Raw genomic sequence first — 102,500 nt, 5'->3', positions numbered from 1 at the left:
GTGGTGGGAAGTAACTAAGTACATTTACTCAAGCACTGTACATAAGTACAATTTTGAGGTATACTTTTACTTTACTTGAGTATGTCCATTTTCCAATGCTTTATACTTCTACTCCACTACATCTCAGAGGCAAAAATTGTACTCCACTACAATTATTTGAGATCTTTAGTTACCTAGTTACTTTACAGATGTATTATTGTTAATACAAAACATTCAGTAACCGCTTAAGCCCTGTTTTATACTTCAGGGCTATTCAAAATAGCCGATACAAGCTCACAATGAGACACGTTGTGAAGTTTGTTGATCTGCTATTTTTCAAAAAATTCTTACCTTTGTTCTGTAAGTAGGCTATATTTTGATCACAATACTTTTGTACAGTACTTGTATTTAAGTGAGATTTGGAATACATGCTTTTTACTTGTAACAGAGTATTTTTGTGGTATTGCTACTTTTACTTAAGTAAAACATCTGAGTACTTCTTCCATCACTGGTTGCACCCTATTATCATTAAACGGTACCAGTCATGAAGTCATACTCCTCTCTGTCCGTCTAATTACACTCCCACTGTTGGGCTCCACACATTTACTGCCTGCTGCCGGAATGCTTCATCGCTCATTAGGCACGGATAACAGACAGCACAACAACAAATACAAAAGAAACAAAACAAGTCTACAGATTTATTATTTATTATATATAATAGTATATTATAATAGTATAATAATACTACTAATAATAATAATAATAAAAAGTTGTTTGGTAGAAAATGTACTTTGCATTAAGAGGTATTGGTTTATTTGCATGTTATTATCAAAGGGAATAGGGATATAGGACATGTGCTGTATATAGAGGACAGTAGCAACAGTGATTGGAGCAGGGGAGCCCATCCATACAAGCAAAAAGTCATTTATGTGCACTTATTCATTTCATAACCCATAGAGGGCGATCTGTGACTCTAGAAAACACTTTTCAAACTTTGTGCTCACTTGCAAGAGTAGTAGGATTGATAAGTGATTTGCATTTTTTTTTTTTTTACTTAAGTAAAAGTAGCAATACCGCAATGTAGAAATAGTCTGTTACAGGTAAAAGTCTTCTATTCAAAATGTTACTTGATTAAAAGTAGGCTACAAAAGTATTGGCATCAAAACATACAGTACCAAACATAACTGGACTCATCATGCAGCATATGGCCCCCTTCACACTCATATACTCATATTATTGAATTGTAATTAGTAAAGCATTAATGTGTTCATCACTTTAATGCAGCTGGTAAAGGTGGGGCAGATTTTAATTAGGCCTACTCGTTGTGCTGCTGGATAGAGTAACCTATAATAAGAAATCATCATTTAGCAGTTCATGTATGCTAATCTTAAATATTAAATCTGCAAAGTAACAAGTAACTAAAATAGTCCAATAGCCATGGATAACAGACAGCATATTGCAATTGTAGTGGATTAAAAAGTAGAATATTTGCCTCCTCTGGGATGCAGTGGCGTAGAAGTGTAAGGTACTGTACTGTGTCAAAAAATAATAATACTCAAGTAAAACAAAAATACTTAAGGATTGTACTTAAGTACAGTAGGCTACCAGAGTAAATGTAGCCTAGTTAATTTCCACCACCGGTGATTTGGGGAAGTAAGGTTGAATCATACCTTGCTAAGATATCCATCTGGCTCCCCCAGGGCTCTATTAGGTCTGCTATTTGCCTCTACACCAAACAAACCTCTTTGCCGAAAATAGAGTATCTACAATCTTGCATCGTGTTGTGAGCTTGTAGATCAGCTATTTTTGCCAGATGTTCTCCCCAGAATAGGGACACTATAGGGTTCATGTGGCAAACAATTGTGTAAGGAGAAACCGTAATCATGTAGCCTTGGGTCAGATAAATATGTCTGTATACTGAAATCTGTCTGGCTGCCTTCGGAGATTGCAGCCAGCCAGCATTTGATATGTGCATTTGTTATATCGGTGGTTCTCAAACATTATCATGTCAAGGACCCCCAAATTGATTAGTATTAGGCCACAGACCCCCATTTGGAAAGACTTTGTGCCAGGAACCTCCATAAAATAAGATTGTTTCTGTTGTTAGATTAGATTTAGTACGGAATTCTACAACTGTCTATACTACAGGCAGAGGCAGGGAGATAACAGTGGAGAGAGTGAAACCTATGATCTGAAAAATCATTCTTATACATATAATTGTTATTGTAGGTAACTTCTATAGCCTGTGAAATCATTTTGCTGGGGACTCGCTGGATCCCCCTCAAGGACCCTTGGGGTCCCCGGGCCCCACTTTGACAACTACTGTGTTATATAACCAAAGGTGAAAAAAAAAAAAAAAGTCAGTGGAGCTGCATTTTTTCCCTTCTTCCCGGTGCTCTTGTTATGTTGAAATGTATACATACTGCACGTAATTGAAAGGAGAGCAGTCGCCCAAGGACTGAGTTAGTGTTTTTTACAGAGCATGTACTGCATGGAGGCCTGCGTTACCTCATAGCCTCTGGCTCGCGATTTCTTTCTCTTTTTGTCTGACCTGTATTGTCTGTCTCGGTTCCTCTGGAGTAAAGTTGCCATTGTCACACTGGGAATATGGGTTCATAGAACCATTTGTTACAGAATGGAAAAGTAAAGGAAAACAAAACAATAGCCAATGTATACATTGACCCTGTGTGTGGCGCATGTCTGTATATTTTCTCAAATTAAGCTCTTATTTTCTCTTATTGTTGGCTGGCTATGTCAATGTCAGCAGATTCTGTAACATAAAGTGTTTTTAACTGGCTAGACGCCATGCATATTATGGTCTTAACCAAATAAACCCTATATTTTGGTCATGTCATTATATCCAAACATTCGTCAAAAATTGCAGTTCTAAAAGCTCAAAACGTTTGTTGTTGAGAGACACCGTGAACATGTAGATAATCTATTTTTGCTATTTGACATATACAACAAAGTCTATAGCAAAGTCTATAGTGGTTTAAAAAAAGAGCAGGAAAAAAAACATTTGTCTTTAGAAATAAAACTGCAAAGGAAGTGCTGATTTCATAAGAATCTGACAAAGCAAAGGCTGAAATGAGATAATAAAAGAGGGAAAGATCAGCCAAGGCATCAGATGGAGGGGGGGAGGGTGTCAGAGTGGGTGTCAGGGTGGGTATGTGAGGTGGTTCTGCTGATAAAGCGACAGAAGTGGTCGATTGTCCCTGCTGCTCTGGCGATAGCAGTGGATGCCATTAAGATAAGGAGGATTAGACCCGGGTACATCCAAAACGCTGTCCTGACTGCCAGCGCCCGAGGGACAGGTGGAGAGGTCACATGGTGGGTGTGAAATACCTCAGCACAGAGGTTAACTGTCACCATGCAGTTTAAATAGCCAGGCTTTCACACAAAGACTTGTGTGATTCAATCAGGTCTAGTTCACCACTTTCAACCTGGCATCGATATTTTGAGAGTCTCATTGTAGGTGAAATGTTGTTTTGTTTTTATTTTATTCAAACATTTTCTTTAACAAAAAAAAAAATCTTAAAAATAGGAAGAATAATGGATGGGAATGGGAAGGTCGCCAGTTCGACTGTTGTGTCACTGTGGAAATACCCCTCCCTGAGCAAGACACTTAACCCTTAACAGCTCCCCTCATGCACTCATCTAAGCCAATGTATAGAAATGTAATTTCCCTCCCCTGGGGACCAGTAAATACTCCCTTTCCATGGTGTTATGGAATTAGATATTCAAATATAGTGTTATCCTCCTATAATTTGACAAACCTCTGTCATGGTGTCATGGGGTCATGGTTGGTGGTTGGTGAGGCCAAAATTGCTCTGCACACAGCCATTGACCAACCATGTGCACCTAACAGCGAAGGCACCCGTTTTTCGATATCACAAAATCTCAGCTGTTTATTAGCGTTTTTGTGTAAAACACTGTCGCCATGGTTACGGGGCTGCCTCCCGGGTTGCCAGATCATGTGCGCATATCCCCCCACGGATGCGTCGACCGGGTATGGACTAGTGGTAATAACAGCTCAAGTCCTTACTAATAACAAGAAAATGGACCATATCATTCCAGTTCATAGATCTTTACATTGACTCCCTGCCTGTCAAAGATCTGATTTTAAAATACTACTGTTGCTTTATAAAGCAATGAATAGTTTAAGGCCAAAATACATTTATGATCTTGTGCTATATCATGAACAATCCAGACTTCTCAAGTCGTCTGGGACAGGTCTGCTTTATGTCCACAGAATCAGAACTAAATATGGAGAAGCAGCGTTGCGTTTTTATGAACCGCGTGTCTGGAACAAACTCCCCGAAAACTGCAGGTCTGCTACAACTCTCAGTTCTTAAAACAAAGACTTTTCTGTTTGTCGCTGCATTTTACTGAGGTTTTTAAATCATTATTTTATTCTCTTATTTTTCGTAGGGCTGTAGTCGAGACCACCTAAAGCGAGTCCAAGTCAGTACCAAGTCCGAGGGGGGGCGAGTCCGAGTCAAGACCGAGTCCGGGAGGCCAGGGAGGGGGTCGAGTCCGAGTCAAGACCGAGACCGACGGGGGGCGAGACCAAGTCAAGACCGAGACCGACGGGGGGCGAGACCGAGTCAAGACCGAGACCAGTTTTTTTTTTTTTTTTTTTTTTTTTATAGGTACAGAAAACAATCTTGATCTGAAACACTGCAATTATATGTTTCTGACTTTGGAAAAGCTCAAAATTAGGTATGCCTGGCCTACTACAATGAGCTCTATTCAATAAGTATGCATAATGTGTGAAAATGTGTATTGTCACTATGTGTAAATAAATGTACATGGCACTTTTAAGTAAAAATATTACAAAATGTTTGATTCATTCAAATATTTATTTGAAATAACAAGTAAGTAACATAGCCAGAACACAATGCTTTTTGCTAAACACAACTGTGCTGTACAAGCTCATTTTAACCACAAAAAAGAAACAAATCACCTTTAACCCGTTAAAACCGGGAAAGCATCTGTGTCATTTTAGATTGTTGCTATACAGTATATAGCACCTTAAGTTTTTCAGAAAATTCTTAGGATTTAGAACATTGGTTTAGAACAGTGGTTCTCAAAAATAGCAGATCAAATACAAGCTTGTACATCTGCTATTTGAAAAATCTTGAAAGTGTTCTTCAACAAAAATATTTCTTCTGGGGGTCCCTGGCACAAAACATTTTCAGATGAGGGGGGTCCGCAGCCAAATATCATTTTGGGGGTCCTTGACTCCTTGGCACAAAAAAGTTTGATAACTACTGATTTTGGAAGGCATTTGTAGGGCCTCAGGTCTTAAACGGTTAACACGACTGCCTGACTGGAATGTGTAGCCATAAAATTAAATCAAAGTGTGGTTGCATTTCAAAAACACAAGAGAATGCAGCATGGTGTGACCTAAACTAGCACGATGGGGTCTCATAATAAGTCCTCCTGCACTAAAAATCCTCTCCACCGGTGCTGAGGAGGCAGGGACTGACAGAACCTTCATCGCTAAAATGCCAAGTTGTGGGAATCTGTCTTGGTTTTCAACCCAGAAGACAAGTGCATCAGCATCATTGTTCTCAATTGCATCAAAGTACTTGGTGACTTGTGATGCAATACATCACCCTGTGCGCAATTACGCACAATGTGGTACAACTTACAAGAGAATAGATAATTTAAGTGATTTGTACATTACATGTGCAATACATCTCCCTGTGCGCAATTACGCACAATGTGGTACAACTTACAAGAGAATAGATAATTTAAGTGATTTGTACATTACATGTAGGTATATCTCCAGACAAGCCGACGACAGCATCGGTCAGGATCTAATGTTAATTAATGTTTTTAGTTTTGCTGCTTGGACTGATATATTTACTGCAGTGAGTGACACAGTATAATGTGCGCAAGGAAACCTTACTGAAAGCAGTCTCTATTCATCTTTAGATTATTAGAGACTGATGATTAAAACAACCACAGGCTACACAGTGAACACACAATAAATAAATAAACACCTGTTCGTGGATATAATTTTAAAAGAATATAAACTAGAGGGACAGGACTGCTGGTGTTCTGCTGCTGCTGCGCTGTCAACTGCTGCAAGATGATGTGCTCCAAGAAAGCTGTCCATAAGCGCCAGACAGCTCTCTTATAATGTTAATGTGAATGGGCTCCTCATAATATGGGTATAATAAAATTATTTCATTGCATTGTAGTGACTTGGTCTTGGACTCGAGTGGACTCGGTGGGGGTAGAGTCCCGAGTCCCTTAGTCCAAGTCCGAGTCAAGACCGAGTCAAATTATGGGCGAGACCGAGTCAAGACCGAGTCAAACTATGGGTGAGACCGAGACAAGACCGAGTAAATCAAAAAGCGGTCTCGAGACCGGTCTCGAGACCGAGACCGGTCTCGAGTACTACAGCCCTAATTTTTCGTGTTTTAATTTGATTGTAGTCAAATGTATAATACATATAATATAATGCCCTTTATAATGCATCTTTCTTTCTGTTAATGCTCTGTCTTAATGTTTAATAGTTTGTGTAAAGCACTTTGAATTGCTTTGTCGTTTAAATGTACTATGCAAATAAACTTGCCTTGCCTTACCTTGCCTAAAAGAGGGCACAAGCGGTCTTTGTCAGCATAAACAACTCTCCCAAAGTTAGAAACTGGATTGTTAAAACTCTGCAGTGGTGTAACGCTGGGAGCTGCTCCACACAACCAAAACTGTAATTAATGACATAATGGATGTACCTCCTAGAGATGCCCAAAGAAGATTATAGGAAGGATGCCTTTGTGATGTCATATGCTACACTGCTTGGGTGAATGTTTATTTTATGATATTTACTACAGTACATATCCATCCATCACTGAAGTGCACTGCAAAATCCCCAGTGTTAATTTAATAGGTCAATGTTTACAACTAACTCCATCAACTCCAAACCAGAAACATCATTCAAGAATCATGAATCAAGAAGGGCGTATTTGTCACTTACTCATACAGTTGCAAGCAACGAAATGTTGGTGGGACATGTTCCACAGAGAGTCCTATCACTGTATAGATGTATATACCGTTTTATTTTTTATTATTGTCATTCTATCCTATTCTTTATTTTCTTGCTTTAATATTTTTTCATTACACTGTATGTAGCACAATCTGCGGTCCTAGACAACATTTCGCTATAAGTCTGTATGTATTACATTACATTACAGTCATTTAGCAGACGCTTTTATCCAAAGCGACTTACAATAAGTGCATTCAACATAGGTAGGGAACTAAACTACTAATCACCAGAAGTCTTAAGTGCATTTTCTGCAAAAACAAGCAACCAAGAGTATACCTAGCGCTAAGGTAAAAGTGCAATATATCAGCAACCTAATTTCTTAAACAGATGAGACAAATAGCTAAATCAAATGAGCAAGAGCTAAAACAAATAAGTGTATCGACTAAACAAGATCCAATAAAACAATACAACAATAAAACAAGAGTTCGTACAACTATAACAAGTAGGCAAGGCGAAGAGGAAGGGTAGTGTTTCCTGAAGAGGTGGGTTTTCAGCCGGTGGCGAAAGATGGGCAGTGACTCTGCTGTCCTGACATCAGTGGGGAGTTCATTCCACCACTGTGGGGCCAGAACAGAAAAAAATTGTGACCGTGTAGATCGGCCAGAAGGACCCTTGAGTGACGAGGCAATCAGTCGCCCCGAGGTGGCAGACCGAAGTGGTCGGGCAGGGGTGTAAGCATCGACCATAGCCCGGAGGTAAGGAGGAGCTGTTCCTTTCACTGCCCTATAGGCTAGCACCAGGGTTTTAAACTGGAATGAATGAATTGAATGAATGAATTTTTATTTCCGTGTCTTGTCAAAAAGACCCATCCCTTACGGGATTATTAGACACCAAAACATAAATAAACAATATCAAATTCTCTTCATAGAAGACTGCACAAAAGGAAAACGTTTGGCAAACACCCAAAACAAAACAAAAATAAATAAAATAAATTACACTTCACATGTATGTTCTTTTTGCCCGTCTGTCCCAGGCCCCTTCCAGATACTCCGCAAATGCAAATATCCTGTGCTCAAAAATCCATGTATTAAAGTCTCTGTGCGTCATCCAACCAAATCAAATCCGGGTTTCTACACCTCTTAAATAATTTTTGACGCAGGTCATGATACAAAGGGCAATAAAAAACAAAATGGAACTCACTCTCAATATCCGCAATATCACAATAAATACAAACCCTCTCCTCTTCCACTACTCCTCTATACCTACCAGTCTCAAGGTGCAGGGGCAAGATCCCAGAACGGAGTTGGGCACATAGAGATCTTTGTCTTTTGGACAATGGAGCACTAACATATTTTTCTTTAAAGGTTCTATGACATTCATTTTCACTTTTTTTATTTTCTATGTTTTTTGGGGGGGTTTATGACCTCAATTACACCAAAAAAATCTGAACTTTGAACATTCAGTAGATTTTCTGTGGTCTGGGGTTTTCTGAATAATTAGGCTGAAAAGTAATCTGAGCTTGGCCCTTCGACAGTGAGGTCACAGCCGATTAATCCCGCCCACTCTCCTCCTTGCCCCTCCCCTCCCCTATCCTTTCCTTTGGGGGGGCGGAGCAGAGGCGATGATTGACAGGCAAAATCCCTCACTAGCGACACCCGCAGGCAAAGATTTATTTTTTCATTGCAGTTGAAAAGGCTTTAGAAATGTGAGAGAAAAACACCTGCCATGGATCAATGGAGTGGAATTTTTTGTTAAAACTTTCTATACACGTTTGAAGGACCATGACAAAGACTTTTAATCTGTGGTAAAACTGAACGTCATGAAACCTTTAACATAACAGCTTTTTAACATAACAAATGTTCTAAGTTTTGGTTTATACAATATATCCTGTGACCATTTGCTCTGATACAAACCATAAAGTGTCTCTTTCACCACAGAGATGTTTGCAATGCAAACTGGATGTGAGCCGCTACGGGGAGCCAGTGTAGAGAACGGAGAAGGATAGTTGTGTGGGAGAACTTGGGGCGGTTGAACACCAGACGAGCCGCAGCTTTCTGAACAAGCTCCAGAGGTCTGATGGCAGATGCCGGAGCACCAGCAAGATGTATGTATAAGTCAGTGACAAATAAAACGTATTATCTTGAACAATACTATATAGCAAGATAATAAAAACAAAAAATACAACAAATACATGTAATAATACTGATTGAAGATCATTCATTTATTTTTTCAATATATTGTACTGTATAATATAATATACAGTATAATACATTAAAAGAAAGGCTTAAAGGGACTACACCATGAATTTAAACGTTTAATTATTTTTTGTGTGTTTTTGGTCTCCCCTACCTCTCTTCTATCCCCAAAAATACCCCAGTTTGAGCACTCAGGCTTTCACAGCAAATCTGGGGTTTTCTGTAAATTGGTCTCAAAACAGGCCAAACTGATTTGCACCCGACGTGACGTCACGTCAGGGTACAATACCTCCCGTTTTTCAGTTCCTTTCTTTTTTCTTTTTTTCCTTTTCCACACAGAACCAGGAGATAACATGCATACAAACTGGCTCAATAGTGCCCCGTGCCAAACAGGACAATGTGGTATTGCAGGTGAAAGTGCTTTATAAGCCAGAGAGAAGTTAGTTGGAATGAGTATATCTGAGGCTTGATTTAGGCTCAAACCTTTTGAAAAACGTTTGAGGGACATAAACAATATGATATTATTATTATTTATTTATTTTAATTCATGGTGTAGATCCTTTAAAGAAATGTATGATCTTCAATGTATACCCATAGAGCTGTACATATGTATTAAACTATTTGTCATGATCTGGACACACTACTTTTTCTTGTTTCTGGTTACTAAAAGTGGTAATGTCAGAGAGGAGGAAGAGGGACAATGTCAAGAGCATCCTGGACAGTAGCAGCCCCTCCCACCCCCTCTATGGTGAGCTGTGACAGAGAGGAGCACCTTCAGCCAGTGGCTCATTATCCCCAGGTGAAAAACACAGCGGTTCAGGTGTTCATTTGTACCAACAGCCATTGTGTATGTGGGCATGTTCGCGACTGAGTACAGTATACAAAAATTGTATGTGGAGTATGTGTGTGTGTGTGTGTGTGTGTGTGTGTGTGTGTGTGTGTGTGTGTGTGTGTGTGTGTGTGTGTGTGTGTGTGTGTGTGTGTGTGTGTGTGTGTGTGTGTGTGTGTGCGTGCGTGTGTATACGTGCGTGTGTGCGCACGCTTGCCATGTGAGTATAGTTTATTGCTGTAGTTATTGTTCATTGTTGTACACCTTTTTACTCTCTTTCTTTCTCTTTGCTGCTGTAAAGACCTTGAATCTTCCCCCTGGGAGATTAATGAAGTGTTATCCTCTCCTAAGTGTCTAGTGAATGTTCAGTAATAGAGATTGAGTCCCCAAGCATACTGTTCATAAAATGAAAAATATGCAATACGGGCACTAGTACATTCTGCCATGATGAAACTATATGTTGTATAGTTGGGAGCATTTTTATGAGGAAAAAAGGAACATAATACCACAGAATGAGTGTGTGTGTGTGTGTGTGTGTGTGTGTGTGTGTGTGTGTGTGTGTGTGTGTGACTGTGTGTGTGTGTGTGTGTGTGTGTGTGTGTGTGTGTGTGTGTGTGTGTGTGTGTGTGTGTGTGTGTGTGTGTGTGTGTGTGTGTGTGTGTGTGTGTGTGTGTGTGTGTGTGTGTGTGTGTGTGAGAGAGAGAGCGAGAGAAAGAGAGAAAGAGAGAAAGAGAGAGAGAAAGACACACACTAATAAGCAGATTATGTCTTACTTATTTTCTCTCCCTAGGAATTTATCATGCATGCAATTATGTGATTAAGGAATCTGTCAATATGTTAATTGAGGTTAGTCTATGGTGTCGTAAGTGGAGACTAGCAATAAACCAGAGAAAAACACAATTAACCTATTTCCGAAAGAAAGATAAGGAAGGAAGTACACAAACAATTAGCTTTGGCTCTGTTGCTTTAGATATGTTAGGATATATCTTTCTTGATACATTTATGACTTGTGAGGTTGGAATTTGGGTCCTCTGCTGACACTGCTGAGAAAGCTTTTTGGATCAGTTATTAACAAACTGAAACTATGTTATGATCTTGGCTATTCTACATGTACCCGACTTTACGATGCATGTGTTCGCCCCCATACTCTTTTGTGATTTATTATTGTAACATCAAGCAATGTGGCACAAAATATTTCACAGCAGTGTCCTAGGGAATAAACATGCCATTTTTTATCCCCCCCCCCCTTTAAACACAAACAACAAAACAAAAACACAGAACACAATCAACAAAGCACTGACACCAAAAGTAAAACAAAACAAAATACCCCTAGAAACCCCACAGCGTCACTGAAGCTGTGGGCCTCTCCCCATACCCATACTCAACTATCAACAAATCGCACAGTTCTCCATGGGCAAAAGGGCTTTACTACATTTTTGAGAAAGTGGATAATATCTACTGGAACAAACTGTGCTGTAATGTTAACTCTGTTCTTATGTTCTGTTAAAGCCAAAATTAAGGACATATGCGCATATCAAACAGAATTGTGGCCTCGAATTATATGTTACATCTCATTTATCTTTACCAAAGATCTTTGGTTGCACAGTTGAGAGCTGGTATTCTTCCTCTGGCTATTGAAGTTGGTCGATTCATAAATATTTCGGAGGAAAACCGGCTGTGTGAACTGTGAGATTTGGTGAAGTGGAAAGTACTGAACCCCGCTTTCTTTTGTGCTGTTGAAATTATGATGATGACTTAGGGGAGTCACTGTTCCATTAAATCACTCAACAAAACCCTGAAATTCTGTTCAGATGAGCAAAGACTGGAATGTGTTTAAGTCTGCTAACTTTATCCCAAAAGCCTGGAAAAGAAGGCAAGAAAGATGGTGCAATCTATTCATTTATATTTTTCAATAATACATAAAGTAGTCAGCTTCTGTCAAGATTAACCACTTTTTCCGGATTCCCAAGGGCTCTACTATATACTAGGCCTGAAGACAGCAGACTTGCTGCCGAAACATTGATGTTTTGACAATAATATGATTCTTCTTCAAATTCAAATTTGTGGTGTCTTAATTTATAAGCTCAGGCGGACTGGGCAGTGGGCATACAACCGTATGTATAACACAATAATAACATTTCCTTTAATTCCTTTCATTCATTCAAATGCTCAGGAGTCTTGCATGAGTGGATCGGGGATCTAATGCAGTGGTTTTCAAAGTGCGGACTGTGGCTCCAGAGGGGCCGCCAGGGGGTCAATTGGAAAGGAGAAGAAAATGGAAAAAGAAACAGAAGAGAAAGATGGGGGAAAATAATAAATGTATAAATTTGTATATGAGTGTATTAATACACTACAATAAAAATATATAAGTAATACAATTGTTAAAGTAAAAACAAAGCAAAAATAGTTCAGCTTGTAGATCTCCTATTTTTGCTATTTCTGTATCTTTCTTTAAGCATTTCACAATATTGCTGCAGCCAGAAGGGCTATTTGGGGGTCCTTGGAATGGAATAGTTTGGGAACCCCTGATCTACTGTACAATGATGAATGAGAGACAAAGACAAATATCATAATGTTTGCTTTTAGATATATTCATCATGAGATAACCAGTATATGGGACCCCATCTTGGGGCTTTTATTTTGCCACTGTGCCTAAAGGCTGATGAGTGGCCCATTGTCCACTTAAACCCTATATAGTTTGTTGACTGGGGTCCCCCAGGGGTATGTACTTGGTTGTACTTAGTTTGTAGATCTGCTATTTTAACTAAATGTTTGTCTGTTTTCACTGAAAGTTCGCCTAATATGACATGCTCAGAATGGGGACGCTGGGGTTCATTCGGCCATAGCTGAATGGGTCGACTCGAGAGGCTGAATACTTCACCCAAAAAATGACTACATTTCTACCAATTACTCACCACATGAAGCCTTGAATACGTGGAGATGTTATTTTTTTTTCGCAATAATCCAATATTTGACTAATTGAGACCAATCAGAGTAACACTATATTTAAAACACAACTCTTTGAACCTGGATGATGAGTAGGCCTCTGATTACACTGTGAGAGTTGTTTTGGAGTTTATATTGTTCTTTTACATAGTTATGGATTGGTCTCCTTCCTACCACAGCAGCGTCAGCCTATATTGGATTATTGGTTCAGGAATGCGACAAAAACAAAAAAATCTCCATGGGGTAATTGATAGAAAAAAGTTTTTTCTTCTAGTATTCCTTTAACTATTTCAATCCGGGAACGCATCTGTGATTTTTAGTTATAACCACTATTTTATACTTTGGCTATTCAAAAATAGCAGATATACAAGCTCATAGCTTGTAGAACTGCTATTTTTGAAAAATCGTGAAAATGTGTGCAAACCGTTGAATCTATATATATTTTTAAGCGAACATTTGTAGCTCAAATCTTTGCTTCTGGGGGTCCCTGGAACAAAATATTTTGAGATGGCGGTCCGTGGCCAAATACATATAATTTTGGGGGTCCTTGACATGAAAAAGTTTGAGAACCACTGCTGTATAGACATAACAGACAGATGGGATGGCCTCGCCGGCCAGCCCTGACCAGAAAGGATCCTGTCTCTTATTTCATCCGCTCTCTACCGGGCTCAGCCATTCCTCGTTACCTAATCAAGAACACACAAGCATAATGTTCTCATTTAAAAATGGGGACAATTGACTTTTATTTCCTTTGATGTATCATGGTATCCCAAGTTCCAACGTCGCAAAATGGTATTACATATAAATAGGATCCACATGGGGTGTCTGGTGATGACGTTTCTCTATTCTATTGTCCCTCTGGAAAAAAACGCACACATCAAAATGATAAAATCCAAGGTGCTGGACAGAAGAACACATTTAAAATAGAAATATAGAGTCCACACACTGGCTACCATAGTGCATTTATTCAATTACCACCAAGGTTCCAGCTTCTCCGCCATCTGAGGAAGAGCGGAGATCCAGTGTGTGGACTATATTCTCTTCACTCTCTGCCCTTGGTTTCTTGCCTCTCTACAGTGACCTATCTGAACAAAACAAAACATAGCAATATAGCAATGTCATATACTGTATAAATCTACAAAAAAAAAGAAAAAAAGGATCCACAAATTATATTATACAAACTGAAGTTATGCAGTTGAGGGCCCAAATATGCTGGGTTGGTTGAACATGTTGTAAGAAGGCTTAATCCAACAATATTTCTCAGGGGATATAACTGACAGGAACTAGGAAATTGTGATTACTCCTATTGGAAATTGATTGATGTGAGTTGTCCAAATTGTGTAACCTATAATTGTTATGTAGCCTACTTCGTTGACCATGGTCCCACAGGGGTACATATGCATATGGCCCCCTCCTTTTTTCTCTCTTTCTCTCTTTCTCTCTTTACACTCTATCTCTTTGATGAAAATAGGCCATCTACAAGCTTGTACAGTAGATGGGCTATTTTCACGATTGTTCACCTTGATTGAATGATTGATGTTTTTGTACATATCTGTCGAAAGGATAAAACCCAAAAAAAGCTCACGCTTGGTTCCATTTTGGTCCTTTAAATTATGACATGCCCCGAAAAGGGTCATGTGGGTCAATTCAATTTTGTCCATTTTAATTATTTATCATTATTATTATTATTGCCTACTGCAGCTCAGACAACCATTTCCCTTCTCCGTTCTGATAGATTACTGTTTCCAAGCACTTGTCATGTTGTCTGGAACAGGCTTTTAGCAAAGTTGTGCAACCTTCTCCATCAAATAGGTTGCATTCATCTACAATAGCCTTATTAAAAAGCTTTCAGGCTTGTTGTTCAGACTGCGATCACCAAGAGGCAATTCATTTATGGCCTATGTGAGCGCGAGCCTTTCACTTAGTGCAGCTAATAATTCTCAAATTATAAAATTTGAGATTCCATACCATGAACATTATGTAGACTTGCTATAACTGAGCTCTTTATATACAGTCTTCTCTGGAACCAAACAAAAAGTATTAGCAACGTGACAAAATGATGTCAATAAACAGCTTGTTTTCTGTTTCTGTTTCAGTGACCATGATACATTACATTACATGGAGCAACAAGTGTGCAGAAGCAGAGAGTGGAGAACACAGACGCTGAGATAAAAACAAGAGCTTGGCTCGATGCTTTCAAACGAGAAAATGTAAGAAAACATACGTGGTACAATTCTAATAAAAAGGAAAAAGTTCTCAGAATACTAAAGGGAACTGAGGTCCATGGGTACAGTATATGATTTAAATGAGAGGTTACATTTTATAGAATTGGTGGTAAAAAAAAGAGTGTAGGGAGAATCGTTTTCCCGCAAAGGAAATGGTACAATGTTTCCCCTTTCCCCATGAAAGTGGACTTTAAGAACCCTTTTCAGTTCTGTACTACACCGTAATATAACTGGACAGTGAGAGTTGTGTCACTCCTTTCTATTTTCAATAGTGGACTTTCCACCATCCCAGTGGGATGGTGGTAAGTTCAGTGGGGAACTGGAGACAGGACCTGACAATTGATCACATGCTCTCTTCACTCTATTCTGACCTCTATGAGTACATGGCTCAAATACAGTGTTTCCCCTGAGGATAAAGGACACGACTCACCCTTTCATTCAAGCCAGGGGCTGTGCGTGTAATAACACAGATCAGACCTTTCTTACTTCATACCTTACTTCAGAAGATGACCAAATAGATCAGGTCAAAGCTCAGAAGGACCTATGTTTCAGGGGGCCCATGTTAAACAAATGCTCTTCAGTCTTCAGACTCTTAACATTCTTAGTGGCTCAGCTTACCCTGATTGAGGCAACACTGTGGTTATGGAAGTGGTTATTTAACCACATCAACCGTAGCGTAGCGTCCCTATTCTGGGGTGAACATTCTGTGAAAATAGCAGATCTACAAGCTTGTAGATTGTGGATGTTGTAGATCGGTTATTGTCACCAGAGAGATTTGGTGTGGAGTGTAAATATTTGGGGGCCTTGTACAGACCCCTGGGGGACTTTGGTCAACTAAATTACATTTAGACTATCTGATTATGATGTTTTTACTGCCCAATTAAAAAAATTTAAATTTATTTGACCATGTACAGTAAATGTTTTATCTGATTTTTGTAGCTCAATCAAAAATCTATTAATTTGAGTATTTTTCCTAAACCATAACCATCATCCATTATAAAATACGGTAATGGTGGTAGCTTTTTAAAAATTACTGATTGTGGAGACAGAACGATTTCCTTACGTTTATAGTGAAAATACCCCGTCTGTAAAATAGAGCTGGGTTCTGCAAACCTTAATTTCCCTGTCAGTGCATCTTTGTAGATTTTATTGTTGTTTTTGTATGACTGTCAGGTTCAGGTTGTCACCACATCCATGAAATTCAGCACGGCTCATTTCAACTGATAATGAATATGTGAACAGTGCATGTATAAAGATGGTCTTTTTACATAACAGTGATGCATGACAATATCTCCCTTCCAAAATTGTTTACTTTGAAGATGAGCTCCCATCATAAATTACTCAACAACAACACCTGAGCATCACGGCCAACTGCGTGACTAGGAGCATTTTAACCAGCCTTCAGCGGGTCCCACTTTCTCCATAAGATTAGATAATTAGCGTGGTTAATCAGCCTGATAATGTGCCTGGGAGCGGTGCCATCTCAATCTGACATCAGGCCAGGGTTCATATCTCTACCAGCAGTGCCACAAGAGTCCAGCTCCTCCCTAGATGAGCATCCTTCTATAAGTATAAAAAAATAAGTAATGTTAAGTGGTTCTCAAACATTTTCACGTCAAGGAGCCCCAAACTAATGTGTATTTGGCCGTGGACCCCCATATGAAATATGTTGTGCAGGGACCCCCATACATGATTTGTGTTGTTAAAATCCCACATTTGTCCAAAAATATTTTTTGGGGAAAATAGCAGAAAGCCAATGTATGGTTTAAAGTGGTTAAACTGATGCTATGTTAGCTAATTTTTCTGGAACCCCCCTGAGGTTCCCACTTTGAGAACCACTGTTCTATACGTATAAAAAGAACGGTGATGTTAAGTCTTTACCCTGGTTTCTGTGTAGCTCAAGAATTTTTGTGTTGTTTGGTTTGTTTGTTACATTGTCTCTGGGCAGGTTTGTGCTACAGGCCAATAGACAGGAGGGTATAGAAATATGAGAAGAAGTTGAAAGACATACCCCACCCAGATCTCCAGCCACAATGGATATTGCGATTATGTGGTCGATGCACTGCCCAATAAGCTACCGACGACGGGCCACTAGATGTTATTCTACAATGTTTCCCAAACTTGTGGTGAGTATCAGTTTCATTCCCTGGCTAACTGTTCCCTGGGAATTGTTTTGATGTTACGTCAATTTCAATAAACTGTTTGCTTTAATTAAATCAGTCCCCGAGGGCATACAATGCCATATGCATCGCAAAATCCAGAGTGTTAATTTAACTCTGCAAATGCAAGAATGAACCCGTGAGGATCCATTTGTTTTAGATTAACTCTCTGCATTTTGCTGCTGCATAGTACTTTCTGGTTCCCCATTCCCAAGACAAATACACAGAAATGCTGTTTTATTACCCTCTGAAATCCTACCCACTTTGTTTGTTTTATCTCATTTGTTTCTGTTTCCACAGATCTCCCAGGAACTGTACATTTAAGCATCACAGGATCTGGATCTGTCAACAGTGAAAATAAAGCAAAGTGATGTTTACAGCCAACCATCCTATAGTCTCTTGAACTCTGACATTTTAGCCCACCCAATATAACTCAGTCTCACTATACCATTATCCATTATCCATCACCCACACACACACACACACACACACACACACACACACACACACACACACACACACACACACACACACACACACACACACACACACACACACACACACACACACACACACACACACACACACACAATTCTTTTTTATAATGACTATCTTATATTCACAATCAATCAGGTTGTCAGCCTGATACTATCGTTTCCCATTTTCCTCCCTTCCAACCTCTCCTCTTCTCCCTCTGTCTCTTCCCCTCTCTCTCCTTTTCTCCCTCTCTCTCCTTTTCTCCCTCTCTCTCCTCTTCTCCCTCTCTTTCTCTCTCCCCCCACTCTCTCTCTCTCCCTCTCCCCCCACTCTCTCTCTCTACCTCCTCTCACTCTCTTGCCTCAGTCGTTCCACAAGCCGCCCAGCTGAGAGGTTATTCTCTCCTTCATCCGGCAGCACAGTCTCATTTCTCCACACACCAGCTCTGAGTGGAAGCTCAGTAGGGGTGTCTGGGATATTAGCGCGCTGTGGGGGACAGCTCAGGGACTTCCAGCATCAACGGAAAAAGGTAAGCTTAGCCTTGTAGGGCATTACATTTTTAAGCACTGGGAACTTGAATATATAAGAATAAGAAGATGAGAAAGTTGTAATTTGAAGCTGTAGTCTCCATTTAATTCAGTTGAAAGTGTAGTCTCTATATATGATTTACTTCCGTTGAAAGTGTGTCTCTAAGTTCCATTTATTTTAGTTGATCTGTGGTCCCAAACAACATTTTCAAAGTCGAAGCAGACTCAGAGGCCAAACTTAGCACATATTGGCAGAACTGTTCATATCATACTATATATTGGCATCAGTATCATACAGATGTTAATACAATATGGCCAGCAGCTTCAGTAAATGAATGAGATCATATGATTTGATCTACTCAAGTACAATACCAAATGCATATCCCAATCACAAGTAATCCTACCTAGAAAATGGAAAACGTTAAGCCACATGAAAACTCTTATTTTATCTTTGATCTTATTTTCAATAAATTTTGTTTCAACACACAAATCATTAATCCATTAGATGACATCATGACTTTATTTCATGACTTCTGGTATAATATATTTTTTGCACCGTAATGTCATGAATTTAAAACCACACATGCTGTGTCAGAGAGAGAGAGAGAGAGAGAGAGAGAGAGAGAGAGAGAGAGAGAGAGAGGGGGGGGGGGGGAAAGGGAAAAAAGTCATATGGGAACATTTAAACATGTGATTACAATCTACGATTTACAATTTAGGCATTTAGCACACACTCTTATCCAGAGTGACTGTGCAGGATCGTGGCATGAACCCTAGTCAACAAATGACAGCGTAAATGGTCACACAAACAGAGACATGTGAAAGAAAAACAGCACATGTGATATCATATGATAACACTTTATATGTGGTAAGCAATAATAACCATCTATGCTAAGCATCAAATCGAGAATACCACAGCCAATCAAATATCCCAAATCATCTCTCAACAATTAGTCATTGTCACTGCCTTTTATAGTCATTGTCAGGCAGTGACAATGACTAATTGATTTTTGCAGCGTTGGTGCGTCGGTGTAAATGTGTCACAATTTCCCATAAAGAATGTTCAACACAAACTATCGACAAAAGATGATGCTGCAAAAAAAGTTTCTGTTCTGCCAACATGAAGCTGGGCATGGCAGTGAATCTATGTGCAGCCTGTCCATCATGGCAGTGCTAGACATGATGTGCCCATGAGTATTCATCAGGAACAGCTAATGGGCCACAGAAGCACGAACCTCTGATTTACAGCCTGTCCTCTGTCAGGCCTAATGACAGGGCAATAGATGCTGCTTATGGAGAAACAGGTGCTGGGAGTGAATGGATGCACATAAGTGTTGCCATGGGTGATTGTGTTTTTTTATTCCTGCACAAATGCTCATTTGCAATATTGTTCACACCTAAGTAGTAATTATGGGAAGATAATGGCGCTCTTGATGTAGGGTTTAGGGCGTCCGGGCCTGGAGTGGGTGGGGGAATTGTGTTCAATTCCTTCGCACAAATATTTCAAAAAATGATAATGATGGTCTCGTGAGACAATATAACGGTCGATTTACTCCATTAGGCTATGCCTATTATTTCCTGAGTAAATGTCACACTCGGTAAAGTCCTTCACAATGAGGTTGTGTCCCATCATCCACAGCAGATGTGGCTCAGTGACCAAGAACAAATCATCTCCTCAGATCAGTCATATGCATTGATTGATTGACTTTCTGTCCCGCAAACACGTGTGCCATCCCAGTGACTCTATTGCCTAGTTTATGCCCTGCCGTATGACGGTGTCTCGCACCAAAATAGCCGGTCTACAAACTGCCAATGTCTGGCATCCAGCAAGTAGATCGGCTATTTTCAGTGCGCGACACCATCATTCTGCGACATATAAATTAAGGCTTAAATTATGACCTACAGTATAGCCCTGTTGTTGGAGAAGTAAAGGATTATCCACACAAGATAAGCTATTCTAACAACTCTTTACCGTGTAGGCTATGTAACTACTTGTACTCTAGGTGTTTATTTACCGTGCACTCAATGCGCTCACTCAATTCCAGGTCATTTGGCACAACAACATTGCATCGCACTGCACAGCACACCACACACACCAGTGCTCCAGCTCCCTGCCTGGCTGGACCTGTGTGGACCATCTCACTCCACAGTGACTTGATCCAGAGGAGAATGGGAAAATCCGAAAGTCAAACGGACATCATGGAAAAATCAACTAAACCTGGGAAGTGCCGTTGGACCGTTGCTGAGATCAGTCTGTCTGTGCTGCTGTTGGTGGTCAGCTGTGCCCTGGCCGGACTCATAGTCCTGTATACATCTGTTGTGAAAGGTAGGCCCAGGTTCATTTACTGTTGAGGAGGTTATGTGTCATAACATTGTTACGTGTTTTTGACCCCCAAAAGACCTCTCCGATTTATTGTCCTTGTGAATATTTAAATGTTACTTTAAATGCCTTCTATAGTGACTAATACAATATAATTTAATATAATATAATATAACATAAGTCTGAGCTTGCGCATTTGAACTGATCAAAATGTGTAGCTTCCAATCTGAATATTGCACTTCTTGCCATCATTTAAGAACTTTTTCTTCCTTAAGATATTAGACAAAAAAACATAAATGATGGTACTGTAGGTAGCTGGTAGCTACTGCTGTGTGAATGGACTTTTATTCAGATCTCTTCCATCCCAATACAGAGCAATCTAACAGGCCAGGTGCATCAAGGGGCTCCTCAGGTGGAGGTAAGTACTGCCTCTGTCTGTCCTCTTAAATGCTGATAAACAACTTCAACTTACGACTTTATTTATCCCAGAAGAGCAATTGGTTATGCAGCATAGAGTCCAACATAAAAACTAATGTGAAATCCCATTAGAGTATCACAGACTCAGCAGTACTGCATCAATGAACAAGCGTAATCATCAGAACAGCAATAAGAACAATATAAAGTATGCATAGTGTTACAAAAAAAAATACATCAACAAAATCACCGGCCAGCGCAAACTATATACTGTAACAGAAATCAGCATGCAACTCATCTTACAAGTAATCCTACCTACTCATGATGGACAAGCAGTAGGGACTGAAACTCCTGTTGAAAAGGGCAGGGATTGAAAGTCCTGATGACAAGGGTGGGTGCAGTCAGACTCTTCAGCTTACCCCCAGCGATGCAAACAACGCACTCCCTCAGCGAGCTCCACGGAAGGAGCCCTATATGAGTGGCATCCTCTGACCCCCCTCCCCTTTTTGTAGATATACTGTATCTATTCTTACTTTTAGTGTTGCTGCTGATTATTTGTAATGTAGCCTACTGCATGTCATGATGATGAATTGAGTACAATGGACAACAATGGAAACAAGCCCCTGGGGCTTTTTGTGTTATCCTTTTGTGTAATATCCAGTTTCTTTTATTTTTTACTGTACTACCGTACCGTTTTCAAACTTGTTAATAAAGTATTCAGTAAATCAATCAAACCACTTGACTGTTGACATGCTACTCTGCTGGACAGACATGTATGATTTTGCCACTTGTGTTCACTATTTTAGCCAGTGCGTTTTGGGATTTTATGTTTAGGCCTCCATACCAACAGATTAGAGAAAGTCATCAAATTGATTCCACAGTATGTATAAACTTGGCAAGTTTCCTTAGGCAGAAAAGCAGTTGATGAATTCTCCAACAAACTTTCAGTGTTAGATTTAAAAGTGAGATTGCTCTAAATGATTGAAAGGTATTTTAACTGACAACAGGTTCCCACCTCTTGAACATCAATGATGGTGCTCTGAGTGGGATGGATGAGGATGGTGTCTGATGTCAAACATGTCTTTTTGATAGATTGAGTTGAAGGAATGAGTTTTTGCACCAGTTTAAAAAATAATCAACCACAGGGCCACGATTTGATTCATCATGAAGGAGACTGACTATAACTGAGTCATCTGCAAACTTCAGGATATATCACTTCTCAAACTGTCTCTGACAGTCATCTGTACACAGAATATACAGGCATGGCGAGCGAACACCCCCCCCCCCCCGGGTGAACCTGTAGAAAAAGAGAGGTCACCTTACATGCACTCAGGTTTAGTTGGAGAGATAGTCAAGCATCCAACCAGCCTAGAGTCAATACCAAAGTATTTAGAGAGTTTGTCCACTAACAGATGTTGAAAGGATAGCTTGGAATGAGTTTTACTACCCTCTAGGTGTTTGAAGCAAGGTGGCAGTAGTGTCCAAAACACGTTTGAATTCATGTTAGAACTGGTTGGGGACATCTCTTTTAACTCCTACACTGCTGCCTATTCAGCAGTGTCAGACAACACAGGGGAATCCCTGCCGATAAGGACGTTTCCTGTTTTCCTGTTTAGTATACCAAATACATCCAAAACACACCGAACATAACCCAACCTCTGAGACTAGGACTGGTGGGAGTGTTTGTTAATCCTAGGACAGTGGACACGTGCTCCGTTAACTGTTGACTTTGACATTTCCAGGCCAGCACCATCATTCCAACATCAACAATGTGTGCACAACAGCGGAGTGTGTTACAGCAGGTAACATGGGACTTCTTTGCTTTCTCCCTCTTTCAATTGAATGCATTTCTGTCCATCTGTTTTTGTTTATAAAGAAATTTTAAAAAATACAGCATTCTAACTGCATAATGGTTGGCCTCACTCTTTCCTCACCCCCCCAAAGCTGCACGGCTCCTGCAGAACATGGACGCATCAGTGAAGCCTTGTGAGAACTTCTACCAGTATGCTTGCGGGGGTTGGCTGGAGCACCATGTCATCCCAGAGACCAGTTCCCGTCACAGTGTCTTTGACATTCTGCGAGACAAGCTGGAGATTGTCCTCAAAGGTCAGTCATGTCAGCATTGTTTCTGCTGTTCCTGGAGTTTGTTGCCTAATTTATGCCACTTCGTTAAATGGTACTGAAATAGCAGATCTACAAGCTCACAATGCTCACAACACTTACAATGTGTTGCATGCGCAACACGTTGCAAGCTTATACATTGATTGTTTACGGAACATATCACTGTCGTGCGTATAACAAAGTTCAAATCAGGCTTATCAGGGTCAAGGATTTCAACTTTGTGGGCTGTAGGCCTACTTTGTATTATGTGTAGTTCCATGGATAGATTGTGAGCTTGTGCAAACTGTACCACGTAATCAGTTGCAGCGTTAATTAGGCGTTTCACGTTCTTTCTAGCAAGTCTGCATATTGTTTAAAAAGACAGAAAAGGTCTGGAGTGCTCAGAAGTTCAAATGTGTGATGATGGTTCTCTTTGTAGAGAACCCAAAAGTGTAACAAAAAGGAAAACACCCAAAGCACTCTTCTGCCAAAAACATATTAAAAAATATATTTCTTTTTGCAGGAGTCCTTGAGATGGAGAACAACCAGGACAGGGATGCCATCAAGAAGGCTAAAACACTGTACAGCTCCTGCATGAATGAGAGTAAGTCTCATTCAAACCCCAGCTGTTAATGACGTGTGTCTTCTGTATGAGGCAACGGATTATATAGAGCACTGGTTCTCAAAGTGGGGTCTGTGGACCTCCAGGGGTCCTTGAGCAACCAAATACATATCAATATGAGGGTCCTTGACAAGAAAATGTGTGTGAACCACTGATATAGAGCATAATGTCTCGTCGCTTCAATGTCAGAGGAACTGTAGTGTGTTCTTACATGTGTTGAGTTTGATTGCCGTTGTTTTCACCGGCAGGCCTCATAGAAGAGCGCGACTCCCAGCCCCTTCTGAAGCTCATTGAAAGTGTCGGAAACTGGCCTATTGCCACAGAAGACTGGAACACCACTACAGGTAACACAGAAAAACAAAACAGTCACCAAAACATAAACAAAGTGACAGACAGAGGGTGCCTGTTGCTCACTCACTCACTCACTCACTCACATGAACATCTATCTACAGTACATGTTGTTTATATTAGCTCATAAGCCCTGGTCTGTTATGGTTCTTCAGTCTAGAAGACAGGTGTTAGTGAGTGGGGTAGAGTAGCACGTTCTCAACAGTGTGATGGACAAAGTAATGAGACAGATACAACAACTCAGATCTTAAAGTATGAGAGATTTAAAAGTATTCAAACACTGGAGCCAAGCGTACGTGTCACAATGGGACACGCTGTCTGACTCAGCGCATGTCAAGACTGACCTCAACTTAAATACCAACAAACACACCTTCAGGGTAAGGCGTTGGCTCACACAACCGCAGCTGGGGAAGATATTGATCTATTCTACACCAATGGGTGCCTACATGGTCAAAGGTACATGTCTCAACAAGAACAATGTTCCCTGCTATAGCTACACATCAGCTCTTCTAATAGATACAAAAACACAAACACACAAATCTATGAGTTCTCTTAAAGGATACTTATTTCAGAATTACTTTGACAGTACTCAACCCTGGTACTTGAGCCAAAGTATGGATACTCCTTGTCAAACATTACTCGACTACAAGTGAAAGTTTCTCTGTCAAATTTGTGATCGAGTTAAAGGGAAACTATGCAAGTGTTTGTTGACAAAACAGGGAAAGTGTGTCGTGAAAGACATGCCCTCTCCCCCCTCCCCTCTCTGACAGACATCAGACAGGTGGCTGTCTTTGATGCATTAATTGATTGATGGAGAGATCACTAACGAGCACAGAACTTTCAAAACTTTTCCATAACTTTTCCAAAGTATTTTACCCACATTTCCAGGCCTATAGCAATCATATGGTGCAATAATGAGGCTCTTACTAAAAATGCACCTAGACAGACTCGAGGGAAGGAGTCACGTGACAAAAAGAACAGATCTACAAGCTAACAACGTATCACAGTACAAGGTGTTATTAGCTTGTAGATCTATTATTTTTGTCACGTGACGTCCTGTATACATTAGGCCACACATATTTCACGTAATGTTAGACATGTTTTGGGACATGTTTTTTATGAATAAAATCAATAGCCAAATGCAATGTAAATTATATACAAACAATTTCCAAAACATTTGATTAATTAACTTTTTCCAGGCCTGGAAAACAGTTTTTTTTTATTACAAAATATTTCCAGCAGCAACATGACCGTGGGAACCCTGTTTATATAGTGGCTGATAGAGGGAATTAACGGCTAAAATGTTTATATACAAACATATATGTATATATATGTATATCCTGTATATATTGGCTAAAAGTTACACAGTTGACCAGCCTACTTGCTTTCTACCTAAGTATTCAAAAGTATAAATTACAATGTACATTTACTTTTTAGTATCAATGAATTGCTGTAACATTTAGACATTTTCTAAAAAGAATTCACATTTTTCAAAAGATATTGATCAATAACAGTGAAAATAGCTCATCTTCAAAACGCCTTGCATTGCAGTGCCCTTTGAAATAGGGCTTCAGTGTTCATTCATAATGTAGGCCACTTTTCCCCTAGAAATGTAGTGCAGTCAAAAGTACAAATGGAGTGTAGTGGAGAGAAAGTCATAAGTATCCAAAAAATACAAATGATACTGAAACAATGTACTTATAGCCTATAAGTAAATATACGTCGTTTACTGTCCACCATTGGAGTGGGGTAGGGTAGCGGGTTCTCAATCAGGCCTCTGACTGGTCTCTTAAATAGACCACTCTGCTCTTAGCCAAGCTCTTGCCTTTGTAATTAAATGTAGTCGAGGACGGTGGCTGAAACAGAATTAACCACGCACAACTGGCATCTGCGGACACAGATTCATGAGTAGCCTATATCCTGCTCCATGTGCACCGTGTTTACTTCCACGAGAGGCGGTTAGTTTTTTTTATGAGACCCTGTACGTTGGCCAGCAGGTCTGTAATCTTAGGCCGCTGTGTCTAAATTAAGAGATAATTTCTACCTGTTATCTTATCACAGGGGCAGAGTGGAGCCTTGAGGACACACTGGCGACGCTCACTGCTCGCTTTAACAAGAAGGCTATGCTGGAAGTGTATGTGTGGACGGATGACAGGGACTCCCTTCGCCATGTCATTTACGTAAGGAGTTTGGACAACACATGGAGCTTACGCAATGTCTACAGCAAAAGACACTCATTACAACAGGGTGGTGGTCATCATAATCCAAGTTATTGAAAGGATAGTGCACGCACATCCAAAGTGCCCAGGGGCAGGACAAACAGCCAACATACAAGCCAAAAAGAAGCAAATATAGGCCACATGAACACTTTGAACCTATATATACTTCAGCTATTGATAATAGCCAATCTACAAGCTCACAACACTTGGAAAATTATGTTTTTTAAAAAATTTTAAATACATAAATGGGGGTCCCTGGCACAAAATATTTTCAGATCTGTGGCCAAGAAGGCCTACATATTAATTTTGGGGGTCCTTGACATTGAGCCACTGGTTTAAACAACATTTAGGAAGCAAGCCCAAATAAGCAACTACTGTACCAATACTTACAAGAAACTTTACAGAAAAACACCTGGCAACACTGGTCCGCACACTGGCAAAATAACCTCCACTGTTTATTGCTTATTCAACGTTTCGACCACATAAGGATCTTCATCAGGAATTGATGATATTTATTTTTACGTAATCCAAGTTATGCTTTGTTTATTCCTCATTATCATCAGATTGACCAGCCAGGACTCGGGATGCCATCCAGAGACTATTACTTCAACGATGGAAACTACAAAAGGGTGATGATGCATCCAATGTTGTGCTGCTAACATGATTTTGGTGTAAAGAAAAACAAAAGAAGAAAAACAACTAGGTTCCTAGTTCCTACTTTGACTTATCCCTATCTTAAAATACTTTTTTTAAATTTATTTTGAAAATAGCCGATCTACAACAACGCGTTGTGAGCTTGTAGAAAATTGGAGATAATTTTAGGCATAAGGGATAAGGCCGCGCAAGGTAGGGCCCTGGTCTCACATCCAGACGATCAGAGATCCCTGCCTACTGATACAGTGAAAGGACTAAAACTGTGTAAAAACTATTTGGAAATTAGCCTAATGAGAAAAAGAGCTTCACAGAATCAATGCAAAAATGTTGGGGCGGTCCTTCATATTGGTATGGTACCAGTACTGCTTTTAAAAGCAGTGGGCGTAGGTTTCTTACCAGTGGTTTTCTCCAGTGTCCAAGCCCATTGAATTTAGATTTCCCCAGACCTATCAGTAAGCAGAGAAAGGTAAACAACAACTATATGGACCACTTTCAACCTGGCGTTCCTATTTTGGCATGTCATTAGATGAAATAGCTGATCTACAAGCTTGTAGATCGACTATTTAGCTATTTGTCGTTCGACATAGGGCTTAAGTTGTTAATTTTCTCCTCCCACAATTCTGTATCAGGTACGAGAGGCCTACCTGCATTTCATGGTCTCCATTGCCAAAATAGTCCGTCAGGACAGGAACCTAACTCAGGATGACGACGGTGTTTGGGAGGAAATGACGCAGGTGCTGGAGCTGGAGACAGACATTGCCAACGTGAGTATCAGGCACAACAGGAAATGTAATTGTGGAAAAGCGGGGAAAAGGAACTAATAATGACAAGATGACAGATGAGAAACCTCCTCCTTTGCAGTTATAGAACCAGGCTTCCAAGTTTTAGTAAAAGGCAAAACATCAACAGAACTCCTTTGTTGTGCTTAACACTTTTCACTCAACAAAAGTGACACATTTTCAGCTGTTTAAAATATGTAATTATTTTCGCGAGTGACATTTGTCAAAAGTGGTCTGTGGCGAAGTATAAATTTGTTCTTATTCTGTTTCCTAACAGGCTACATCCCCGGCAGAAGAGCGCCAGGATGTCACCATTCTCTACAACAAGATGACACTCACTGAGCTACAGGACACGTTTGGTTTTAATGTAAGTGTGCTTGCTTCTACGCCTCAAATTCAATGGACCATGAGTGCAAATTCTAATTTATTAAACTGCTAACAGTATAGAGGCCGGAAGGTCATTAGCTCAAATTCATGGAATGCCTGGGAAATATTATTGCTATAAACAACTAGAAAACGAAAAGTGTGCTAGTCTCTGGCCTGCAGCCGTCCGGCCTGGTGGAGACGATTATGGCTGAAATGCCCTTGAGCAAGGCAATTAACCACTAGGAGAATATTCAGTGAAAATAGTAGATCTACAAGCTCACAATTTGGCGCGTAGATCAGATATTTTGGTCGAAGAGATTTGGTGTAGAGGGAAAAAAGGAGCAGACCTAGTATACTGTAGATCCCTGGGGGACCCCAGTCAACAAAGTATATAAAATGTAAGTGGTTAACCTCCATCACCTCGAGAAATAGTTCGGTACATCACATAAAGCTGTGGTTGTACTGACAGTTTCTTGGGTGTGAATGGATATATGACTGTGGGACAGTGGTGGAAGACAACTAAGTACATTTTCTCAAGTACTGTACTTAAGTACAATTTTAAGTTATTCTTTTTCCACTTTCCATGAGTATCTCCATATTTCAATACTCTATACTTGTACTCCTACACCTCTGAGGCAAATATTGTACTTTTTACTCCATTAAAATTATTTGACAGCTATGTTAACTAGTTACTTTACAGATTTAGGTTATTATTACAAAACATACATTAACCACTTAAGCTGTATTTCACTTGATCTGTTTGAATGCTCACAACCCATCGAGTTGTGAGCTTGTAGATGGGCTTTTTACTTTTACTTTAGTACTTTAACCACTTAAACCCAGTCCCCAGCATCCCTATTCTGGGAAGACTTTCGCTGAAAATAGCAGATCGACAAGCTCACAACGCGTTGCAACGCAACGCGTTGTGAGCTTGTTGATCGTTGTGAGCTTGTTGATCGTTGTGAGCTTGTTGATTTCAGCGAAGATATTTAATATAGAACGAAAACAGAAAGGTCACTAGTTTAGAGCGCTGATGGACTAATAGGGTTTATGTGGTTAAGTATATTGTAATGCCAATCATTTTGTACTTTCACTTGTAACAGAGTATTTTTATATCGTGGTATTGAGTACTTGTTCCGTCACCAGGTTGCACAGACAGTTTCTTGGGTGTGAAAGGATATATGACCGTGGGACAGCAGAGTGTTGCTCAAAACGTAACCGTGAACAACAAACCTGTCCTGATTAAGCACATTGTTGGATTTGCTGGGGAGGATGGGGGGGGACCATGCATCTGCTTTTGATTTGATAATAATAATTTGGTCCACACTCCTTTGCGGTATTTGTCACCGTATCCAGCGAAATGTGGTGTCTGCATTTAACCTGTCCTATTAAGTATGAGGAGCAGTGGACACTACGGGAGTACTGCCTCGGGAGCAGTTAAGGGTTAAGTGTCTTGCTCAGCGACACTTTGACACGTAGACCGGGGCCAGGACACCAACCAGGGACCTTCTGTTTCCCAGGTGGCCTCTCTACCCACTCAGCTGATATCCCGCCTGTGATCATTAAATTCTTATGGCCAGTGGGGATATGATTTATCCCTGCTTCATGGTCAGACCGAATTAAATACCTGCAGTTCCTTTTGGGAATTGTAGAGATGTAGACTGTCTGATATGTTTGATATTTATGTTTGACAATATCACAATTTAGTTTAAAAAAATGCATGTTAACCCCTGGTATCCCTATTTTGGTCTACAGGGTTTTAACTGGACACGGTTTGTACGAGGTGTCATGTCCAGCGTGTCTGTTGAAGTCCAGCGGGAGGAGGATGTGGTTGTCTACAGCTCTCCCTACCTGGAGAAAATGAACCAAGTTCTCCCCAGACATAGCGTCAGGTCAGCCTGTAAAAAAGACCGAGTTAATATAACTCTATTAAATGATCATTGTATATTATTATTATTATATATCGTTGCTGTCGGGCACAAACCTTGTATCTCTGAACGGTTTTTCGGAAATGAATGCCCTTCTTACAGTAGATTCTTAAGATTAGAATCTGTCTTGAGAGATTAATAAATATTTAACCAATTAAAAGTACAAGTGTGACTAAATAATAACTACATTGATTGGATCCATTGGAACACAGGTTATTTTGTCCATTTCCTGAAAAGTAACGGTTTTGGACGTACAAGTTTTCCACCTGACAGCTAGGAATACATGTTGTATGGGTTCTGTACTGTAGCATGACCAGTAGATACACCTTTATGCTTCCAGAACTATGCAAAACTACCTCACATGGCAGCTTATCATGGATCGGGTCAACAGTCTGAGCCGTCGTTTCAAAGACGCCAGAGCTCAGTACAGAAAGGTAAGAAAGTAACCATGCAAGAAGAAAGCACTCTTTAAATTGAGGTACCTTAAAACAGTGAGTTTCAAACATTTTCATGTCGAGGACCCCCAAATGTATATGTATGCGGATGCCCATTTGTAAAGATTCTGTTCCAGGGACCCCCATAAGAGAAGGTTTGTTTACAAGCTCACGGCACTTGTAGATCGTCTATTTTCAAATAGCAGGAAAAGGAAATAGGGTAAAGTGTTTAAACTGTTCCTCATTTAGCTGGGGACCCACTGGGGACCCCCTCAGGACCCAACTTTGAGAACCAGTGCCTAAAAAATTACATTACTTACTGTGTGTGTGTGTGTGTGTGTGTGTGTGTGTGTGTGTGTGTGTGTGTGTGTGTGTGTGTGTGTGTGTGTGTGTGTGTGTGTGTGTGTGTGTGTGTGTCAGTCTCTATATGGGACCACAGTAGAGGAGGCTCGGTGGCGTGATTGCGTGCGTTATGTCCAGAACAGCATGGAGAACGCCGTTGGGGCTTTGTATGTGCGTGAGACCTTTGCTGGAGAAAGTAAGCGCATGGTGAGTGTCAGAGAATTCACATATCAAATCCCTATTAAGCCCTCCATTTAAAGTTGCAGAACAGTCAGTAGAAAACCTTTCTCAGCCTTGAAAGACAAATGAGGAGCCAGCTGTGCCTCGATCCCTACCTTAGTTTGAGTGCCTGGTTGTTATGAAATCTCTGTGACTCCTTATTCCTTAATAAATTCATTGATCATTGATGATTCAGTCAAGGAAATGATTCTGAGGATTGTGCAAAATAATTGCAATTAGCTCAAATAATTGTGATCAGGCGATTGTGTAACAATTGTCTCAGACCTAGGTATGGCAAACATTTAGAAGAAGTCCTCACACCAAACCAATCAGTGCTGATTGGAGTTAACAAGAGTTTTTGTGGTCGTGTATTGATTGGAATATCATGTCTACTCTAATCTAATTTCACGTGTACAGGTCAGTGACCTCATCAGTAAGATCCAGGAAGCATACGTGGAAACCCTGGAGGAGCTGAGCTGGATGGACACTCTGTCTAAGGAGAAGGCAAGAGAGAAGGTATGGAATATGGTATTTTGAACACAAGGAACTTGGTATACCTGAACAAAGAGGACATTTACATGATATTTTGAATTTGAATTTGCAAATAATTGCTTATTTATTTATGTAAATTGTGCCGATTGTGCAGCTTTTAGTTATTGAATGTAACTTTGTCTTATTTCGTGTCTTATAATCTCTGTATTTATTTATTCATAGCATGTCGAAGCTCTTTTTGCTCTGTGAACATTAACCACTTTCAACCTGCCGAAAGATATATACGTACTTAACTTAGTGCACAATATAATTTTCAACAAATTATATTGAGCTTAAGTGGTTAAGAGAGGATTATCAGTTTTATACTTACTTTGAACCATGATCGATACTGTATGTCTTGCAGGCAATGGCCATTAAGGAGCATATAGGCTATCCAGACCATATTTTAGAGGACAACAATCAGAAACTTGACCAAGAGTATGCCCATGTAAGTAAGGACTCAGTTTCTCTCCTGTCCTAGACGCACAGCGAAACACTACATGAGAGATGCTGATGCATTGTTTGTAGTCCTTGATCGTGTTTTCAATGTCTCTCATTTCAGCTAAATTTTAGTGAGGATTACTATTTTGAGAACACCCTTGAGAACCTTGAGGCTGAGGCGCACAAGAGCTTGAAGAAGCTCAGAGAGCCGGTTGACCCTGACTTGTAAGTAAGCGGTTCCTGTACATCCAGCCCTTCAGCCTGTATTATGTCACAGGAATGTATAAGCCCCGCCCTCATACCGCCATGCCAGGCCAGCAGGCTGCGTACATGGCACACAACTCCAGGGTTCGATTTGCTGGGGGGGGTAAATCCATGCTTCTGCTTTTGATATCCCCCCTTTGGGTCATTCATTTTTATCGACATGTTTTATTCCTGCTTCTGGTCAGACTGAATTAAATACATGGATTTCCTTATGGGAAGTGTAGTGTAGACTGCCTGATGTGTTTGATATTGATTAGGTTTGATAATGTCACAATTTAACAATTGCATTTTTGACCCTGGCATCCCTACTTTGGGGCGAGATAAAAATACAAATACAAAATTAGCAGATCTACAAGCTCACATGTTGCATTGTGACGCGTTGTGAGCTTGTAGATCATCTATTTTCGAAATAATTAAAACATTTTTGTGGTTTTATAATTTCAAAAATAGTTGTGGTTAAGAGAATTCCCCCCTTTGTTTAGTTTTTAGAAATCGAACCCTGCAGAACTCTATTCACTGCATGCAGTCCAGGCTCATGCCAAGTCCCTACTGTAAACAAGGTCTAAATATGTCTATGCTGTCTATCATTGGCTATCATCACACCATTACACAGAAGTATATTCACTGCGTGAAGTTCAGACTCACACCACGACGTCCTGTAACAAAACAAAATCTGGTCTTTGATCTGCTTTTAATTAGTTTTTTCAATGTTCTCTAAGGTGGATCATTGGTGCTGCCGTAGTGAATGCATTCTACTCGCCAAACAGAAACCAGATTGGTAAGAGATTTGGGGCTTTTTTTTTTAATATACAGTATAGAGGCACAATCACTTGCTGATAGATGAATACAGAAGACTGAGAGAAAGACTCCTCTGCCATTGAGAACATCTCTATCTTTCCGACTTGGGATTCAAACCCAGATGTCCTGCACAAGAGAGCAGATTTTTTTCCAAGACGGAATCCATGCTTGGCCAGGGGAGATACTGTGCTTATGAACTTCCAGCAATACTATTTGTCAACCAGTAGTGTCCTACCTGCACACCAGGGTCTAACATTTTCAATGGGAGTGTAGGGAGACCACCTCCAACCAGTGCAGTAAAATAAGTTCTGGATTGCAATGTTAAACCGCTTTCACACTCCTCTGCACATAGGCGTTGTGCCAAGAGATTGGTGAATGGATCCCAAAACATAATATACCAATCACTCATCCCTGGTATTGATCTTTCTTTTACAGTAGTAGTAGTGGTACAGTAACCTGGAATGAGATTCTGCTAAATTTACGTAATAGTTGTTATTTTTATGGCTTTAAATGGATTCATAAGAATCTCCTACTGGGTGGGGGCAGGTCTGTGGCCACTGACTTGGCTGATGAAGCAATACTTGGGCTGCCACAGGCCCAACCCAAACAATTCTACATTTTCTCTTTTCTCAACATTTTCCTATGTTTTCCTCCAAAGATCTATTGCTTATACTGTCTCTTTAATTAATTGTTTTCTTCTCTCTTGCTGCAGGACACGGCTCTAACTTATTTGAATTACCTTTTATGGTGCTTGTGCTTTAATTCCCCGGTTAAATAACTAAATAACTGAAAATATACCCCAAAAACACACATGTTGCTGGTGGTATTTAGTGTTAATGTGCCACACTCATCTATTGATTGCATGCATCAGTTTGGATTAGTGCTGTCCATCTTAAGCCAGATTCATGCTTCGGAAACAAAGTCATCCGACGACCATATTCTGGGGGGAACATTAACCAAAAATAGCAGATCTACAAGCTTGTAGATCGGCTATGTTTGGCAAAAAGATTTGGTGTACTGTAGATGGAAAAAGTGGTCAGAGTGCAGTTGTAACTCAAGTCTCTAAGACTACAGGGGTTTAATTGGTTAATGCATTTTCAACTGTAATTGTGCAGTATTTCCTGCTGGGATTCTGCAGCCACCATTCTTCAGTAAGCAGCAGCTCCAGGCCCTGAACTTCGGTGGAATAGGCATGGTCATTGGACATGAGATCACACACGGATTCGACGATAATGGTAATCCATCACTGCTATTTAATAGACGTCATGATTCCAGGCACCGGGCGATTCATCACAGGCATTTTAGAAGATCAGAAGTAATAGATACACTTTATCATAATGGCTCTTTGTCATTTTTTATAATAATTTGTTATCGGCCTGCGACCAGTGATTCATCACAACAATATTGCCCAACGCAATGTGTTGCGTCATATTTCAAGAATAAGATTTGACTTGGTTGGTTTATGCTTGGTTTGCAGGGCGTAATTTTGACAAGGACGGTAATATGCTCAACTGGTGGAGTAACTACTCTGCAGAGCACTTTAAAGACCAGTCCCAGTGCATGGTGCAACAATATGGCAGCTTCAACTGGAAGCTCGCAGGAGGACAAAACGTGAGTAATGCCTGACTTGTACTTGGGTGCGTGCCAGTGTAGCGTACCAAAAATAGTCGATCTACAAGCTTGAAGATCTGCTATTTTTGGTCAACTAAGTATCAATCAGGCTTAGACTCTCTATGGGACACATTGGTGAGATAAGTAGCATGTTAAAAATGTTATGTTTGTGTCCGTAATGTGCGACTATAGACACCTTGCATTAAGTAACCCTCTGAATGAGTATTTTCATGTTTGTGTGTGGTTTTATCCGTGTGATTGCAGGTCAGTGGAATCAGCACCCTGGGAGAGAATATTGCGGACAATGGAGGAGTTCGTCAGGCTTATAAGGTTGTCTTTTTGTCATCATCATCACAACATCGCAAAACCACATGCCACAAATATGAGAATTACAATCATTACAGTTTGTTTGGGAAGCACTGCTAGCCACACACATTTTTTCCTAAACATTTGAAATGTGTTTTAATGTGTATGTGAACTGTCTGCATCTACCTGTGTTTACAGGCCTATTTGAAATGGGTGGAGCGAGAGGGGGAAGAGCTTTGCTTACCTGGCTTAGACATGGATCACAAGCAACTTTTCTTTCTTAACTTTGCCCAAGTGAGTAACAAAAATCACAAAGGGGGAATTTGTGATAGCTGAATACATCAAATCAGCAGACAAGGGGTTGATTTAAACCATTGCTCCACTTAGAGGTGCCAAGAACAAAAGCCCACAGGGGACTTGTTTTACCCCCTGCACGCTTGGATTTCAGGAGGAGAAAAAAAGGGTCAAACATCCGAAAAGGGGGGCTAAAAGGTTCAACTCATTCCAGATCATTTCTACAGTATGTGGCACTGGGATCCTGGGGGTCTGGGGGGGCAGCCAAAATAAAGACCACTGTGGTTCCAGGGAAAATAAAACATAAGGCTGTTTGTCAGTCATGGACAGAAAACGTGTCAAACAGCCAGCATAAATTTATATAACACCCACACTCACTCTGTAAGGATTATGACCAAGTTTGGTGTGTGGAGTAAAACATCCAAAGGTGCTTAAGAATGTAATTTTCAATGTTTCAAGGCATACAATATAAACCATGCATAAAATCTGATGATAAATGGAACAGATGTTAATAATAATAATTCTAATAACAAGTTCTATAACAGATGGGATGAAGAGCCACAGAACAGACAGTGATGTATGTCAGGGTCTATTACTGCTTTAATATTTATAGAATTATTTTATTGTGATTGTCTCCATAACTACTGCTTCCAAGCTGGATTGCTCCTGAAGGAATACATTTCTCTTTCAAGGTGTGGTGTGGTGCCTATCGGCCTGAGTATGCCAGCCAGTCCATCAAGACTGACTCACACAGTCCCTTAGAATATAGGTAAAGACCTTTAATATGATTAACCATTGATAAAATCACGAAAATATATGTTCTTCCACAGCTCTCATACTCTGCATCTCTCGTTTTCAGGGTACTTGGGTCCCTCCAGAACTTCGAAGCTTTCTCTGAAGCATTCCAGTGCAAGAAAGGTAGTCTAATGAATCCTGAATTGAAATGTCGGGTCTGGTAGAAAGTTGTCCTTCTTGTATTTAATACATGTCGACTCAAAAGAACAAGGTTAACATCTTCAACCCACAGAGAGAATTCTGCATCCAATTTATTTACAAAATAGATATTTACACGCAAATGTAGTATATGGATTGGATAATGAAAATAGACACTTGCTTTCAGTATCTATAGCTTCTCAATTTAGAAGTATTGTCTGTGGATGAATAGGTCACCTGTTCTTGCTTACAAGTGGTTTTGCTTCGTACTGCTGTGAGTGACGAGTGGCTCTGTAAGTGAAAAAGGCTCCATAGAAAACCAAGACCTTCTAGAAAGGTTAAAGCCTATAGCTGGCTTGAAATGCTTTTGCAGCCTTTAAAAAAATGTAATCCCTGAAAATAATCTCTTGTGCCGATTCGTTGCCATTTGGCAGTAAGTTGCCTCGGTATCTTTTCTGTGATGTTATTGTTTTTTAAAAGCATTGTGCCACAAAAAATAATAATAATTTGGGAACAGTGAACAATTCTTATTCTGACTTCAAGTGTGAAATAAATGAATGCTCTCGGCTCTTTACTAAAGTAGGGCTAGAGAAGAATTAGTCACTCTCGGTTGCTTTTGTCATTTGCTGTTAAATGAAACACTTTACCTGAAGACTCTAAGACTGTTAAATCTTTGCAGCTTTAAGTGTAAACTTAATGTAAAAGTGACAGCTTACAATATTTTTACAGCTAGGGAGTGGATTTGAAATGTACAAAGCTCTTTAGTCAATTATGGCAGACGACATGGATTTGTTTCTGGTCGAGTTCTTTTTGTTTGGGCAATCATGTGTATTCTAAACTGAGCAGTCATTTTCAGGAAAGCGTGTTTCAGTAATACACAAAGTTATAGAAAGAACCCGAGAATGAAAGGAATGATGAGGAAAAGCCAATATATGACATGTGATCAACCCAAATTGTGTACATTGCATAACCATAATGATTACAGTCTTAAAAAAACATGTTCAACCGAGTATTCATAGTATGCTCACATTTACAGCACACGTGCCTAAATGGCTATAACTGGGAACAGTGCCAATTATAGCACTGTGGAAGTGGACTTCCTGTTTATGATGCCTAAACGGACAGAGTGGTAATACTGTTCACGTGTCTCATAACCAGGAAAGTCATGTCTTAATCTGGCACACACACCTAAAAGATAAGACAGCGTTTTGCTTGAATTAGGGAAAAAACCTGCCAGACACAGGCAGTTTATAGTGCCTCATCACTCCCACTCCATAAATTAAAACCCTGCACAGGACTTTGAGGGGATCAGGGCTTCTACAAAATAATTTCTACTTGTTCTGACATTGATATCAAATACCTCACTGGTTCAAGCTACACATACACGACTTTTTCTCCCTCAGAAAGTAGTTATACCCAACACTTTTATATGTCATTTTTTATGGAACATGACTTCTTTTGACCACAATATCTCCTGAGAACAGATCGACTTGCTCTGTCTTTGGGCTCAAGCATAATTACATGAGGCCCACACCCTTAGGGCAACACCAATTATAGGTTGAATGTAGGGATGAGTCAACGAGATGAAAAGACCCACGATTGGACAGCCGACATACTGTATGAAATAGAATACCTCCTTATCTCTCATTGATCAGTGTGGTATAGATGAAAGGATTACATGCAGCATGTTGTGGCCGCTATAAGCTATGGGGAATGGGGCTTGTCATTAAATAGCTGGCTTGGGCCACGGCCAGGACTGTTATTTTCTATCTCTGATTAACAAGTAATGACAGCAGAACGAAAGGGCAGAACATTGGAGGAGATGGCAGAGGAGCCAAGCGGACTAAATGATCAATCAAGCTGCTACTGTCTGCTACTAGTGGCTGTGATTTTTGGGATGGAAGAGAGGAATTTTGAGAGACAGCAGAGAAAACCCTTATGTGGCTAGTTCTGAATGTTTGTTCCGTCACTGGTCACGTTCACATTGAATTGTGTAAAATGAACACGACTGTTAGGTCTCATCAGAGATTTCTGAATTGAATGTGCACATTGAAGCGTATATTTACATGATATTTCACATTATCAGCCTATTTACTTAACCTACTGGCAAAAACTGTTGTACCATACATGGAAAATACGATACCCTTTTTACTAAGGAGTGTTTGACTTGGAATATACTGTATGTACTGATACAGTAGTATGTTGCCATCCAAAACATCTGTGCAAGTCAAACTGAGAACTGAAGAGGAGACAAAACTAAACCAGAGGCTCAACATAAGCCTGGATGTAGGACTGGGCAATATGTTGATATTATATTGATATCGTGATATGAGACTAGGTACCATCTAGGATTTTGGATATCATATCGTGATATGGCAAGAGTGTCCTGGTTTTAATCACTTAAGCTTTATTTAATACTTACACAATGGACAAAACTAGCAGATCTACAAGCGTGTAACATGTCACATGGTTGTGAGCTTGTAGATAAGCTGTTTTTGGCAATGTTTGAAAATGTTAAAAGAAAAGTGATCATCGTCACATTAAGATATTACCGTCACAATATTGATATTGAGATATTTGGATAAAAATATAATGAAATTTGATTTGAGGTGTAAAAAGTAGATCCGCACACTATAGCTCCCTTTGACAATGTTTTATTTTGCTGTTACAGAGTCGTTTCGAGCCCATAATCTTCTTCAGACTAAATGGACATAACATAGACTCCATCTTAAGTCCACACAATCCTAGTCATGTGATTAACACATAGTGGAGAGCAATCTACATGAAATTCAATCAAAGCATAATACAACAATCAATAATATTGCACATTTGAAGCACAGTATACCTCTACAGTAAGTATCTGAACAAACATCAAGCCGGATGGCCGGATCCCGAGTCTGTGGGCCCCTGGGCCTGAGACCACCTCAGGGCGCCCCCAAACACATTCCGGCACCACAGCCAGAGCCAACCTACGCAGCACTGCACGCACGAATGTGCACACAATCTACTGTACACCACTGAAGGAGATAACAGCTTTTAAATGATTTCAAAACACAGATCATTTGAAATGGGATTAGCCTAATACTTAACAAATTCATTAATGAATTACAAATGAAGGGTCAGGCTCTGGAACAGTGCCCAACAGTCGGTCCAATTTTAGAGAGGGCCCCCCTGACCTTTGGGCCGCTGGGCCTGGGACCGACAACCCTTACATGCCATCATGAACTTCAGTATAACTAAAGAGGCATCCCTGAGCAATAATTAAAACAATTATACAAAGAACACCCCATTGAAGTAGATTGGGGGTCTACACATTCCAGTATCGGTACTAAGGAGAAACACTATAGAAAAACATTGTAGACAAACATTGTGCTAAGTTAGTTATACTAAGTTAGTTATACTGAAGTCATGATGGCCATCCAGCTTGATGTTTGTTCAGATACTTAGAGGTACACTGTGCTTCGTTCAATATCTTAATATATTTATGTAGACTGGTCTCCACACGCCGGTGTCACCCAGGTGTTAATCACATGACTAGGATTGTGTGTATAAGATGGTGTCTATGTCATGTCCATTTAGTCTGAAGAAACGGCACTCTCTGTAACTGCTAAATGAAATATTGGCAAAGGGAGCTACAGTGTGCGGATCTACTTTTTACTTATTTGATCTAAGTTTTCTTCAGAGCCAACACCTGCCTTCAAGAGGTCGGAAGTACGCTACTCTTTGATCTGATATTTGATTTTGTCCATACCGCCCAGCCCTACTAGGATGCAACATAGTTAGGCTACAACAATTTAAGAGCAACATTTTGGCCTTGTCTAGTTTTCCCTAAAATGAGGAAACCGTTCAAAATGCCTTCTATCACATAGTATAACGTGTGTGTAACGTACGATGTGATGTTGTAGATAAATGCTACATGTTCAGTACTTACACATAAATTCAAATCAGGTAAGAAATGTTTCTTACCTTTGTTCTAGCTTTATATCTCTGTGGTGAAATTGTGTCATTTTGAATTAGCAAGTGTATGACAAATCTGTTACTGTATAATATGTAAACATGTTACTGCCATTGTCATTGCACCCATATACCCACCAAACCAGAGACATTTTATTTATCTACATGAATATTTATAAAATAAACTCATTGCTTTGCAGAAATTCATAAGTAAAAGATGGTATATCAATGTTCATGCTGCTATGTAATTATCTAGACTGACAGCTATTTTTGTGACTTAAATCTGTAATTATTGCCATTAGAGTGACTCTCTACTTGTAAGATCTCAAATGTATCTTTTGAATGTTTCATTATAATCTTGTACAATTAAAATACAATATTGTAATTGTATTACTGTATTGGCAGCCTCTCATTTCTACTGTGAGATCTGTTCCTTTTTCATACTATCAGACATTGTGATTTATTTTGGTAGTATTTATTATGATATAAAATCAAATCAGTTTAACATGTAATTCAAGTAATACACTTGTAAGAATGCGAGCAAAAACAAAAGGTAACAATTCTCAACATTAGAGTTTCAGATAAAAAACATTTTCTATTAAAGCAATCCTTTTTGTAATCACTGAAGGCATACCACAAACATAATATCACAAAAGGCAAATTTAAGTAATTAAAACGTAATGAACATTCTAGGTTGATTTAATCAATGTAGTGCAACAAAATCCTATCAAACTCAAACATACATTTTAGTTTGATGAGGTTCTAGTTGTCTATTCCAACTTCTCCAAGGATGGCAGGTGTCCATGGAGCATAGATCATAATGTACAAACATCATCATTGCACTGCAAGGGACAGAACAAAAGGTTGAATGATTTTGACCGACAAATCTATAATGCATTTCGTTTCTGTCGAGCAGAAACCTCTTATCTCCATATTTCAACTTTTTATGTTTTTTTGATAAATTAATGCCCTACTTCGCCATACTACAGTGTCACAAAAACATAGCAAAAATAGACGATTTACAAGCTCAAAACATGTTGCATCGTGACCCGTTTTGAGCTAGTAGATCTGCTAGTTTTGCTACTTTTGAATTTGAATTCTGAAAAGTAACAGTTTTGGACATGGTTTCCACCTGACAGCAATGATTCGCTGTTAATATACGACTATCACTGTGAATACAGAACGTGATAATTGGTGGGCTAATCAATCCTTCAGAAATAAAATGTGATGTAATGTACTGTACCAGTGAGTACATTCATTGATGTCAGTATAATGATACCGTCTCTGATGCTGTTTGACAAGGTCAAGGCTATATTGGCTTGAGCAAGGCATATGGACTGCAGTCACAATAAAGAGATAAGATGTACAAACAGAAAAGAGAGCAGTACATTAAATTAAATGACAGAGATGGGAGTCTGGAATTTTACAAAATATCATAGACAACTTCAATCTATTTTATTCAGCCTGTGGGTTGATATGGTAATCCTAGATGTATAGTTAAAGGCACTTTCCTATGCTGGGTTGGATGTCACACTAGGCAGATTGTGCGTGACGTAGACTTCTGCATAGGAGAGTGAGTTTAAGAGAATGTTATGTCAAAATGGCAGTTAGTTTTGGCCAAATAGGGCTTTATGGTAATGTGTCAATAATTACACAGATGTACACAATAACCCAGGGGTAGTGCCACCATTGGCACGGGAGGGGGTAATCAGTGAGACAGTGGCATAAGTGTGAGAGAGAGGATTTTAATTTCAAAATAACATCTTTTAAAAAATGTAGTCAATTTAAGTCTCCTCGCATCTGCATGCAAATTACCTCCTGCACATAATCCTTCCTCCTATTCATGCAGCCGAGAGAGAGAGAGAAAGAGAGACATATATACTGTATGTTTATACGTACTGCATATATACATATAGAACAAAAGAGCACCCCTGCACATCCAAAAGGTAGCAGGCATATAAACTGTAAAAACGGATGGGTCTCAGACAAGCATCAATGTTTTGTTTTAACCACTCAAACCCTATATTCTTAGTTGACTGGAGACCCCCAGGGCCCTACACTTGGCCCCTTCCTTTTTCCCCTCACACTAAATATCTTCACCAAAAATTGCAGATCTGCAAGCTAACAGTGCATGACAAACATGATACACATGTATCAGTAGAGGCCTTGTAAATAAAGTTTATTGAATGAAACAGCTCCCACTATGGTGCCTCCAAACCCCTCACCCCTGGGTTCAGCTTCAGGAGCTCACTTAGAATTGCAGTAAAGCCTGTGGCCTCATGAGACTTTAGACTTATTTCTTCTGCAGTAAAAAGAAAAGCTTCAGGGAATATTTAAAGCCAACTAGGGCAGCTAGCCACTGGATGAAAAAAAGAAACTGATTTTTTTAGTTTTTGTTTAAAGAAATACAGTGAATCTTGCAGCAACACAACAGGGCGCCTTGAACCGGACCATTCTTTATTATGTTTTATAGGGGTCAAATAGCAGTAAACAGTGGAAAGCTAGACAGTTATTTTACCTTGCATTTATAGGAGGACAGCATTGAAATACATTGCACCCTGGAGAGTCAAGACTGCACACATTTCATCACCGTCTCCTATAACCAGAGATGGAGGGGGCTATCTAATTTGAAATGTCACACCATTGTATAGCTCCGTAACTAAAAGTGACGAAAAGTGACGATTCACTGTGGCCTGTCCAGGTGGGTGCTGCTTTAACCACGTCCATGCATCACAGATCCCCACTCCCCAGCCAGAATCCAGCCAGGGATGTTGCAGTTAGAGCCCAACCCATGCCTTTTTGATACATAGCCTAAATGTTTTAAATTAAGTATATTAATCTTCAATATATTAAAATAACATTTAATTATACAATTGCCTATAATGACCCAAAATAGGGACACCAAGTTGAAAAAAGTGGTTTAAAAACGGGACATATCAGCTGCATAATTGCAGATACCGATGTTTTCAAAAAAGCCAAACAATGGCTGATGTATCGGCCAGACCGACATATTGGTCTGGCCGTTGCTACGTTGGTAATTGCGGTTCTGTGGTCAAAGCAGTAACCAGTGGGCCCCCCAGCATGTCCGGTTACTGGACAACAATATCTGTGAATATATGTCACTGGCTAAGGGCGATGTGTCGTAGGTGTCGGTGAGTGATCTGAAGGTAAAACTTCCTTGAGGATTTCCAACCACAGACACAGATATGGGGCTCTCTGAGTTAAGTATGGCTAAGTAAGGATTTGAAAAAGAGCATTCCCAGAGCAGATAAGGTTGCTATTAGTTGTCAGTTATTAGATTAAAACTGAATAAATCCCACTGACTGTCACTGATTTCACCTTTGGTAAGATTACTCTGTTTCTTGGCCGTGAATTTGACAACTGTCTATCTTCAGACCTGTCACGGTTTGGGGAAACCACAAGGTCCAATGGTTCTGCCATGGTTAGCTATGGAATGCCCACATACAGGGTGCCATGGGCACAGAGTCACCGCTAAGCCTGAGTTATACTTTGGCATATGATAGTGTACCGCACCGCAAATAGCCGATCTACAAGCTCAAGTGCGTCTCGTCACAATGCGACCCACTGATTATTATGACATCGTGACTCTGGGCTGGGCTTTCAGCAATTAGCTTCAAAATGTTGCAATTTGGTTTGTTATGAGGACTCCAGGGAACTAATTATTGTGTACAGTACATTCCGGTCTAATTTTGATTCCCACATTTCACCTCTTAAGTTTCCATCATCATTCATTTTAATGTTTCACACATTTAAACAAAACAGCTAGGTTTTATAAGAGAATAATTACATGTTGTATGTAATTCCTCTGTACGATACTACATACTTGTGCTGAGTATTATTGGAATCTCATTCTCAAAGTATTTGATGATGTGAGAGTATGCTAGGTTGAAGCTTATCTATGCCATTCCATAACAGTGGTAAGTAATCAGGTTTATATAAGCTTTTAATTATTTTTCCTTTTTTTTTCCTGTTTTGCATAAGACATTGGCAAATCCAGACTTGGCACAGAATGCCAATCATTTGACGTTTAAAGGAATGTGGCACATATGACACTAAAATGAAAAAGTTCCTGGGATAAAACGTCAAACTGTCAATAATACATGCTATGCCCTATTTTACACTTACGCCCTATATCATACAAAAATAGATGAAATAGCCGACCTAAAAGCACACAGCACAACACGGTGTGAGCTTGTAGGTATGCACATTTTTGGAAAATAAAATGAAATAAATCCGCCTATAATGTCATGCCCAAAATAGCAACACCAGGTTGAAAATGGATAATGTTGATATTGCCTGTACCACACAGCTTATAGGAACACATTTGGCTTTTGACAAGTCTTATCTTTGAGCTGCAGGTCAAGAGCAGATTTCATACCCAGAAGCCAAGGTTCCACTCTGTGCTTTTGCAGATGAGAAGGATCATGGAAGCTAGCGTATATTGCCATTACCCTATAAAATCCCTCAGTATAGTGAGCTTACTGGTCTCAATTACATTCAACAAGAAAAAGCCATTAAAGAATGATAATAAAGACATCAACATGAATTTAGTGAAATGTAACAACTGGTACAACAGGCACTTATGCATGAGATAAACTGCCAACTAACTTTATTAGTACGTTAACCAGTTAACCAGTATTTCTTATATCACAAGACTGACTGTGGGGACTGGGGACTTTATAAAGTGACTTACCACTGGCATCTTCCCTTCTTGTGCGGTGGATGAGACACCAAGAGCCTTGCCAATATCTTCTAAAGGTACATGGTCACCTGGTGAGTCCTGTACGAAATGCAGCAGAACCTTCTCCCCACCTTCAATGTGCAAAAAATGTTTGATGGTAACTCTGAGATGTTACAATACTTCAAACTGGCACTTTGAAATATATAATGTAATACTGCAGTGCCCTCTAGTGGAGAGGCTACAATTGCTTATCAAAAACAAGCCTGCCTCCCTTCCTTCAAACTCAACTAGGAAATGATGGTGGAGCCACATAATCGGCGTGATCCACATAAGTGTTGTGCTGCAAACTCAAATGATTTGTACAGAACTCTGATTATCATTTAACAATCAAAACCTCTATTCGATTTGTTTATCCCAATATACAATACTGTCCCCTTCAGATAATATCCCTCCTCTGGTGCACACCTCAGTTGAACTTCAACCTTCCTACACTACGTCTGAGACCTACCTTTGGCCACAATGAGCATGCCTCCACTTTGTAGCAGATCTCCACTGAAGTTCCCCTGGATTCCTACAGCATTAGCCTGAAAAGAACAGAGACAGTGACAGTCAGCCTTTTAAACTTCAATCTATTCTACTTCATCACTTGTACATTCAAGCCTGATTGATACTTTGTTGCACGCTGCTGTCACTGGACGAAAAATAAAAGCGTAGGTGTGCAAATTCTAAATCAAGAAAACATTTCAAATTCTCTGACTGTGAACAAAGAACTAAAATGTATTCAACATGACGAAAAATGGCACAGTTGTGAAGATACATACTTTGGCAATAACATCTCGTACTTTCTTCCCCAGTGCAGCTGGGACGAGACTTAGGGCAGAGTACCTGAGGGATGAAACTATTATCCATGAATTATGCAAAACTTTTTTTTTTTTTATCCCACGATTTTTGTAACCCTTTTTTCACCCGGTGCCAATTTTCTAAGTGATCCTGGGCGCTACACTCCCCCCACAGCCGAGGGAGCCCAGGGCCGAGCTCATGCCTCCTTCAATGCATGAGAGCCAACTGACCTTCTTGTCACCTGACAGGGGGGAGTTTCCCCGGTAGGACGTAGCGCGTGGAAGGAACACGTTATTCCAACCAGTTCCCTTCTCCTCCATCAGGCAATTCTGCTAGTACATTTTATTCAACGACAGTGCACACTTAAGAAGCCTGATTTATACTCTGTACAGTTTATAGTCATGTGGAGTATACTGAATTAATCATATCAAACTATAAATCTCTGCATGTGTGCGTGTGCATGTCCTTCGTGTGTCTCGAGATCTGCCCGACCGGTCGACTTCAAACTTGGTGTGCGTATCACCAATCTAATCTAAACATTGTCATATGCAGGGACACAGGTCTGCCATGCTTACCTTTTGAAGCCTAAATCCTTGTAGCTTTTCTTTTTCTCATCAATGTAAAGAGCTATAAAAGAAAAAGATGAGAGTGCTTCCAGTTAGCCAAAATGCACCACATCAGCTGGGTTACATGTCATTGTTCCGACATTACTAACCCAAGAACCTAACCCTATCCCTAACAGCACGTGGAAGCCACGCAGTCGGAGTAGTGGGATTTCGGACTTATGAGCAGTCACCATCAGCTGACAGTGTTTGACCAGAATGGAACAGAGCCTTAATTAGTAACATCATGACCAGGTAATAAAATCGTTTTAAGAGGTGCGTTGGTGGAGTAGTAGACACGTATAAATCAAAGAATCAAAAACACCCGCTGAATCCTGAAGAAGGTCCTTGGCAGAAACATTGCAATTAAATGTATTCTCTATTGACAAAGTGAAGATTATGTACAGGTGTTTCTGATTCTTGAAATTATGACCATACAAATGGAGACAGTCGAGTTTGTTAAACTGGCCTCAGGTTGCTTTTAAGTTGAAGCAGTGGCATCTATTTTAACATTTTAGATTGTGTACTGTGAGACACAAAAAAATAAAACCAACAGTCTCAATAATTTGGTTATCAAACAAATTACCATTATGTAGGACTATGGAGATCTGCTGGTATTTCTAACTTTATTATTATTATTAGAAGATATTGTCACGGTCACTCTTCCCCTCTGTCACTGAGTTGGTTCACCTGGAAAGCTCACCTGTGCCTTATCTGGTTAATGATCTCCAGAGACTAGTACCCATTCTTTCATTTGTTTCTGATTTATAAGTTGTCAGTTGTCCTTGAGTGTTGTGTTTCCCTGAGAATGGTGTACTTTAAGATACCTTTCCAAGTAAAAATCTGCTTTCGGGTTAATCCTAGCTTCTTGTATTTGTGTTCTGCTCATGGGTCCTACCTGGGTTTGAGTCCTGACATGTATGTCTTTATAAGTGGAATTGCTAAAGCTGGCTGAAGGAGTAATTGAAAAGGATCCTTTCAAACTGTATTCTCAACTTTCAGTAGATTTTAATTATGCTTTTTATATTCTGTTTATATCGTCCTACATTGATGGTGAAAAACACTGTTTGCAAAAAGTCATACCACGTGAAATTTCAAATAACTCCATTTGCTACATTTTACTTGACAGTTACTGAATTCTTTCACATTAGAATTTGATGTGATGTGACACTTGTTTGTTTACCATTACATGTTGGCACAATAGTGCTGCATACCTCCTTTAAAGAACCCTCCCTCCATGAAGTCTTTGAGGCCAGTCTCCTCTGGTCCGATGCCCACCAGCCCTACACCGTTGGCCTTAAGGTCTGGCTCTAGTTTGCTGATTTCTGATGCCATCCATCGGCACACTTGGCAGCCGAACCTTCGCAGGAAGAACAGGACCACTGTCTGGTTCTGCCATAGAGACTGCAGTTCTACACTCTGGACACAGAAAGGAGCCGAGTTGACACAGTCAGTGGGGTCTGAGATGCACTGATGCCTTCAGTAAACAAGTGTAGTCTACATCGATGTTTCTCAAATGTGGGTACATGTACCTCTAGGGGTACGCGGAGCTACTACATGTGGTACGTGAAATAAAGTGTTGATTTTACTGTTATGTTTAATGATAAAATATGACAAACTTTGTGTGAACATGCTAATATGTAGAGTGTTCAACCAAATGCAATCAAAAAACCTTGACTACTGAAGAGCAAGCAATACTTGTACTTCACATTATCTGAACATATAAACTGGACTTAACTGAAATGTTATGGCCACAGTTTAAATAAATCTGCTCAGGAATATGCTAGCTAAAGGGTGTAGAAGTCCTTACACTCTCAGAGTGAGGATTTCATAGTATAGATTGGGGTCCCAGATATAGCAAATGGTATCAAATGGCTGTCCATGGCCTAATGCTTAATAAACTGGGGGTCCTTGAAATTAAAAAGTTTGTAAATGTCTGACTGTACCTCGTGCTGTTTACATTTCTGACTAATAAAGTATTCAAAATGAGAACCACTGCTCAGAATTATGATAATTACGCCACCCAGCGACGGGCACATTCAACTGCAACCAATATAACACTGTTAGATAAGACAATCTTGTGACTTCCTGCTTCTCGGTGGAACTAGGGATGCATTTATCAGACCAGGCAAGTTTTCATTTCAGTTACAAAACGATCAAACAGAAATCACATCAACAGATGAACAGAATGTAACAAAGGTTTGAACCTGAACGTTATCTCTGTTCCCTACCTCTCCAGTATCTGCACTCTTCAGTACATTCACTCCAACTTTCGCCATGTCCAATGTCGCCATCTAAACCGAATGAGTTATTTTTGTAGCTACAAATATTCAAAATAAGTTATTATTTACCAATATTCCAAATATGTAGAATGTTATGTATTTTGGTGGTTATCCTTATCCTTTATCTAGCTAAACTCCTCCACGCCCCAAACACAACACAACTACAGGACTGGATTTTGACACGCCCCCTCCAGTGTTGCCATATTTTCTGAGTTAAATAAGCAACCAGGAGACAAGCCCAAAAGAACTAAAGAAGCAGCAACATGAGCACTTTAAAGGAGGAGTTCACCCAAAAAATTACTTATTTTCTATCAATTACACACCCCATGAAGCCTTGATTTCATGGATTTATTTTTGTTTTTGTGGCATTCCTAAGACAATAATTTGATGACCGTGTGTATTTCCGGTAGGAGACACAAATAATCTACTTTGTGCAGTGGCGTGCACAGACATTTTGAGGGGCAGGTGCTCAAGTAGAAAAAAAAGGGCACCTTGCGCGGCGCGTGGAACCGCCAGCTGCCCTAGTAGTGTGAGATTTATAGAAGAAAATTGCAATGCACATTTTGGGGAATTGTTAATATATTAGAAGCTTTTAATCCAGAATTGATCGATGTCACCATGGGCTACATACTGTAAACTAAAAAAAATAAAAAAATAAAACCTTTTATTTTCTTTCTTTTTTTTTCTCCAAAAGGGCATTTCTGGTCAAAAGGGCAAAGGGCAGGTGCTCTAGCAACACCTAGAGTCTATCTGTGCACGTCCCTGACTTTGTGTCTCCTACCGGATACATTAGCCGGTAGGAGACGGGAATCAAATTATTAGCTTAGGAATGCGACAAAAACAAAAAAGAATCCATGGATTCAAGGCTTCATAGGGTGTGCAATTGATAGAAAATAAATCATTTTTTGGGTGAACTCCTCCTTTAAACTTAATGCATCTGCTATTTGAACACGCGTCGCATCGAGACGCATTGTGAGGTTCTAGATCAGCTATTTTCAAAAACTCTTGCAATAACATTTGGAATATTTGGTATGTTTTTTGAAACATTTTAACAACACAAATGCTCCCCTGGGCACAAAACCCGTTTTGTGAAAATATTTTAGAACCAGTGATTTAAATAATAATAATAAGAAATATGGAAGCAAGCCTAAATAAACGAGTGCACTTTGGAAACAAGCCCCAAAAACCGCAACCCGCAACTACCAATTTTTACAAGCAACTTTACAGAAAACGAAGCCCAAAGTCGCTTATAATAAGCCGACATGGCAACACTGGCCCACTCCACACTGACGTCCAGTCATATTTCGGACGGTGTTCCAAGCCCACCAATCACAGGACCCTTACTGACTGGAGGCGGGGTTTGTGAACACGTGCAAAACCTACCAGTTTGGCAGCTTTCACAAATGTACCTTCCTCCATTCACCTGTAAAGAAACATGTCTACTGGAGGCTACTGTCTACTAGGCTACTATTGTACTGTAAGCCAATGCTCAGTATAAAACAACATGAGTCTCCAAATATAAATAGACCGAGGCCGAGCCTACTAATGTACACCAGTGTGTCAAGACCAAACTGTCTGTCCTGGTTTCATAAACTGCCAGAGTCGAGATGGTGGGCTCAAAGGTGAGAATGTTTATTGTTATTGTCTAACCAGCAGTGGTGGGACATAACTAATCTAAGAATCTAAGTGCATACAATAAAATGCATACAATTTAGAGGAACTTGTAATTCATTTGAGTATTTCCACTTCATGCTAGGCTAATATAGGCCTACTCTACTACATTTCAGAGATACATTTTACACTTACAGGCTACTTTTTTGCTCCACTAATTTAATTGGCAGCTTTAGTTACTATACTTGCAGATTTCAATTATTAATGCAAATTATAAATCAAATAATAAATTAAGATAACATTTGTATAGGTTATGTTACCCAGCAGTCATTGAAATGAGCTTCACCTTTACCAGCTGCAACATTAAAGTGATGAGCACATATGATTCTGATATGATACCTTTGCTACTTTAATTATATTTGTACATTTGAATGCTATAATACTTTTGTACTTTGACTTCAGTATGATTTTAAATGCAGGACTGGTACTCAAGTCAAGGATCTGGTTCTCAAACATGCTTATTACACCACTGATACATGTTTTCTCTCATCTGTCACTCAAGAGATGTTTTGTAGAGGAACAGTTGAAGCAGCCCCCAATGAGACAAGATGTTTGTGTTGTGAATTGATGCTAGCAACTTCTTTTAAACTCCTTTTAATGTTCAACTATTGTCACACCCATAATGTGTGTGTTGAAAGTCAAAATTGAATTTCTATTTGATAGGACTATCTGGGTTAACAGAGTAGCCAATGAACGAAATGGAAAACAAAAAAATGTGTCAGTCAAAAGTTATGAAAGAATTGTCAGGAATCAAACCAGGGGGCTTGGCATAAATCATTAATGATTCTTTCTGAGTGATCTTCATCATCTCTTGTAGATAATGGACCATTGTTTTGTCTGTATGTCCCCCACGAGACCAAGCACACTTATACCATATTTCAGCAGCGATTCAGCATTTGGAAAAACTTCATCTTCAATAGACTCGACTACAGTAACAGTGTCTCCATAAATAAATAAAAATCAGACATCTGCAGCATGCTACAATTCTCAGTTCTTTTAAATTGAAGCTGCAGACTTATCTGTTTGCCACTGCCTTTTATTTAGGGTTTTGATAAATGTATTGTGCTGCATCCACTGTAACCTTATTCTCATTCTGTGTTTTATTTAGCTTATTCTCATTTCTATTTAATAACCGTTAATTGTATGCAATTGTTTTATAATGTGTTTCTTTTTCACTTTGTTGTACAGCTCTTGTAAAGCTCTCTTGAATGGCCATGTTGTTGAAACATGATATACACATAAACTCGCCTTGCCTAGCAGAAGGATATCCCCTGGTCTCAGCCTGTATAGCTAGTAACTCAGATGCCTTGTTGAAAAAAGTAGACTCTGTTATGTAATCACGAGTAGAAATATTGTACTTCTACTCCACTACAATTATTTGAAAACTTTAGTTACTAGTTACTTTGCAGATGTAAATTATTATATTATAAAACACACATTAACCACTTTAGCCCCATTTTATACCTAGGCTATTTGAAAATAGCCGATCAAGTCCAGGACTTGTAGATCTCACAACGACGTGTTGTGAGCTTGTAGATCTGCTATTTTCAAACATTTTAGTACTTTTACTTTTGGTACTTTAAGTATATTTTGATGCCAATTTTGTACTTTTACTAAAGTAACATTTTGAACACAGGCCTTTTACTTAGGCTACATGGGATGGGACCTGTCCATGGTGCTGTCAGCATCAAAATCAATGTTGAACCTCTTCAACCCTAACGTATTGAAAAGTCTTGACACATTTTCATACGTTTGAAAACATTTAACAACATGAATCTTCTCTTATAGGGGTTCCCTGGCACAAAACCTTTTCAGATGGGGGCTCCACAGCCGATTAGCCTATATGCATCAATTTAGGGGTCCTGGACTCTAAAATGTTTGAGATGCAGTGATGTAAATCATTGGTTCTCAAAGTGGGGTCTGGGGACCCCCAGGGGTCCTTGGGGTGGTTCCAGGTGGTCCCTATGCAAAATGAGTTAATACAGCGTCACAATCATTTTAACCACTTTATACTTTGGCTATTCAAAAATAACAGATCATAGCACGTCACTTCATGCCGCGCTATGAGCTTGTAGATCTGCTATTTTTCTTTGAATCTTTGAATATATACATATTTTTCAAATCTTTGCTTCTGGCACCCCTGGCCCAAAATATTTCGAGATGGGGGTCCGCAGCCAAATGCTTATCAATTTCGGGGTCCTTGACATGAAAAAGTTTGAGAAGCAGTGGTGTAAACTGTGTACTACATGATGAGATGATGAGAGACCTGTCCGTGGTGGTGCTGATGCTGCAGGTCTAGCACACGCACGCCACGGGTGGGGGCGTGACGTCACGGGAGAGACCGGCTAGGAGCAAGCGAAGGGGGAGAAAAGAAGAGGGGGAAGACGGGCCGAAGGATGACTGCATCAAAGGAAAATAAAAAACATGCATCCCGTTATTCATCATCTGACATTTTTATATAAAGCATTAAAGATGGTTGATCTGTTGTTTACCTACAACTAGGGCTACACACTGTATGCCGCAATAAATGACCAGCCACCCTGATAAGGTAATTATTATCTTTCGCGTTTCAATTTGCACGTCCTTGAGCCTCATCTACTGGGAAATAACTTTATTTCGATTGTGGCTATAATCGTCACCTTAATCACTTAAACCCCCAGCATCATGGAGAAAGCTTTCGCAGAAAATAGCACAACGCTAGCGCTGAGCTTGTCGATCGGCTATTTTCAGCAAAAGCTTTCCCCACAATAACAGAAAACAGAAAAGATACTAGCATAGAGCCCTGCGGAGTGCGGACTGAGGGACTCCACTCCCCATATGGGGTTTAAGTGGTTAACAGCGGCAGCCAGATGCCAAGTCGAACAAGATATGAGGATCATATAGCCAAAGTGTAAAATCCTCTACTGATGGCTACGTACAGCCGGGCTATTATTAATAGGCCTATACCTAAACGTTGGTTTCAATATGAAATTGTGCGATAATTTCACATTTCACATTGTAATTATGCTTGAGAACCATGACCGAACATCCCCCAGCGGTTCCTTTGTTTCCGATTCCGTCCGTTCCTCCGTGAGAAATTAAAATGGAAACTGTGTAGAGATGAGCGCGGTGCCGCATCATACCGCTGTATTTGAGCCACTGCCACGCCGAGCACATGGGCTTTGCGCACCGCACTTCACTATCAACATGCGCATTAGGTTGCAGTGCTTCGTGCCCCACGAGGAGCTGCTGCCAATTCAGCTGCCTGATAGCGACTGCAGTGTCCTCAAATATAGGCTATGTCAGTGGTTCTCAAACGTATACATTTCAAGGTCTCCCCCTTAACTCTGACAGTGTACAAATGGACCCTTCCATTTGTTTCCATTTCTACACTGTCAGAGTTACAGACTTGTAAATTTAGACCCTGCTAAAGGAACCCAGAGAGTCCCTGAAATCCACTTTGAGAACTACTGGGCTACTATGGACACTAATGTTTGCAGTGCTTTGTGCCGCCAATGCTGCCAATTTGCTGACCTGATAGTGACCGCAGTGTCCTCAAATGGTTAGGCCAGTGGTTCTCAAACTTTTTAATTTCAAGGACTGCCAGTTTAATAAGCATTAGGCCACGTGGACGTTTGATACCATTTGCTATCTCTGCGGGACCCCAATTTATACTATGAAATCCTAACTCTGAGAGTGTACAAATGGTGGCTCAATTTTTTACACTCTCAGAGTTACAGTCGTGAAACTCCTCAAGGACCCCTGGGGGTCCCCGGACCCCAGTTTGAGAACCACTGGGTTAGGCTATGTTATGGACAGACAGCAATGTTTATGTCAGCAAAAAAAGATAGCATTGCCTCGTGCAATGATGTTGAATATGTCCTATTCAGCCATTTTGCATTGCCCATTCACTGTATAGCAGTATCAATAATGTAAAGGTTGATGTTATCATCCTGCTGTTAAGAGTCACCTTTTGTCTGTGCTGCAGAGTAAGCTGGGTCAAGAGTGATGTCATCTCCAGGCATGGGAACCTCCAGTGACCCCCTCTTGGCCAGCCCAGGGGGGGGATCTGCTGCACCTCTGGAGGGCATCTGGAGGAGCACGCTACCCAAAACGGCCAGCTTCCCAACGTCCACCACTCGGCACCTCAGTCACCGTGCCAACAACTTCCAAAGACACCCAAAGCGACGGAAATTGATCAGACCGTCGCCCCCTCCGCCGCCGAACACGCCTTGCCCCCTTGACCAGCTGGACCTCACCGAGCTCCCTCCGAGGCGAACCTTCCCCGAGTTGCTCTTCAACGGCTGCGTCCTGTTCGGTATTGAGTTCAGCTACGCCATGGAGACGGCATATGTGACACCCGTGCTCCTACAGATGGGTCTCCCTGACCAGTTCTACAGCCTTGTGTGGTTCATTAGCCCCATTCTCGGTAAATGAAAAGCAGTGGGCATTGAGATACAGTAGAATATTAATATATTCAAAGTGTATCAGTTTTCATTGTGCAACCTTTCTTCAATAATATCATGTATCCAGAGTTGCACAGTGAAAGCTGATACACTGTGATTTTGAGTAACCCTGTTCTTATCTATTGTTTATTCAGTGGCCCATATAACTGTATCTGCTCATTTTGGCTTTAAGGATTCCTTGTTCAGCCTCTCCTTGGAGCTTGGAGTGATCGGTGCACGTCCCGATTTGGACGCAGAAGACCTTTCATTTTTGCTCTGGCCATAGGTGAGAAATTATCTTGATGTTCCTATAATGCCCTTCCAATAGACCAGTGATTTTCAAATGTTTTTAATTTAAAGGACCCCCAGAGTTATATGCATTAGATTAGGCAATGGACCCCTATAACTCTGAGAGTATACATTTGTATACTCTCTGAGGTACAGGCCCATAACTATCAATCAATCAATTGATCAATTTTCAGGGACCCCCTGGATCCCCTCATGGACCCCTGGGGGTCTCCGGACCCCACTTGGAGAACCACTATAGACTATAGCAGGGTAGTTGATATTTGTATGCTGGATTTAAAACATTTGCTCCCTCTGCTTTTTCACCCCAGGAGCATTGCTTGGTCTAACTCTGGTGCTGAATGGTCGGGACATTGGCGGTGCAATATCAGATACAGCGTCTAACCACAAGTGGGGCATCATCCTGACCATTTGTGGAGTGGTCCTGATGGACTTCAGTGCTGACTCAGCTGACAACCCAAGCCATGCGTACATGATGGATGTGTGTAGCCCAGAAGATCAGGACAGAGGGCTAAACATCCATGCACTCTTGGCAGGTCAGAAAGAACTATACTGAATTATTGATTATAAAAATAAAAAAATCGATTTTAAAATGCCACTTTCAACCTGGCAATTTTCATGATTCACAACACTGTTGTACAATAAAGTATAAAGTAGGGCTTTAGTTTTTAGGCACACTAATCAATTTAGTCAATTTTAAAAAATCCATTCAATTGTTTTGTGCCGATTCATTGATATATATAAAGAACATATAATAAAGTATATGAATAATGTGCTTGTGTGTGTATCTTGCATGTGTCGATGCTTCGCAGGACTGGGTGGCGGATTCGGCTACATTGTGGGTGGAATCAACTGGGACCACACAGAGTTTGGAAGGTCAATGGGAGGTCAGCTTCGGGTCATATACATGTTCACTAGTGTAACCTTGGTGGTTGCCACTGCAATGACTCTAAACAGTATCCCTGAACGCCCGTTGCCAAAGACCCAGCCACAGAAAACCTCCGGCAAAAACCATTTGAAAAGCCCCAGCCTCGCTCTTCCTCCTTCGCCCCCTGTACCCCCAGGTGGCTTTGAAGGGGAAGATGAAGAGCCTTACAGCTACCAATTCTCTGACTCCCGTCCACGCCATGTTGACCCCATGGGTCACTCGTGCAGTGCCAGTGCACACCTCTGTGCCGGCCTCACTAGTCCTATTTCCCCTCTTAGCCCCCTGACTCCTAAGTACGGCAGCTTTATAAGTAGGGACAACTCTCTCACTGGCATCAATGAGTTTGCCTCCTCTTTGGGAACCTCCTATATAGACAGTGTTCTGATAGACTGCTACACAGGTCAGCAGACACCACAGCCCATGGAGGCTGACTCTATAGCCAGAGCCCTGCCTCCAGGGGACTCTCCTCCTCATCAGGAGCCTACACAAGGGCCAGAAGGGTCCTCTTCTCTGGGTGATGCTCAGCCTGAAGGAAGGACTCAACCAGGTGCAGAGGCTCAGCCTGAAGGAAGGACTCAACCAGGTGCAGAGGCTCAGCATGAAAAAGAGCAGCCTGAAGAAGATGCTCAAAGTGGAGCTGGCTCTCAGCCCGGAGAAGGGTCGAATCGAGGCTCTATCTTGAAGCGGCCCCAGAGTCTTGCACTAATAGAGGACCCACTGGCAACCCAGACTGTTGGTCTGGAAAATGGACGCAGAAGGACAGTGACCTTCAGTCAGCAGGTCTGCCATGTTTCCAATTAACCTCATGAATTCTAGCGTCCGTATTCTGGCATGCCGGCGAACATTCAGCAAAAATATAAATAGACGATCTACAAGCTCATAACGCATCGCATTGTTAGCTTGTAGATCGGCTATAGATTGGCTATTTTCGGCAGCGATTTAGTGTAGACTAGAGGGACAAAAGGAGAGAGCCAAGTACAGACCCCTGGGGGCACACTGTTCAATTAAGTATAGGGTTTAAGCGGTATCCTTCTTACATTCTCAGACTTACATTAATACAATTTTGATGTACAAATCATGTCAACAGTTATCTATGAATTATTATTATTATTCCAGGGCTACGTTTTATACACATACTATATACTACAGTATGCTGCTGCATACATCACTGTTTTCATTTCATGAAGGTCGCAAACATTCTGCTGAATGGAGTCCGCTATGAGAGCGATCTGAGTGAGCATGTGGAGACAGCAGACTCCCAGATGTCCATGAGGCTGTTGTGTGTGGCCATCTACAGAATGCCTCCCTCACTTCGCAGCTTGTGCACTAATCATTTTTTGGGTAAGAACAAGAATCCCTGATTTATACTTGATTGCGCACTGTGTTGCACACATGATGCAACGCTTTGCGAGCTAGTACTGTAGATCTACTATTTTTGAATATGGCATCATATTTGATAAATATGTACAATAAAGCCATGAGTGTTACTTTAACTCAGAGTGCAAAAATCTCTTTTACACTCATACAGTACTTCACAGTATGTGTCTAAGACTTCCAAGTTCAAACTCATGATTCTTGTACCACAACAACATTGTATTTTTGTTTTTGTATTTCAAATGCCACATGTAACTAATCCTGTTAGCTTCTGTCTGGGTTGTAGGTTGGCTGTCCTTTGAGGGAATGCTGCTGTTTTACACTGACTTCATGGGGGAGGTGGTGTTTGAAGGAGACCCCAAAGCGCCCCACGACTCAGAGGCCTACCAACGTTACAATGCTGGGGTCAGCATGGGCTGCTGGGGCATGTGCATCTATGCATTCAGTGCTGCCTTCTATTCAGGTACAGAGCCCCCCAGGTATCTTTGGTGTCAGTGCAGTGCTGGCCTGGATATAGAAATTATCAGGGTTCGATAAAAAAAACTGAGGGGGATACATTTTCTTAACCACTTAAGCCCTATACTTCTTTGCACTGAAAGTGAAAATAGCCAATCTACAAGCTCACAACGCATCGCATTATGGCGCGTTGAGAACAGTAGATCTCTTTTTCTTTTTACTTTTACTTTTTTTTACCTTTGACAAGTGGTTAACATTTTAATTCAATTTTTAAATTGTGATATTATCAATATCAAACATATCAGACCGTCTACATTTATCCAAATGAAATGCATGTATTTAATTCAGTCTGACAAGGAGCAAGGATAAGATATATCACCACTGGCCATAAAAATGAGTGACCAGAGGGGGATATCAAAAGCAGAGGCATGGATCCCCCCTCCCCATCCTCCCCAGCAAATCGAACCCTGGTAGTTATTACCCTAGTTGGACTTGGCCTACAATTTTCCTTCTTTATTAAGTGCAGCTGGCACCTATTACTTTCCATTCGCCTTTTGCTTCTTCTAATTCTCCTTTCTTCGACTGCTTCCAGCCATACTAGAGAAGCTGGAGGAGCGTTTCTCTCTCCGGTCTCTCTATTTTTTTGCCTATCTGGCATTTGGTTTGGGAACCGGCCTGGCCACGCTCTCCAACAACCTCTACGTGGTACTGTCTCTCTGTGTCACCTACGGGGTGCTCTTCTCCTCTCTGTGCACGCTGCCTTATTCGCTGCTGTGTGAATACTACCAGAGCCCTCAGGTCAGTCCATATACAGATGTACTGTAGTAGTACACAATTCATCATCTTTATGTTATTTTCAGGGATACATTTGTCACAGTTGACTAGACTCTAGCTAGAGTCATTCGTGCACAGCTTTGCAGATGACATGTGTAACTCAGCTTTATTGTCACATCACAAGTGTACAGGTATAAAGAGTGGGTGAAATTATTTTTTGTACAAGCTCCCAACAGTTAAAAAAAATAGAGAATAGAGAAAGAAACAAAGGAAGCAAAGACAGATGACAAGACACAATGTCAAATACCTAAGGTGTCAAAATAGAAAATAAAAAAGGCAGAATACCACAATCTTTATTCATAGTCATATTAGTCATATATACTGTATATAAAGTGACAGTGCTAACTGAAATTGCATGTGTGTATTTGTGTTTGTCTTAGTTTTGTGGCTCCACTGAGGAAGGGACCAGGCGTGGGATGGGGGTGGACATCTCTCTGCTGAGCTGTCAGTACTTCCTGGCTCAGATCCTGGTGTCGGTGCTGATGGGACCTCTGACCTCGCTGGTGGGCGGGGCCCAAGGAGTGATGTACTTTTCCAGCGTGATGTCATTCGTGGGCTGTCTGTACTCATCCCTCTGCGTGGTGTACCACCTGCCCCCCGCTGAGGGTGAGCCCCCCGAAAGCGAGACCCAGCCACTATTGGTGCACATTTAGAAAACAGGCCCTTAATTGACCTCACACATGCACTTAACCACACACATTCTCACACAGTCACTTATTGTCTCTTTTGACCTTCACAGCCCGATAGGACAACTTACTGTACATGTTGCTGCACATTGTACCGCATAAACACCTATATTGTTTCACAGTACTCAGCACTGCTCCTCTCAGAGTTAGACAGACAGAGAGACAGACATTGGCCACCGCTCTAACGTGTACATGACCAGTGTGTTTCATACAGTGTGTGTGCCCATGCATTTACTTTCTAACTTTTCCACCAAAAATGTGTGATCCTTGTGACTGTGGTGTGGTAGATTTGGATTTCTGCAAATGTGTGTGCGTGTAAGAGTGTGCCTATGCGCAATCGTGACAGTGTTCAATGAGTAAGCTCTATGAGTATGCCTGTATGCTTGTGAATGAAAGATAATGGTAGGCTGCTGTATGTTTGATTTCTCTGCTCTGAGTTGACCCTTTCATCATCTTTCCTTGCTTGTTTTTGTTTAGGATAGAATTTCGACCGCCACATAAAACTACAGCTTTGCCCTCTCTTTCCTCTTTCTATCAGTTGCCTAATGTCTGCATGAGCTACAGTAGTCCCCCGATGCCATGTGTTAGTCCTTTGTTTTGGTCATACTGCCAAGGGAATGTCTACCTGCCTGTTTCTCTGAGTTAGCATATTAGCATTCCACTTTCGGCAGGATTTAATGACTAACTGAATGTGCTGCCAATGGCCCTTGTTTTTGTTTTGTTTTTAGCATTGAATGCCACATGTCAGCACTCACTTTAACATTGAATTTAGGAACTCCGATGCTGCAAACACATAGTCTACACTAGTCTACACATTCACACAGACAATGAGCACTAATTACATTTCCTTATGTGAAACTCTTCTCAGAATGTGTTGAGCTGGCTGACTCTTATTCGTGTCCCCAGCAAGAGTAGCTGCAATGACAAACACTTTAAGGACAGATAGCCATGACTGATAGGGCCACACACACACACACACACACACACACACACACACACACACACACACACACACACACACACACACACACACACACGCTCCCAGGCACACGCACATGCACACACAATCACAGACAACCGTGTACTGATGGCAGATGATCTATGGGCCATCACTAAGCCATGGACAGCACTGTGAGCTGTCACCCTGCTCCTGGCCGTACCGTTGTAATGACAGTGATTCTTGTCATTATCAGGAAGAGGAGAAGTTGAAACTGGGGTGTGATTCAACATTCAGTCGGAAACCCAACAAATCAGAAGAGCGACAAAACAGCTGTATGGCTGGTGAAAGAAAGAGTTCTCAGAAGATTCATGTGAACTATTGGTAACCATGAAGCTGGACGACAATGAGAGAAAAGACATTTGGGGCTCTATTGACAGCTGCAAGTGCTTATTTTCACCATAGGGCATGCTGTAGGTTGTAGTCTTCTGCCACTACACCACACCCACTGAGCATGAGGCTCACACTGTAGTGCAAGTGTGCAACCTTCCCACAATCAAGATTATGATCCAACAGGAAGTATCAAACATTCATCCATAAATGCTAGATATTTCATCTTCATCAGGCCACTATTATTGGTGCAAATAAATTATTTTTTAATCTATTGCACCATATCAAGTAAGCTTGCTTTGCATAGCCTGAGCTTTCTTGTCACACAACTGGTAGAGCCTTATTTCAGGCCTTTTACAAAACGATAGACATCACTATTGCCTGTTTTCAGCTTTCATTTGAAGTGTTTTACTGGTCTCCACAATGAGCACGCCCACATTTTCCATGCCAGTCATTAGCTGGTGATGTCTCAGCAGATGTGTCCATCAAGGCATCCATAACTGACGAGACATACCATGCCAATGTTCCTAAAGAAACAGGAGATCATGGATTATGCTGTTCCAGCCTGCTTAAGATAAAATAAAACTAATATTTTGAATATTTTAGTGTGTTCTCTGATGCCAGCTATAGTTCGATATTAACAGTGTTACTGTAACAGCTACTTTAATTCAGGGTTGAGTTGAAACTAAAATGTTCATTTTGCCATTTTGGACTCCTGTCTTTTATTAAACAAGATTCACATTATATGAACTGTACATCCAGCCAAGATATCACCCCACTTGACCAGTTAAAATAATAACTCACTGCAACCTCAAAATATGCCACATGAGGGTGCTATGACATTTGAGAAACAAAATGCCTTCAGTTATCCTTTTTTCCATTGCTTTGAAAATGGGGACATTCCTGCATTTAAGCCAACCACTTTCCATGTTATACAAAATTAGGTCAAGTGACATCATCTTACAAGGCCTTAAGAATAATGTCAATAATCTATAAACGGGTACTTGAATTAAATAATTAACACATTGGTAAAAAGACATGTTTTTATTTTCTCTCTTTTTTTTCTTTTAAAACAGAATATACAAAGCAGTGGCTGAAGTAACCAAATGTTCTTGTTTCTGGAAAAGGCAGTATTTTGATATGAAACTGGGTTACCCAACCATTAACATAGTAAACTCATTGAAAAACAAAATGTAGAATATAAATGGTACAAACTTGCGTGGAATGCATACAGAACTGACCAAAGCTTTAAGATTTAAGAGAGGTTAATCAACATTGCAGAAGCCTGCCTCCACATAACAGGGTCAAGCAGTCTTTTTATCATGGAGGTATTATTTGTGCCATCTGTTATGCTAAAAGGATTAATCACTAGCAGCTCAACACAAGGAGCAAGGCTTAACTAATGATGTTACCCCCAATTAAAACTTGTCTTTGGTCCTTAGTGAATCTGAGAGGTCAACATGAGCCTTGGTGTGGGGGAGCAGCTGCCTTAGTAAGAATCCACTGGTCAGCAGTAACATAGTAGACTGTGCTTATACCATATACTGATATATAAAACTAATAAAAGAACTGATTTCATCATGTGGCCCTATTTGCACAAGAAAAAAGTTTGTTTTATAGACCAATAAATAACATCTCATAAAAAAAAGGAGGAGAGGCCACTACGTTTCAAGACTCCAGTGCAATGTGATAACGTGGGAGCAGACAAAACAAAATAATCTCACATACAGAAAGCACAAGCTCTACACTATTGTTGACCAGGCTGTTTAGACAGTGCTGAACAGGGTGAAGCAGGACAGAGCTCTTTAAGCCTTCACTTCAGCTTCCTTTGCATCTCCATTTTCTTCTTTTTTCTCCGTCTTCTGCTTTTTTGTCTCCACCTTTTCCTGTAGAAAAATTATATTTTAGCTAAAAGGAATTCTTTAGTTTATTTTAAGTTCAAGGTACATTGCTAAATGTTGATTTAGTCAAATTGTTCTAAAAACACTATGAAGTACAAAGAGAAGAATTGGGTATGGGTACTATGGACAGAGTTCTATACAGTTACAAAAGTTAGAACCGACCTCCTTCTCCTTCTCCTTCTCATCCTCAGCTGCACGCTTCACAGGCTGTGCATCAGTCTTGTCAGCAGGGGGCGCCTTCTCTGCCTTTCCTACAATTGACAGTTTACATGAGCTAGTTAGTACATATCGACTCATATTTCACACATTCATCCCACACCACAGTACAAGCACGGGGAGGGAGAGTGTGTGTGTGTGGGGGGGGGGGGGGTCCACAAAAAGACAAAACACAATTTTACATTTAAGACAACTCAGGGAAACGATGTTCAGGTATGATGAAGAAATAAAGCATCTACAAGTGTGAATACAAATTCAGTTCCTGGAGGGAGGGCTTACCATTCTCTTTATCTTCTTCCTCTTTCGCTACCTCCTCAGTAGCTTTGTCAGCTTTGTGTTCAGCACCGTTCTGAATGACAAGAGGAAACGTTAATTCCACTAGCAGACAAGAGCATCCGTTTCATACAATGTTTGGTTAGCATGAGAGCAACTGTGTATTTGAATTGGAATCAACTATCAAAGGAATCAAGTTTTAGGCTATTCCAAAATATATATAACTTTGGATCAAATCCTCAAAATCCTGCATTGCTCTGTGTGATCCTCCAGGGTTTCTCTTCTTTGCACTGTGTTGCTCTTATCGCCTCCCCTGGGGATCAACTTAGTGAGGGTGTCAAGTCTCTTGACAAAAAAAGAAAAATAACAGATCTACAAGCTAACAACTAGATTGTAGATATGTTCTTTTTTGGCAAGAGACCCAAGGCTGTAACATCTGTGCCATTTCCAACAACCCCAAACCCAAACAAAGCGGCTGTTGGTGGGAGAGCAGAGCAGTCTGTCTGGAGAGCAGCAGCTTTAAGGAAGGGGGGCGGGTCTATGGACACCTGCATGATGGGGGTGCTGCTGTTTTAAGACAAAAGGCCATGAGGCTCCTCGTCGTCTCGTCAAGGGACTCAAAACTACTCACGGTGCCATTCTTAGCAGGTGCGTCTTCCTCTTTCTTCTCTTTCTTCTCCTCCTTCTTCTCCACTTCGACTTCTTTCTTCTCTTTCTTCTCTTTCAAGTCCTGAGAGAGAAAAAAATGGAGTCCTCCTCAGTAATGACGTTCAAAGACACTTATCCTTTTTTTCCCCCTTGAAGTTAAATTTAATTATGTGCTTCTTTGAGACAAATTTGAGCCCTGCCAGGGCTACTTTCACCAGCTGACATTAAATAAGTTTGTTTTCTGGGACATATTTGGTACTTTAATTCGTCTGTGTGGGGTTTATGAGGCAGAGGATGTCTGGTTAGTAGTGGCTTCCCGCCCACAGCTCACCCAGCTGTGTCGTCTCTCTAACGCTTTGTGGTATAATACTTTATTAATTTGTGCTTTAGTTCACTGCTATCAAACAATAAACGTTGTGTGGTCGTCGGGAAACATAAAACTTTGATAAAACACTTAACTATGTTCGGGCTGACTAAAAAAGCTTACATATTCACTGTTTTCTGCGACTAACAGAATAACCGAATGTTGATTTATCCTGTCATTGCCAACGTCAAGAAACACAAATCAATTCACAAGTTCGCTAACAATAGCCAGTTAGTTTTTAGTAACCATAACCAAATATGAATGAAACGCACCTTTGCGGTAACCTCTTTGGTTGGGGTCGTCGTGTCAACTGCGGTATCAGCCATAGTAGTAGTAGTTGTTGTTTGTGAGTAATTAGTAAAAGAATAAAGTCTTGTTTTAATATATTTGTCCGTGTAAGATGAGGTATCCTGAGAGGCCGGGAGACAAATGATGAACACCAGCCGCTTCTTTTCTCTCGAGGTGAATACCGCAGGTCTGCGACCAATGCGATTGGAGGGTGTCTGTAATACGGCATTCCTATTGGAGGAATGACTTGTCGATCATGTCACATAATCCCGCCCCTGGAAGCTCCGCCCGGCTGTCTCTCGGCTGATTGGTCCAGAGCTTTAAAGCGGTGTGTAAGTAAAAGCCCGATTCATACTTCGACGTACGACCGTGTTGCGGCTAAAAAATAGCAGACATACAAGCTCACAGTGCGTCGAGGATGAGACGCGCTGTGAGCTTTTAGGTCTGCTATTTTCGGCGCCCCACACCGCCGACCGCCGTGCGAAAGATCATGACTTAAACCACGGTACCAGCAGCATGCTCCTGAACAGTTTTAAGGTTGCGTTGCTCCATCAAGATTTTCACCTTGATGGAGAAAATCTAAATTTAAGCTGCATTGTGTTTGTCGACAAACTAAAGTATTGACACAGAATTAGTAACTACATGAGCTAGGCTTAAGTATATGGCTTGGCAGCGCACGCTTGGCTTCTTTTGTCTTTTTTTGTGAGAGAGAGAGAGAGAGAGAGAGAGAGAGAAAGAGAGAGAGAGCGAGCGAGAGAGAGAGAGAGAGAGAGAGGGGGTATCAAGTTACATGAGAAACAGTAATTTGACGATCTTGAAACCACTCCTCCTTTCTATATTTAACCTTAACAAAGCGTGGTCCTAGTGAAATGTGAGTTTCTTTAGGCTTTCACTTGTTCAGCAAGTGTCAAAGCAATTATAAGGCGTTGATGTCATATTAAACAGTTCATTAAAATAACACAGATTAACCAAATCATAGCATTTGTACAGGAAGGAAGACATGCACTGCATGTTTGTGAATGAACAATCCATTCTTCAAATGTTATATTTTATACAGTAGCCTATTATGACTGGAATTGGCCTAGACATTTCATGGTAGAAGGTTTATTCATTTATGAATGGTTTATATCTCTTTGAAGTATTATCAGCCGACATAGGTGCGGTGCTATTTCCAATTGGCAGAACATTGCATGCTGAAGACCAGACAGAAACAAGTGCATCATTCACAGCATATTTCCTATAGGCGAAAAGTTAATTTGTCATACAAAGGCTGGGGACAAGGTCAACTATTAGTGTCCTGCTGTTTAATTCCTTGAGACTAACTAGTAAAGACAGCAATTAGGGCATATGGTCTGTTCATGTATGAGTGCATACTGTATGCATGTAAATGGCTGTGTGGGAAACCGTAAGTCACAGCAATAATGTGATTAGTTTACAGAATTTTCTAAAGATGGTTGAAATAAAAAATATCAGTGGCTGATTGTGAGATATGAAAATCACACACTCAAGCACAAATCGTACAATAATAATGATAAAATCCTAGCTAAACCCTTACAAAAAAGTAAAACTTTGTGAGAAATTAATATGATGTATTCATTTCTCACAAGGTTTTACACGCAATATGCAAACGGTGTCTTCAAAATGCTTGTAGTACTGGGTTATTTGAGGGGAGGTGGAGCTTGAGGGTAGCCAGATTCAACTTCACTTCGTCTCTCTTATGTAAGTGTGATCAAACATGAGATTTCAACAGTGCTTACAGATTAAATTAAACATCTTCCCTCATTAATTAGAGAGCACCTGTTGGCTTGGTTGATAAAGTGGTGTTTTATAGAACAACCAAAGGGTACTTCCTCTTCCCCAGGGTTATCTAAGGTTATCTTCCAGTGCGCAGTCTGTCCTCATGTTGCACTACTTACTTATCTAGCAGTTAAACCCAAGGGTGTGGCTACACACAACACTGCGTGGGCCCTGATTTTTTCTTTTTTTTTTCTTTTTCTTTTCCGGAGTCTGCAACACCTGAACAGCGCCTCACTCTCAGTCCACATTCATGCCCCATTCCCATGAAAAACCCAGAATGGAGATTGTGTCATGGCACCCATTCACCTCATGAACCCTATAGCGTCCCTATTCTGCAAAAATAGCAGATCTACTCTTGCAATGCATTGTGAGCTTGTAGGTGGAGAATTTGGTTGAATTCTTCTAGTTTGAATGAAACCACATTGGGCAGGATTATATAGTACATCTGACCATTTTCCCTCTGTGGAGATAATCAAACATTTTTATAATGGTGAGAAATATGCAAAATAAGCAAGTAATACTTTTATACTAATATTTGTAAAACATGTATGTCAACACTGGGGTATTTCTATATGATATTATAAATGTTCTCATCCCAATCGTGTCTTTATAAATGCAAAAAATATATCACTATCAGTGACGTTATTTTAGTGTCTAATTTCAGAATCCCATGAGACCTAATCTTGATATGTTCACGTCTCATCTCACCACACCAGGATTTAAGTCACTGAATGTGATGAACCCTCTGAACACTCGTTAAGTCATCCACCTCACATTCAACAGAAATATAATTATGAACAGTGTAATTACATGCAGAGATCAAAGGGGCGTGTGGGTTATTCTGAGCTGTTGAGCTTGATGATTACTCTGTCTCATATAGGGGAGGAGGGTTTTTACCCCCGTCAACGTTGTCTGTCATTCCAAAAGGACAAGATACCATGTAAGTCATGATACAGACATAACAGTTTGTATCAAAGTGTCTCATTTAAATAGTTAAAAAAAAAATGAAAAAAAGAAAGAATTTCACAATCAACATTTATTTAATATAATTCAGGTAAAGATGAGTGAAGGCAATGCACATAAATAAAACGATGAATGCACATACACCCATTATATCGGCACACTTAAAGGCTGAGCCATCTTGGCACCGTGCGTACAATTACAGTGGTGCCCTTTCATTTGGGAAACGAATCCCATGTGGGGACCGCAGAGCACAGAAGCAGACGTCTACAATCTAATGGTCTCAGTGTGTGTGTATTACCCAGAGCCATGGGAGGAGGAATAGTCAGCCAGTCTAAAAACAGCAGACAGCATTACTCACTGTGTTTCTGTAACTGGAAAACTGGAGAAATCAGAGAGGGGGAGTGTTTGTGAGATCATTTCCTGTATTTTTTGTGTGTGTGCCCACTACCTCAACATGTTTCCAATCCATGCACCATGGATCTAAAGAATATCTTTCGATGGGTGTTTAGTGAAATGCAGGTAAAATATGTGAATTTATTGTTGAAAGAGTAAGACAAGCATGAAAAAGAAAATGCATGTGATGCTTATGGTGATATTCCTGAAACTGCGCCCTTAAACATTTATGTACAATACAAAATTACTGTCTCCCAAAGTTTCCTCAATGGCAATTTATGGTTCCACTGAAAGTCACTGGACTAGAGAGAATGGACTCTTTGTGCTCAGAATGCTTCATGTTCAAAAGTAACTGCTATTTTATAAGTTTCCATAGCCTGGTGGGAAGTTTCCGTAGCAAACAGACTTCATTTTAGCAGTCTCTACTAATACAGTCAAAACAGTACCTTAAATGAACTAACAAAAGACTGCAACCTGACTTGTGGAATGTCAGGGCTTGGGGGGACATCAATGAGCAGAGGTCAGGTTTAGGCAGGGGAAGGGTCTCCATAATTGGAACAATTGGTGGGGGCAAACCGAGCTCCTTTGTTTTGAACAGCGGTGTTCTTCATGGTCTGACTAGCTTTCTCTGACTCTCAACCAGGTCTATCAGCGTATTAGGACAACAAAATTGACCCCTCCCTGGGATTATTTAATTTGGATTAGGTGAGGGAGCAATATTACATATCTGGTAATAATAATAATAATTTAGCATCATAAATCAGCAAATGAACACTATAACCATAATTACATACAACCAACTCAGTGCAGTTGTAATTTTTCTGAGCAAAGGTGTGGATTTATGGGTAAATTTAACTGACACACTTTTCCTTTTATTGTGGATTTCCTGAAAACTATGAAATTGGTGTGGCTATTTTAAATTTAGGGTTTATCAAAGATCAATATATATTTTTGTGAAAATTCCTGTCCTTACAATCTCCCACATACTATAAAAAATAATTGGCCTACAATGTATTCATTGATTGTTAAACTAGTGAACAACTTTTGACAAACCAATAAAGAGCAGGCAATAAAGTATTCATAGCTATAATTATATAAACAGTAGTGGAAAGTAACTAAGTACATTTACTTTTTCAATTTTGAGGTACTTTTACTTTACTGGAGTATTCCATATGTGGTACTTCATACTTCTACTCCACTACATCTCAGAGGGAAATATTGTACTTTTGACTCCACTACAATTATTTGACAGCTTTAATTACTAGTTACTTTGCAGATTTAGACTATTAATAATAAATAATCACACATTTTCCAAAATGGCAGATCTACTATACAAGCTCACAACACGTGATGCGATGCTTTGAACTTGTAGAATGGCTATTTTTGAACCTCTGAAGTTTAATATAAGGTTTAAGTGGGTAATGATCAGTAATTATTGTCCAATAACATGATATACCGTATATGATTCTGAGATGGGCTTTCTGCATAATGGGTACTTTCACTTTTGCTACTTGAAGTATATTTTAATGCTAAATTAATACTTTTGTACTTTGACTTAAACTTTCCTCTTCTACCCCGGATTTGAACCCCGGTTTCCTGCGCAAGTTCTATAAGTTTTACCATTGAGCTAATAGAGCCTGCCTGCTTGCTCAGGGGATGAATTGAATCTTGACCAGTATGTAAAAATTTGTGTCAGATCCTGTGTTTTTACTTCTTCCACCACTGCAATTTGACTCTCAATCACCTCTAGTCACCCATGGCTAAACCTCATGGAATGCAATCTTTTTTTATCCTATCTTGAGTAGGTTACCCGTAGGTGACATGGACATTGAAGCATGTAGACATTGATTTAAGTAAGTGGTTATAACATGTTGAAACTAATTAGCAACAATAATAATAATACAAGTATATATATTTATTTGTCTAACATGTGCAGAGATTTGATTGCAGTTAATGGCATAAATTAAGGATTAAGGAACAGGATAACCAGGACTCTGATCCCAGATCTAATGGCTTCATGATTCTATTCCATAATTTAGTTTTTGTCCTAGGAGAGAGCAAACCTTAAAAAATTATATTTACTCATGACCCATAAAAACTGGTCTGTGACCCAAAATGGACCACGACCCTATGTTTGGAAAACACTGATTTAATTCACCTCTTAGCTCCGCCTCCACCACTGTCTTGCCAGAGGAAAGTGGAAATTTCCAGTAATTCACAGGGCTTCTGATGCATTGCTCCTCCTCTTTCAAGGTTTTCCCGCCTTTCATTCTACCTGCTCTTTTATTTTTTTATTTAACCTTTATTTAACCAGGTTTGTCCCATTGAAATCTATTTCTACAAGGGAGACCTTTTCTGCTGCCTGCTGGTTTGAAGATTTCCATCTCAACATCATTCTCTGGTCTCTCAGTTATAATAGGAGGGACATATTATGTCCCTCTTAGTTTATTTTGCCCATAAGCCACCCCAGGACCCCCTCGAAAACGAGATGCTACATCTCAAGGGCTTATTCATAGTTAAGAATTTCCCAATATCGGGACGGCAGGTTATGTTTAGTTCACTAATCATTTCTTTTTATAGATTTCTGTGAGCGTAACTAGCCTATATGACATCAGTGTAAATATAGCATCAGCTATAATAATATGACCATTAAGGAACCAGGATTGATGTGGGATCACAGAGCAGATGGTACATTTGCATCTCCTCTGCTCCAGCTGATCAGACATTAGGCCTTCTCGTTTGGTTTACAGACATCATCCAAAGGCAGCCATGCGTCCCACTGAGATATCTAATAGATATTCAAGAGATTTCAAAATGAGAAGGGAGTGTTCGAAGGTAGCTAATTAAAAGTGCCTTAACAATATGATTGTTTTGCGGAAAACTACATCTTATGTCTATGATGACTGTGGTTTTAAGACTTCTTCCTCAGATAAGCCAGAGATAAAACAAGGAGACAGCTGGAGTGGAGAACTTGATGGTATGAGGCACGCTGACCTCAGTCCCATTGTGAAGCACCAACAAAGAGCCATCTGCATGGTAACCAAAGCTGAGATGAGGGACAAACACACAGGGGGGGGGACCGGGTGGGACGAAAACACACACACACACACACACACACACACACACACACACACACACACACACACACACACACACACACACACACACACACACACACACACACACACACACACACACACACACACACACACACACACAGGGGGATGGGGTGGGGTTCGGGGAGATAAGGACCTGGAAAGTTTGAAGAAAACGATGATCACAAATAGGGATTAATCAAACTAATCGATTTAACTGATACACAAATTAATAATAATTTTAATAAAATTATCGATTTTTGGGGACATCATTATAGGCACAAAATTCCCCAAATTTCAAAAAAGTAGCAGGTCTACAAGATCTCAACGCGTTGCAACTTGTAGATCAGCTATTTTAGCTATTTTTGAGTGACAACGGTGTACAATAAAGTATAAATATAGGGCTTAAGTGCGGACTAATCAATTTTAGTCGATTATAAAAAAAACGCAATTCACAATTAGCCGATTAATCGAGAAAGTAATCGGTCGAATAATCGCTAAGAAAATCAATAGTTGCAGCCCTAGTCACAAACCAGTAAAGAAATTGTCCATGGGACTGAATCTTTAGGACATGCACCTTCAAAACGGCCAGTGAATACAGAAACGACCTCAGACACCTCCCCTCACAAAGAAAACAAACAGTGTCCATGTGGAAGGCGCTGTTTGCTTAAAATAGTGGATAAGACCTGACATCAACATGCCTAATCATGCAACAGTACATTTCCTGCCGGCTCCATGACAAGATGAAGTCAACTGAAACTTGGACTGCCTACTTGAGGCTAATATTTAACTTAACACTAGACCTCTTGCAAGGCGGGTATCTCACTGAGTCTGACAAAATTGAAATACTTACAGGCTTACTTTACCCCCCCCCAGTGAGAGCTAAATTAAATTGTGGCATTTCTTAGTTTTGCCCTTGAGGCAGACATTCTAACGGCAGTCAACTTACAGCACAACAAATATAGCCTATACTGCCCCCCTGCCCCCCCACACACACTTTTGTTTTTTACTACAATATGGGGATATGGGGAGAAATCAAAATGGTGAAAAGAAGGACAAAATGGTGTCAGGAGCATCCGTAAAAATTACAAATGATCCACAGGTACAAGAGCTGGGAATCAGGATTGCTTAGCAACAGCAGTGCAGAAGCCTTGCAGCCTGGGTGGGTGCAGAGAAATTATTCGTGCTGCCGCCCTGTGGACATAATGTGGATGTTCATATTTGCTGGGGTTGGTGTATATACATGCAATATGTCAGTGATTCTCAACCTTTTCCATTTCAAGGACCCCCAGTTTAATATACATTTGCATGGCCACGGACCCATATTTGATACTGTATTTCTATTTTATTTCTATTTTCTTACACTGTAAAATCTCCAGTGTTAGTTTAACTCTCAGAGTGTATAAATGGAACCAAATGGACCCGTAACAGTCCATTTGGACCCCTGGTGGTCCCCGTACCCAACGTTGAGAACCTGTGGGGTATCACACCTAAGTGGTGCCACTCAAACCATCCACTTACCGCAAAATTGAAAAATGATTAAACTCATTATCTGAAGGGAAATGCATGAGAAATGGGTGCCTTTCATGAGGTTGTTTGAAAATAAATGCAGCAGTCTGATTGGATGTAAAATGCTACAGACCTCATGGCCGGGTGGTTGCTTAGCAACATGCATTGGTGGGAAGGGGAGGGGGTGGGGGTCTTCAGAGGGAGGTAGTGTTCTGGGTGCAGGCAGACTAGGGAAATACCTGGCACAATTCCCAAATAAACAAACTAGGGGGGGGGGGGTGGGAGAGAGGAAAAGAGAATGAGAAACATAGAGTCAGACAGAAAGAGCGAGAGGATAGGGAGTGTAGAATTGAGATAGGGAGATTGGAGACACACACACACACACACACACACACACACAGAGGGGGTGGGGGTGTATTTTCATGGTCCAGACATTAGAGAGATAACAGTGTTATTGAAGAGACATGTTCGTTTTTTTTACTACTTAAATTTGTTTGTGCCGCTGGAACTGTCTCAAAGTAAATGGTGCATTGTGTGTGACTGACAAACTGGAACAGCGATGGAGTATAGAACGCCGGTTACTTAGGGCTTTGCTAATATGACGTGCATTGGTCCACTGCGTGGTGCATTAAAGCGGCTTGGAACACAGCGATATACCACGATGCAGTTGCTTATAGAGAGCTTTTAGAGAGAGGGAAGGGGGACAGAGAAAAATCGACCAGCATAACCGGAGGTTAGGCGGACTGTTGTGCACTTGATAAGATGTATAGAGAAGTGTGACAGATGAACAGGATGCAGATGAGTTTGTATGAGGCAGATAAGGGCATTTAAGCATACAAAAACTATGTACGCGAGGGAGAATATGACCAAGGGGGAAGAAAAGGTAGGAAATAAGCTCGTCAAGGGTGGGGGTAAGGAGGTTGAGTATTGGTGGTCTGCCGCTGGTAGGTAGGGCTTATGGAGGGAGGTGGGCCTCGGGCCTGGTTTGTTGCAGGCGGTCTCCACAGGCAATGAGGAGCCTTTTGTCAGGAGCAGGAAATGAGGTTCTGTTGTGATTAAAGAGAAGGTTTCTATGGCAATGCAGTGAGCCGTGTGCACAGAGAATTTGTTGGGGAGTGGAGGGGGCTAAGTGAGAGTAGAATTTCAAATAAAATAGCCTCCATCTCTTCTCTCTCTCTCCCTCCTGCTTTTTCACAGTGCCCTTTTATCTTTGATAATCTGTTTTCATTGCCACACAGTTGAGCCTCAGGGAGGATTATCTTGAGCCAACTGAGTCATAAATGTTTAGAGTTGCAGTTTCACTTCCCCAAATACACTGGTGTCAAAAGCAGCCTGGACAAAATCCTATACAACATCCTTTAATAAACAAAATTCTATTTACAATGACAATAACATTACATTTGAGTACTCTTTGTGAGTCCTCATCCATTAATCCCATTGAATATTCTCTTGTGGATAAAAAGTATTACATGATTATGTAAACTTTAACCACTTAAACCCTATACTTTATTGACCAGGGTCCCCCAAGGGTCTATACAAGGCCCCCTCCATTTTCCCTCCTTACAAATCTCCTTGCTGAAAATACCAGATCTAGATGTTCACAATGCATCAAGCTGCAATTTTTGCCAAATGCTTGTCTATTTTTGCTGAATGCCTATTATGAAATGCCCAGAATAGGGATGCTAGAGTTCAAGTGGTTCAAATCTAATTATAGTAACACTCTTTGTTAGTTGTTTTACAGAGCTTGAATGCTTAAGGTAAAAAAAATACTTTCCTTAGAATAGCAGTTTTCCTATCTTTTTGTCCTGTATAGAGGAAGTTGTTCCATGTACAAATGATTGCCATTGACATTCACATCAAAACAAAAGCTCCAGGATGTTTGGATAAATTCATTAAAATATGGAAACAGGATCTGAAGTTAGACAGAAGTTACTAATTACTCACTACTATATTTGTTATTTCTGTTTCAGAATGAAATATTACACATCCTGAAATGATTTCTAAATGAGGTGGAACCGTGGAATTCCCCCATGACTATACATACAGTAAACTGCCTGAAACTGTAAAACGAAACCATTGTCTGCCAGAAACGTGCATGAGATTGAATCATCAAATTCCACCAGGAAATGTAAATAAAAATAATTTACAAAAGAGTGTTTAATAAAAATGACATTTAGCAAATTCATTCCAAATGACATTGTAAAGTGAAGTGTGTCCTCCAGTTTCTTTAGGGATCCATAATCAACATCATAGCATAATGATTAGAATTATTAAAGGATGTGCTGCCCCCAACCTCTTGGTTTGAGCATAGCAGCATATATGAACTGCTGCCAAAAGGGAACACAGTTGTGCTGTGAGCAGATTGCATAGTGAAAGCCAGATGGCAAATCACACATCAAAAGGACAGCTGGTTTCCAGAGGCTGAAAAAGACAGTCTTTATGGCTCCAAAGCTAATTTGTTCAAACTAGACAAATCACGTGGAAACTGTAACAGACCGTTATTGTGACGCGTAACAGGTTGTGGTACAAATAAATAATACAATTAAGTTTTAAAAAATCGCAATTGCGTCGTGTCTGCAATTCAAACCTGCCATTGAAGCTTTTTTTCCCCCATCAGACATCATGGTTTAGCTAAACCTAATTAATTTATATTAGGCAACAAAAGCAGGTGCTGCTATAATCATCATGCCAGCACTTGCAAACGGGGATGACGTCTCTAGAGTTTATACTCTGTCACACGGCGCAGCGTGTGCCATAATAGCCACGTGACCTACAGGCTTGAGTATTACATAGGAGGGTGCTCACATTGACTATGGAGTTCAGGTAGATGTGTTATATTGATAAGGCCTTCATGGAGTCTAGGTCAGTGGTTCTCAACCTTTTCTGGATCAGGGCTCAATTGAGAATCTCGAAAGTGTTCTCGTAACCCCTGACCCCATCTGACCACTCTGACCACTTGACTTGTTAAGTGGTCAGATGGGTCGCGTGCATTTTCAGAGCATGTTTATTTTAACGGTCAATCATTCGATTGTGTTGCGGCTTGGAGATGAATGGAACTAACACGGTGTTCTGCCAATCATTGAGGGGCCCACTGGCAATGTCCGGCCCACAGTGGGCCCCGGCCCACAGGATGAGAATCATCCGGTCTATTAGGTAGATGTGTTACAGACCTCCAAGGAGTCTAGGTAGACGTGTTAAAGCCCAGTCCACAACAATGATTCACGACGCAACTAGTCGCAACTTGAAACCACTTATTCCAAAAATGCGCTGACCTGCAACGTGTCAATTCAGACCGCTGCAATTTCCTGCATCTGGTTGCAAGTTGCGACTAGTCGCGTTGCGAATCATTGGTGTGGACTGGGCTTAACATTGACAATGGCTCCATGGAATGCAGTCTGCCGTTGGGCAGGTTACTTATTTGTGTCTTGGAGCCTTTGGTTCTTGCCTGTTGGGTTGACTCTTCTGTCCAATGTACCTACGAATAATTTCAGCAAAATCAGATGATGTGCAAAGGGCTGTGTTCCTCAAAGACTACTATGATTATTGTTTACTGTCTTTCTTTGCTTTCGTCATTGCATCACATTGTTTTTGTCAGTTTACTTCTACATTAAAAATGAATGCATCCTTACATCAATCCTTACTAATCAATCATGCACTTCTTGTTGCACTTACCTGTCACGATTCTTTGGCGTAGCTGTTCCTGAGAGAGAGGCTGTTCTTCATCGTCAGTGATAGGAGACGACTCTATATCATAGTCCACTCTGACAAGTGCAACCACACACACGCACGCACACGCACACGCACACGCACACGCGCACACACACACACACACACACGCGCACACACACACACACACACACAAATAACTCGTCTTGAAAGTCTTTAAACACTTCTATGAATTTGGTAACAATTACTTTGAGACAACAGAGCTAGCACAGCACAAACCTGCTGACTGGAGGTTGAATGTTAATACTTTGCCTCAGCATTTCTGGATTCTGACCTAACAGAAATTTGACCAGGTCTTTTGGATTATAGTCCTTATCAATATCCTATAAGACACAGACAGATGGAGAGACATTAGACTGCAGAGAAGAATAAAGCATACAACAAAAATATGTCTACACAAGTACACATAAACATACAATATGCAGTTTTACACATTTAACCACATGAACCCTATCATCCCTATTCTCGATGTCATAATAGGCGAATATTCTGTGAAAAAAGGTGAACATTCGGCAATAACAGATCTACAAGCTGACAACGACGTTGTGAGCTTATAGATCGGCTATTTTCGGCAAAGAGATTTGGTGTAGAAGGAAAAAAGGAGGGGGCTATGTATAAACCCCTGGGGTCTAACGAAGTATATAGGGCAGAGGACATCAATGTGTCCGTACACGGACACATCTGTGGCAAGACTGTTCCATGTCCGTGGCAAATCTTCGATAAACAAAACAATTATATGATTTAAAAAAATATATATATATGTTCTTATTTTGTTCATGTAATGTGCAATGAAAGCACTGACTGTACTGTTAAGAGACAATTATTGAAATCCGAAACATTAAATAGACTTGCTTGAACCATGCTGCATTGATGCCTGTATACAGCCAGTATACTGTACAGTGGCTGACTTGTTTGTCACCAGTTTCTTCAGAATAGGTAGGACACAGATCTAATTCATGCAGAAATACTATTGTTTTAAAATGTGTAGCACATTGTGTAGGCATAGTGGACATTAGGAGTCCACTAGAAGACAGAGTGTTCTGGTAACATCATTGACCCGCTCATTCCGTATGCTCATGGCAAAAATAAAGTTTGACGAAAATGTCCATCAAAGGGCAGGCCGCCATGGTGATGAAGATATAGGGTTACTTTTAAGTGGTTACGAGCAGAGAAGTGAATAGATTACCTTGGAGTTGAGGAAGGCTTGCATAGTGAGCAGCTCATTGGTCTTTTGTTCCACCAGACCCAGGTAGGACATGATGTTGTCCTCCCTGATCCCTGCAGAGGAGCCCAACGTGTCCTCCATCACCGAGCGGTCACATGCCATGTTAGATAAGATCCTGTTCACCTCTAGTAGTGGGAGAAAAACAAAGCTACCGTAAATCCATCTGTGTGTTCATGTTTTCTCGTGTGCTGCACAGGGTTACAGCAGCGGTTCTCAAACGTTTTTCATGTTAAGGACCCCCAAATTGCGCGGACTCCACCTGACCGAATTTTGTTCCAGGGACCCCCAAAAGAGAAGATTTATATTGTTAAAAAGTAATAGGTAATGAAATTATTCTAAATTGTAAAAAATAAAAAATAGCCAATCTACAAGCTCACAGCTCTTCACATTGCGACGTGGTGTGAGCTTGTAGATATAGCTTGTAGCTGTCGAATAGCTGAAATATAAAATAGGGGTAAGTTTAACATTTTCCTCATTTTGTAAAGGACCCTCTGGAAACTCCAGAGGGACCCCAGAGTTTCCCTGGACCCCACTATGAGAACCACTGGTTTATAGAATCAAATGCTGTAGCTTGTGCGTATGTTGTACATGTGTTTAAGTATCATTAGAGGCTAAACCTGCTTTGATCTGTTCCAGGGTTGTGCTTGTGACGCTAGCTTGTGCTTCGTGCTCTCCTGCTTGTGACTCCGTTCCTTTTTGGTTCTCATCGATGTCTCTCAGCGAAACCTGATGCTGCTGCTCCCGTTTTAAATCCTCAACTCGAAACTGCTCCATCTCACCCTGGGTCTTCACCAAGCACACATAACAACATTTCATTCACGAGCACGATGAAAATGGAAAGTACAGTACAGCACAGTGTATAGTACAGCACAATACTGTACAGTACATGCAGTACACACCTGGGTTATCTGATCCCTCAATGCCACGGCCTCGTTGTTTTGCTCGTTTACATAATTGAAGAGTGCAAAGTTACGGTCCTCGACTGCACAGAAAACACAAGACACAAAACACAAGAGAAGTCACTAATGAGGGATTTCAACTGCAAACAGTGGGTACAGTGTTCATTTGACACTCGGGTAAGGTTTCATGTTGTTGGTGTGGGACTGACCCTGGATGAACCTGTTGACCACCATGTCCAGGTCCTCCTCTCCGGTCACTGCCTGGACTCTCTGAAACACCTCCTCCAGGGTTTCCACCGACTCCTCTCCAGAGTCTGTCCTCTTCTGCTCAGACACTACCACACATAGGAATGGTCATTGGTTTTGTTTGTTCCTCTAGCAGTGGGAGCGACAACAGCCAGTGGTGGAAAATGTACTCAAATAGTTTACTCAAGTAAAAGTATCAATACTGCAATGTAGAAGTACTCTGTTACAAGTAAAAGTCTGGAATTCAAAATGTATTGGTATCAAAATGTACTTAAAGTACCAAGAGTAGAAAGTACTCATTATGCAGAATGTCCCATTTCACAAAGTTTTCAAATCTTTTGAGCAGATCTACAAGCTCTATTTTCAAATGGCCAAAATGTACAGTATATAGGGCTGAAGTGGTTTTGTAATCATAATCAAAATCTACAAAGTAACTAGTAACTAAAGTGTTCAAATCATTGTAGTGGAGTAAAAGACAATATTTGCCTCTGAGATGTAGTGGAGTAGAAGTAAAAGTACTGAAAATTGGAAATACTCTAAAAATACCTAAAGTAAAAAATACCTACAAATTGTACTTAAGTACAGTACCTGAGTACATGTACTTAGTTACTTTACACGACTGACAACAGTCGACCATGGCCATGAAGCCTGGGGAATGTATAACCTTTCAACCACATGAACCCTAGCATCCCTATTCAGGGATTTTCTTATGCCTATGTGTTGCTTTCCCCTGGGCTCTGCTGCCAAGACGAGTTTAAACCTGCGTTGTCGTAAAAACCTGTGTCCTCAGAATAACCTGTGTCATGATGATAGCAGGAGGACATTCGGCGGAAATACCGTAGGTGAACGCTCAACAAAAAGAGCCGATCTACAAGTGAGCTTGTAGATTGGCTATTTTGGGCAAAGAGATTTGGTATAGAGGGGAAAAGGAAGGGACCAAGTACGGACCGCAGTCAACAAAAGTTAGTATGTGGTTACATAAAGATTCAACTACACAATTGCAATTGCTAAATTAATTACTATTATCGGATGCTGCCAAAACAGCAATAATATTGCATATTATGTTCTCCAACCTGCCTTGTTGTCTGTCTTACCCCGTCTGCGTCCAGTGTCCAGGCCATCGTCTGGGCCGGTCCTCTCGCTACACTTGGTGGTCATGAACTCTTTGAGACGTCGCTCATGTGCGATAACCCTTTCAGATTCCTTTACGTCAGTATTGTACTGGGTCACGTCCTTGACTGCTTTCTCCTTCATCGTGTTCATCTTTGTCTGAGCCTCCACCCTTGTAAAGTCAACATTCAACAACAAAAGAAAAAACACCCTTAGCCACTTCTCACTCTGATTTCTCTACATCTCTTGGTTGTCTCAGTGAAACCTCACCTGGCCTCGTAAGCAGCCGTCGACACATTTATCATTTCCCCGATCACCTTGCGAGTCTCCTGCAGTTCCTGTCACATTACAGGGGAAGCCACGTCAAAAATGTCCTGCTCTGGTTAAAAAGTTTGGACCATAATCTCACTTCTCACTTCATAAGTACTACATTAAACTTTAAAATTGAATCAGAGTTGTGTGTTGTGGCTCCAATGTGGATCTCAGACCAGTCTCAGCCTGTAATGTCAGTTGTCTATGACATATCTATTAAGTATGACTCAAGGTTTCAGCCTGATCTGAGCCCCATTATTGACATACATTTTAAAATGAAAGAACATTACAGTAAATGTTCAGAAAGTATAAAACATATGTGAAATAATTTGCTCAGTGTGCACAAGACATTTGGCTCTGATCGGTCCAGCAGTTTGCAAGATTAGCGACCCTCTTATAGACTTCTAGCTTCCTGCAGAGCCCCACTGTTATAATAATTTGTTTGTTACATATTGTCTTCCATGGCAGGTGCTCAACAACAAGCTGCTTTCTGGGTAACTAAAATACTGATATAGATTATTTTTTTTCACACAATGTTGCAAATTCCTGGTGAACAAAAATAACTTTTGATAGGAACCATGTCTTTGTTTAAACTTGTTTTTAGATAGATCTGTGGTGTGACCTCTGACCTTGTCTAGCCTGTGGCGCAGTTGCTGGAAATGGACGCGCTCCATGCGTAAGCTCTCCAGCTCATCTCTCAGATGGCTGTTTTTGGTCATCTGCTCACTGAAGCAAGCCAGGGCCTGCATCATACAACATAAATAAGAACAAAACTACACAGTATGCATGCAGGTATTCATTGTCAAAGGGTAAGGCTGAAAATGTATAAAGTATAAACTAGGCTTAAGGCCTAATGTAAGACATGGTGTGATGGCAGGCCTCATTACTTACTCTGTCCAGTTTGTTCTCTAGGGTACGTATGGCCTTCTGGGTCCGCCGGGCTTCGGCCCTCTGTCTGTCACTTGTGCTGCAGCCCTCTTTTCTATGCTCCACCAGATTCTTCTCAATGCTGGAGATCTGCTCACATCACAGATATGTGGCCTCATGTTTTGTGTCTGTACGAATGGGTTATTGGTGCATGCAGCGAACGGATGATACAGGCAGATTATCGCGTGTGTGATTGTGTATTAGGGCTGGGCGATATGACTTCATATCAATATTATTCTTAATATGATTATTTCTAACTTTTGCCTCGATTACAATTAATGAATGATTACGACGCGTCACTGTGAACTTAGATCGGCTTTTTAAGCTATTTTTGAATGCCACCATTGTACAGCAAAGTATAATACAAGGGTAAATGATTAATCAGACTAATCGATTTAGTTGATTATGAAAAATCTATCAGAATGGAAAAAAACTGCTTCTCGATTATTCGATTAACCTACATGAGCAAGATTCGGGCGGTTATTGGTTCGATATATTTTCAGTTAATTGCCCAGCCCTACTGAGTACTGTATGTCTGCAGACTGAAGCGGAATATCACCTCATGCTCTTGCTCTTGCTGACACTGCTTTTCTCTTTCAAACTCTTGGTCCATCTCGTCCCTCTGCTCCAGTAGCAGACGCAGGCACTGGGTGTGCTCGCTGTCCTGCTGTCGACGGGACACGTTCTCACACACTAAAAGACTTAGCTGAATCTCCTCCTGCTCTTTCCGCAGCCTGTCTATCTCCTGTCTTTTGTTCACACACACAAACACACGATCGTTAGCTGAGAAGCACACACAAACACAGATTGATGATCATAATCACGGTTCAATTTGCTGGGGGAAGGGGGGGGGGGTTCAATGCAGATCAACAAGCTCACAACGTGTCACAATGCGACACGTTGTGGGCTTGTAGATCTGCTATTTGACATAGGGAGACGTGGTTCACTACCTCCAAGTGGTTAAGAAAATGTTTTTCTCACAAGTTTAAATCTTATAATAACATAATGGCATATGCACCGTTGTTTGCGAATGCTCTCCTGCGACTGGATGCTGTAGACCTGCCGGTCTCCATCCATGATCCTGAACTGTCTCTGGAGTTTGGACATCTCTGTTACTGAAAGGAGGCCATGTGAACACATCATAGCCATCATACATATGCAGTGGTTGACAAAGTATATACTCAAGTAAATACTCAAGTGAAAATATCAGATCTACATGCTTCTACATCCAGGGGCGGATTAACCCTTCGTGGTGCCCGGTGCTTCGACCCGGTTTCGTGCCCCACCGGCGCGTTTCAATGTTGTAGCGCTCCTTTAGCAGCCACTGCTTCAAAATTTAGCAGTTTTTCGCTGTTTTTTTTATAAGCCGTTTGGTGCCCCCCCCAAGGTTGGTGCCCTGTGCTTCAGCACCTCAAGCCCGTTGGATAAGCCACCACTGTCTACGTCATCAGCTGTTTCCTCTATATTTGAAATAGGGCGTACAGTAAGTGGTTAATTCATAATATATTTTTGTTCGTTTTGGTCCCAAGAGTCCCTTTCCTAGAAATGTAGTGGAGTCGAAAGTACAATATTTCTATTTAAAAGGTAGCGGAGTTAAAGTCTTGCAACAAAAAAATAACAAATACTTCAAAAATGTACAGTACTCAAGTAAATGCAATTAGTTACTGTCCACCACTGGCCATCATATGTATGAAACAAAACATCACTGACTATAGGAGAATGGGAATCATACCCAGCATCATCAACATTACCTATGCCGTCAATATCCTGCTCACTGCTGTCCGAGTGAGCACTTCTGGCTGATCTTAATCCACGAGGCATTGTTACAAACAGCTGCAGTATATCTGTTGAAAATGTACAGTACAATCTCTCAGCCAGACACCTTGACATCTATCAGCCATATACTGTATATATTTCGTCCATTTGAAAATAGCAGATCAGATAGCATTGTGAGCTTGTAAATCTGCTATTCAAAGATTCAAAAGATTTTTTAAACATTTTGAACTTGTGAAAGGGACATTCTGCACAATGCTTTGCGCTTTTACTTTTGGCACTTTAAGTATATTTTGATGCAGATCCTTTTGTACTTTTACTCAAGTACATTTTGAATACAGGAATTTTACTTGTAACAGAGTATATCTACATTGCAGTATTGATACTTTTACTTAAGTAAAACATTTGAGTAGCATCTATCTGCTGGATGGTTCAAGAAATAACTATTACAATAATGTGTAAATATAAGGCATTAATACCATAGCTCAAGTATGTGCCTGCCTCTGCTATTGCTATAAACTATTCTAATCTAATCCAAATGTACACAAAATTACACGTAAATGTCATTAAAAAGTTAAACATGCTTCATAAAGTTAAAATGTACCTACTTACTTGTTATTCTGACGAAATAATTCAATTATTTATTTAGCACAAGCAAACAAAATAAATAAATCAGCGTACCTACAGCAATAATTGCCAAATAACCTCCTTAAGTTCTAGCTATCTCTGTTGGTAGCAACCGTTGCTAAGCGGTCAGGACCCCATAGCCGGGAGAGATGGTCACTCTGTGATTGGCTACTTGGTTGCCAGGGGACTGCTAACTTTGCAGCTGACTTTACATTTAGCTGTCGTTTCGTTCCAACGTTTTTCATTAAACTAGGTAGCGTTATTTCGTTAACAGCTGCTTCTCTGTACAGTTAGGATCAATCAATGAATTCTGCCACATTTTTATATTACATTTTGGACAAGTCAAGTTGTCTCCTCAAAATGATAAAAGAAAGGGATCTATTTATATTGTAGACCTGTACACAACGATCTAACGTTATTTGAAATGCCCAATACTTGTACTTTTACTCAAGTATATTTTGAATTCCAGACTTTTACTTAAGTAAACAAAATGTAGTACTTTTTCCACCACTGCATTTTTGGAGTAAAAAATGCAACACAAGCTGTCACGACCTGCTCCTACCATGTTATTTTCTTGTGCCTTTATTGCTTCCCCCAGGCTCTGCTGCCAAGACGAGTTTAAACCTGCGTTGTAAACCTGATGTCTATGATCTCAGAACAATAACCTGTGGTATGGTTTAAAACCAGTTGGTGTGACTCCTGTATACACAAATCGGAGTTCCCAGAAGTTTTTCGCTAGCCATGGATTACACTACTGTCGTCTGTCACGACCAGACTCACGACCGTCATTCTGGTGTTAGCATTTTTTCCCTTTTTGGCCCGTACATAAACGTTGGGATTTCAAATATAAAGTGCTTACCCCATGGCCACGGATGTTTGTATACTCAATTATATACGGGTCCTCAGAAGTACCCGTATTTGCCGTATTGTTCAATAACTCATAGAGTTATAATGTATCAGAGTGCAACACACCTCCCAACCGATTGGGTCGCGTAGTAAAAAGCATAAGGAGAAAATATGAAGAAAATGGCCAACAATCGGATTAAAATGCTTTTTATTGAACAATACGGAACATACAGGTACTTTTAAGGACCCGCAGATAATTTTAACATCCATAGCCATGGTTTGAATACTTTATATTTGAAATTTAAACGTTTAATGTAGATGTACGGGCTAAAAAAAAGAAAGTGCAAACACAAAGGTTGAAGTTCATTCATGACAGTCATGTTTCAGGGCTAGTATATACACCTAACTGCCACTAGAGGCCACCACCTTCTCTACCTACTGCTGCACGCATTAACCTTGCGTCACCAGGCTTTCCAGTTTCCACGGAGGAAAATGCAGGCATAGACGAAGATTTCTGGACATTTGCTTTTCTACATTTCCTGGTAAACTAGCTGATTTAGCCATCCACACAATAACAGACACGCTGAACTTACATAGCATATTGTTTATTTTTCACTCTGGGTGAATTCTTCACTCTCCATGGTGAATATTATCACACACACAAAAATCCATCAAACTGCATGCAGTATGCCTAGCCTAACAAACTAATATTGACCTTGACCAATAGCATGGCCAAATTAATTGCTATGCTTTAAATTAAAACCAGCTATATTTTCTCATTGTAGCAAAAACGGACGGTCACTAGCTGACTCAGACACATAACTCAACAAGATAGGAGTGAACACGACGCACAACACTGAAACAGGTGTGAATCTGCCCTGTTGCAGTTCTCAAACTTTTTCATGCCAAGGACCCCCAAACTTACACATATTAGCCTGCGGACCCCCACCTGAACATATGTTGTGCCAGGGACTCCCAGAAGAGAAGATTTATGGGATAAATACTAAATAGTAGTGATGTAGGCTACTGTGAGCTTGTAGATCTGCTATTTTTTGAATAACTACCGTATAAATGGATAAAGTGTTTAAATAATTGTGATGCAGCATGCTATGTTAACTAATTGTGTTGGGGACTCCCTGGAACCCCCCCTCAAGGATCCCTAGGGGTCCCCGGACCTCACTTTGAGAACCACTGACATAGAAGAGGGGACAGATGAAGAAGGGAGGACAAAGGTGTAAACAAAAGCACATGGTGGACAACAGGAAACTGCTGACCATCACAACACCTGGGGGGAAACAGTGAAAGCCAAACAAATGCAAGAAAATAACATATACTGTAGCTAGCATGAGTGGATGCACAGACACCACTACAGAAACAAAATTATAAACATAACATTGCCTTAAACATCTGTCATTGTAGTCCACATGGTTATATATCCACCAGAGACAATATGACAATGTGAGTTCTGGTTTCTTGAGTAATTTTGACAAAGAAACTGCTCGCCAACACCAGCAGTCAGTCAGTCAGTCAGTCATTGGTTTTGCCCTGGTTGTGCTTCTGGTTGGGGTTCTGATGCAGATGGTTGTGGTGGAGGTGTGCTTGTCTCCTCCTGAGGTGTTGGTGGTGCACCCTCAAGGAAGGTGCGGAAGTGCTCTGAAGAATTGAGCTCAGGTTTCTTCAACAGCAGGTGGCATTTTGGGAAGTAATAGGCGGCCACGAAACCCACGTTACTTCCCAGACTGAAAGATACATGGGCAATGGAGCTCAACCTAGGAGCCAAACCAGTGTATATTGGGATAAAACCCACCCATATCACACAGTAGATGAGGGTGGAGAAGGTGATGTCCCTGGCTAGGTTGTACTGGTGGACCGGTTTCACTGCCATGAAGGTGCACATGAATGATATGAGAGATATGCCGACATTGAGGCCTTGCATTAGAAAAAGGGCTGTTTGATCATGTGGACAAGACAGAAATGCTTCTAAAAAGTTAATATTCATTTTGGCCAGGTGCTCGGAAAGTGAGTCTTCAGCCTGTACGTACCAAACCCAGAACCCTGCCTGCACACCACAGCACACCAGCACAAGCAACCAGCTTCCAAGACCCCTTATTGTATCCAGGTGAGAGGCTGCTTTCTGGGGGAACTCTGTCGCATAAAATAACTGTGGAAAAAGATGAACAGCAGTCAGATATTATTCTAATGCATTTGATATTTGCTTTACCCTGACATGACATGGTCCTGACCTGTAGTGAGACAGCCAAGATGACAGAGAGGGCCGCTGTGTGAAAGATGGAGGTGAGAGGCAGTTGCAGACGACACACCCGGTCCCCTGGTTGGCCCAGGAAAAGCAGCAGGCTGAGACAACCTCCCGCCAGGCCGAGCAGAGTCACTCCACTCAGGACTCCTCCAGAGGCACTCACCAGTGGAGTCCCTCTGTTCTTCAGGAACAGGACGCCCACTGACCCCTGACACACCAGCAACACGGTCCCAGCCACCATCAATGCCACAGACTCAAGCTGGTCCCAGGATAAGACGTCAAAGGTAGGCTTTGTGCAGTTAGTACTTCTGATGTGGGACCACTGGCCCTGAGGGCACGCTGTACAGTCGATGTCTTCTGTAAGTCAGGAGGCAGGACAGATAATTAGCTTAGAAAAACAGCTACCATCACCAAACATCAGATGTGGTTTGCAGTAATTACAGTGGAGAACAATAAGTCAGATTCATACAAATGGCATTCTCCAAAGCAGAGGTGAGGGCTCTAGTCAACTCAAATTGATTTTTTTTTGTGTGTTGGACTTGACTTGAAAACATGAGAATTACCTGAGACTTGACTGATTTCGACAAAAATTGTCTTGCAGGTGTGTGACTTGTCCAAGGTACATAGTATTAAAATTAGGGACAAAAAGCACTCAAGTAATCGAGCCTTGACATTGATCATTATCATTATCATTGATATAGGACTTACCTGAGGCTAAGAGAACTTCAGACTTTGATTAATTTTGAAAGTGTGAGTCTAAAGTCTAAAAGCAATCACCTACCACTATTTGCTTGGTAAGTGCCTGCCATACAGTCAATGCAGTCAAAACAGCAAGAATGGAAGCCTTTCACCCTGCGCACCTGGCCGGGATTGCAATTTGCTGTACAGTTGGACAGAGGGACCTGCAGAAGTTGGGACAACAGAACTAGTACAGCATGTAGCATTTATATTCAACCACAGCACACCGTTAATTTAAAGTAGTTTACAATTCAATGGGGTTTACTGTAATATTATATCTTGCTTTATGCAAACTTCAGGGGGGATTTAATCTTAAATCTTGCTTTATATTGAATTGTTTGAAATATAATACAATACATATTTTACCTTTGAATTCGGAGTGTGCCATTTGAAAAGGGTCCTGTTTACGGACAGGTTCTTGTAAAATGTTCCCACATTTATGAAATCAAAAGTACCGTTTTTCCAGACCCATTCCACCATGTTGTATCCGAGGTCTGGGTTACCGTTTTTGTCAAACACTACATGTGTTTCTTTCATGTCCAATGTTCCATTCGTGTCCAAGGAAGCCTTCTTAAATGCTTCTAACAACTGCAAAAGATTTTATTGAAAAATAAGTATGAAGTCAAATGTTTACCACAATGCTACGTGCTCTGAGCTTGTAGATCAGCTATTTTAGAAATATTTTGCCAATTTCTGACAATGAAAACCTTTTATTTTACAGAAATGTTGCCTATGATAACATGCCCAAAATAGGGATGCTAGGTTGAAAGTAGTTAAGTACTGTAAGTTCAGTTATAAATTCACCTGCCAGGGTCTGATCTCCCTGTCAGCACCCCACATACAGCCGGTGGTATTGCATCCCATCATAGTGTGCAATGCCGTTGCCACGCTGTAGACGGCAGCGTACACGCTAAAAGCTGTGCGCTGCACTGAGGCCTGTGTCACCAGGCTGATGTTTGCGGGTGACAGGCTCCAGCACTGTGGGCAGGGATCACGGAACTGCGGAGTCATTCCTGACGCAGGAGCAGGGCCAGGCCTCTTCTTCTCCTCACTTATTTTAGTGAAGAGCTCCAGGGCGTAGTTGGTTAGCAAGTGTGGAGGTTGGGTATCGTCTGTGAATCCAATGATTGTGCCCACTTTGTGAATGTTGGGGATGCTGGACACACGATCGTGGACTGACCAAGCTGTACTGGCAATCCACACACCAGTCAAATTCCTCCTAATAACCTAATAGTTAAAGATACAAATTAAATGCAAATGTGTAGTTTGTGTTAAATAGTACTTCTTAAATAGTATTTCTTTTTTAACCACTTATTTTACGCACAGGGGTCTTTACTTGGTCCCCTGATTTTTCCCTCTGCACCTAATCTCTGCCTAAAATATCGACAACCTGACAAGGTGTTGTGTTGCGATGTGTCGTGAACTTGTAGATCTCTTATTGGTATCAAGTGTTTGCCTATTTCAGCCAAATGTTTGCCTATTATGACATGGCCAGAATAGGGACACTAGGGTTTGTGTGGTTAAAGATTATTATTATTATATTATTATTATTATTATTATTAATATAATTTGTATTTAATTATTTACTCATTTACTTACTTACTTATTTATTTTCTGCTTTATTTCTGATAGTGACAGTGATTGACAGGAAAAGCGTGAGAGAGGGACTATGACATGCCTTAAAGAGCCTCGGGTTGGATTCAAACCCGCGGCAGCTGCAGGATGCACCCATAGCTTTATGTGGCTCTTACCCTGGCCTAGTCTAAGGAAAAACTCGAATCATTGGCTAAAATCACTGAATTGTTCAATGGGTTTTACATTTGTCAAAATGATTACTTGCTTAACCACAGTGGTCTGTTTTACTAACCTCTTTGAAGAAGATCTTAGTTGCTTTAGAGGTGCTAAAGAGCACTACCACTCCCACACTGGTTGCTTGGATGTTGTCCAGGATGGTGTTAACCCCTGTCACAGGATCATCGTACACTGGTATTATTCCTTCGTAAGCCACACAGATGGACATATTTCCTGCTACGCGGGAGAACTCCTGCTGGCCCTGGCGTCCATATGTACCCTCACTCCCCACCACTGCCACCCAGTTCCATTTAAATTCCTTTAGCAGGTGTACCATGGCGATAGCTAAACCTTTGTCACTGGGCACCGTCCGCAGGAAGGAGGGATAGAGCTTCTTGTTGCTGAATTCTTCACTGGAGGCACCATAGCTAATCTAAAGACAGAACAATATTAATCACATGAATCCTTGTGTCCCTTTTCTGGGACGTCATAATACAGTAAGTGAACATTTGGCAAAATAGAGGTACATTCGGCGAAAATAGCAGATCTACAAGCTCTCAACATGTTGCAACGTGCTGTGAGCTTGCCTTGTAGATCTGCCATTTTCGAGAGAGATTTGGTGTAGAGGGGAAAAAGGATGGGGCCAATTATAGACTCCTGGGGCACCACGGTCAACGAGGTATGTACGGTTTAACTGGTTGAAGTGCAACTTAAAAACTGTAGTACTGTGATGCAAATTATGAAATGATGTAATAAAATACGACGGAAGGAAGGAAAAAAGGCAGGAGGAGGAGATAAATGTTCCCTTTCATAATTAAGCGCTTGTATTTTACTATCTTCTTGTTTCTGTTGTGTATTGCCTGGTATGTATTTATGAACATACCATTGGCATCCGAAAGAATCCTAGAAGTTTTCCAATAACCGCAACAAGATCTGAGCTGGAAGGGCCGATTACAGCTACCACCCTGGTCTCGTAATCGGTATAATTGCAAGTGACAGCCAACTCCTCGGTGGATTTCTCGGTGAGGAAGAAGAGGGTGGGCTTCAAAATGTTAGCAGTTTGTTTGCATGTGTCTAAGATTTCATAACCAAGCTTGATGCCCGGGAGAAGCATCTGGTCGGCGTTGATCTCATCCACTGCATATTTCATCACAAGAGCCCGACCCAATCCATAACCATTCAGACTGTTGGGCCACAGACAGAGCAGAGAAATTAGGAGCACATACTGTTACATGACAATGTACCTTATCGATTTTATTGATTATATAAAATTATTGGTTTTAATACAATTATCGATGTTCAAAAGTACTGTATAAAAATACTGTTTTCACGCGACACCATTGTATGACAAAGTATAAAATAGGGTTTAAGTGGTTAATCAGACCAATTGATTTAATTGATCATAAAAAATTATTCAAAGCGTTGATTTGTTGATAAATCTAGTGTTTATCAGAATTGGAAACATAATTAATAGAATAATTGCTCAGAAGCTAATAAATTGTCGGATGCCCTAATCTTGATAGAATAATAATATGAAGCAAAATATAATCTTTTATTATCTGTTATTATTATGGCATTACCTGTCACAAGGGATATCTTTAGGCTCCACTCTTGGACCGACGCTGGTGGTGACCTGGCGTGTATGGAAGAGACCTCCAAGCATAATGTCCCCCGGCAAACTGAAGAGATTGGTAGAGATGTTCTGAAACCATTCAGGTGAACTCTGACAGCCAGTGGGTCCAAACACCGAGCACAGAAGCAACAGTTTGAAAGCTGACGTTGCCATGCTGAAGATGAGACGCAAGAAGCAAGGACAGGGATCAGATGGATACTTTTTTTTAAAAGAGCACTTGAAAAGCAGGACCAATCAGTATACTGTATAGCAAGAGGACACTGGCGATGAAGGGATGATTGTAGTCATACCTGAGCGTAGATGATGGATCACTGTAGCTCACCTGTAAGCTCCAAAGTCAAGTGATGTAGTGGGCCGCTCCCCTCGCTGTCCTCCTGTAACCTGTGCCCTCTGTCTGCGTGTTTGTGATGAATTGTGTGGACACAGGCTTATTTACACAGGGATGCATACAAAGAATGTGCGATACAAAATGCCTTTACCACAGATCTCGTGTGAACATGGAACAACTGCTATTGGATCGTATTTACATTTGGTAAATGAACAGGAAATAAACATCCAACTCCATTAGTTTTTTACTGTACAATTAAATCTTTGCAACTATACATTTAAATCACACGTCCCACATTGTATGTTATGTTTTCTGGGTAGGAATAAGGAGTGAGGATGAGTTTTGTATGTAGCTTTTATTTTACAGGTGGTGTCAGTCTTTCCGGAGAATTTACCTGACATTTGGTTGTGGTTTTCTCTTTAAGTCACTTTGGTTTACTATTGGTCAGTGGAGATGAGCAAATCACTCAGTCACCTGATTTGTACTGGCTTATTATCACAGCAAACCTCACATTTGTCACATCTTAGGTGAGTAGGGGACAGTGTTGCCATGTTTGCTTATTAGAAGCGACTTTGGGCTTGTTTTTCTGTAAAGTCACTTGTAAATATTGGTAGTTGCGGGTAGTGTTTTCTTGGCTTGTAACTAAAGTTTAGTTGCTTATTTGGGCTTGCTTTCTAATGTTGTTTAACCCAGTGATTCTAAAACATTTTCATGTCAAGGACCCCCAAATTATGTATTTGTCCACGACGCCCCCCCCCCCCCCCTCCATCTAAAAGTATTTTGAGACTCCTGTACCAGATTTGTGTTGTTTAAATGTTTAAAAAAAACATTCAAACTGTTTCACTTTTTTCAAGATTAAAAATAAATAAATAGCAGATCTACAAGCTCACAATGCATCGCGACACGTTGTCATTACAATACTACATTACACTTTTTAGATTTTAATGACTTTTAAAGATGAGTTATAAAATTGTCTGTTCAAGGATAATGCAACACACATCCGAGTGAATTTAGACGGGTGCTGAATAAAATGATCCGCACACCATCTTGAATGCTCCCACAGTGTATTTATTAAACAAACAACGTTTTGACCCAAAGGATCTTCATCGGGTTCATGAACCTGATGAATATCTAGGAAGTCTATATGATGAAAACTTTCTGTCTGCATGTTTGCATTCAGCTCAATTTGTTTCTTCTGGATTTTGCATGTATGCTATGCATGACATATTATCCACTCATGCAAGCAAATAGTTATGTTTCCTCCTAAGGTTTTTGCCTAAGTAAATATACTGGCATGCATATTTCCTGTTGTTGGCCCCTTTGAAGAAAAACAACTTAATACCTCTGCAATTATAATTATGTCTACTGTTGCACATACAAATACACATGTAATCCACACATGAAAATACCCAGTATAATCACAATGATATCAGACAAGGGGTTGTTAAGAGGAAACAACAGGTAACTGCACAAACAAGATTGAAAGGGACAAATGCATAGAGGTATAAAATAATTGCAAAAGTGCAAATGATCTAAAACAGATAAGATTTCATTAGAAACTAAGAAACGGTTTATCTACCTTTAGCATTCCTTTATTTACTTTCTTATAAATCATGCAGTTGGTAGATTCAATATAATCAATTTCTTTTTGGGGAAGGTTTTCAGGAATTGTCAAACGTATGTGTATATATATATGTTTTTATTATAAATATTTCACAAAGTAATATTGTGCCAGTAGGGTGTGGTTTGGTGTTGCTGAGGAGAAACACAATGTGGCGCGCCAATGTAACACTTACTGTAATGCCTAATGCTCCGCCATACAATGGTGTCGTACATTGAAAATAGCAGGTCTACAAGCTCATAACGTGTCACATCCACGAGGTGTTGCGAGCTTGTAGATCGGCTAATTTCAGCACACAACACAGTCTACCACAAAGTATGAATTTGGTTTAACACCTGTAATCAACTGGGCGGATGGTCTGTAAGACGTAAATGGCAGGCAAACAGCCCTGCTGTGTTCACTCTCTTGCACTGACACTGTGGCTAAGCCCTATTGTGGATTTATTTATAACAACCATCAGTGAGTTAGTTTGGTTTAGAAAAGCCACACTTCCCAACAGAATGTTAACACTAACTAAACCAGAACCAAACAACTAAAGCAAATATTACTACTACTAATGCTACTCCATAGTATTTACTTTTAAGAATTTTAAGAACAAAAAGGAAAGAAAAAAGTAAAATGTTTATAAAAAGGAAATATATTTTTGCAGTCGGGAAAGATAATTTTTAATTTCTAAGAAGTTGTTAGAGCTACCATGAAAAGATTTGAATGACCAGTTAAATCTTTAGGAATACAGTGAGCTGAGACTAACTACTGTTACTATATTAATTTGTGTAGTTTACCTTAGCAAGCCCATGTAACATGATATACATGAAAGCGCATAGTCACTAGTGTTGAGTCTCTGTGCTTGACCCTGGCTGTTTAATCTACCTCTAGTCTCGACTGTGGCTCAGACTCCTCCTGAGGTGTTGCTGGCGCCCCCTTTAGGAAGGTGCGGAAGTGCTCCAAAGTATTCTGATCAGGTTTCTTCAACAGCAGGTAGCATTTTGGGAGGTAGTAGGCTGCCACTAAGCCCAGGTTGCTCACCAGACTGAAAGACACGTAGATAATATGCTTTAACTTATGTTGAGATCTGATAGAGGCGAGGGGGATGAAAGTGAGCCATATCACACAGTAGATGAGGGTGGAGAAGGTGATGTCCCTGGCTAGGTTGTACTGTCGGACCGGTTGCACTGCCATGAAGGTGCACATGAATGATATGAGAGCCAACAAACCATTAAATCCGTGAAATAGGTAAAGGCCTAACCAAGGCTCTTCCGGGCAAGACAGAAACGCTTTCAGAAAGTTTATTTTCATTTTGGCCAGGTGCTCGGAGAGTGAGGGTCCAGTCTGTGTGTACCAAGCGCAGATCCCTGCCTGCACACCACAGCACACCAGCACAAGCAGCCAGCCTCCAAGACCCCTTATTGTATCCAGGTAAGAGGCTGCTTTCTGGGGGAACTCTGTCACATACAATATCTGTAGAAAAAGATTAACAGCAGTCAGAATTGAATGTATTTCACATTGGCTGTATACTCTGTCATGACATGGTCCTGACCTGTAGTGAGACAGCCAAGATGACAGAGAGGGCCGCTGTGTGCAAGATGGAGGTGAGAGGCAGTTGCAGACGACACACCAGGTCCCCTGGTTGGCACAGGAAAAGCAGCAGGCTGAGACAACCTCCCATCAGGCCGAGCAGAGGGACTCCACTCAGGACTCCTCCAGAGGCACTCACCAGTGGGGTCCCTCTGTTCTTCAGGAACAGGATGCCCACAGACCCCTGACACACCAGCAACACGGCCCCAGCCACCATCAATGCCACAGACTCAGGCTGGTCCCAGGATAAGACGTCAAAGGTAGGCTTAGTGCAATTATTACTGCGGAAGTGGGACCACTGGCCCTGAGGGCACTTGGTGCACTGGTTGTCTTCTGTAAGTCAGCACAGAGGATTAAGACAACATGAGGCTATGGAAACGGTACAGTTTTAAACACATTATGGCAGAGCTCTTCAACAGGGGGTCCGCGACCCCTAGGGGGTCCGTGGAGGTACTGCAGGGGGTCCGCGAAATTGTTTGATTAAACAATATTTTTGTTTTTAAAAACTTAAAAAACCTTTTTTTCTTTTTCCCCCCCAAAAATGTCAAATTATCTTTAAACATGAATCCACCATATTTTAGCAAACAGATAAATGGAGGCACAATGCACAATAACATGGTATATTTATACATATTTTGTAGAGAAAGGTCCTTTTTGCACAACTACTGGGACAGGTGCGTTGGAGCAGGCAACCCTGTTCATGTTTAGACATAAAACACAATTTTATACATAAGTATACAATATATGTGGTAGCCACCCCTACCCTACGAGGTAGGGGGTCCCTGCTCCATCTCCCCAACAGTTTGAAGACCCCTGCATTATGGCTTGCTTTGACTTCATCACTTTACAAAGAAAGGAAGAAATGTTCATTAAGAGTGATATCACAAAGATAATGTCTTACCACGTTTTGCTCGGTATGTTCCCGCTAAACAGTCAATACAGTCAAAACAGCAAGAAGCGGAGCCTTTAACACGGCGTACTTGACCCTTCTTACATTCAGCTGAACACGTAGACACAGGGACCTGCAGTGGTAAAGTAAATCACATTCATTGTGGTCTTATAGAATTTGCATAGATTAAATAAAATCCTTTATCCATTTGAAATGTACTTCTGAATCACAACATTTACCTTATCTGTGTGCCATTTTATGAGAGTTCTGTTGATGGAAAAGGTCCGATAATAGGTTCCGACTTTTTGGAAATGTACACTTGTGCTCCCCCACATCCAGTGTACAATGTTGTATCCTATGTTTGGGTTGCCGCCCTTGTCAAATGTGAAACTTGTCCCATTCAGCTCTACGGAGACGTTCTTTATCACCTCCAAAAGCTGCCAAGCCAGAGATTTGTTCCAGACTTAATTCATAATGATATGTCTGTTGTACAATTTCTGGGTTCAGTTATGTTAAGTAATTCAAGAGCATACCTGCCATGGGTAGATTTTGCTCTCAGGGCTCCACACACAGTTGGTGTCGTTGCATTTCAGCATTATGTGCAACGCCTGTGCCACACTGTAGATGGCAGCATACACACCAAATGCCTGGTGTTGTATCAGTGGCTCTGTCATCATGCTAATGTTGTCAGGTGACAAGCTCCAACACTGTGGGCAGGGATCTCTGGGGAAGGCTGCTGCTGACTCTGGGGCTGGAGGGGGACGTTTTTCTTCTTTTATGCGGGTGAACAGCTCCTGGGTGTAGCTGGCAAGAAGGCCCAGGGTCTGGGACTTCTCTGTAAATCCAATAATGGTACCTACTTTGTGAATGTTGGGGAGGGTCATCACGTAAGGGTGGAGGGCCCAATCATCACCGGCAATCCACACGGCAGTCAAATTCCTCCTGATAACCTGATCGCCACAAAATCAGATTACTATTATCCTCACAACTCTCTTGTGAGCTACAATCCGGGACTTATTTTAATGACAAGCTGTATGGTAGAGTATGTTAATACAGTATAAAAACTAGTAGCAGCACATCTGCAGTGGTTGGAAGACAATGGACATAAAATATACAGATTAGTAGCTTGTGTGTTAATGCATTTTACAGTTTGCTTACATTTAGATGATCTTTAACTACTTTCACCCTGGCATCACTATTTTGGCCATTTCATAGGCAACATTTTTCAAAATGTGTATATTTTTCTAAGAAAGTTTAAAAAAGAATTAAAGTGAAAATAGCAGATCCACAAGCTAACAATGCTATTTGTTATAGGCCTATGATGATACAGGAAGGTGTTTTTGTTTGATTGTCATTAGTTTTCATGCCTACCTCTGTGAACAAGGCCTTAGCTTGGGCTGCGTGGGCAAAGACCACCACAACTTTGACTTTGGTCCTTGTGATAGTGTCCAGGATTTCACTGATCATGTGCTGAGTGCCAGCATGTACGGGGATCAAACCCTCGTAGGCCACACAGATGGACCTGTTATTTGCCATGGCACAGATGTCGTGCTGGCCGTCGCGCCCGTACTCATCATCACTGGCAACTACCGCCACCCATTTCCACTCAAACTCCACCATGAGGTGAACAATGGCCTCTGCTTGCCACTTGTCAGTGGGCACGGTGCGTAAGAAGGAGGGATAGAGAACCTGGTCGCTAAATTTGTCACTGGTGGCACGGTAACTGATCTGAGGACAGAGGAAAGCTGTTGGATTTGAATCATGGTGTAATCCCTATACATGTCTGCTGCTTATAATCCTTGGCTGTCATTAGTCTGCAATCTGTTTTATTGAGGACACTGCTATTTCTTTCTGTAGCTGTTCAAGAAGTGAATAAACCAACCATCGGCATAAGAAAGAATCCTAGGAGTTGTCCTATGGCTGAGACCATATCTGAACTGCTGGGACCAATGATAGCCGCCACTCGAGTCTGATAATCAGTGTAGTTGCACTTAACAGTCAGTTCCTCTGTAGAGTCTTCCGTGAGCAGGAAGAGGGTCGATTGTATCAGTACAGCAGGATGTCTGCACGTGTCGAAGATTTCAAAGCCCAGTTTGAGGCCCGGGAGCAGCGTTGGGTCGGCATTGATCTCATCCATTGTGTATTTCATCACCAGAGCCAGAGCCAGCCCTTGCTCATTTATTCTGCACCAATTAAGTACAGGAAGTGAAAACCAGATAAACCAAGTTGTATGTTTTTGAGAAGCCACAGTGAATCCATGATCCTCAAAACGTGGAATAAAAAATCCTATTTAGTCAACCCTAGCAAGGCGGGTTACTCTGCGTGTTTTTAACCATATCATAAAAAATACTGTACTGTACATGAATTAATCAAAATTACTTAATGTCATACCTGTTACAGCTGATGTTGTGAGGCTCCGTCCTCTGACTCAGATCGCTGGTGACCGTGTTGATTGGGAAGAGTCCTCCAAGCAAAATGTCCCCAGACATATTGAAGAGATTGGTAGAGATGTTCTGGAACCATGCGGGTGAACTCGGACAGCCAGCGAGTTCAAACGTGTAGCACAGAACCAACAGTTTAAAGTGTGTATAGTATCCATTCTTCATATCAGCGGTACACTGAGGATCGAGGGATAATTAAAACCAGAGAGGCAGAAAGCAAACATAGCAGTCGAGACTCAACAAATTAGGTGCTAGCAATCAGTTGATATTATCAGTGGTGATACCAAACAGCTCACTTTGAAGCTCACCTTCATTTAAAGCCCCAAAGTGACTTGATGAAGAGTTGTGATTGCCTGTCTGTCTGCTCTTTCTTTCCAGTTATTGATGGTCATGAATACAAATGATAGTACACAGTACTGCCTCCACACCCAAAGCACTGTACTAGCTAACATGTGAACATTGGCACCTCTGATGTTCATTTGACTAATGTCTTATTGAAAGTATATGGCTGATGATGTCAGAGAGGAAAGATCAGTACAAATCACATACTGTACTTACTTTTATGGTCACTACATCTTTACCCTCTAAGATCTAGGACGGTTATTAAACATATTTTATGGCATTGGCTGGACATCAATCAATGACATTACCATGATTTTGAATATTTTTTAATAAACAAAGTTAATTGAGGTATTTAAAGCGATGTTTAATGTAGAACCATGGGTTGTGTAGCTACCTGGCCATGCATGATATAAGTCCAGATATTGCAGATCATCTTTATTTGTTGTGTCTCTGGTCTGTGAGCAAGGGACCAGAATTCATTCACTGCACACAATGTATGCAGAAACAGGTTTCAACACCACACAAGCACATAATTGAAAACAAAGTAGATTGTGTCAATATATGAAAAGGTTGCAACAAAACACGCTATTTCTGCTATTCATCAGGTATATAGGAGTCAGGACTGAGAGCAGGAGGTGGTGACATTCTCCTCACATTTGCTTGTGGTGTTGACTATGTCTCATTATGGCTACTGTGAAAAGGAGTCCTTATTCTGTAGTCCTATTTCTTGGGATTTTTGGGGGCATCATATCATTTCCAAAATGAAAACTTGTCTGATTTAGTGATGACTAGAAAATTATGTTCACCGCCTAATTACTTCAAAATGGTAGAGCCAGCACACCAAAAACGGTACAAAGACTTCTTTTTTGGCACAAAGTTGACAACGTTTTGATCGGCTGTGGATATTCTTCAGGTAATTTGAACATTCATACCTGTTGACTTCCTTGACTACAATGGGGAACAATGATGTTCCCCATTGTATGTCACCCCCACATTATCACAACAGGTGCGACTCATCACCCCTAAAGTGACCTAGATGGGATACCATTGACTGGGTGTTTAGTTTACAAATATAAACCAGTTAAAAAAAACATTTTTTCAGCAGAAAAAAATATCATAATGGCCTGTCTAGGTCTGTGGATTGTCAGACATTCAATGTTTTTCCATTTTTCAACATTTCAACTCGACCTACTAATAGAGTAAAACAAAACATGGCACAATGTGTCTCCCTTTATTATAGAATTTGCATGAACTTTTGCATGCTGTTTTGTTTAACCATTAACGTCAGGATAGAACGTCTCATTTGTCACCAGTAGATTTGCATGAAACAATCCATGCTTATATGAGTGTTGGCTATTTCACAAAGCCAGTGCTCTGTGCTGTAGCTCTCTTCAACTTCATCTCTTGCTGCAACTTTTATACACTGTATTTTCTGCATATTTGACTGTGCAGACTGTTTACTCTCTGTTTTACTCGCTTTGTTGCGATATCATAGGTACAGGAAATGCGTAGTGTGTGCTTGTAGATGTAACACAGGTGTTCTATTGCTTATCTGCTTGTGGATCTTGACGTGTGCACATGCAGGTGAAATCCAACACCGGTGATTCAACCTGATATTTCCTTTTTATACAGCACATCATGTTCATTCACTTAACTGCACGTTGGCATTCAAGGCAGTAGCTTAGTAATTAACAGTGCATCAATGAACATAATAATAAACATCAACCAAAAGATGATACAGGTATGGCATGCCACAGTGCACACAGCACTGTACACCTGTGTACTGCAGACAGAAGATCTAGATTAAGATCTTGTTTATGTTTTGGAGGGGGAAAAAAACAACCGTTGGTTATTTTCCAAGCATGACTTGTCCTTTTTGATTCGTTGATGATCCATTTTCAGGAACGGGGATACTCTGCACCAACATAAGCTGTAAAATGCTCTTTGTCTCTGGGTTCAAGCCTTTCAGAGGTCACAGACCTCCATGCAGGATGTCTTTTTACATAGCTTGACCACTAGGTGTCAGGTGTGTGTGTGTTATATATTATTCCTCCACTACAGAGCTCACAAAGTGTGCTGTCTGTGTGTGTATGGTTGATATAATTTATGTCAATGCCTCCCAGCGTGCAGATAGAGGATGTTTCTCTTGGGGGGTTGGAGACCTGCAGGGAGAAAAAAATATGCAATAAGGGTCTGTTATGAAGTAAATTATGGAACAAAGGTGGAGGCTGCCAACCAGTGCGTGGGCAGTAGGCACACGGTGTTGTTTGGACAGCTGATAACAGAGGTGAGTTCACAGATAGAAAGGAGAACATGTATGGTGTAAGGGCTTGTTCTGAATCTGAACAAATATGTTTTGTTCCTCAAACCATGAAACATTTTGACTTCATGCTCAGCAGTATATTTCCACAGGTTAACTTTATGACCTGCACGGGATGGAAGAACACTGTTGCACAACAACACCACTCACAATTCAATAACAGAGACATTCTTCACTTCTTTTGCATCAAAAGACAGCCGGCCCGCACATCCTGTTGTGAAGTAACAGATACCCTAACAAATTAGAGTACTTTTGTGCGTTACCAGTGTCAAGTTACCAAAGCTGGCAAACGCATAATACACGACTAGAGCCCCTTCCGTCTCTCGCTAGTCCCTGACTCCCTGGTGGCTGCCACTGTTGCAAAACACACTCTCTGATACATGTGGTCCCCTGAGAGGCCCAGGTATATCAACCCTCCATTCATCCATTTATTACCCTCCTACTCTGCCAGCCACTGAACCCACCCCCCCCCCCCTCCCCCCTGCCGAGTGGCCGGAACAGCCTTGCTCTCTAATCTCCATCATTGGCCTGAGGAACACTGGGCCCGTTGTTGACATGCTGGCTTCATACCCTACGGGGGCTGACAAATTATTAGCCAGCTTCTCTGTGCAGAGGACAGCCAGCCAGTCAGTCAGTCAGTCCAGCTAGTAAAAACTGTGTTGCTGCACGTGAGACCATCTGTCTTGATAGGGGTGCAACAGTTAATAGAACTAATCAATTTAATCGATTACTTAAATTAAATTAAATAAAAACATCGATTTTATTTGAAATAGAAAAATATTTGACATAAACATTTTTCAAAAATAGCAGATCTACAAGCTTACATGCGACACGTTGTGAGCTTGCAGATTGGCTATTTTCGATATTTTTGTGCGACACTTTTGTACGCCGAAGTATATGGAGATTTCATTGATTATTAGATTATTAGCAGAGGCTGCATTAGTTTGCAGCCCCTGGTCTGATGCCCCTGGCCTGATGCTGGATGCAGTGTGGGAAGTGGTGGAAAGTAGTAATGTACTTCAGTACAATTTTGAGGTATTTTTGGGCGGTGAAACCGCCCCTATAAGTGAGATTTGGAAAAATGTACATTTTCCTGCGCTGTGATCTGGGCCCAGGAAATTAGTAGAATTATCCTGCGCTGTGATTGGCCAATCACAGCCTATTCAGGACTGTGATTGGCCAGTGTCACATGACACATGTGCATAGCCCTATATGAGCAACCATAACTTGAAAAAAACCAAAATTTTGGTTTTTTTCAAGTTATGGTTTTGTCCATCATAAAGAGTGTTTCAATAAATGTATTTATCCTTTGTACATGATTGATCGACTCCATTCAGTATTGTGATTAGCTAGCAAGACACCGCCCACTTCACACAGGGTGTGATTTTTTACTTTACTGGAGTATTTCCAATTTTCAATACTTTTACTTCTACTCCACTACATCTAAGAGGCAAATATTGTACTTTTTACTCCACAAAAATTATTTGAAGACTTAGTTACTAGTTGCTTTGCAGATTTTGATTATTATTACAAAACATACTTGACCCACTTCAGCCCTATATATACTTCGGCTATTAGAAAATAGTCGATCTACAAGCTCACAACACGACGCATCACAACCTATTGTGAGCTTGTAGATCTGCTATTTTTAAAAGATTTGTATACATTTTGAAAACTTGAAATGGGACATTTGTGCATAATGAGTAAATTTACTTTTTGTGCTTTTAACTAGGCCTACATTTTGATGCCAATACTTTTGTACTTTTAGTCAAGTTAATTTTGAAATCCGAACTGTTGCTTGTAACAGAGTATTTTTTACGTTGGTGTTGATACTTGTACTTACTGTAAGTAAACAAATTGAGTACTTCTTCCACCACTGAGTGTGGGAAGGAGGACATACTGTTCTGTTCTGTTCTGTTGTGCCATGGCCCCGGAGGTTGACCAGGGTCAAACCAGCTGTGTGACCACAGCTTAACCCTCATGCAAGTTGTGAAAATGTTTAAATCCATCTTTAAAGGGTTAACTGGAGGATTCACTCCCCACCACCACCCACCCCCCTTTCAGCAGTCCAACTTGTTCTTCCTCTTGTCTTCAGCCTCGTGTGTGTGTGTGTGTGTGTGTGTGTGTGTGTGTGTGTGTGTGTGTGTGTGTGTGTGTGTGTGTGTGTGTGTGTGTGCGTGTGCGTGTGTGTGTGTCAAACATGTGTTTTTGGAACTCGTATTGGTACATTCATATTCATGTTTATAAGATATGTAAATCATTACAAACATTACTGACATGCTGTACATTAAATGAGCGCTCCCGAGTTCACCGTCTATAATTAGTATATCATGCAGGCCTTCAGTCTTTTTCATGTTTGCTGTGGAATATGTATTTGTGCTCATTTGTTAACTAGGACAAAAGCTTAATGAAATTCAACAAAGATGCCTACAAATTAACCTCTTAAGCCCTTAAGCTCACTTAACCACTTAAACCCTATATATTTTGTAGACCGGAGTCGCCCGGGGGTCTATCCTTGGCCTGCTCATTTTCTCCCTGTACACAAAATATCTTCATTGAATATAGCCGATCACCCAACACAATGCATTGCGAGCTTGAAGATCTTGCTGTTTTTGCAGAATGTTCACCCCAGAACACGAACGCTAGGGTTCAAGTGGTTAATAACTCAAGCTCACATCGGGAGCTTGTAGATTTGATTTTGACATTTTTGCCTACAATTACATGCCCAGAATAGGGACACCATGCAGGTTGAATGTGGTTAACCCAATTCTTAGAACTGTGTAA

The 102,500-nt window shown here is 40.7% G+C and overlaps 6 protein-coding genes across 8 annotated transcripts; 2 read left to right on the top strand and 4 right to left on the bottom strand.

The window, feature by feature from the left end:
- The first annotated feature begins 18,199 nt into the window (after positions 1-18,199).
- Positions 18,200-40,684, top strand: mmel1 (membrane metallo-endopeptidase-like 1). Its single transcript, XM_080424902.1, has 24 exons — positions 18,200-18,336; positions 20,380-20,660; positions 21,028-21,072; positions 22,811-22,870; positions 23,013-23,174; positions 23,692-23,772; positions 24,039-24,134; positions 26,200-26,318; positions 26,921-26,986; positions 27,641-27,775; positions 28,068-28,157; positions 29,912-30,048; positions 30,425-30,518; positions 30,939-31,067; positions 31,497-31,595; positions 31,975-32,058; positions 32,173-32,276; positions 33,035-33,093; positions 34,229-34,348; positions 34,591-34,724; positions 34,989-35,054; positions 35,229-35,324; positions 36,017-36,093; positions 36,184-40,684. The coding sequence occupies exons 2-24, from the start codon at positions 20,504-20,506 to the stop codon at positions 36,281-36,283; spliced, it is 2,310 nt and encodes a 769-aa protein (XP_080281028.1). The 5' UTR covers positions 18,200-18,336; positions 20,380-20,503; the 3' UTR covers positions 36,284-40,684.
- Positions 40,683-48,799, bottom strand: prxl2b (peroxiredoxin like 2B). Of its 3 annotated transcripts, XM_080424911.1 has the most exons (8): positions 48,587-48,799; positions 47,570-47,774; positions 46,329-46,380; positions 45,735-45,798; positions 45,422-45,497; positions 44,926-45,044; positions 42,027-42,048; positions 40,683-41,053 (listed from the first exon to the last, which is right to left on the bottom strand). In XM_080424911.1, the coding sequence occupies exons 1-8, from the start codon at positions 48,647-48,649 to the stop codon at positions 41,046-41,048; spliced, it is 609 nt and encodes a 202-aa protein (XP_080281037.1). In that variant the 5' UTR covers positions 48,650-48,799; the 3' UTR covers positions 40,683-41,045. The 3 variants fall into 3 exon arrangements, with proteins under 3 accessions (XP_080281037.1, XP_080281036.1, XP_080281038.1); XM_080424910.1 differs by having other exon boundaries at positions 40,683-42,048; XM_080424912.1 differs by lacking the exon at positions 42,027-42,048.
- A 4,014-nt stretch (positions 48,800-52,813) lies between these two features.
- slc45a1 (solute carrier family 45 member 1) lies at positions 52,814-59,283 on the top strand (the record flags this gene model as incomplete). Its single annotated transcript, XM_080424901.1, has 9 exons — positions 52,814-52,856; positions 54,276-54,716; positions 54,926-55,018; positions 55,350-55,574; positions 55,851-56,746; positions 57,154-57,307; positions 57,627-57,803; positions 58,389-58,594; positions 59,011-59,283. Exons 2-9 carry the CDS (start codon positions 54,296-54,298, stop codon positions 59,281-59,283), a joined length of 2,445 nt encoding a protein of 814 aa, XP_080281027.1. The 5' UTR covers positions 52,814-52,856; positions 54,276-54,295.
- Positions 59,284-61,672: 2,389 nt separating this feature from the next.
- Positions 61,673-64,488, bottom strand: LOC308082852 (uncharacterized protein). Its single transcript, XM_080424913.1, has 5 exons — positions 64,318-64,488; positions 63,665-63,763; positions 63,040-63,109; positions 62,707-62,795; positions 61,673-62,529 (listed from the first exon to the last, which is right to left on the bottom strand). Exons 1-5 carry the CDS (start codon positions 64,369-64,371, stop codon positions 62,449-62,451), a joined length of 393 nt encoding a protein of 130 aa, XP_080281039.1. The 5' UTR covers positions 64,372-64,488; the 3' UTR covers positions 61,673-62,448.
- A 10,872-nt stretch (positions 64,489-75,360) lies between these two features.
- odad1 (outer dynein arm docking complex subunit 1) lies at positions 75,361-82,364 on the bottom strand. The gene is made up of 14 exons (XM_080424903.1): positions 82,287-82,364; positions 81,554-81,650; positions 81,095-81,284; positions 80,500-80,625; positions 80,238-80,351; positions 79,567-79,634; positions 79,281-79,468; positions 78,150-78,275; positions 77,941-78,023; positions 77,659-77,827; positions 77,003-77,166; positions 76,036-76,139; positions 75,763-75,851; positions 75,361-75,565 (listed from the first exon to the last, which is right to left on the bottom strand). The coding sequence occupies exons 1-14, from the start codon at positions 82,354-82,356 to the stop codon at positions 75,501-75,503; spliced, it is 1,653 nt and encodes a 550-aa protein (XP_080281029.1). The 5' UTR covers positions 82,357-82,364; the 3' UTR covers positions 75,361-75,500.
- A 2,948-nt stretch (positions 82,365-85,312) lies between these two features.
- Positions 85,313-97,477, bottom strand: tas1r3 (taste receptor, type 1, member 3; the record flags this gene model as incomplete). Its single annotated transcript, XM_080423527.1, has 18 exons — positions 97,363-97,477; positions 97,005-97,231; positions 96,496-96,796; positions 95,985-96,341; positions 95,147-95,563; positions 94,958-95,050; positions 94,626-94,746; positions 93,687-94,057; positions 93,489-93,607; positions 93,033-93,179; positions 90,148-90,354; positions 89,451-89,751; positions 88,644-89,000; positions 87,581-88,003; positions 87,143-87,364; positions 86,820-86,940; positions 86,025-86,395; positions 85,313-85,942 (listed from the first exon to the last, which is right to left on the bottom strand). Exons 1-18 carry the CDS (start codon positions 97,366-97,368, stop codon positions 85,313-85,315), a joined length of 4,791 nt encoding a protein of 1,596 aa, XP_080279653.1. The 5' UTR covers positions 97,369-97,477.
- Between the last annotated feature and the right edge of the window lie 5,023 nt (positions 97,478-102,500).

Source organism: Gymnoscopelus braueri (assembly GCF_963280865.1).
Source record: "Gymnoscopelus braueri genome assembly, chromosome: 3".
Taxonomy (NCBI): Eukaryota; Metazoa; Chordata; class Actinopteri; order Myctophiformes; family Myctophidae; genus Gymnoscopelus; species Gymnoscopelus braueri.
This window is presented reverse-complemented; position numbering and strand designations above follow the sequence as displayed.

Coding starts and splice junctions, on each gene's coding strand:
- prxl2b (XM_080424910.1), bottom strand. CDS start 48,649: ATGGCGACATTGGACATGGCGAAAGTTGGAGTGAATGTACTGAAGAGT. Junction 47,775..48,586: donor AGAGTGCAGATACTGGAGAG/GTAGGGAACAGA, acceptor TTCTGTGTCCAG/AGTGTAGAACTGCAGTCTCT. Junction 42,049..44,925: donor AAGAAGGGAAGATGCCAGTG/GTAAGTCACTTT, acceptor CTGCATGAATAG/GAGGAAGGATTATGTGCAGG.
- odad1 (XM_080424903.1), bottom strand. CDS start 82,356: ATGCCTCGTGGATTAAGATCAGCCAGAAGTGCTCACTCGGACAGCAGT. Junction 80,626..81,094: donor AGCAAGAGCAAGAGCATGAG/GTGATATTCCGC, acceptor TGATGTGAGCAG/ATCTCCAGCATTGAGAAGAA. Junction 77,828..77,940: donor TGAGGGATCAGATAACCCAG/GTGTGTACTGCA, acceptor TGCTTGGTGAAG/ACCCAGGGTGAGATGGAGCA.
- mmel1 (XM_080424902.1), top strand. CDS start 20,504: ATGGGAAAATCCGAAAGTCAAACGGACATCATGGAAAAATCAACTAAA. Junction 21,073..22,810: donor AAGGGGCTCCTCAGGTGGAG/GTAAGTACTGCC, acceptor TGACATTTCCAG/GCCAGCACCATCATTCCAAC. Junction 26,987..27,640: donor ACGATGGAAACTACAAAAGG/GTGATGATGCAT, acceptor ATTCTGTATCAG/GTACGAGAGGCCTACCTGCA.
- LOC308082852 (XM_080424913.1), bottom strand. CDS start 64,371: ATGGCTGATACCGCAGTTGACACGACGACCCCAACCAAAGAGGTTACC. Junction 63,110..63,664: donor CACCTGCTAAGAATGGCACC/GTGAGTAGTTTT, acceptor CTTGTCATTCAG/AACGGTGCTGAACACAAAGC. Junction 62,796..63,039: donor GGAAGAAGATAAAGAGAATG/GTAAGCCCTCCC, acceptor TGTCAATTGTAG/GAAAGGCAGAGAAGGCGCCC.